Below are 141,837 nucleotides of genomic sequence, written 5' to 3'. Positions count from 1 at the left end.
ATGATTTTGTGTCATCAGGCATTTGAAAATAGTTTTCATTGAGTTAAGCAGATCTTTCAAAATGTTGACACATTTCATTTACAATAACAAAAAAATAGAATCACATTTGTTAATGTTTTTACCAACATCATCAGGAAAGTCTTAACTATTGGGAATCTGTCAAGTTCATGGTAGAGGATACATATTTTACAAAATCCTGTGTTTTTTGTTTGTTTCTTTCTTTGTTTTTTTTTCCAAGAAGCTTATCTTATGATGGATAAGAAATACTATCAGTTGTTTTCTCTGAAATCACAGGTCATTTTGTTAATTTTCAGGAAATGTTCACTATCTAACCAAGTATGATTAATCATAGTTTGTCTGCCAGTAGTTGTTTCAAGCAAAAATAATGTTCTGGGGCAAAGAAATGTCAAGCTCAGCTTGGAACCTAATCATACAAATGCTTTTCCTTGAGGTATTAAGAATGGTTTAAGTGTATTTCCCTTTTTGCCACACAAAACAGTAAAATAATATTCTACATAAGGGTAAATAATTTATAGAACTGATACACTGTTTCATTAAGAACATTCTTAGGCAAAACTGCCTTTTTAAAACTGCAAGGGCATAGTGAAAAATACAGTAGTTACTGGTATCGTTTGGTGCCACTGCCTTTGGCTTTGCTAAGGTGCAAGTGGTTTTACCTACCTCCATTTTTAAACCTTCAGTGTGTCATCATGTTAAAAAAAAAAAAAAGACAGTTCTGGCCAAGTGACTCAGTGGATAAAGCATTGTCCCAGTGCAGAAATGTATGAGAAGCAATCACAGTGCACAACTAAAGGGAACAACTAAGTGGAACAATGAGTTGATGCTTCTGTCTCTCTCCCCCTTGTCCTCTCTCTCAAATCAATGAGGGAAAAAAAGACAAACAACGTTATAATATTATTATAAAAATTGTTTGACCAAGCAGACCCTCAGAAGGGTTTCAAGGACCATACTTTGAGAACTACTATCTTAGACAAATTATTTAAACTCCTTAAGCTTCAGGCTATTTATCTTTAAATGGTGATAATAGTAACATCTACTTTGACATTACAATGCACATCAGACAGTTTAAAATAATACTTACAAAGTACTTAGTAATACTTGATAAATGGTTGTTATTTGGGGTCAGAATAGAAGTAACATGGTCTGATGGCTTATTTGTTGGGGGACTCAGGTTCTAATTCCACCTCTGCCCAGTACTAATATTATCTTTGACAGTTCTTCAACATCTGTAAGATTTCATTTCTTCATATATCAAATGAGGGAGATGAACAGGATGATTTTAAAAGTTTTTTGCTGCTTGAAATTCTTGGATTTTAAATTCTTCTCTTTAATTTTTTTGGTCTAAAGAGATGGATTTATCCATGTAGGTGGGTCTCAGTTGTTTCCTTTCATTTTAAACTTCTAAATACATATAGTTCCACTGAAGTTCTTATATATATTATTATTAAGTCAGAGGCGGGGAGGCAGACACAGACTCTCACATGTGCCCCAACCAGGATCCACCTGGCAAGCCCCCCTACCAGGTGATGCTCTGCCCCTTTGGGCCGGTGCTTCATTGCTCGGCAACTGAGCTATTTTACTGCCTGAGGCAAGGCCATGGATCCACCATCAGAACCCGGGGCCAACTTTGCTCAAACCATTTGAGCCATGGCTGCAGGAGGGGAAGAGAGAGATAGAGAGAGGAGGAGGGGAAAGGGTGGAGAAGCAGGTGGTCGCTTCTCCTGTGTGCCCTGACCAGTAATCGAAATCGGGACTTCCACACGCCCGGCTGATGCTCTACCACTGAGCCAACTGGCCAGGGCCTCTACTGGAGTTTTCATAGTTTTACTTTTTACATTTCAAGTGAGGGATGTGAAAAAATTCTAATTCCAGCCATAATGGAGTAACAGGGACCATATTTACCCTCTGACCTTAAACCACTAAAAAGCCAAACAAAATTTATGCAGCAACAGTTTTTAGATATTGGAAAAACAGTCAGTGCAGGATAAGAATCCATGAAAGAAGAGAGACAAACAAGATGAGTCCTACAATTGCCCCATTCTGCTGCCTAGGTAGAGTTTCCAGGCCACAGTACAAAGAGGGGGAACCCACATAGAACCTGGTGGTCTTTCTGAGTTAAGGAGACAGTGCAGGGTTTGGAGGAGTCCAAAGTGGTTAGAATTTACTGTGGAGGAAAAAGCTATACAGAGAGAAAGCTTTAGAGATATGAAGCAGATCTCCCTCAAATCTTTAACTGAGTACTAACATTGGTTTTCAACCATTTTACAGGTTGAAAAGGGGACTGGTAAAACAGGAGAACTATTTGGGGGACCACTAAGGCAGAAATCACTGAGCATAAGTGAACTCAACTAAGATCACTGGGTCTATAATCTTCATACAATATCAGGGTAGTTCACCCTTTGTGGACTAGTATGAAATTTCTGGTGAACTGGTCCACAAACCAATGGTTGAAGAACAGTAGATTAGCACACACAACTACTGAGAAAGAACCACTGGAAAGGAGCAGGTGAAAATCTCCACATCTCATATCAAGCTCAGAGTAGCCAGGGTAAAGAGACCTTCTTACACACAAGGCATCAAATAGAGTTCTCAGAAGAACATTGCCTTAGTAGTCAAATTAGAATTGCCCCAGACCAAAGTTGTTCATCCACCTAACAGAGTTTAAAAACAAGCTTTAGAAGAAGCAAACTGTTTCCAAGTAGCTTAACTGCATCCCAGAACAAAACACAAAAACATTTAAAGAAATAAATTTCAGCACCCAACAATGGAAAATTCACATTGTATGGCAGGAAAACAAAAAATATTAGTCATGCAAAGAAGGGAAATATGACCCATAATTAGGATAAAAATCGATTGATGCGGACCCAGAAATGACACAGGGTAATAGAATTAGCAAGGAAAAAACACACATTAAAATGCTATTATAGATTTGCTTCAGCCTGACCAGGTAGTGGCACAGTGGATAGAGCATCGGACTGGAATATAGAGGACCCAGGTTTAAGACCCCAAGGTCGCCAGCTTGAGCACGAGCTCATCTGGTTTGAGCAAGGCTCACCAGCTTGAGCCCAAGGTCACTGTAGCCCCCCAGTCAAGGCACATATGAGAAATCAATGAACAACTAAGGAACTGCAATGAAGAATTGATGTTTCTCATCTCTCTCCCTTCCTGTCTGTCTGTCCCTATCTGTCCCTCTCTCTGACTCTCTCTGTCTCTGACACACACACACACACACACACACACACACACACACACACACACAATTGTTCCAAATGCTCAAGAAGATAAAGCATAAACATAAAGAGGAGAGAAAAGGAACAAATTAAGAAAAAAAACTTTTAGAGATTAAAAGTTTAATGTTTAGGTGTTATTAACAGCAAAAAGTTTAATGTTTAGGTGTTTTTAAAAACGGGAAATATGTGAGGTGATGAGAGAACTTCCTTCCACAATTTGTATGTATATTAAATCATATCAAAGCATCACATTTTACACTTTAAATATCCTACAATTTAATTCGTCGATAATACTTCAATAAAAAAGAGGGAAGATTAGTAAATCTGAAGATGGACTTATACCAACAGAATATAGTCAAAATTAAACACAGAGAAGAAAAACAATCAAACAAACTAACAAAAAAAACAGAGTATCGGTAAAATAAGGGATATTACAAAGCAGCCTAACATACATGTTACCGGAATCACAGAAGGATAGGAGAGAGATAGAGGTAAGGAAAAAAAAATTAAAGCATAATGAATTTTCAAACTTGATTTAAAAAACTATAAACCTAGAGGTCCAAGGTGCTCAATGAATCCCAAGCATAAAAAACATGGGAAAATCATACCAAGACTCATCATAATCAAATTATTGAATACCAGTAAAGACTTCTTTCTTTCTTTTTATCTATTTTTTATTTTATTTTTTACAGAAACAGAGAAAGAATCAGAGAGAGGGAAAAATAGGGACAGACAGATAGGAATGGGGAGAGATGAGAAGCATCAATTATCAGTTTTTTGTTGTGACATCTTAGTTGTTCATTGATTGCTTTCTCATATGTACCTTGACTGCGGGCCTTCAGCAGACTGAGTAACCCCTTGCTTGAGCCAGCAACCTTGGGTCCAAGCTGGTGAGCTTTGCTCAAACCAGATGAACCCATGCTCAAGCTGGTGACCTCGGGGTCTCGAACCTGGGTCCTCGGCATCCCAGTCCAACGCTCTATTCACTGCACCACCACCTGGTCAGGCAAGATTTCTTATCAGTATGGTTTTGAGAACCAATGTCACTCCAATGAATTCAATTAAAAAAAGAAAAGAAACAATAAAGTCCAAAGATAGTAGAGTGATCGCTTTAAAGAACTGAAAACAAAAAACCAGAAAACATGTTAACCTAGAATTCTAACAAGCAAAAACAGTTTTCAAACATGAGGTGATGAAGACTTTTTCAAACATACAAAAACTGACAGAATTCATTACCAGAAGACTAGTACTATGTACATGAAATGTTAAAGGAAGTCCTTCAATCAAAAGGATAACAGTACCAGATGGAAATCTGGATCTACATAAAGAAATAAAGCCTGACCAGGCGGTGGCGCAGTGCATAGAGAGTCGGACTGGGATGCAGAAGGACCCAGGTTCGAGACCCTGAGGTCGCCAGCTTGAGCACAGGCTCATCTGGCTTGAGTAAAAAGCTTGCCAGCTTGGACCCAAGGTCGCTGGCTTGAGCAAGGGGTTATTCAGTCTGCTGAAGGCCCGTGGTCAAGGCACATATGAGAAAGCAATCATTGAATGACTAAGGTGTCACGACAAAAAACTGATGATTTAGCCTGACCTGTGGTGGCGCAGTGGATAAAGCGTCAACCTGGAAATGCTGAGGTCGCCTGTTCGAAACCCTGGGCTTGCCTGGTCAAGGCACATATGGGAGTTGATGCTTCCAGCTCCTCCCCCTTCTCTCTCACTGTCTCTCTCTCCTCTCTCTCTCTCTTTCTCCTCTCTAAAAATGAATAAAAAAAAAAAAAATTTAAAACAAACAAAAAAAAAAGAAATAAAGAGCATTGGAAATAGTAAATATGTGAGTGAATATAAAAGATTTCAAAGATTTTTCTTTAATCTCTTTAAGACTTGAAAGGTTGTTTAAAACAAAAGCAAAAACAATAACAATGCATCATGGAGTTTATAAGATGTAGGGGTAAAATATATGACAACAGCACACAGGCCAAGAGGGGAGAAATGGAAGTATATTGTGTAAGAGTTTTTACACTATACATAAAGTCATTAATAATTCTTGAAAACAGAACATGGTAAGGTAAAAATGTATACTATAAACCCTACAGCAACCAACAGAAACACAAAAGAGAGATATATCTAATAAGCTACTAAAGGTGAAACAATGGAATATTAAAAATACTCAAATGATCCTAGACAGGTAGGAAAAGAGGAACAAATAACAGAAGGTAAAATGGAAAACAGCCAAATGGGAGAACTAAATCCATTCATATAAATAATCACATTAAATGCAAATGGTGTGCCCTGGCCGGTTGGTTCAGTGGTAGAGCGTCAGCCTGGCGTGCAGGAGTCCCGGGTTTGATTCCCAGCCAGGGCACACAGGAGAAGTGCCCATCTGCTTCTCCACCCCTCCCCCTCTCCTTCCTCTCTGTCTCTCTCTTCCCCTCCCGCAGCCAAGGCTCCACTGGAGCAAAGTTGGCCCGGGTGCTGAGAATGGCTCTATGGCCTCTGCCTCAGGCGCTAGAATGGCTCTGGTTGCAACAGAGCGATGCCCCAGATGGGCAGAGCATCGCCCCCTGGTGGGCGTGCCAGGTGGATCCTGGTCGGGGGCATGCCTGGTGGATCCCAGTCTGTCTGACTGCCTCCCCATTTCCAACTTCAGAAAAATACAAAAAAAAAAAAATGCAAATGGTGAACACTTATTAAAAGGCAGAGATAATCAGATTAGATTTGGAAAAGCAAGACCAACTTCATTTTAAAATATTAATGACCACTGGTGTTTATTGAGCATTTGCTATATGCCAGACACGTGCCAAGCAAATACATATGCACAAAGTACACTTGGCTGCACTTCACACAAATTATCTCCTTTAACTCTTACTAAACATCAAAAGAGGATGCTTTTTAAACAGGGTACAGAAATATTAAAACTGACATAATTTTTTCTTGTTTTTTTAAAAAAATTAATTATGATTGAGATACAATATTATATGTATTAGTTTCAGGTGTACAACATAGTGATTAGGTATTTATATACCTTATGAAGTGATCACCCTGATAAGTCTAGGGCCTTTCTGGCACCATACACACAGTTATTACAACATTACTGACTATGTTCCCTATGCTGTACTTTTCATCCCTATGACTGTTTTTTTAAAAAAAATTTCCATTAATTTGAGAGAGAGAGAGGAAGGGAGAGAGAGAAAAGCATCAACTCGTTTCACTTAGTTGTTCCATCTAGTTGTGTACTCATTGATTGCCTCTTGTACGTGCCCTGGTCAGAGGGTCAAACCCGTGACTTCTGGCTCACGAGGTTGATACTTTATCCACTGAGCCCCCCGGCCAGGGCCCTATGACTATTTTTTATAACTTCCAGTTTGTACTTCTTAATCCTTTCAGATTTTCACTCATTCCTGGAACCTCCTTCCATTTGGTGACCATCAATTTGTTGTTTGTATCTGTGAGTTTGTCAAGAAACTCACTTTAATTATAAAGTCATAGTAGGTTTAAGGTGAAAGAATGGAAAACATATATAATACTTGTAAATCGTAACCTAAAGAAAGTGAGAGTAGCTATATTAGTATCGGACAAAGTAGATTTCAGAGCAAAGACTATTTCCAAAGGTAAAGAGAGTCATCGCATTGTGGTAAAGTGGTTAATTTATCAAGAGGACATAACAATCCTAGTCAGGCACCTAATAACAAAGTTTCAAAATTCACAAAACAAAAGCTGATAAAACTCAAAGGAGAAATAACCAAATCCATAATTACAGCTGGAAATTTCAACACTCCTTCTCAGTAATTGATAGGACAAGTGGAGAAACTCAGAGAAGACTTGAACAACATGTTGACCACCTTTATAAACTAATATTTATAGAAGACTCCCCTCAACAGCATCAGAGTACAAATTCACTTCTCATGTCCTTGGAACATTTTCAAGACAGATCATATCCTGAGCCACAAAACAAGTCTTAATACATTTCAAGTATTGAAATCAACACAGTGTCTATTCTCTGACCACAACGAAATTAAATTAGAAATCAGTCACAAAAAGAAAGCTGGAAAATCTCCAGATATTCGAAAAGTAAACAGCACACTTCTAAATAACCTGTAGGCCAACTGAAGGTTGTGGATGAACATTTCGTTGGGTTTACAGCTCTCGCCTCTAAAGCTTAGTTCTGCCCAAATGAAATGATCTCATTGCTATCTGGAGCCATGGTGTTAGCTCCAGCCAAAGCATGAAAGGTTAATAAGAGCTGGCACTGGCTGTGGGGCTGTGTGTCAACTGCCTGAAGATTGTGACCAAGAGCTGTCTATCTGGAGGGTGCCAATGCTGGCAGTACAGATGGGGAAGAAGCTGGGGCGAGTCTGGAGTCCTGGTAAGAGGCATCAGGCTGATTTTAACATGAATCCAGGAGACAAGGTCAGAATGAACCGAAACACTTAAATGCCAAGGAGAGAATTAAGGAGCGTACAGGAGATTTTTCAGGAGGTTAATATTGGGAGGAAGGGCCTTTGGTTGTGGTTCCGCGGGCTCCATCATGGCTTCTCAATCACAACCTCTCCATCTCCCCAGGAAAGGGAGGGCTGGCCAGAGTTAGGCAGAAAGTGGCCATCAGAGACAGGAAGACTGGGGGCCGGGCACTCCCGGGTTCTAAGGGAGGTCAGGAAAGAGGGTGAGCTGCTCCGAAGACAGTGAGGTGGGCAGGGAACACAATACTGTATTTCTTGAAACAAACTTGAAATGCCTGCTTGTACAGTATTCTAATGTGCAGGCGTACTATCATTTATTTTACCATTATCCTGTGGCTGGATCTTTTGGTGGTGCTGTTTTCTCCATCATAAATAACATCATAGAGGATATTCTTATATAGACATCTCTGTTCCTAGCTCTGATTTTTTTAAAATTAGGATTAATTTTTAAGAATTACATTTCAGGGTCTAAGTATAAGAGCATTTTGAAGTCTCACATGGTTTTCCAGAAACCCTGTCCACTCATTAGCAGGGATGAGAATTCCTATGACACCATTTTTTTTTAATCCAAAATAAATATTATCCTTTGCTGCAATAGGTTAATGGGAGATTTTTTTTTTTTGTATTTTTCTGAAGTTGGAAATGGGGAGGCAGTCAGACAGACTGGGATCCACCAGGCATGCCCCTGACCAGGATCCACCTGGCACGCCCACCAGGGGGTGATGCTCTGCCCATCTGGGGCGTCGCACTGTTGCAACCAGAGCCATTCTAGCACCTGAGGCAGAGGCCACAGAGCCATCCTCAGAGCCCGGGCCAACTTTGCTCCAATGGAGCCTTGGCTGCGGGAGGGGAAGAGAGAGACAGAGAGGAAGGAGAGGGGGAGGGGTGGAGAAGCAGATGGGCACTTCTCCTGTGTGCCCTGGCTGGGAATTGAACCTGGGACTTTTGCACGCCAGGCTGACACTCTACCACTGAGCCAACTGGCCAGGGCATTGGGAGCAGATTTTTAACATTTCTGCCTTGTACTGCTCAGGTTGTTCCTGATGCCGAAACATTTTTTTTTGTGTTGATTTGAATTTCTTTCATTTCAATTGTCCTTTCAGGATCTTTATTCTTTGGGAGATTCTCATCACTTTTCTATGACCTTTGTCTTTTTACTTTGAAAGAATTACAAACTTACAGAAAAGTTGCAGTAATCACACAACGAGCTCCTGTAGATCCTGCATCAACTTGCTATAACCTTTTCCTACATTTGCATGAGTCTTCATTTGTGTGTATGTGTGCGTGGTTTTGTGCACTTTTTCTGAACTATTTCAAAGTAGGTTGCATATGTCATGTCCCTTTACCCCTTGATATTGTCCTATTACTGTGTTCCATAAAAACAAATACCGTATTTCCCCATGGATGAGACACTCCCATGTATAAGACGCACTTTAATTTTGGGGCCCAAAATTTGAAAAAATAAAAGTATTATATAAAGTTATTGAACTCAAGTTTTATTCATCATAAAATTCATACAACTCCTCATCACTGTCAAAACTCCCAACCATTAGCTTGTCCTCATCTGTGTCTGATGACGAATCACTGTCTTCATATATTGCCTCGTCCTCAGTTCCATCTAGGGCATCTGAAATGCCACAACCACTGTATAAGACGCACCTAGTTTTTAGACCCCAAATTTATCGATACAGGGTGCATCTTATACATGGGGGAATATGGTATATGCTCTCATATTACCCTGATACAATGTTTATGCTCAGGAAAATCAACATTGATACAATACTACCATCTTAGCCACAGCCCACGTTCAAAGTTAAGCCGATAGGGCAGTGCTTTACAGTACTGCAACCAGCCCAGGATCTCGCATTCCATCAAGTTGCCGCATCTCTTTGGTGCCTTTAATCTCAGACTTCCCTTTTTGAGAAATATAGGCCAGCTGTTTTATAACATTTGGGTTTGTCTGATGTCTTTTCTTGACTAGGTTTAGACTATACCATGAGGAAGGAGATGAGGAACTAAAAATGGCTCCTGGTCGAACCTGGTGTGCAAGCAGCTCCCTCCCTCTCTGTCCTGCAGGGTGATGCTTGCAAGCCTACGGGGGCCCGAGAGTCTGGGGCAGGGAGGTTGAGGACAATCCAGAATAAGCCTCCCAGCCCCCGAGGCCTGAATGTCACCTGCCTATGGCTGTCAGCGACCAGGAGTGGCACTGCCAAAGATACCTTGACATGGTGGTGGCGGAGGGGAGAGCAGGCAGCTGACCTTCGCTTGTGTCAGCCTGTGGGGATGAGGAGGCAGACGCCTTCCTTTCTCAAGTGTCCCTGCCTCTGCAGACTGACTGAATGACTCAAGGGCCAGGAGGGTCTCTCAGCACAGCAGCGGGAGGACAAGAAGCATGGCCTTCGCCACTAAGGACGTGAACCTGCATAGCTGAGATGTCCTGAGGCGTCCTCTCTCCTGGCCTCACTCTGTCTCTCCCCCTCATGTCCTTTCTCCTCCTCACGTCCGTCTCCAACAGCTCCCCTCAGGCCCCACACACCCTTCTGCACCCTTCATCGGAAGACTCCAGAACTCAGGCTTTGGACGGAAAGTAAGGGAGACACTCCCCTGCCAGGTTTGTCACCACTAGTGTGGGGAGACATGGGTCCTCATTCTACGACCTCAGCTCTCCATCAGCGAGAGTTGTAGTCTTCATCAAAGACAAGTATCACATAATTTCACTCATATGTGGGATCTAGTGAACAAAATAAACTAAAAAACAAAACAGAAATGGACTCAAAGGGAACAGGCTGACAGCTGTCAGAGGGAAAGGGGGGTGGGGAGGTAGGAGAGGGCACAGGGGCTCAATGGTGATGGAAGGAGACTTGACTCTGGGTGGTGAACACACAATACAGTGCACAGATGGTGTATTATAGAATTGTGCACCTGAAACCTATATCCTTTTATTAACCAATGTCACTCTAATAAATTTAATTATTTAATTTAAAAAAGACTTGTGGCTCAGATTCTGTGAGCATCACACTTCTCCAAAGTTTTATTATTATTATTATTATTACTATTATTTATTACATATTATTTTAGAACCCACACTGGTCTACATGAGGGCTCTTACTCTCGGACCATTTCTTGGCATGGCCGTGCTGAGGCTCCTCTCTGCCACTCTGTTCCGGGCTGATATGACTAACACCAGCACTCGAACCGAGACGGGCTCTGTTGCTCATCTCAGCTGGATGGTGCCAACTGCAAGGAGCTTCTTCCTCAGCCCTGGGCTCTTCCTTTGGCTATGCCACACGTATCTTCCCATAATTACACTACAATAGTCATAAAAGTTGGCGCTAACTCATGAAAAATATTAAACTTAGCCAACTAGCTCTACTTAAGAAAGCAGAAAAATGATCACTGTAGATTGCATACCACCCACACTGTAAAAATAAAAAAAACTTGTCTATGCTAAATGACAAATGTGAAGGTGTTGTTCCCACAGCCCTTTGTTACCTGACAATGCTGGGTAAATGAGGTGTTGTTATAAAAATACAGTGGCACCTTGAGATATGAATTGAATTCATTCTGTAACCGAGCTCGTAAGTCAGTCAACTCGTATATCAAACTGCCGATACTGGACCCGTGCACCAACGTGCTAACTAGCAGCAGCTTCCCGAATCACGGCTCCTATCTCGGAATTTCGCTCGGATCTTGAACAAAAATATGGACTGAGTCACAGCTCGTATCTTAAAAAAATTTGTATGTTGGTCTGTTCATATCTCAAGGTACCACTGTACCACAAAATCAGCACTTCCACGTGAAGGAGACCCCTGAGAAGAGACCCCTCCCCTTCTCTGAAAGCGTTACTCCATGTGCAATCCCTGTCACCAACTCAGTTTCGGTTCTTTTGTTTCTTTCACATTTCTCCCCATTCCAAATGATTTACCCAGAACAGTCTGAACTCGTGCCAGTTAATTTTCTTCAATCTAAGTAATGTCATAATTCAGTTATCCCCCCCTTTCCCGACCACATAGTTTAATCTGATTAAGGTCATAGAGAAAATTGACGGCAACCCATGAAATCTGGAGAAGACTGTGTTCTAGATACCCTCCGTGATAAAAAACCACTCTAAGTCTCTCTTTCAAAATCATGCTGCACAGTCTAGTCTATATAAAAGTCTTTCCGTTTATTTTCCCCCTGGAAGAAACGTGGGATTTGCTGCTGGAAAGGGGACAAGTTATGTGACCATGATCTTTGTCTTTGGGCATTATGTGGAGGGAAAGGCAGATTTTTATCTCTAGCTAGAACACACACACACACACACACACACACACACACTGCCTGGAAGACAAAGTTCAAGGCATTGATTTTCATATTCTCTCTCCCCCACCTTTCTCCCCTCCCCCCCAAGTCAAAACCTATAGTAGAAAGAAGTTTTTGAGAACCTGGTAGAACTGTTATAACTGTGGATCTACCTGTGTCTTAGAAAGAGTTGAGGGCAAGTTGAATATTCCTACTCAAGCCCAGATTGGGCAGAGGCAACATTAGGAGGCAGCCATTGGTGACAATGAAGGGTGTACTTGGGCATGTATTCCTTTACATCTGAGACTCTGTTACTGAGACTATTCAGTGCTTATTATTTTGATAATGGACGTCTCCTCCACGGTCACTTCCTGGAAGGGTAAGTCTCTCCAGGTGACTAGACTGAACGCAGACATCTTAGTACTGCCCCTCCTGCCCATACACCATCCTCCATCCTTTTCCTTTCAGAGTGGGGGTAATTTGGGTTATTTTGAAAGCAAGGGTACGCTTACAGGCAGAGGCAGATTAAGGTCGGTTGAGGTCCCGGGCACAGAAGAAAATATTGGGCCCTTTAAAAAAAAGAGAGAGATACAGGGAAAATAAAAATACATGTTAACCCTATTTCTAAATAAATAATGCTAAAATTGCACATATAAAACCAAACTTGGTGTCATTAGAAAAAAATGTAAAGTTGGGGTTTTGCGGGGCCCTTCAGAAGTTGGGGCCCTGGGCGTGTACCCAGTGAGCCCGCCGTTAAATCCGCCTCTGCTTATAGGTCTCCATTGTTTCTTCTTGGATGTGGTGAAGGCCAGTGCTGGGAACTTCCATGTGCATATGGAAGTGACCAGAAAGTCATTTTAAAGGTAGAATCTAATTCAGCAGGTTTAGAGTTGGGGTTGGAGATGCTGCCTTTGCAATCGTCTCCCAGTGATCTGTGGACCATTCTTTGGGGAGTGAAGGTAAAGATAAAATCAAGAGCTCTGGCTACAGGCTCCACTCCTTCCTCCTGGGATGCCTGTGGAACTGACTTCACCTCTTTGGGCTACAGCCTTCTCATCTCCCAAGTGAGGGAATAATGTGTCACTAAACTCAAAGGTCTCTTCCAGCTCTCATATTCTGAGAGACTACCTTGAAGTCTGTCAGTGGGGTAGAACATTTTGTCCCAAATGATGAAGAGACTGGATGACAAAATAGGAAGGAGACAGCAGGTATCAGAGCAGCACAGTTCCCAGGGTTCAACTCCCAACAAATACAGCGTGAGTGGTACTCCCTGGATTTGTGCAACGGAGCTGCCTTGGGGCACCAAGCACACCTTTTCATCTATGAAAACTGCTTTAACTGTTGAGTTCCCACAGAAGTTCCTTTCCATGTAGAACACAGTGGTAGTTTTAAGAGAATTGCTGGGCCCTTGCTGGCTGGCTCACTAGAAAAGTGTCGGCCCAGCGTATGGATGTCCCAGGTTTGATTCCTGGTCAGGGCACACAGGAGAAGTGACCATCTGCTTCTCCTCTCCTCCCCCTCCCCCTTCTCTCTGTCTCTTCCCCTTTTGCCATGGCTCAACTGGGTCAAGTGCATCAGCTTGGGCACTGAGGATGGCTCTGTGGAGCCTCTGCCTCAGGTACTAAAAATAGCTCGGTTGTGAGCATGCCCTAGATGGGGGTGCCAGGTGGATCCCGGTCAGGATGCATGCAGGAGTGTGTCCTTCTATCTCCCCTCCTCTCACTCGGAAGAGAAGAAAAAAAAGAGATAATTGCTGGATGCTTGAAGGATCAATATTCCTCCAAAAGCCTACTAATGGCAGGTCCCCTGACTCCCAGAGAGGTACTCTGCCCTCCCATCAGAAAAGATGAGGCACCAGAGGGCCCGGTGCCTAGAAGGAAAAGCTTGGGAGTGCCTACACAGTGTTCGAATGTGGGCCAAGCTGTGCGAGTCATACGAGACTGCATGCTTGAATGTGCTAAACTGAACACTAGAATGTCAACACCATAGGGGCCTGGGAAACTGCCAGGGCTCAGAGAGGCCAAGGGTGTGGGCTTGGCATGTCAGCACCTGGATTCTTGGGCTTCAGCCCCTTGGCAATGTGCCTGTGGCCTCTGGAGATACTGCCACCCAGCCTGAAGGTCAGTCATGTGGTGAGCAGGCTCAGGGTGTGCCCAAACTCAGGGGATGAGGCTGGAGAAGGGACCCCTCAAAGGTGACAACTAGGAAATAGGCCTTGCTCCCTGGCTATTGGAAGATGGCTTCTATTGGAGGGACCCTTTCATCAAACTCACTGTCAGAGAGCATAAGAGTTGAAAGGGGCTGTACAAGCCATCTTGAAGAATCTCTGGTCCAAGAGGCACCTGCTGGGAATTTCGGCTCTGAGGAGGGGTGTGAAGGAGATGAGACTGGAGGGCTTTCTCTTACCGTGTGCATGGCCGTGGGCAGCGAGGAACGTGACTAAGTGGAGGGTCAACTATGCTCACACAGATATGGTGCCTGCTGGCATGCTGGCTTCATCTGGTGACAAGACACATGGGGACATGAAGACTCTCAGGTGGGAGGGTGGTTACTGCTCATGAGCAGCTTTCCTGGCTCAGGCTCTGCCTCAGGCTGAGATCTGGCCATCTTCCTTGAATCTGGGTCCTCAGCAGCTTTCTTGTACTTATTCAAAGGACTGGGAAAGTTTCAAATGAAAGACAGTAAGATTCATGGGCCTGTTTCTAACATGTGCTAAGTTCCTGGTGGACACAGTCTGCCCAGTGAGGAGCACAGCGACATGTGGCTGGCAGAGAGCCAGTGTGTGCCAGGGAAGTGGATAATTGAATGGTCCAGAGAAGGAGAGAGATGACCTGCAGCACTTGCTGGTGCTCCTTCCCCCCTCAGCTCCCAGAACACTGCTGGCCTGTCCCAGAACCCTAGTAGATTCTCCAAATGGAAGGGTGAAGATGATACAACAACAAGAAAGAAATCTTAAAGATAAACACCAGGATATCCCTTGTAGAACAATCCATCCAGTTCACCCCACAGGGAAACTCTGAGTTGACTCACCCAAGTCCACAGAGCTTTGAAATAGCTTTTTTAGTTCTCCACTCTTAAATACGAAGAGAAAATTGTCTACCATAAAAGATAAAAACCAAAACAGACTACAGGTAGAAGAAACTTAGACAATAGAGCATCATCCTGAAATGACAAGGTTGCGAGTTCAATCCCCAGGCAAGGAACACACAGGAAGCAACCAACGAGTGCGTCTATGAGACAAGACAGTGGAATCATGAAAAATTATCACAGAATAAGAAAGCTCTGGAAATAAAAAAAAACTCTAGCAGGAATTTTTTAAAAATTAAAAAGAACATTTGCAAGATAAATTCAAGGAAATGTCCCCAAAAGTAGGACAAAAAAAAAGAGAGAGAGAGAAAGAAAGAAAGAAAGAAAGAAAGAAAGAAAGAAAGAAAGAAAGAAAGAGAAATGAGAAGCTGGAAGCTGGAAGAGAAAAGTGAGAAAAATTAGAGAATTTGTCTGGGAAGTTCAATATCTGAATAATAGAACTTTAGGAAAAAGAGAAGTGGGGAGGAAGAGAAAGAAATTATGAAGGGAATAATTTAAGAACATTTCTTAGAATTATAGAACCTGAGATTCCAGCCTGAAGGGTCTATTGAGTGCCTAGGACAATGGGTAAAATCTGACCCATACCAGCATTCATCTTTGTAAAATTGTAAAACAGTGGGTACAGAGAAAATTTCAAACACTTTTAGAGAGGAAAAGGAAGGTCCCCTATAAAGGTAAGAAATGAGAATGGTTTGGGACTTTATCACAGTGAAACTAAGGGGTGATGGTAGAATGCCTTTAAAATTTAGAGGGGAAAGTAACCCAAACCTAGAATTTTATACCCAAACTATCAGTCAAGGGTGAGGGTAAAAGTAAAGATACTTTTACCAGTCACTGTTATTTCAAAATATTTCTGGATAAATATATCTAAAATGTGTATGAAATATATAAAAAATTTAAAGAATATATGTGCAAAAATAAATCTTCCAATCATTGTTATTTCAAAATATGTGGATAAATGTAGCTACATGTGTGTAGAGGGAAAAAAATGATATTTTCAGATATGCAAGGTTTTTTATAAATATATTTCACAATTAATGTGCTTTACCCAAACAAGGAAGTAAATTAAGAAAAGAGAAAGGCAGGCTATAAATTGATAAATACCTGACATATCTGACTATATCAAGGGGAGAGGGATGCAAATGGTGCAGGGGGCGGGGGAGGGAAAGAATTAATGATACACTGAAAAACCTCACAAACAGGAAAATAAGACCATTAATAACTCTAGGGTAAACAAAATGTTGTATAAACTATATTGCAAGCTTGGCTGTAAATAGTGTTTATATAATCATAATAAATGAAACTGAAAAATAATCAAAACAAAAGTATGACACAGCTGTACCAGGAGGATACGGGGAGGAATGCATGAAGCGGGAGATTAAGTTAATCCCTCTGTAGTGCGAATGGCTAACGCATAGAGCTAGCAAACAAACAAAACTAAAAAATCAAGAAACAGCAACAGAGCAGTACTATTTAGAAATATGGACATAAATATAAAAAGTAACTGTTTAAGGACTGCAACGGAGTGCCGATGGGAATTAGGATATGGGTCTGAGAGGTTAGGAAACTGGTGCTTTCCTAGCAAGCCTTGCAGAACTATTTGATTATTTTTAAAGATTGTTAAAATTTGTGCATATCTTTGAAAAATGTGAAATCTGAATTAAAAAAAGAAAATGTACATTTTGCACTAGCCATGACGTGATTTTCATGATAGGTATCCAATGCATCAGGAAGAAAGAAAAAGAAAAATATTATATCACTTTATATTCCCTGTGATTCCTTCATTCTTTCCCTTCCTTTCCCCTCCTTTCTTCCTCTCCCTCTTATTCCATTTATTGTCTTCTATTTTGTCTCTATCATTCTTTTTTAATTTCTCTTTACATTGTTCCTCCTTTTTTTCTTCTCTTCTCTCTTTCTGGCATAGTATGCAGCCAAAATAGCTCCATTATTATTATTATTACTTATGTACTGAATATAATGTTTCCTGTTCTTAGTTCTTAACATTAGAAGTGTGCATGGAATGTTCCTTCTTTCCCCCATCCAAAGCAGTCTAAGTAGTGAAATCATTTGTAAACTACTTTTTATCAAGGCGGAGAAATTTTTCAGATAAAGGTTCTCTTAGACCTTTGTGGAGGAGACATCAGAGGTCATTGGGTCCAAGCAGTCACCTGATGCAGGAGACTCCAGCAGACATTTTCCAGGCTCTGGCTAAACAATGCGTGTGGAGAATACTGAGCCATCAGGCAGGACAGTCAGATCCAGATAGTTCAACTGTGAATAAGAGCTTCTATATGTTGAATGGAGGTCAGCCTCTCTCTCTCCGACAGTTAAAAAGTAGCCTAACATTTCTCCTCATGACAGCCCTTGATGCATCAACAAACAGGAACCATGTCCCCTTGAGTGGATTCTGCTCTGAGCTAATCATTGCTCTTTTCTGTTGGTTTCTTGACACTTTATTATCCTAGTCATCCTGATGGGAACCCTCTAAGCTGTGACTTAATCTTTCAATAAGATGCACCCAGAAATAGACATACATCACCATGTATAAGCTCATTAATGCAGACTGCAGTAGCTCTGTCACCTCCATTTTTCTGCTTACCATGCTTCTATTAATGCAGCCTAAGTTTTAAAGTAGCTGTTTCTCTCAATTGCTGATTTACACTAACCGCAAAATTCTAAAATTCGTCTAATATTGTAGTGTTTTTTTTTTTCTTATATGCCCCTGAAAAGTCTGGTATCCCATATCTTGTATGTGGGCAGATGATTTTGTCCAATATTACTGTCTTATATGTACCCCACAAAATCTTTTCTTCTAAGTTTTGACCCAAATTCTCACCCAGTTTTGAGAAGTCTCTTATGATTCAGCTTGAATGAGCATGTTTGGCTACCAGTTATAAATTCCTCACATCAAAATTACCTCATCATCAAATTCCCAAACAAATTTATATCATCTCAGCTCCAAGAGAAAGTCCCTTAGAGCCCTACACAATGTAACTCATTTCAGGTACCCTGAGCCATTGTATTTGACAATAGAAGAAAGTCTGGACAAGCCTTACTCTTGGGTCTCTGGTCTGTGCACACGATGTGGAGGGGGTTCATCACCTTTATTGCCTTCAACCCTGGAACAGTGTCGGAAAACCTGGGCTGTCTCATGTAATCCATCATCCCCACACCTTCTGGGAAATGAATAAAAATGAGCTGAGCACATGGAGATGAAGCAGATGGCTGGGAAGAATCCATGATGGATGGAGAGCAGGGAACTCCAAAAGGCGGAGGCTCCTGATCCCACTGTGTTGGACTCAGTGCCAGCTGTCAACAGCTGGATGCTAGAGAAAGAACCACATAGTGATTAATACTCCATCTGTCAGGGACTGTCAACTCTGAAAAATAATGGCTAACATTCGCGAACTGCTTTGAGTTTTCGACATTCCCCTCCCTTGTTATAACCCTTAAGATGGGACGGCCAGGAAGTAGTAACCCAGTTTTACAGATGAGGAAATGAATATTCCAAAAGGGTTGGTGACTTGCCCATACCCACAGCTCTTGGGAGGGTAGAGTTGGGAGTCAAGGCTGGGTGTCCTGGCTTGGAATCCAGTCTTCTCACCACAAGGCCTCTCTGAAGCCTACTTTCCAGGTCACCTAACAGTGAATGTTCACCTGCCACCTGCTTTGGGCCCATCACTGGCCTAGCTACTGGAGCGGGGGGGGGGGGCACAGAAGAATATAGCACATGAACTTTGACCTCAGTGAGCTCAGAGCAATCTAAAGCACTTTGTTCAGGCACCTGAGCAGGGGGCACAGCCCCTGGACACTACAGTCACTGAAAGTAGAGGAGGCCCAGTCAGTGGAGAAAGCTTCAGGATAGGGACAGGGCTGGGAAGGTCTTGAGGGTGAGCTGTTTTGGAAAGCCTGGGAAGGTGGGGGGGGCAGTGGGCAGAGTCTCAGTAGAGAGGTGTGGGTGTGGAGCGGTGAGAAGGGTCTGGCCTGGGTGCCAACAGAAGGGGGTGGGAGGTCAAGGTAAAAGAAAACAGGATGGAGAGGGTGAGCTGATGGCAATAGGTGGCCATTGACCTTGAGCAAGGAGGTGAAACCCGTACTTTAGGTATTCAGCTGACATTTATGGGGCTTATGCTGCAGGATGGGGAGACAATGGCAAGTGGGACATGTTCCCTCCCTCAGGAAGGTGACAGGCAGGATTGCCTTATTGTCTTCTCAGAATGAATGGCTGCTCACCACACTCTAAAAGCATGACACATCTTTCATGATTTGGCATTGGGAGGAATACGTCTTCTAGTTTTCTAAAGTTTGTTTTTGTTTACATTGTAAATAAGTCTGTTTACTACCTTAGCTCAGAATTTTCATCAGTGTGGCATGACAAATGGTGATACAATGGATAGAGCCAACCTGGGATGCCGAGAAAACCCAGAGGTCATAGGCTCGAGCATAGGCTCATCAGCTTGAGCGTGGAGGTTCTGGCTTGAGTGTGGGATCATAGACATGACCCCATGGTTGCTGGCTTGAAGCCCAGGTCACTGGCTTGAGCCCAAGGTCACTGGCTTGAGCAAGGGGTCACTGGCTCAGATGGAGGACAAGGCATGTATGAGAAACAATCAATGAACAACTAAAAAACTAAAGTGTCACAAATATGAGCTGATGGTTCTCATAACTCTCTCTCTCTCTCTCTCTCTCTCTCTCTCTCTCTCTCACACACACACACACACACACACACACACGCAGACAAAAAAAAAAAAAAAAAGAAAGAAAAGAATTTCCATCAGTGCGTCCTGTGGAATACTAACCCTGTTCTCTGTTCAATTAAGAATGGAGAAGCCTTGCCTGACCTGTGGTGGCACAGTGGATAAAGTGTCGACCTGGAACACTGAGGTCGGTCGCCTGTTCGAAACCCTGGGCTTGCCTGGTCAAGGCACATATGGGAGTTGATGCTTCCAGCTCCTCCCCCCCCTTCTCTCTCTCTGTCTCTCCTTCTCCTCTCTAAAATGAATAAATTAAAAAAAAATGGAGAAGCCTTAATACTACATGCCCCTCTTGGAGAATCAGAGTGCTCAGGAGCATCTTAAAGGCTCTGATAAGCCCTGCAGTTAAGTTCTTTTTTTTGACCAGAGAACCCTTCTTCAAGGAACTCCAGGAACATCTTATGAAACTAACGGGCTCACAGTCACTGCCTTATACCATTCAATCCTCACAGCTGAACCAGAATTCTGAGACCAAGAAATGTAATGATTTGTCCAAGGACACACAACTAGGAATGGTCCAGGGCTTGATCCTCTACACCTGTAGCTTTGTCCCTAATTCAGGCTTACTAGGTCTGAATCACCTTTTGAAGATGCTGTTTAACTTTTCCTAATTAACAAAGGGTACCTAATTATTTTTTGAGGGAAGATACAGAAACTTATGGAGGATATAAAAACCACTAGGAATGAATTCAAGCTGATGAGGCACAGACTGCCCCAGAGCCTTGGGCTGCTCTCCAGCTTGGAGAAGCTCCTTTGCTTGCCCCCCCCCCTCCCTCAGCTGTGGCTCCTCCTGTTGGGAGGGGCCGTGGGGCTGGAGGGGCTGGAGGGGCCGTGGGGCTGGAGGGGCTGGAGGAGCTGGAGGGGCTGGAGGGGCTGGAGGGGCCGTGGGGCTGGAGGGGCTGGAGGGGCCGTGGGGCTGGAGGGGCTGGAGGGGCTGGAGGGGCTGGAGGGGCCGTGGGGCTGAAGGGGCTGGAGGGGCTGGAGGGGCCGTGGGGCTGGAGGGGCTGGAGGGGCCGTGGGGCTGGAGGGGCTGGAGGGGCTGGAGGGGCCGTGGGGCTGGAGGGGCTGGAGGGGCCGTGGGGCTGGAGGGGCCGTGGGGCTGGAGGGGCCGTGGGGCTGGAGGGGCTGGAGGGGCTGGAGGGGCCGTGGGGCTGGAGGGGCGGGAAGGGCTGGAGGGGCTGGAGGGCCTTGATGGAATTCAGTTCAGATCAGATGGGTGCTTTGAGAAAAATAATTATGATGACAAATCAGAAAGCTTTTCTATGATTGATCAACAAAATTTTATTTAAAAAGCTCCACAAAATCTCAATTCCTGTATCATTTTGTGTGTACAATAATTACTTTTTACCAAAACTCTCCCCTGAACAAGACCTAAATTAATGAAATTCATGGTGTAATTAAACAACAATAAAAAGCAACAACAACAGTGAATCCCAAATCAGGATTTTGAGAGAGGATACACTTTTCACCAGGATATTCCTGCCAAACTGAACAATGACAGAAAAAGATAAACACTGGTCTGTGAACTATGCATAAAAATGTTTTTGAAATATTTGTATTGGATGTGAAATAGGTTAAAAACTAACAAAAATACTAAAGGTAAAAATGATAAAGTATATATATATATGACAAAGTATATATACATATATATGATAAAGTATACATACACACATACACACTGTAGAGCAGGCCACAAATAAAGACATAACGATGTAACTAGATAGTCCAATTCAGAGAGACAGATAGTAGATGGGGGTTTCCAGGTGCTGGGGATGGGAGAGAATGGGGAGTGTGTTTAATGGGTAGAGTGTGTCAAGAGGAAAGGAATTCTGGAGATGAATGGAGGTGCTTGTTGCACAGTAGTGGGAAGCTACTTAACACTACTTGACTGTCGGTCCACTCACAGGCTGCTTGACCTCGGACAAGTTGCTTAGCTCCTTCGTCTCTGTAAAGTGGGAATAATAACAGTACTTACCCCACAGGGCTGTGCTCAAGGTTAAATGAGTTAATATAGGAAAAGCACTTGGGATTGCCTAGCACATGGTATATACATACGATAAAGTGTTTTTCTTTCTTTTTTCCCTTCTCCTCCCCCTCCTCCTTCTATTACGATTATAATTATTACTGTTATTATTATCATTAGAATATCACTACTATTTTCCCCTCTGTAACACAGAGCCTCGAGCTGCCTGCCAGGGACAGTCAGGAGGCCCAGTTGCTGAAATGACTAAGGCGTTTCTGACTCAGCTGCGGGCTGGGCTGGCAGCCGCACTGTGAGGAGAGTGAGCCTTGGCAAACTGTCCTCGTGGACAGGACCTGACCCTCCAGGACTGAGGCTGAGTTTTTAACCAATCAACGGGAGCCTATTCACAAACGTTACCTTCAGAGCTATGTCCTTGGATGGTGGAGGGAAGGCTGTCCACATAAATGGACAATATTGCCTTGGCTAGAACTATTTTTGGAATTTCCCTAATGCCTCCCCTCACCCCACCCCAATTGGAAGGTAATTGCTCTCTTAACGTTTTGGGTAGGCCTCCTTTTTAGAATGTAATCCATCACGCTTAGGGTTGTAGATATTTCTGCCTGAGCCCACCTCTCTCCTAGGTACAAGGGAGAGCTCTCTCACTCACTCTTGCATCCCTCGCCCAGGTGCAATGTCAGTGCTCCATAAATACTGGCTTTATTGCTGAGTTATGTTGAGAATGACTTTGGCAATCATGGGTCATGTTTCTGAATATCTCCAGTGTGGCCAATCTGAGTCCTTTGGAGGTGGATGTGACTTTTAGAAAACACAAAATAACTCTCAGTCAAGTTTGGTGAATACACTATATAATGCCAATTGTGTCCTATAAATAAGTGTACAAGGCTGGCTTCCTTGCATGTCTTCTAATCCAGGTCTACTTGCCATTCTCCGAGAAGATTCACAAAAAATACTCTGAGCAGGGCCTTTAGAATAGGCAGGTGAAGACCAAGGCTGACTTCTCTGCTCTGGACCTAGCAGCCATTCCTATGTGGGGATGTAATGCCAAAATTGACCACCAGAGGGCGGATGTGTTCCAGACCCCAAGGGGGGCCTCCACAATTGCTCAAAAACTTTGTATTTAAAGACTGGCCGCCAGAGCAGCTGCAGTTCACATCTCAGTCAGTACCTAGCAGAGCTGCTGGTGCCTCCACAGAACACCTCCAAGCATCGCCCCTGGCTGACCGAGGTGAGGCACCAAGACAGGACTTCCTTAGCTGCAGGTCCCCACTCGGACACAACGCCGAGTCTTGCCTCCTGACCTGATCCTCCTGGAGAAGTGACCCACGAGAAGAGTCCCTGCACACCCCTACAGCCTCTTTCTATGACTCCGTCTAGATTGGGCTGGCTGTGGGGACCAGCTCCAAAGGGCTGCCTGGGTCTCAGTGTGGCGGTAGCAGCCAGCTCTCCAGCCACCATGGTGAATGCCGGGAACTGAGGGGACAGCCTCTGCAGCCTCTGTGGAGGCACGAAGGTGAGTCTTGATCACTCTGACACTTTGACACTCACTTTATCCCAGCACCTGAGCATGGTGTCCTGGAGGCAGGTGAAGGACACAGATGTGGCGGATGGAGCCGGGCACAGTGTTAGAGAGCCCCAGGCTCTGGAGCATGGAGGTGCCGGCCTGTCCCAGGGTCAGCCTGTAGAGGTGCACGGGGCCTCATCCAGCTTGCCTGGACTGACAGGTGTGACTCTGCATTTGAGGTTCCACGGGAAGCTACTGCCTTAGTAGCAACTATTCCTGGCTTGTGTCACTGCTAAAGAGCCTATCCAGGGAACAGATGGTACAGGTGGCAGTCCCTCGCCATGTGCAGAATGTGTGTGCGTGTGTGCATGTGTACGTGTGTGTGTGTGCGCGCACATGTGTCTGGTGGTGAAATATATAAAGGGAGAGTTATTTTATAAAACATCTACACCTTTCCAGCTTTGCATTATGATTTAGGTTAACTAAGTACAGTTAGAGGAGGAATAGGTTTCAAACCTACTTAGTGATTCTCTTTCCAGGGAGGGCCGCATTCGTGGTAATTTTGTACTTGGTTTTGATGAGTTTCAAGTTAGGCAAATCCAAAGACAAGCTGTGAGCGCTGCAGAGTTGGGTGCTAGAGCCCAGAGACACTGTCTTTGCAGCGACAAGCAAGGCTCATGCACCCCCTCAGCAGGAAGAACTGATAGAGTCCTTCCTCTGCCCAGAGAGGAACTTTGAGAGTCAGGTTCTGGATTTCGGCTCCAGTCTACATTCACGATTGCCTTTTGTAAAGGGAATCCCAAACAGCATTGTTTCTGGCGCTGTCAGGTAGGAGGGAGGCCTCAGGAACCTGCAGACCCCCATGCCTGGCTGGTTGGCAGAATCAGAAGATGCTGGGGCGCTGTTGGTTCTCGCCAGACCATACCACCAACTTCCTGAGCTCCCTGTCGTAAAGCCCTTCCACGTTCACTGTCCCACGTGAAGCTCTCGGTAACTGAGCGCCTGGCAGATGTACTTTACCCATCATAGAAGTGATGACCTGAGGCTGCACGAGCTCAGCTGATTGGGCCAAGTGCCTGAGTAATACGAAGTGGAGCCAGGGTAGGACCCTGTGTCTGCTGGCCTGCACGGAGCCACCTGAGTGGAGCTGTGGACGGCTGACAGCTTCAACTCTAAAAGGCATCATCTAAGACACTCTAAGAGGTCAGTCAAGTGTCCTCTCCACAGAGAAGGAAGGCTTCACTCTGACTTGAAGCACAGAAGTCCAGGCTCCTTGGACTTCACCCTCAGGGCACTTTGGTGTTCATACCCTGTGCATGTTTCCGTGGCATCGTCCCTTCCCTCCCAGCTCTCAGAGCCTCTCACTGGCCCCAGAGCCACCACCTGGCCTTCTTTACTGACTCATCTCGGACTCTAAAAGTAGTCACCAAAAGGAATGGATATAGCCTTCCTGGTAAATCTGAGCCGGTGCACTGGGTGGGAAGCTTTTGCATGGTGCCCCACCCCTCTCCGACATCCATTGGTTCTTGCTTCTTTGTGCCTCATTTGGCTAATCTTTAAAATGGGAATGCCAGACTGATACCACCTGCCCCGCCCCCCACAGTGCTCCTGGGAAGGCGGGGAGATCCTGGATGGCAAATGGCCTGTAATTTGTGGGATGTGTGCACATGTGGGGGTTTGTTCCATTATCGGCATGCTCAGCAGCTAGCTTGCTGCAACTGAGAGTGCAAACTCGGCCCATAGGCTATAAGACCAGTGATAGAAGGGTCCAAAATAAAACCTGGGCAGACAGACATTCTTAGGTTTCATTCCCAAGTAAGAAACATTAGCAGAACTGGCTGAGCATTTGCAATCTCATCTCACTCACATCTGGCCTCCTGCTCGGCCAGCCCCTTTTCCCAACAAGCTCCCAGGGCTCCTGCTCCACCAGCTGAGGGGTGGGGAGGGAGCAGAAATGGGGCCGCCCTACAGACACATTCCAGATAGTAAGCAGTGCATTCTAGCTCTGGCCCAGGAGCGATCAGCAGAGGGGGAGGTGGGAACGAAGCTGGGGCTCCACTGGCTCAAGCCTGTCTCGGCACCTGCACTCCCAGCCTGGCAGCTCTGGCTCTGCGTGACCTCTGGGCAGCAGTGCCTGTTGCCTTTGGCAAAGAGAGGGTTACCACAGGCAGAAGAAACTGGCCTCCAGCTCTGCAGCTCTCCAGGATCCGCTGGAGGCCAGAGGGAGGGGTGGGGAGCACAGCGCTGTGCAAGCAGGGAGGGTCCCTTGCAGCAGCAGTGGAGCTACTCAGGGCCCCACCTAGGGGCCCTTACTGGGTGGAGGACCTGGCTGGATAGTGCTGGGTACTGGGAGACCAGCAAACTGGACACACTGCAGCAGGGAGAACCTGGGGTGGGAGCTGTCTCCGGGCTCCAGGAACCCCTGGGGCAGGGAGGTGAGATCATGGCACAGCTGTGGGCTCCCCTCTGCCTGTTCTTCCCATAAGTTGGAAGAAAGGCTTGAAGAGACTGTGAACACCCTGATTGTGTGTGCATGTGTGTGCACATACATGTGTGCGCGTGCATGCATGTATGTTGCATGCAAGCACAGGTTATGTAGGAGATGTGGCATCTCATATTTTTGAAAAGACAAGAGCAGAATCTGCAACTGGTCATTTATGGCCTCTTCTAAGCCTTGAAGTCAGAGGTCTCTGGAGGCAACGGTCAAGTTATGAAACAGGGGGCTTATGTCTGCTCTGCCAGCCAGAGCCAAATGGCTGCCCCCTTCCTCATTCCTGGTGCCATCTTTCCCACCTGCCTCTGAAGAGGAGCTCACTGGGTGGCTGCTCCTTTCAATCAGCAGGCACTGCCCCGCACTGCCTGCCAGGCCCCTGTTGCTTCCCTCCAGGTGGTAGCCCCTGGCTGGCACACTGGGCCTCAGACTTGAGTCTGCTCCACATTGGGCCTAGGACTCGCCTTTCCTCCCAGCAACTTTTATCTTCCAAAGAATTCATTTTCTACAAGTGGATTACTTTGGATTTAACATCCATATAGTCAAAGATCATCAGAACAAAGGTCGAGCTAAACTAATGACTACAGTAGAGAGTAATTTATAAAATCACAGCGTATATGTGAGAAAAGAATATCAAGTGTTTTATGTAATAAATACTTTGTAATTTGGCTTGGAAAAATGGATTTTCTCATTATATAAAGAATGCATCATAGAAAACCAAGAAAATCCAGCAAATGACAAGAGGCACAATTCCCACCAGAGCCCTAGAACACACCTGGAACAACCAGGCCTCACCCAGAACCAGGACATCCCATGGACAGTCTTTCCCATCACAAGTGCAGGATGTGTGCACAGAACAAAATGGATGGAGCTGTCCACACCTGTGTAAACGGAGCTGGTTCACTGCAAATAGCAGAGCTTTCCCCCAGTCAATGAGTATGTTCCTGGGACACCATGGGTAGGACCTTAAGTCCCCATGATCCAGCCTCAGGAGGTCTTAGTGCCTGGGGGCCCCACTGAGGCCACCTGTCCCTCAGGCTCCCGTGGGAATGAATCGCTGCTATGGTGCCACTGAACCCAGCTCCTCTAACCACCAGCCCAGCTGGGTTGGGAGCAGTTCTGGTCTTAGCTGTGATGGCTGGAGGTCTCAGTACCTGCCTTTGTGTTAAGTTTCCCTTGTTTTCAACACAGAGTAGAAACCCAAGTCTCTGATGTGCTCAGGGCTCCAGAAGCTCAGAACTGCTCCACTTGAGTCAGAAGAGCTGGCTCGTCCAGGCCTCACCCCGCATGGCTCTTGGTGCCCCCCAACAGAGAGCTATTGAAAGCAAGAAGGCAGATCCCATGATCAGAAAGGTCCAGAGGGTCTTGGCCTTCCAAACTAAGCACCGAGGAGTCCTAAGGACTCAGTAGACATCACCAGTTGATGAGGACAGGGTCCCAATGTTCAGGCTCAGGGCCACAGGGTAGACATCTCGTTCTATCCAATCATGTCTGCACCTACAGTTTATTCTTTATCTCTCCCCTGCCCCCCTCCTTCCTCCCTCTCCTCTTCTCTTGCTGTCTCTCCTGCTGCTATAGGACGGAATGGAGAACAAAGCCATGTACCTGAACACCGTGAGTGACCGTGACACCAGCTCCATATTCGAGGAGCCCTTTGATGGCAGGAGCCTGTCCAAGCTGAACCTGTGTGAGGATGGTGAGTGACTCTCCCTCGGTCTTGGGGTGAGAGAGCTGAGCCCCGCACCAACCTTGGCATTGCCCCAGGGTGCTGGTGACCTCCTGCCTAATACTGCATATGTTGAACTTCATCCTTTCACTTTCACAGTCTTTTCTGTGTGTCTTCTCATTCATACATCTCAACAAACCTTTGTGATCAGCAAGATGAGTGCCCGTTTCACAGATGAGCTAGTGGAGGCTCATTAGGGATAATTCATCTCATCAGTCAGAGAGGCGTTCCAGCACCAAGTCTGCTGACTCCTTCTGCCTCACTCCTCTGAGTGAGGCTGGGGTACCACAAAGGCGTCTGAATCAACTAGCCTGGACCCTCTCTGGTGAGGAGCCTCTAATCCATTTCCAGAAGCTTCTGCAAGAGGAAAACGTACCTCTCCAGGTGCTGATCTGCCTCCAGGTCTGAGGCCCCAAGCTCCCTATCCCACTGACCCGAACGGCCCTATCTTTGGTGGCTGGTTATTTGCCAAAACCCTGGAGATGTAACTGGAGCAGCTTCCTAGCCCAAAGCCCTTGCCAACAGCTGGCCTCCTGTGGATCTAGCACAGAGCTTGACACTTAGTAGGTGCTTTTAATAAATGCTTGCTGCATGAATGCATACACTTCTCTTTGCATAGATGCAGTGGTTCTCAAACTTTTTGATGTCGGGGCACATTTAAAATTCTACAAATAATTGTAGGTGCACTATATACAAATTTCTGAGAAATATGTTATAATAATTAAGTCAAATATTAAAGAAATAAAATATAAAGTCCAAGCGTGCTTTTATGGTAATTAAACAAAATAAATACGACAAAATTAAATTTATTCTGACATTAAAAAACATTTTATATTACATTTTTTGAGTTATGCCTTTTAGAATTCATAAAAAAGAGGAGTTAAAAAATAAAAAAAATGACAATAAAGTTATCTTTTTATATATATAGATACATTCTTAGTAAGATTCAGTAAATTTTGGCAGGTCCTGGCGCGAATGTTTTAAGTTTTTTCATTCTTGTGTTTATGAGAAACATGAGCCTGATGAGTCCTAGCGATTTCTTCAATGTTTGGGCATATATTTGAAAGGCAAGCTCTCACTTCTTCATCAACACATTGAAGAATTCCTCTCTTTTTACTCTTAATTGTGTTGAGGGTAGAAAATCCTAATTCACATAAACAGGATGTTGAAAATTGTAGTAAAATGTTCAAAGCCTTTTCAGATATTGCCACATATTCTTCTTTTATAGAAATCCAAAAGGCTTCAAGAGAGACAATTCCTCATGTTTAATCATCAATCCATGATCAGAGGATATAGCTGCCAGTTCTTCTTCTGTTAATGTTAAACCAAAATCACTTGGAGCTTCCATGAATGGGTTTCTACTCCAACCCTATTGTTGTTCAGTGTTCAGTGATGGAAAATGCTATAAATTAAATTCTGCCCGTCAGCCTTCAAGTCCTATTTTATTTACTCTTAACTTTTCCTCACTTCCAGAATCAGATTCTTCAATATCATGCTTCTTTTTGAGAAATCTATCAATTTTATTTGGGTGTATTTATCTAAAAATAATATAATGATGTGTTAATAATAAATATAATAATGATGTGTTAACAAAAAGAGCTGTATTTCCATAATGAAATGATATAATAGAGTGACTATATGTTTATATCTGGGCACATGCCACAAATAAGCGCAGCTAGTAATTCCAGGTCCTGACTGGGAACAGTGTGGAATTTAGAAAATACATAGAATTAAGAAAATATGGGGTCGGCAGGGCCCTGTAATTGCTGCTAGAAAGAACAAAGCATGCCCAAAAACCGCATCTTGCTTTATTTATAGGGCAAAGTGGGCCATTAGCAAATCAGTGAGATCTTTGATCATGTTTCCCAGGCAACCCAAGAATTTTACCAAGTGCAGAAAAACCCCACCATATATATCATCTTAACTTTACACCAAACAAAAGATAGAAGAAACTTGCCTCCAGTCTTTCTGGGGAACATGGGGGTAGTGTAAACAATCCAGCACCACAGCTTAACAGCCTTTTGCAACCTAATCAGGCAAGTGAGGTGGGCGGTTGGGCAGACTGTCAGCTTACAGTCAATTCCCCACACCTCTGTCCCCCAAAAATCTAAACTCTGAAACTCCTGTTGGTTTTTTGGTCCCCAACAGGCACATATTTCTCTGGAATACCATAGGGTGCACCTGGAAATCTTCTAGGGTGCACCAGTGTGCCCTGGCACACACTTTGAGAACCACTGGCATAGAGAGTAAGAGTGAAGAGCATTGCCCCCACTTCAAAGATGAATAGAATAAATGTCACAGATGAGTCTTTTAGAGACTGTGGTCAGTGAGCTAGAGAGAGCCTGTATTAGGGCTCTCCAGACAAACAGAACAGGTGTGATATATACACATACATATATAAAGAAATATACATAATCATAACTCACATGATTATGAAGGCTGAGAAGTCCCATGATCTGCCAGCTGCAGGCTGGGGACTCAGGAGAGCCAGATGTGTGATTCAATCCAAGTCAGAGGCCTGAGAACCAGAAGAGTCAATGGTGTAAAGAGCAGTTTGAGGGCTGGGGAAGATGAGATGAGATGTCCCAACTCAAGCTGTTGGGCAGGAAACAAAAAGCAAATACCTCCACCTTTTGTTCTATTCAGGCCCACAACTAATTGGACGAGGCCCACCCACATGGGGGAGAGCAATCTGCTTTGCTGAGTCCTCCAATTCAAAAGCTAACTCATCCAGAAACCATCCAAGACACACCCAGAAGTGATGTTTAATCTGAGCACTGTCATGACATAATCAAGTTAACATAAAATTAACAACATGCAGGCCTTTTTTCTTTCTTTCTTTCTTTTTTTTTTAAGTGAGAGGAGGCGAGATAGACAGACTCCCACATGATCCCCATCTGGGGCTAATGCTCAAATCAATTGAGCTATCCTCAGCACCTAGGGCTGATGTTCAAACCAATTGAGCCACTGGTTGCGGGAGGAGACGAGAGAGAGAAGTGGACAGGGAAGGGGAAAGAAGCGGATGGTTGCTTCTCATGTGTGCCCTGACTGGGGCTCGAACCTGGGACGTCTTCATGCCAGGCTGACACTCTATCCACTGAGCCAACCAGCCAGGGCCACAGGCCTTTTTTCCAGTACCATTTTCTGCTGTGCTCCACTCTGCTAGCTGCTTCTGTTGTGAAATGACTCAGAAAGAGAAGTGGCTCTCCTGAAAGCTCCAGCCCTGTTCCTCCCACCAGGTCCTAGGTGTAGGAGGGGAAGCTGGGGGCTTAGAAAGGCAGGGACTGACCAGGCGGTGGCGCAGTGGATAGAGCGTCGGACTGGGATGCGGAAGACCCAGGTTCGAGACCCCGAGGTCGCCAGCTTGAGTGCGGGCTCATCTGGTTGAGCCCAACGTCGCTGGCTCAAACAAGGGGTTACTTGGTCTGCTGAAGGCCCACGGTCAAGGCACATAAAAAAAAAAAAGAAAGAAAAGAAAAGAAAGGCAGGGACTCAGTGTCTGGGCAAGAAGGTCAATCTGGGCTTGTGACAAATACACCTCCTCGTGCTGCCCTCGTAACCTGCCCCCATTCCATCTCTTTCTCTGGATTCCAGTCAACAAACATATTTTGAGAACCCAATGTGTGAGCTGTTGGTTTGCTGCCCACCCCGCCTGTGCCCCTTCCCTTCCTTGCACTTACCAGGTGAGAAGGAAAGTGAGGGCGTTAAGCGCCTGGGCTCCTCTGTCCGCTGCAGGACAGGCCATTTGCCCAACTCCTGCATCCTTCAAGGCTCACTCCCACACCCCACTCTGTGCCGTCATCGGGACCTCCCCCACTTCTCAGGACCCGCCTCCCTCCTTGGGTCTGAGCTTTCAGCATACCCCCCCAGCCTCTCCTCCCCCAAACCCCTTCATGAGGGGAAGGCCAGGAGGGCAGGGGCCTCCCCACCTTCGTGTCTCCACTTGGCAAAAGCATTGGTTCCACCTGTTTTACTGGAGGAATGTGGAAGGACTGACTGCGAAATTCGACCTCCAAGGCCCTTTAGCCAAACCTCCTCTGACCTCAAGGCCCGCTCACACCGCCCTTGGCACAGAAACCCAAACAGGGGCCAGCTGGGCCTGCTCACCCCTCTCCCCTCCCCCTCCCTCCTCTCCTTCCTCGCCTGCCTCTCCCCGCCCTCTCACCTTCCCTGGTCCTTCCCTTTCCCGCCCCGCCCGGTACAGCTGTAGGCCTCTCCAGTCTGGCGCCAGGAGTCCGAGGAGGCAGAGGTCGGGGTGTGGGTGGTGTTTGGCTGGGCCTGGCTCCTCCATGGCCCTTTCAGAGGGTCAGAAAGAGGTGTCAGTGTCAGAAAAATATTGCAGTCAGCTCACCCCGCAGCCTCAGGCCCTCCACTACACTCGTGGCGTCATCCACCCGCCACAAATGGGAGGCTCTAGGAGGTAATGAGTTGCATATGTTCCTGGCTGCGCCTGGACGCCTGCTTTCTGAGCATAGGGCTCGAGCTCCCCATCCAACGTTCCTTCCCCATCAAATCAAATTATTCTCCTAGGGGAAACCCCCACATCTACCTTCTCATCAATCAATTCTTCCCAATTCATCCGGCATGGCTGAGGGCTGCTGGGCAGCTACCCAGGGGCAGGAGTGGATTTCCTGGGAGGGTCTGCCTGCACCCTCATGGAGGGTCACCACCCTCTACAGGTTGGGGAATTGGGCTCTGAAGCAGGAGATGAGCAGAGACCTTAACTCGTGCAGCAACAAGGTGCTTTCAGGGTCCTGGCCCTGTTAAAGCAGTGCAGAGTGAAGTAATGCTAGACAGATGTGTGGTCATGGGTCATGGGGGTGGGGATGGGGATGGGGACGGGGATGGGGACGGGGGAGGGGCAGGCTGGGTCCTGGGTCTCTCTTGCCCAAAGGACCATGCTACCACAAGATGGGGAACAGCCAGGGGAGATGACAAGAGCCTGGACTTTGAAGTTGGGTAGGTCTGGGCTTGAATCCACAGACCAGACTGGCCGTATGACCTTGGGCTCAGTGCCCAGTGGCTACTGGCCCCTCCGTACCTACTCGCTCTCCCCATCCTTGGGTTGGCTATCGGGGAGCTGCCCTGAAGGGAGATGGAGGACGGAAGAAAGGGAGGGTAGACTATTCATTCGCCAGCTCCTGCTGATGGAGTCGCCTCAGGCTGCTGTGTCCTCCCACCCAAGGTCACAGCTCCTTGGAAGACACCCTCTCCACACTGGCTTTCTCTGCACAGGTCCCAGTAACTGCTCCCCTCCTTGATCCTGGGGGTGGTTTGGTTACAGCCCAAGGACCCCACTCCAGGGCATCTTACACTCTGACCACTCCCTTTACTCAATTTCTCTGACCTCTGAGCCTCAAAATGGGAATAATGTTACTTCACCAGAGCGGTGGGGAAAGCAGGTGACATAAAGCACCTCACTCACAGTCGCCCCTCAATACACATGTATTTCACGTAAAGCACCTTGCTCACAGTCACCCCTCAATACACATGTATTTCACCTTCCTGACCTTTGGGGAGTCCCTGTAAACCTTGGGGACATGGAAAGGAAGGAGAGAGAGAGATGGGGAGGTCAGGAGCAGCTGCTGCCACCCGGGGTCTCCCAGGAAACACCCACGCCACTTCTCAGGACACCCTGGCCTGGATAGAATTTTAAGACTGGTTCTTACCTTCTGCTAAAGAAAACGGAGTTTCAGTTAGGGGACTTCCTCATGAAGCTTAGATTCCCAAGGAAACTGAGTGAGTTCTTTTAGTCTGATTTCCCAAATAGTAGAATCTTTAAGGGATATTCTGGATCCCGGGGTCTCCTGTCTCCATGGTGTGCATGAGGCTGGCCATCCGCACAACACGATTAGAAAAGTTGGCTTCCAGAGCCTTCCTGAGGCTTGCTACCAGAAATATTGAGGCATGTGTGTCATTGTCCCCGCGTGGAAGCTGGTGTCTTGCGGAGGGGTCAGGGAAGAGTGGAAGGAGCCCAGACACCCCAAAAGTTCCTTCCCATGCTGGTGGTGTAAAGGGGGCCTCTGCCTCCTTCCTTTGCCCAAGACCCCATCCCTAAACTATGCCCTGTCCTATGCGGCATTACTCAGGGGAGTGGGGGTTGTGAGGATGGCTCTGAGGGGGATGCTACCGGCCGGGGGCACTGAGGGGACATACAGTGACAGCAGGGCCATCAGTGGGAAGGGGGCTCTAGGAGATGCCCGAGTGGAGGGGTGACGAGTCAGGTCAGGGTGATTCATTTTCTCTCTCCTCACCCAGGGACCTTGCTCTTCTGGTTCCTGCCCCTCATTCTCTTGCTCATTCCTTCCTTCATTTTTTCGTGTTCATCTTTGAATAAGAATGGGTGTCTTCAGGCAGCCTGAGAGTGCTGCACACTGGCTACATGCAGTGCGGGCCACACGGAGACACGAGACAAGGCCCTGCCCTTTGTCATGTTCCCATCACTCTCGTTGGCCTGTTCCTCTCTCTCCTCCTGCCGTTCCCACTGCCAACCAGTTCAGGGTTGGTCCAAATGCAAAGCTGACCTAAAGGTGGTCCAGAGGGAAGGACACTCAGGATTTGGAGCACATGGCTGGGCCGACCACATACAGCCTCACTTGCCCCAGGTACCTGTGTTCAAACTTAACATCTGGAACAGTCTCACCCTCTCCATGGTGGGGGTGGCATTGCATGGTGGCAAAAGTCTAGGCTTTGGAGCCAGACAGTGGACCTCTGACTCTGGCTCTGTGAAACCCTGAGCAAGTTCTCGGCCTCAGCTTTCTCTCCTCTACAGAATGGGATACTCATCGCCCCTGGCGTGGGTTTATTGCAAGGTTCCACATTAAATCCTTCCCACAGTGCCTGGTATATGCTGAGAACTCATAAATGTTAGACCTGAGCATAAGTGTTGTGGTAGCCCTGGGTCTGTCTGCTTTTACCCTGGGGCACACTCATGGTGGTCCGGCTCCTCCCCATTCTCTGGTTCTGGGCTCCAGGACTGTGAGATCTGCTCTCACCTCGGTCCTGCGTTTACAGTGTTGACTCCTGCTGTCATGTGATAAGCAGCATGACAGAAGCCCCTTGAGTCTACATGCCCTGGCTTCCCTCTGTCTCTTTCCCAGGCCTTTGGCCCAGCCTCCTTGGCCCTTGTCGGCTGTCCATGCACACCTGGCTGCAGCTTGTGTGCCTGTGTTCCCTCTGGACCCTAAGTCCCTGAGGACAAACACTTCACCTTGGGTTTGTTGTCATGTTCCCAACACCTAGCACTGTGTCTTGCACGTGGAGACACCTTTGCTTGTGGAATAACTGGACACATTCTTGTTCTCCAGGATGGAGGGAGGCTTAGAGACATAAGCTTAAGACAAATTAAAGGAACTGTAGCATCGTTTATCCAAAGATTATAGGGCTTTACTATGAGGCTGCTGCATGCAGAAATAGAAGGTCAAGGTTCCTGCCCTCAAGGGGACTAACGTCCCTAAAGACACAGTCATGTCAACAGACATTGCATTATAATTTCATTAATCCTCAGATGGAAGTCTAAGCAAAGTGCAGTTAGAGTAGAGAAGGCGCCCTCAGCCTGCCCCAGGGAGGAAGGAAGGCCTCCTGCAGGGATAAGGGATAGACACAGGAGCTAAATATCAAAGGACAGGCCACAGGGTGCCTGTTGGAAAGGGCGGGAAGATTTTCCAGGCTCAGGGAAGGGTACTCAGGCCGAGGAAGGAGAATGATGGGAGGTAATAAACACTCACTTATCGAGGCCCGCCAGACCAGGCACAGCTCTAAGCATTTTACGAGTATGAGCTCATTTGATCCTCACATCAACCCAGTGAGATGAGTCTCAATATTATACCCAAGTGACATATGAGGAACCCAAGGCACAGAGACTGGTAACTTGCCCAAGATCACGGAATTGGTGTCTCAGTCCATTCAGGCAGCTGTACCAGAACGCCATAGCCTGGGTGGCTGATAAACAACAGAAATTGATTTCTCAGAGTTCTGGAGGCTGGAAATCCAAGATCAAGGTGCTGGTGAGAGCCTGCTTCCAGGTTTGTAGAAAGCTGTCTTCTCACTGTGCACTCATGTGGTGGAAGGGAAGAGGGAGCTCTCTGGGGCCCCTTTTATAGAGGGACTAATCTTATTCACGAGGGCTCCACCCTCATGACCTAATCACCCCACAGAGGCCCCACCTCTTAATATCATCACACTGGGCGTTAGGTCTCAACATATAAATTTTATGGGCCATAAACAATCAATTTATAGCAAATTGGAGTCAGAGTCACTGACTATAGCCCACACTCTTAATTATACGAAGCTAAAGCCAATTGTGGAAGATCTGTATCGTCCATGGGAGCCTGGGCTCCTGGAGGCAATGGGAAACCAGCAAATGGTTTCAAAGCAATGAAAGGATAAGGTCCAATTTGCACTATAGAATGGCTACTCGACCTGCAGCAGGATGTTAGCTTTTCCAGTGGGAAGGTCATCAAGGACCTCTGCAGAGCTGAGAGAGTGGAGTGGGTGGAGAGAAGCCAAGTGCAGTGGATTACGTCTGGCTTGAAAGACAAGGAGAGGACCCTGTGCCTTGAATGCAGACTCTGATTTTTTTTTTTTTCATTTTTTCATTTTTCTGAAGCTGGAAACGGGGAGAGACAGTCAGACAGACTCCCGCATGCGCCCGACCGGGATCCACCCGGCACGCCCACCAGGGGCGATGCTCTGCCCATCCTGGGCGTCGCCATATTGCGACCAGAGCCACTCCAGCGCCTGAGGCAGAGGCCACAGAGCCATCCCCAGCGCCCGGGCCATCTCTGCTCCAATGGAGCCCCGGCTGCGGGAGGGGAAGAGAGAGACAGAGAGGAAAGCGCGGCGGAGGGGTGGAGAAGCAAATGGGCGCTTCTCCTGTGTGCCCTGGCCGGGAATTGAACCCGGGTCCTCCGCACGCTAGGCCGACGCTCTACCGCTGAGCCAACCGGCCAGGGCCGCAGACTCTGATTTTAAGGCACCTGGCTGTGAGGTTGAAAAAAGAATGAGTGGAGTGGTGGTGGGGGTGTATGGGGTCCAGTCTGGGTACAGTAATCCAGATAAGAAATGGCTGGTACCTCAGAAGAAGTGGAGGAAGTAGGAGGTGACCCAGTTCTGGTTGTATATATTTTTAGATCCAAGCCAACAGTTGGTGGGGCGTGTGAAGGTGAGAAGTGGTCTAGGGCAGTGGTCGGCAAACTTGTTAGTCAACAGAGCCAAATATCAACAGTACAATTATTGAAGTTTCTTTTGAGAGCCAATTTTTTTTAACTTAAAACTATATAGGTAGGTACATTGTTATTAACTTAATTAGGGTGGAGTACCCTTTGTGGAAGAGCCATACTCAAGGGGTCAAAGAGCCGCAGTTTGCCAACCAAGGGGACTCTAGGGAAAGAGCTCTGGCTCAGGCCATGCTGAGAGGAATAAGAGGTTAGGAGACAAGGAGGAGCAGCAAAGGAGGCTGAGAAGAAACCAGGGAAAGAAAAAGCAAGCATGTTGAGCCCTGGAAGTGCATTAAGGAGGAAGGGTGACAAACTGTGCCAATGCTACTAAAAGGTCATCTGAAGAGCAATGAGCATTGACCATTGGACTGAGCCGTTGGAGGTCAGTGGTTGACCTGGTATATTAGTCAGCTCAGGCTATGTAACAAAACGCCACACAGACTGTGTGGCTTCAATAACAGACATCCATTTTCTCATTCTTCTGGAGGCTAGAAGTCCAACATCAATGTGTCAGCAGGGTTGGTTTCTCCTGTAGACTCTCTTCCTGGCTTGCAGATGGCAGCCTTCTTGCTGTGTCCTCATGTGGGCTTTTCTCCTTCAGCACGTGTCCCTGTTATCTCTTTGTACATCCAAATTTCCTCTTTTTTTAAGGACGTCAATCAGATTAGATCAGAGCACTCTCATTTTAGCTTCATCACCTCTTTAAAGGGCCCATCTCCAAATACAGTCACATTCTGAGGTAATGAGAGTTTAGGGCTTACAGTTAGGAATTTGGAGGGGACACCAGTCAGCCCATAACACCTGGCAAGAGCAGTTTCCGTGAAGGTGGGTGGAAGGAGGCTGACTGGAGTGGGTTCAGGAGAGAATGGAGGAGAGGAATTGGATGCAGTGGGTGCCAGCAATTCTTTCAAGAAATTCTGTACGAGAGGATAAACATGGAGGGGGAAGGAAGGTCAAGAGAGATTATTGTTTTGTTTTTTACGATGGAAGAAATAGCAGGCTGGTTGATGCTAATGGAATGATACCATGCAGAGGGAAACGTTGCCTATGAAGAATTGCTGGAGCTATGTCTCTGAATAAGTTGGAGAAGGAATCCAATGTGCAGTTGGGGGTGTTGGCTCAAACCGTTTGACTGCAGAGCTAAAAGGGAAGGCAAAGTGTGAGGTCCTGGATGCAGGTCAAGGTTACATTGTGATAGGAACCTCAGGAAGCTATTTCCTCATTGCTTCTGGCTTTTCAGTCAAATAGGGAACTGAGAGCGAAGCAGGAGGAGGAGGAGGCATGGAACAGGCACCTGGGAGATGAGTGTGTGAGTGGACTGGGAACAGGTAGCGAGCCTGCTGGACAGCCTGCGTGGTGATGTGTTTTCCCTTTGCTCAGCTCTGTGATGGAAGTGTAGAGCGGCAGAGTTAAAGCTAACCAGGGTCTGAGCTGCTGGGGGGTGGTTGTATGAGGAAGCCAGAGAGGGACGAGGGAGTGGAGGGTGAGTGTAAAGAACAAATAACAGATTATAGGATGTACGTCAGATAAGAAGGGAAGGAAGGACATGGCAGGGGAGAGATGGTGGCAAGGCAGGAGGACCCGTGGTTTGTAGGTCCTGGTGAGGTCAGGCAGTGCCAGTCAGAGTTCTGGAGGGAGCACAGCAGGAGAGGTGGCTATAACCTGGGACTTTGAAATCGGGATTAAGGAAGGGTCCCGATGGTTGGTAAAGCCAATAGAAATGTAATCTGAGCCCCAAATGCAATTTTAAATGCTCTAGTAGCCATGTACAAAGGTAAACAGACACAGATGAAACCAATTTAAAGACAGTAATACATTTTATTTAACCTAATATATCCAATATATTATCTTTTTGATATGTAATCAGTAAAAATAATGGCGCTATATATAACATACCTTCTCCTCATCATGAGCAAAATCCAGTGTGTATTTGGCACCTGGAGGCCATCTCATTCCTGGTCAGCCACAGTTCAAATGTGTCAGGTGAAAGTAAAATCAGGGGAAGAGAGAAGGTTAGGAGAACTTAGAACTGGAGACGGAGAAGTAGCCTGGATGGGGGAGGGGGAGCAGAGGTCCCCTGAGCAACGAGGAGAAATGTACAGTCTTCTGGTGTGAGACCCCAAGCTGGGAGGGGAGGGGAGTGTTTAGGGAGAAGAGGGAGAAAGTTCTGTAATAGCAACAGGGAGCAAAGGGAAATCCCAACTGCACCCTTAGGCTGGTGTAGGCGAATGTGAGAAACCCATGCTTGAGAAGACAAGGAAGCAGGCTCTAGTTAGAACAAGAAAGAGAAAGACGTGCTGAGTGGAAGCTGAGAAATTCAAGGATTTTCAGAAGATTGGCTGCGAGGGCCCAGGCCCACAGTGGGAGGGTGTAATGCCGGTGGCTGAGGCCAGGCAGGTCCACACTGGATTCGGGCAGATGGTAGAGAAACTGCTGAGCTAGAAAGGGTTGGGCCGTTACCATGTAATAAAGTCTCACAAGGGCAGACGAGAGCAAACAGACAGGGGAAAAACCTCTCTCTCCTCATGGAAGCAAGCAAATGAACAGTAAAACGGCCCCTCCCAATGGTGGGCAGGCAATCCACAACCCGCCATCTGCAATCCGCCCTGAGCACAGCCACCCACCGCCTTACATAGACTATCCACACATGGTGCTCCCACATGCTCATGCACTAATCAGGCAAAGTGCTTGCAGAGGTAAACCAGCGAGCAAGCCTAACACAGCTGTTTTCCCCACAGAAGATTTCTGCAGTTGGGTAGGAAGATGGGGATCAAAGGAGGATAAACAAGGCTGTTCTAGGTCTAGAGTGCATGGCAGGGAATCCCGGTTTTCTGTGGGACTGATATAAGCCAGGGCTGAGGACTCTGTGGGGTTGGTGTAGCTGATCTTGGGGCAGAAACTGATGGTGAGGCTGAGTGTCTGTAATAGGGGTCTTTTCACGAGCACACAAAGTCCAAAGGACCCCCACGCCCTTCCAACACAGGTGTGTGTGCGTCAGGGGCAGGAGCGGGGGTGGTCTTACCGAGCCAGGAGCTCTGGAGTTCACTTTGGCTCTTGTGGGGGCAAGGAGGCTAAGGCAGGTGGTGGGAGGGGTGGCTGATCCATCAGGAGCCATTATAAGAGAAGTGATAAGAATACATCACTCCCTTACCTGAGCATGCAGCACAGCAGGCACTATGCTCAGCTCTTTAATGAAATTTCTCTACTAAACCCCACTATGCCGTATTGTTCCCAGTTTGTCCATGAGGAGATGAAGTTGTAGGGGAAGGAAATTGCCTAATGTCGCCCAGCTAGTTGGATGCAGAGCCTGGATTCAAAGTCACAGCTGCCTGATCCTTAGACCCCACCCCTCTGCACAGCTCACGCCTGTTCCTCAGTGCCAGACCCTGGAGTCCCTGGTGTCGGTGAGGTGCTAGGAGAGTGGATTCTCGGAGTTTAGGGTTTCAGGGGTGGAGGCATTCTGGCTGGTGATAAAGCTAGGGTGGGCCGTGAGAATAAATGGCTAAAATACTGGGACAGATGGAACAAATTATTCTAAGAAGTGCCTCTGGCTGGAAATAGATATAAACGCAAAAGGGTTGGATAGGAGCTCAATGACAGGGTCCTAAATGGCTTCTGGGAGAAGCCTGCAATACGAACCTCATGGCAGACTTGACTTCAAGTCAGAGAAATGCTCTCCCCTCTACAGTGACCCTGCCCCTTCCACCTCCTGGGGCTCTGGCCTCAAATCTGAAGTCTGCATGCAGAGTTCAGCCCAGGAGCACATCCCGGAAGAGCAGGCTCGCTGGCTACGGCTGCCCCACCGACCTGGCTGCTGGTTAACAGGAAGGCCCAGCCACAGAGCCGATGCGGGCCCACGACGGTGCCAGCCTTCCGCCCGGTGTCCCAGTGCCTGCCTGCTCCCTGGTGCCTTCTCACTTCCTGCTGTCTGGCTGTGACTCAGTGCAAGTCAATATAACCCAAGGTGTTCATAGTAGGCAGAAGGCTTGTCTTTACAAAGTCCTGGTGAGACACTTACTAGACTTATCATGGTGATCACATTGTAAGGCATATAAAATGTAAAACTACTATGTTGTACACCTGAAATTACTATAATATTGTATATCAAATATACTTTAATAAAATAAAGTACTCCCCTTTAAAAAAAAATGTCCTGTTAAGAGAGGAAGTTGCAGGGAGGGGCTGGTAGGTAAATTGTGGCTCTTTGGCCCCTTGAGCATGTGTGGCTTTTCCATAGAATACCATGTGCGGGCGCTACCTTGATAAGGAATGTACCTACCTATGTAGTTTAAGTTTAAAAAGTTTGGCTCTCAAAAGAAATTTCAATCGTTGTTCTGTTGATATTTGGCTCTGCTGACTACTGAGTTTGCTGACCACTGAGCAGGCTTCAGGGACACTTCCACTCAGCCCCATAAAGGTGGCATGGGTTGAGATCCTAGACTTACTGCCTTCAAATCCAGATACCCAGATGGTCCTTCCAACTCAGTTGGTGGTAGAAGTTGGGGAAGTGGGACACAGAGTATTAGACGTATCCATTCCTGCCTTGAGGGTAGACCAAGTCATCAAACCAAGGCCACCGGGAGATGGCAGGGAGGTGGCACTCGTGGCTTGGAAAGAGTAGTGATTTAAGAATAGAAACAGTTGAGCTCCAGCTGCCACATTGCAAACACATCATGAGATGATTTATTTCCTCTGACAAGGGACCAGGGGAGGAATTGGGAGTCTTTTTCAGAGGATTCCGGGGCCGCTCTATAGGACAGTCTTTTGGCCTGAATCTAGGCCGAACCCTTAGCTAGCTGTTATTTGAGTCTCTCTGTATTGAAATAGCATTCCTCCCAATTCGTGCACTGCCCGTGTTGGGCAAATGCAGGCATCTTCTGCCAGCACCAGGACCCACTCTTCTTCCTGGGGATTCCCTGGCCCCTCCCTTCCTCCCAGGTGGCAGCGATGGGCCCCTCACCTTGACTGCCCTCATCTTTCCTCCTACCTGGCTTTCTCTCCATCTGTACTTCACCCAGAGGCCCTTCCTCCTCCTGCTTTCCTCCTGCAGAAAGTAAGGACACAACCCCCCCGACTGTCTTCAGGAATTTTTATGCCGAGTAGCTTGGGAAATCAATAGGGATTGAACAAAATAACAAATATTGTGGGGAAGTTACAAAATTACAAGATACCTTTAGGAGTACTAGGAGAAGCCATTCTAGGCCATCATACAACTAAAATGTGAAATGAATGAGCTCTGGCCACCCTTCCTGTCACCTCCTCCCCCTTTCTTAGAACTGGACATGGAAGGCTCAGACTCGTTCAGTCTTGCAGAAGACTTTGTCTCCTTTGTCACTCTCACTGGGCAGTCTGCCTGGAAACCTCAGGTCTGTGGCTAAACAAGGCAGAGATGACCGGTGTTCACTGTACCCCAGTGGGTGGTTCAGGACCCTCCTACACGCAAGTCAGATGAAACGGCAGGTAGATGGCTGTGCTCTGCAGTGTCCCTGACTCACACCTTCCACTTTTCTCTATTGAGGGAAAGTAAACAAAGGTCCCCATTAAAGCCAGAAAGGGATGGTAGCCTCAGAGACAGAGGTTATTTGGGGCTGCCTATTATAACAGACAATGTGACCAGTGGAGTGACCAGCATGGGGATAATGAAATCAGTCTTCAGGATTTAAGAAGCTCCTTGGATGCGATGAGCTCTGTGGTCCCTTCCAGAAATGGAACCTTATCTCCACCTGCTATTTGCCAGCTGTAGGATCAAAGAGAACAAAAAGAAATTGACTTCCCTTGGTAAATAAAACTCAATTAGGTGACAATTGAACCATCACATTCTGTGTTTTATGTTGTATAGACCTGGATTCATTAGAAATAGGTAAATACCCACTGCTATCAGATATAATTTGTGAGTATTTTTTAATAGGAAGAAGAAGTGAGTCCTGGTGCTGGCAGAAGATGCCTGCGTTTGCCCCACGTGAGGAAATAAATTCAAACAGATAATTCCCAAGATGCTCTAACATTATGATTAAGAAATTGAACAATTAGTTTGTCAAGGCAGGGCTAAATTGACCAAGGGTATTATTTACAATGCTTTCTCATGGTCTAACTGTCCATATGTGACAGAGGGTGGCTCTGACTCTACCTCTACAGAGCCCCAAACCTGTGCTTGTCCCCCTATAGGAGTGCTAGGGAAACTAGGACCCGGAGTTTTTGAGGTTCCCACCTTAATGTGGCATTGACATTGGAGAGGGGGCGTCTCCTGCCTCATCCTCAGCTCAACCTTCTGGGGCTGAGTGGTTTTCAGATAAATTTTCTTTTTCTGATCTTTAACCCTTGCTCCCAAGCACCTCCCCACCCTCCGTGGACAATATTTTTTTTTTCCCGTGGACAATATTTTAACAAAGACTCTTTAAAGGGTACTCTTGTTCCCATGATTAAAAGGAGTCTTTTGCAGTGTTAATCTCTGGGAATAATAAAATTGTTTTGGACAACCCCAGTTTGAATGTGTTCTAATAAAAAAAATCCAAACTTAGTAAAATAAACTAAGCTCTGATAATAGCAAGACTTTTCATTGATTTTCCAAGAATGTGTCTTCACATTTCCCTTTCAATATAATAAAAGCCTGACTCCGGAATCATGTACCTCTGCACCATAGATGTGTGATTTCATCACTGACTCAAAATCAGAACGTCCAGGGTGGGGCTCAGCCTCCGTACATCTAAGAAGTTCCACGTGTGATTGTGCTACTCAGCCAGGATGAAAGTGTCAATTCAGTCCCCATGAATTGCTCCCACAGTTTACCTATTTGGGCACTCAGGGGCGATCCGAACTCATCTTGGCAAGCAAAGCCAAGATTTTGTTTATTTCTTTTCAGACCAAAATTTTGCTCAGAAATGTGCTTTCACAGCCTACCAAACTGTGTCAACTATTTGCATAAGACAAATGTAAGAGATGATCTTTGCGGCAAAAAAAAATAAGTACCTTATACATGTCTTCGTTTTTGCAAAGAACGTTATCGTGGCCCTGCTTTGTGCTGGTCGATGGGGTGAGAGAGATCAATGAGATTCACCCTGCCCCAGAGGACCTCCGACACATCGGACAGGCAGGGATGTGAACAGACAGTTGTGAATAATGAGGTCACCGCTAGAGGTGTGTACAAGGTTCTGACAGTGGTTCTTTCAGCGGCACCTAATCCCTTCTAGCGTATTCTACATCTTGAATATCTAAAAAGTTTGGTTGGGCTTCTCTATAAATAAAATCTCCTAGGAGTACGACAACTTATTTCTTGCAATTTGTCATTGAGCGATGATTGAATTACTTTTGCTAAGTCAGTATGTCCCAACTGTGATTCTCTACAATACACTGGGACTCAAGAGGCTGTGTGACGTGATGATCAGGCGTAAATTTGTTATTTTAATGATCAGGTATTTATTTCGATATGTAATAGGAAGAACCTAAGTTTCCACTTATGATGATGCTATCAGATTTCCTTCTCAAATAAATTCAAGTTTTAAAACTGTGGAGTGACAAAGAAAAGAATAGCCCAAGGGTGCACAGCTATGGTAAAATTGCACAGGCCAGATGCAGTTGGGATGCCTGGAGGTGGGAACAGCACCAGCTGACAGCTTCCAGCCCATTAGGAAGCCTGCTTTTCATGCTGAGATAAACAACGTCTCCCAGCCTGGCACTGGTGGCTTGTTCTGCATGTCACTTTGCATTTATTTTTTAGTTTCCATTTACTCTCTTGGAGCCACTGGCTTTGCCCTCTCCGGGCCTCTCCGGTCCTCTTCACTGGCGTCTGATCTCCCGAGGTACTACCTCATTTCTGGGGCCACCGCAAGATGGAAAAACCTTTCCCTCGATTCTCCTACATCTTGGAAGAGTTTTGTTTTTGTTTTTGTTTTGCCTGTTTGTGCCATTTTCTCCCTTGATCTGGTCTTGTGTGTGACCATGTCGACAAACAACTATGTTTAATAACTAGCAGCTTTGTCTGGTATTTTCTTCAGAACTGTTCTCACATGGGGGGAACATTTTTTTCTCCTTAAAGTCACAGTGTCCCAATATATAGCTGTAAATCAGAGGATAAAGCTGGAAAGGAAAAATAATGGGTTTCAGCCCGTGTGGGAAGGCCTTTCAAAGCCGAGCGACTGCTCCTCTCTGCAGGCTCCGGGACCACCTCCCTGCACAGAGTGAGTCACTGCCCCTGGGCTGTTTTGCTCTTGCTATACCTCTCTTAAACACATACATCATTCACACCTGTATAATAGTTACCTGCCCACATGTCTTCTTCCCCTCAGATGTGAGCAGGAAGGACAGTGCCATATTTTAATTTATTATTCAACAAATATTTTCTGAGTGCCTACTACATGCCAGGCACTAGTCTAGGCACTGGGAAGTTGCAAGTGAACAATGCTAGCAAAGTCTATCCTGCATGTGGCTTCTTATCTTTGTGTTTCCTATCATCTAACATAAGTGTATTAGTGATCAGTTGCCACATAACAAACTGCCCCAAAACTAAGCAGCTGAAAATAAAAATGTATTGTCGCACCCAATTTCTGAGGAAGTTATAGGTATGCAAGGAAAGCCAAGATTTTGTTTATTTTTTCACATCAGAATTTTGCTCAGAACATATTTATATGTAATACAATCTGGCAGGAATCTAGGAGCAGCATCTCTAGGTAATTCTGGCTCAACGTCTCTCAGGAGACTGCTGTCAGGATCTCAGCCAGGGGGTAGTTATCCGAAGGTTTGATTTGGCTGGAGTATCTGCTTCTAGGTTCACTCACATGGCTGTTGGCTGACGGCCTCAGTTCCTTATCATGTGGACTCACTCTCTATAGGGTGTTCATGACACAGCAGCGGGCTTCCCTCCAAATAATTGTTAGAAGAAAGAGAAAGAGAGAGCAAAAAGGAAGTTGCAGTATCTTTTGTCTAATATCAGCATTGACACGCCATCACTTCTGCCATAGTCCATTGGTCGCAGAAACCAATCCTGGTACAATACAGAAGGAGACTGCACAAGGGGTCAGGGATCATTTTTGAAGGTTATCCTCCACAGTAAGGCAGTTGATGATGGATGTTCAATAAATGCTTGTTAAAGGGTTACCCAAACAATCCATAGGTCAAAGCCTCTATATTAAAAAAATAGACTTTTTTTTTTCTTTTCCAAGCGAGAGAAGGGAGCTAGAGAGACAGACTTCCACATACGCCCTGACTGGATCCACTTGGCAACCCCTGTCTGGGGCCGATGCCCTGCCTATCTGGGGCCATGCTCGCAACGGAACTATTTTTAACACCTGAGGCGGAGGCTCCGCGGAGCCATCCTCAGTGCCCAGGCCAGTGCGCTCAAACCAGTCAAGCCATGGCTGTAGGAGGGGAAGAGAGAGAAAGAGAAGGGGGAGGGAGAGGATAGGGGTGGAGAAGCAGATGGTTGCTTCTCCTGTGTGCCCTGACCAGAAATAGAACCCAGGATATCCACATCCCAGGCTGATGCTCTATCACTAAGCCAATGAGCCAGGGCCTAAAAAAAATAGACTTTATTTTTAAAACAATTTTAGGTTTATAGCAAAATTAGTGAAAGGAGCAGCAAGTTCCCATATACCCCATGGCCCCCTACACGCACAGCCGCCTCCATTACCAGCATCTTGCAACACAGGGCTGTATTTGTTACTACCTATAAACCTACATTGACTCATCATCATCCAAAGTCCATAGTTTACATAAGGGTTCACTCATGGTGTGGTACATTCTGTGGGTTGGGACAACTACATAATGATACGTGTGCATTATTACAGTGTCACACAGAAAAGTCTCACTGTGCTCCACCTATTTATCCCTCCTCTCTTCCAAGCCTTGGCAACCATGATCTTATTATTGTCTTCATAATTTGCCTTTTCTGGAATATCATATAGTTGAACTCAAACAATATACAGCCTTCTCAAACTAACTTTTTTTACTTAGCAAAATGCATTTAAGTTTCTTCCATGTTTTTCCATGCCTTGGTAGCTCCTTCTTTTACTTTTTTTTTTGTATTTTTCTGAAGTCGGAAACCGGGAGGCAAACAGACTCTCGCCTGCGCCCAACCGGGATCCACCCAGCGTGCCCACCAGGGGGCGATGCTCTGCCCATCTGGGGCATTGCTCTGTTGCAACCAGAGCCGTTCTAGCACCTGAGGCAGAGGCCATAGAGCCATCCTCAGCGCCTAGGGCAACTTTGCTCCAATGGAGCCTTGGCTGCGGGAGGGGAAGAGAGAGACAGAGAGGAAGGAGAGGGGGAGGGGTGGAGAAGCAGATGGGCGCTTCTCCTGTGTGCCCTGGCTGGCAATCGAACCCAGGACTCCTGCATGCCAGGCCGACGCTCTACCACTGAGCCAACCGGCCAGGGCTACTTTTTTTTTTTTTTTTAAACAAACAAGTTGAGCATACTTCTTGCCCTGGCTTTACTGAATATATTATTTTGGGATGTTTTTAATCTTCCACCCAGCTTAAATAATTTGAATGCTTTACCCAGCTAACATGCTGCTGCCATGTTAAATTAAAAAGTCAATAATGTGTTTGGGGCAGACTTGGTAACTTGTCTTCTTTCCCTCTCAGTCTTATTCTCTAGCTGTCTTGCCAGAACCATTCATGTTCTGCTTGTCTAATGATTTGTGAAAATCTCTATTTGAAACCCTTATTGTGTTCCATTTAAAATAGATTTTGTTTAATGTACAAAGTAATCTAGTCCTGCTAAAAGGACTAAGCTCTCTCAGAAGAAGGTCTATGTTGTGTGTGTTAGCTGACAGAGGGACTTATTCAGAGGGTGCTTAAACTGAAGCCTCAGGTGCAGGGGAAGGGAAGTACTTTTTTTATGGGAAAAAACAGAACTATACCAACGTGAGTTAGCTATACATGTATGAAGGACAAAGTCAAGGTTCAAGTTGTTGGCTTGTATGATTTTCCTCTTCCTGTTCTGCCAAGATCGAAAGTCAGTACAGACTTGAGATAAAAGGATGGTGTTCTAATTAGTGGGATTAAAGAAAAAAAATAGTCCTTGCCTTCATGACTGATTGGGTTAGGAAAATGTTCTCATTCCTAGAGGAAGGAGAGGGCCTTACATTTTTGTTTCCCGCCAAAGAGGAAAAAATTCAAGCTGAATGACAATTAGCACTGATCTAACACTTTTAAAATTGTGATGTAGTCAAATTGTGAATGTATATTGTTTGCATTTAACCCTTGACTGTATTAACATTCAGCTTATTAAATTGACTGCCGCAAGTTCAGGCAAATTGTAGTGACTTGTGCCTCAATAGAAATGTAGCATTTCTACATTGCTAGCAAAAAAAAAAATAGATCAATTTTTTTTTTTTGAGAGTGAATGATTTCTTGTTATAATAAACCAGAAAAACAAGATTCCACTGGAACTGGAACAATTAACAGAATATAGTTTAACTTAATTAAACCTCCAAAAGAAATAACAAGAGGGTCAGAAAAAGCCAATGAATGAAGAAGCCCAAGATTGGTTGGGATAAATATGTGAATAATACATTTCAGCGTGGTATCTTCTGACCCACCCCAGCAGTTGCTTTGCCATCATTCTCATCATCATCTACCATCTGACTCTTAAAGGAAACAGATTCTAGTAGGTTGTAGCCAGACAGCCAGCAACTCTCACAAGGGGAAAAAAAAAAAAGATGCAGTGATGTAAGAAGCCTACATATTTAGAAGCAACACAGGTTGCAGAGCCGAGTGTGTGGAAAGGGCGAAGAAGATCTCGGATGGGTTAGAAAGATGTACTCTGTGCGAGTCCTAGTGGAAACTCAGGTTAACCTTCAAAAATTGCTGAGATTTAAGGGTTGGCAAGAATTTGTTTATCTTAACAACTTGCTCCAAATTGTACCCAGTGTTTTATGGCAATGTTATGTGATAGTTTTCCACTTAGCTGTTTGGACAGTGTATTCTCAATAAAATGGGGTACATGAGTGAGAAAATGTTCCTCGCCTAACAGTACCGCTGGGGAGCCAGGGCCCCAACGTGGTCACCACCATTTCCCTCATGGTAACCAAACCTCCTGAAGGCCACGGAGGTGATTGATACCTGACAGGTAATAAGCGGCTCCCCAACCACCACCCTCGCAAACCCAGAGTTACCAAGGAATTGTAAACATCACACCATTTCTATAAACATTTTCTGAGTGCCAGTCATTGCGACATCTTGTTGTAAACTTTTCTCTGCTCCCACAGTCCTCCAGGTGCAACAGTTGCTAACTTTGAGAATAAGCATAAGAGGGGTGTGCATATTTTGAAACACGCCCTCCAGTGCTTCTTACCGGCCCTGCTGGAGATCACGGTGGGTGAGCATCCCTCCTTTCCACTGTCAGCTGACGGAGCAGGCAAAGGGTAGTGAGCTTTCTGGCCTCAGCTCGGCACAGCTGTCAGAGAAAGGTCGCTCAGATTGGAAGTCTAGCTGAAAGACGGCCTGAAGGAAGTCAGAGCACCTGGGTCTCACCTAGTTTGCCACTAATACACTATCATTTGCCATGTTATCTGTATTACTTAAGGGGTTTGGACTAAACTATTCATAAGATCCAGTAGAGTGCTGATATTTTGCTGCTCTATTTGGGCCAGAAGCTGGTGAACCCTGTGTCGTTTCACAGAATGAAGTTACTATGTTTTCCTGTAAATCTAAATATAAGGTTACAAACCAGTGGTCAGATGCAAATGTGTTTGGTTTGTACTCTCGAGTGCTTTTTGCTTTTTGTCTTGTTTGTTGTTTTAAATTAGTTGTGAACACTTAAAAACAGGGATGTTTCCCTAAATCACTTCTGGCTTGTCTTGAAAATTTTGGATCTGGCAACACGCATCTGTCATTCCTACGCACAACCTCTTCCAGACCAGGCATGCTCACTTGGGTTCCCAGGCCCACCTGGCCCACTCGGCTCATTGCCATCCCTTCCCGGCCACCGTAGAAGTTGGAATTTTCAATCCATGTTGTTAATTCTCTCTCTATTCTCCAGATCACATGGAACAATAATTTTGTATGAAGGACACATATTCCAGCCTATTTGAGCTTTCTCTGCTCCTTGGACTGGCTCCAGGAGGGAGAATTTGTATGGGCACGTGAGTGTCGGACGTGCCTGTCTGGCTTGTTCAAGAGCGCAGAGGGTGGCCCCATGATTTCACTTATATGTGGAATCTAGAGAACAAAATAAAGGAACAAACAAAACAGACTCAGATACAGAGAACAGACTGAGGGTTGCCAGGAAGGAGGGGCGTTGAGGGACTGGGTGAAAAAGGTGAAAGGACTGAGGAGTACAAATTGATTGTTACAGCATAGTCAGGGGGATGCAAAGTACAGCATAGGGAATACAGTCAATAATATTGTAATAACCAGGTATGGTGGCCACTTGGTACTTGGAAATATCGGGAGTGGGAGGGGGATAACTTTGTGAAGTGTATGATTATTTGACCATTATGCTGTATGCCTGAAACTAATACAAAATAATATCTAATGTGAAATGTAATTTATAAATAATTTTAAAAAATTTTAAAGCCCCGAGAGTGGGAGGAGAGCTAGACGCTGAAAATGATGTTGGTTCTGCAAAGCTCCTCATCATTACAGCGGCGTTACAGATCTCTGAGCGCTTGCTTCACGCAAGCAGCTTATGTGCATCAGGGAGAGCTGAGACCAATGAGAGAAAAAGCTTAGGAGTTTTTCAAGCATCTTTTTCCTTTTCCTCCTCTTACCCTTATCCCGTAGGTCCATGCCAGAAACGACGGGTGGGCGGCTGCTGCACCCAGCTGGGCTCCCTGTCGGCCCTGAAGCACGCAGTCCTCGGGCTCTACCTGCTGGTCCTCCTGATGCTCGTGGGCATCTTCATCTTAGCAGGTAAGAGCGCCCTCTTCCGTCCTGGCCTCTAAGGATGTGGAAGGAGCTGCGCAGGAAGGGAGAGCAGGTGGGAACCGGAGAGTTGGAGCCTCCGCCCTTTATTCCCGCAGTTGTGAGCCTGAACTCTGCCCTTCTCGCCATGGAAACTGTGAACGGGGAAGCTGGCTGGTCCTTCCGACCAGGCACCAGTGTGAGCACCATTGCCTGTTTTCTTTGAGATGAGTTCCTGGCAGGGACGATGGGAGCTTAGGAGATCACTGAGTCCAGGGACAGAGACCTGGTTGCTTCAAGTGGCGCCTGACTTTTCCAGAGCCGTCCTGTGACATGTGTATTATATGGGGCCTCTCTGGAGCTTTGTACTGTGGTTTTCACTGAGCAGGCTGGGCCCTTATCCTGGGTTGTGATGCAAATAGTCGTGAGATACTTTGCTGCTGAGTCTAATCAGGGTCATGGTCAGCCTGCTGCCCTTTGGTTGTTTTGGGGTGGAAGGGATTTGCCTCAATTCAGCTGGGCTCTTCTCCCCAGTTTCTGTCTGCAGCACAGGCTGGTGGTGACAGGCTGGAGTTTGAAGCACGTTCTCTAGTCAGGAAGGAGCAGAGCATGGATGTAGGAAGGGATCAGATGGAGGACCCCATGCTGTGAGCAGCCCAATTCACATCCAGAGGTCATCCCACCATGATGGAGGTAGGGGACGGGTAGAGGCTGTGATGGCCCGTCCTGACTGCCGCCCAAAGGGAGGGACACCCAAGGCCCACCTTTCTCAATGGAGGTATGAATGTAAGGCTTGACAAAGTAAGCCAAGAAAGCAGTTTATTTCAACCTCACTCGTCTTAAGTCAACCTGCTTTGTGCGAGGTTCCATGCTAAGATTGGAGGCTCAGCTAAATAAGACGCAGGGGCTTCCTCTAAGGAAGTCCTGGTCTAAGGGATGAGACTGAGACACACAGAGAGAGCCCTGCAATGGGACTGTGATGGGGACTGCATGTCGACACTACAAGTGCTGTGATCACCCAGAGGAAGCACACACAGTGCAAGTGTGGGTGTGGCATGTGGGGGGATTGGTCAGAGCAAGGCTGCTGGCCAGGCAGAACTGACTGGACGTACTGAGGGTGGGGTCCTTGAATTAACTCCAGGGGAGGAATCTGGAGGCTAAGCTCTTTCACCAGAAATCCTGAGGCAGGTGCTTAGGACCTCCCTGGTCTGGTCTCACTGACTGTCAAGTGAAAATAGTCACCTGGGCCCAGTGATGGGATGTTTAACGCTGCCTTCTCCCTCAAGGTCCCATACTCAGGGCAAAGGGCAACATTATGGGCAGCCAACTGCAACATGGAGGGAAACGCATGACTCACCCCAGGGATGGTGACCGGCCAGAGCAGAGTTTGAACATGTTCTTGGGCTGTTCAGTGAGAGACTGGGATCTGGGTTTTGTGGGCTTAGCAGCCACAACCACAATAAATTTCTAGAATTGTTGGGAAGTGTTTCAGCCCAGCAGGAAAGCTGGGTTATGATATTACAACTTCTTTGTTGAACAGGAACTTTTAGGTAATAGAAGAGAGTCCAAAGGAGACAGTCAGGCTGGTGGGGTCCCAAGGACAGGTCTCTGGAGGCCCAGAGGGCCTGGAAGGGTGCCATCTCTAGGGAAGAAGAGACTTGTATAGGGGCTGAAGGTTCTCTCTGGTATTTGAAGGGCTGCCATGTTGAAAGAGCAGATGTATTCTATGTGGTCTCAGGGGTTAGAAATTAACAAATGGGTGGATTTGGTAAAGATACAGATTTCCATTCAAAATAGAGGAGAGTTTCTAAGAAGTAGTGCTGTCCAGACTTGGAATTTGAGTAGGATTTATGATGACATCCTGGGTGTTTCAGAAAGGAGGGTGGAACATGGTTTCTCAATCTAATGGGAACGTTGTCATGCTTCCTAAACTGTTCCATGCGGAAATCAGGGGAGGATTTTTCATCATTCTTACCTTTGAATCTGAAATCCTGGGTATCAGATTGCCTGTGTGGAATAAAAATTTGGATTGGATTAGAACTGATAGGATGAAACAAAGCATCACAGTTCCTCTCTTGGCTCTGTGGCATGGCCACTGTCACCTCCCAGGTTCTTGACTGGAAAATCAAGTTGTCCACTGGGAAAGATTTGGTGAGGGTAGTCATGAAAGAAGTCACTAGCTGTCTCTCTCATAGGGAGGGGCTTAGGAATGCGGGGGACAAGTCTGGAGTTTTTCACGGAGGTTCTGTCTGACCTCGGGTAGAAAGGAAGTGTTTCAGATTGCCCTGATTGGAGACATCCAGTGATGCTTCCTTTCAGAAAATACCAAGATGATGGGGAGACCCATGGTTGAGAGTAAGCCAGAGCTTGCCTGGCCTTCTGTTAGGTGTCTTGTGGTGGCCATTTCCCTATCTTGGGTAAGACATGCTCTCCAGTGCCCTGCTGAGGTCACCTTGCATAGTATATATATATATATATATGCTATGGGCTAAAGTGTGTCTGCCCCCCAAACTTATATATTGAAGCTCTAACCTTCAATGTGATGGTATTTAGAGGTGGGGCCTTTAGGAGGTGATTGGGTCATGAACGTGGGGTCCTAATGATGGGATTAGTGCCCTAAGATGGAAGAGAAAGAGAGAGAGAGAGAGAGAGAGATCTTTACCATATGAGGAGACAGCAAGAAGGGACCATCTGCAAGCTAGGAAGAGCACCCTCCTCAATAATCAGATCTCCCCGCATCTTGTTCTTTGACTTCCCAGCCTCCACTGTGACAAATAAATGTCTGTTGTTTAAGCCACCTAGTCTGTGGCATTTTGTCTTATTAGCCCTAGCTGACTAAGACAGGAGGAGTTCTATTTGAACCACTCTTAGACTTCAAACTTCCATGTCAATAAAAAGCTCATACATCTTACAACTGGATGACAAAATTCTTCCCTGCAACCCGGTGCCATGTCTGAATACCTGATCAGTGACTTCTGATTGGAGTACAAATGCTTGCTCTTACCGTTTTTCAATTTTACAAAATTCTAATCTAATTACACAAAAATATTACTCTATAAAACTTTACATGGGACATCTCTCAATTCACATCTTTATCCAAGTATTCAGAATGAAAGACAAATCCTGTACCTTGTGTTCAGGCAGCATCCCACCTTCCTGTCAGAAGGTCAATATGGCCATTGCACGAACTGTTTTGTCAACTGAGCTTTCTACCCACCATCTATTCATTCCTGACCAGTATCCTCTTGGGATCTTTTTTCTGCTATTTCCCCACTGTCACTGGGTTTTATAACCGCAGCTGTAAATCATCTCACAGGAGGCTGCTCCATCCATTCTGCTCCACATGGAATGTCTGTCCATCCATTCTATCTCTTCAACCCATTTTGTTTATTACCTGGGCTGATGTTCTTGTTCTGGTCTAGATTCATTTTTTGAATAGTACAGGCTATGGGACCTAACTTCATGAACAAGAGAACTGAGATTGAATGGTCATGTGGTCAGGAAGTCCTCCATGTAGCACTTTAGGGAAGGTAATCTCTGATGAATATTAAGGGTTAGAAGAAGTTCAGTGTTACCCATGACTGTTCTGGGACAAATGGGTGGTCATCAGGAGCCACCTCTTCCACCTCTTTCTTGATTGTCATTGAGGAACTTGAACTGCCACGCTTAAAATGAATCAGTAGAAAAGGGAAGTGTAAACACGTAGGAGTGATTTGATGGGAAGCTGAAATGTTATAGCAATGTAGACCACAGGCCTGGACCAGGGAGAGTTCCGTGGTGAGGTCTGGGCTCCTCTCACATTTTAATTTAGTTCTTTCTTAACGGCAGCAGTCACACGTCACCATCATTATCCTTACTAAGTGCTTCACTTGTGCATGAGCACTTAGTGGGTGTGAGCAATGGAACAAACCGTGGTGTGTTAGTCCATTCAGGCTGCTATAACAAATTGCCATAGGCTGGGGGTTTAGACAACAAACGTTTATTTCTCATAGTTCTGGAGGCTGAAAAGTCTGACATCAAGGTGCTGGCAGATTTGGTGCCTGGTGAGGACCCTCTTCCGGGTCCGTAAACAGCCACCTTCTCCCTGTGCCAATGCATGGTGTAAGGGGCAAGCAATCTTTCTGGGGTCTCTTTTATAAGGGCGTTAACTCCATAATAAAGTCTCCACCCTCCTGACCCAAATCACCTCCCAAAGGCCCCACCTCTTAATTTCATCACCTTGTGGGTTAGGATTTCAACATATGGATTTGGGTGGAGTGCGGACGTTCAGCCTGTAGCATGGGAATAAAAAGGATCACAGGATAGATTGTGGTTCCTTCTCTGGGAGCATTTAAAATTATAAACACTCATACACATTAGGACAGTATGATGTCGCTAATGCTACGTGCCAGATTGTGCAAAGGAAAGCCTGAAGAGCCGGAGTGCTGGGGGAGGGCTCCGCCCGGGGAGTGCTGGCCACCAGGAGAGCCAGTGGCTGTGCGCACTGAGCGCCCCTTTTCGGGATCATCTCGTTTCAAGCAGGTCTTTCCCTGACTCCACAATCAATGAGCAGTGTGCCATGGCCAATTTTATGACAGATTACTGATACCATGATGCATCTTGGAATTAAGAATGTGATGTGGGGACACTGTCAGGAACAGTGCTGGGAAATTGTATCTACAGCAGCGCTTGCTGTAGGGTATTGTTGAGGACATTGTTCATTCCATCACACATGCTGACTTAGAGGACCCATGGAAAAGTTATTTTCTGTCTTAGTAAAAGGTATGAATCCTTGACTGAGTAGCTCAGTTGGTTAGAGCATCGTCCCAATACTCCAAGGTTGCAGGTTCAATCCCCAGTCAGGGCACATACAAGAATCAACCAATAAATACATAAGTAAGTGGAACAGCAAATTGATCTCTCTCTCAAATCAATAAATTTTTTTAAAAAAGAGAAGGAGGTATGCTTTTTTTTTGAGGAATTAGTTTGTTGCCACCTTAAGAGACTGTGAACCTGAGAGTAATTAAAATTGCTTTCAAGCAGGTAATTAGTGCACACTGGGAGTAAGTTGTCGCCCCATTGTAAGATGTGTGCCTTTAAATGTAATTAAAGTGGAAACCTGGAGACAGATCTGTGGTCCACCCACAGCAACTTAAAGACTTTATGGAAAGCATTTTTCTATTCATCTCATTTCTCCCTCCACTTAGATTATCTCACTTGTCTCCCTTTATCTCATTCTCATCTACTGTTACCTTGGTGTATTTTATGTTGTCTTATAAACTGCCTTAATCCTTTTCAGAACAAGAAGGAGTACTATGCACAGTTTTGTCTTTAAAAAAAAAAAATTCTGCTTACTCTATTTAATTCTGCAAGTGCATGACTTTTTAAATCTGTGAATGAGTAGCCTGACTGGTGGTGGAACAGTGGATAGAGTGTTGGCCTGGGACCCTGAGGTCTCAGGTTTGAAACCCTGAGGTCGCCAGTTTGAGCACGGGATCACCAGCTTGAACACGGGGTTGCCGACTTGAGCATGGGATCATAGACATGACTCCATGGTCGCTGCTTGAAGCCCAAGGTCACTGGCTTCAGCTCAATGTCTCTGGCTTGAGCAAGGGGTCACTGGCTCAGCTGAAGTCCCCTGGTCAAGGCACATATGAGAAAGCAATCAATGAACAACTAAGATGCTGCAACTATGAGTTGATGCTTCTCATTTCTCTCTCTTTCTGTCTGTCTGTTCCTGTCTGCCCCACATTGCTATAAATAAATAAATAAATAAATAAATAAATAAATAAATCAAAATAATAGGAAAAATAAATGTTTGAATGAATAAATGAATGGAAGAGACAAGGAACCTTGGAGAGGATTGTATTTGTGGGGAAAAGACAATCATTTCAGTTTTAGCCAAGTATCTAAATAGAGGTAAATATAGAATCACTACTCAAGGGCATGGGCTAGTGGAAGAAGTAAATGTGTAATTATTTATATTAACACACACATCATTGTATATACTGTATTAGCATTATAGCATTTGGGGAGAATATTAAGACATGCAGGATCATGTATTCCTTTATGCTGCTTGACACCAGGAACTTTCAAGTCAGCCTTGAAATCCGAGTCTGGGTTTGAATTTCTTCCTACCCCATCTGTTACCAGCTGTGTGATGTTGGCTGAGTTACTTGACCTTTCTGAAAATGGCAGAAATAAGTATGCCTGCCTCATTGGATTGTTTTCACAGTAAGCATGATAAAAATAGTAGCGGTTATTATTGTTGTTATTTTAATATTAGTACTACCACTACTATTAGTATTATTACTCATTTTCCCTTGGCTTTCTCTGCAGTCAGTTAAGCCTGATGATGTGAACTGAGAGTTAGAAAAACTTGGGTTCAGTCCCAGCTCATCTATTAACACTCTGTAATCCTGGGGAAAGTCACTTCACTGTCTGAACCTTAGTACACTCACTTGTAAAATGAGCAGGTTGGACTAGATCAGTGTTTCTCCAATGTTTTGATCATGACCTACATTAAGAAATACATTGTACATCACAACGAGTTCACACGTGTTCACACGTATACACAAGAAATAGTCTTAAATGTGCAATGCGTGCTGCTGATATTCTATTCTATTCTATTCATTTTTTAAAAAACAATTACAACCTGTACATGCATTTCATAATCCATGAATGGGATACAAACCATAGTCTGAAAAACAATATGCTAAATGATAGTCTAAATGTCTTTACATTCTAAGAGAATAGCTATATTATCTCTCAGAATAGCAAAGGATTAGAAACCTACTGGGTTAGCCTGAGCATCTAGTGGTTTTGCTTATACACAGAGTACCCAGTGGGCTCCAGGTGGCAGAAGGGTATGTTTCCATAGCCCACACATTTTTTTTTTCTTTTTTTTTTTTTTTTGCATTTTTCTGAAGCTGGAAACAGGGAGAGACAGTCAGACAGACTCCCGCATGTGCCCGACCGGGACCCACCTGGCACGCCCATCATGGGGCGATGCTCTGCCCATCCTGGGCGTTGCCATGTTGCGACCAGAGCCACTCTAGCACCTGAGGCAGAGGCCACAGAGCCATCCCCAGCACCCGGGCCATCTTTGCTCCAATGGAGCCTTGGCTGCGGGAGGGGAAGAGAGAGACAGAGAGGAAGGCACGGCGGAGGGATGGAGAAGCAAATGGGCGCTTCTCCTGTGTGCCCTGGCCGGAAAATCGAACTCGGGTCCTCCGCACGCTAGACCGACGCTCTACCGCTGAGCCAACCGGCCAGGGCCAGCCCACACATTCTAATAAACACAGGGGAAGTCTACAGACATTGTTGGGGGGGAGGGTTCTGGGCTTGCTGTGACAGTGCAGGGCTCAGTGTGTCAAGAGATAGGACAGTGTTTTCAGCGCTGTGACCCCTCGGTGGAGAGAGTGAGTGAGCGAGCTGGCTCTGAGGTGCCAGTTCCACTCATGACATTCAGGAGCTTCGTCTTGGAAGGGGCCTCAGAGGACATCATGTACAACCTCCTCCCAAAGGCAAGAACCTCTCTCCCACTTTCCCAGACAGACGAGGTATTGTGCTTCTATTGAAGAACAGCTGCAAATGACAGAAACTTTTGCCTAATCTTCCTTGACTATCTCATACATGTGGTTTCTATTTCCTCCTGCAGGAACAGCTCATAATAAGCCTCTCTCCTTATCCTCATGTTCTTCAGTGAGTTGGAAACACCACTTCCTTCAGAAGTAGCTCATTAGACCGGGTTTGAAGGCCTCTGGGTGTACGTGCCCCTATCTGCACACTTGCTACATTATATTGAGATTATAGAGGCATATGCTTACTCCCCTTCTAGTCCAAAAGAAAGTTCTTTCATGAAAGTTCTTTCACAGGTGACCAAGACACCTGTGTACTCCCAGTGCCTAGCATCATGTCTTGCACATAGTAGGTGCTCAGTTCGTATTTGGCCTAAACTGAACACCTCAACCTATTGGCCACCCCAACCCCCATCCTCACCCAACAAGCTCCAGGTTTGAGTGCTAAATGGAATGAGGCACCATGAAGCCCGTGTGGTCTGGCAGGGCAGGCTGTGCTGGGCTGTGACCAACTTTGATCTCAACACCCACATAGGCTGATGTAACTTAAATTTGCATGAGCCTTTCTAGTGGTAACTCATGGCAATAGTTGAGACCACATCCAACGGGTAGAATACCATGCAGCCATTTAATAATCATGTCCATTCTCCACCCCACCCAAACACCAGCTCTCTTTCAAAGGAAGCATTGCCCAGTGAGAGCTCCTTTGTCCTATGTCAGTACAACTGGCTTTTTTGTTGGTTTTGTTGTTGCTTTAACTTCAATGCGGATCTTATTAGTGATCTTAGTTACATGTCATCACTCTGGTTTACGCCAAGGATTGCAGCCTGTTGGATCAGTTTGAATCTGGATTTGGATATTTGTCATTTAGCTTTTCCTTTCAGCCTTGTCTGATCATGTCTGAGCCAGTCTCCCAACCCAATCCCTATTCCCTAGCCTGCAGCCATATGTACAGTTCTCAGGAGGATGTGACCGAGGGCATGCCAGCCCATGAACATACTTGACTGTCCTGTGAGGTAAGGTGGGGTCCCCTCAAAGACCCTCCACCAGTGTTCTTCCTTAAATCTTGACTCGCTCACCTGAGAAACTACCTTTCCCTCTGCCTCCCACCTTGGCTGGGTGGACCTTTCTGAGCTATAGAGCTTCCCCAGCAGAAGGTGGCCCAGTCTCTTATTAGCTCCGGGGGAGTGGGAAGAAAAAGGAAGAAGAGAATTTTGACATCATGGCTTCTCCATGAAAGGTTGCATTGCCCAGGATAAGGGATCTTTCATATCTCTCTGACTTTGATGGATGCCTCCAAATATCCCTCAGGTAAGAGAAACAGGCATGGTGGGGAATGTCACCTGCAAACTTGACAATAAGTTTCTGAGTCTTCAAAGTGTTGACAATAATTACATAAGACAGGGCAGAGGACCAACCTCAGCTACATCCTGTTGGAATCCTTCCTATAGACAAAGGGCCACATCTGGCCACTTCCTGTGTTTTGTCAGTAAAGTTTTATTGGCACACAGCCAAGCTCATTCATTTACATGTTGTCTGTGCCTGATTTTGTGCTATGGTGGCCGAGTTGAGTAGTTATAACAGAGACTGGATGATCTGCAGATCTTAAAACAATTACTCCCTAGTTCTTTACAGAAAATGATTGCAAAACCCCACCCCTCCACTAGGCTTCTAATCACCATTAATTAGCCCTTTATCTTCTACCTCCAGCTCATGCTTCATAGTTTTCAAAGAATGTTCATATACATATATCATCTACTTCTCCTAACAGTCAAAGGAGTCCAGAAAAGACTTTACAGTATAAGGGTGAGGAAACTGAGGCTCAGAGGAGTTGCCGGTATGGCCCGTGGTCCCACAGCTGGGACTTCTCTTACCAGAGACTCCTGTGGGAAGCAGAAACTGAATGGGTACTAGCAGGCTGCCAGAGATCAAATCTTGACTTTGCCACTTAATGCGTGAACTTAGGCAAGTTATTCAAGCTACCTGAGCCTTAGTGTCCTTGTCTATACAGCAGAAGTAGTAATGCGCCCCACCTTGAAGCATTGCAGTGAGGATTAAATTAAGTTATCCATGTGAACTGCCTCCAATATCCATGACATGTAGTTAAGTATCACCGGTGCTTGTTCGATGATTATCATTGAGTATGACTTCCACCAGAACCCTGCCCTCATTTACCCAGGCTATACAGGAAACAAGAGAGACTTGTTAGCTGTGTCAGCTTCTATCCCAGGAACCAGGATTGGAGGAAACTTTAGAGGCACTGGGACCACAGCACCCATATCTTGCTAAGAAAAGGAGTTTTCTAATTTAAGCAGGAGGAGGAGGAGGAGAAGGAGGAGAAGGAAAAGGAGGAAGATGAGGAGGAGAAGGAGAAGGAGGAGAAGGAGAAAAAAAAAAGATGGGAATAGGCTAGAGCAGGGGTCCCCAAACTATGGCCCGCAGGCCACATGTGGCCCCCTGAGGCCATTTATCTGGCCCCCGCTGCACTTCTGGAAGGGATACCTCTTTCATTGGTGGTCAGTGAGAGGAGTACTGTATGAGATGGTACTGCAAAGCGCAGCGTCGCTCACGTACAGTACTACTTCCGGTGTCTCCGGACACACGCGTCATAGCTCCGGAAGCGTGTCATATGACGCACATCCGGTCTGCAGCTGCGGTGCCCCACATCACTGGAAGCAGTGTGAAATAACAGCAGAAGTAGGAAGAAAGGCAAAGCACTATAACCATTACTACACAGTACAATGGCCCCCATACTCCCCCAAATGTATTTATACAACAACATAATGGCCCCTATAACCTCCCTTTGCCCAAAAGTCTCCCCCCACATTACTATACACCATGTTTCCCCTATTATAAGACCCTGTCTTATATTAATTTTACCCCCAAAAGACGGGGGCTGTCTTATTTTTAGTTCCCATTGAAATACTGGTCAGTTTGTTGATTTAAATTTACTTGTTCTTTATTTTAAATATTGTATTTGTTCCTGTTTTGTTTTTTACTTTAAAATAAGATATGTGCAGTGTGCATAGGGATTTGTTCATAGTTTTTTTTTATAGTCCGGCCCTCCAACGGACTGAGGGACAGTGAACTGGCCCCCTGTGTAAAAAGTTTGGGGACCCCTGGGGTAGAGCTTGTCTCCTTTCTCCTCCTGCAGCTTGCATCTCCTTCTTAATGGCTTGGCCTTTGTATCTTCAAAACCTGTCTTCGGGCCCTGGCTGGTTGGCTCAGCGGTAGAGCGTCGGCCTGGTGTGCGGGGGACCTAGGTTCGATTCCCGGCCAGGGCACACAGGAGAAGCGCCCATTTGCTTCTCCACCCCCCCCCTCCTTCCTCTCTGTCTCTCTCTTCCCCTCTCGCAGCCAAGGCTCCATTGAAGCAAAGATAGCCCGGGCGCTGGGGATGGCTCCTTGGCCTCTGCCCCAGGCGCTAGAGTGGCTCTGATCGTGGCAGAGCGACGCCCTGGAGGGGCAGAGCATCGCCCCTTGGTGGGCAGAGCATCGCCCCTGGTGGGCGTGCCAGGTGGATCCCGGTCGGGCGCATGCGGGAGTCTATCTGACTGTCTCTCCCCGTTTCCAGCTTCAGAAAAATACAAAAAAAAACCCAAAACCTGTCTTCACTTCGGCTTTCTGGTTCTATCTTCTGCATGCACCAGAGCTACTAAGATTTTGTCACTAACAGATGGTTTTCAGTTTGGACTGGGATTGGAGCTGAGCACTGATAAGCTCTTGTTCTCCACCCTTTGGAATACAAAATGTTATAAATTCTTGGAATTCCTGTAGGCACCATGCTTGGTCTGCGCCCCTGAAGGGCCGGCACTGTGTTTGACACAGTAAGACAGGGAAAGGACTAAAGAGAGGCCTCTGCCGTAAAGGTTGCACCAACCAGAGAGCAGATATGCCAAAAATAAACTGTAAAACACAGTGTGGGGAGAAGAACAGACATTTGGGGATCGGGCAAACCTGAGTTCAAACGTCAGTTTGATCATTTATTTACAAGCTGCGATTATGATTATTTACCAGGATTGTGACAATTCAGTGAGATAACACATAAAATGCCTTACACAATGCCTGCCTCATAAAGGCTCAATAAATTTTTCTCTGTAAATATGAAAATAGAGGTACAACAATATTCTGAGAACATCCAATGTAATTCAGTGATGCAATTGATTGGTCTTCTTCACGGCCTCACCCCTACCTGCTTCACCTCTACATCTTTGAGCAACTAGGGGTTCAGTCTTTGGCCTTCTGTTCTTTAATTGAACTCTATTCCTGGTGACATTCATCAAATTCCATCATATTCCATCTCTGAATTTTGCCCTGAATTTCAGACTAATTTGTTCAACTACCTACTTGTGGCATCCCTAAGTACCTTGGAATCAACATGTGAACACAACTCTTAATATTCTATCCCCCATTTTCCTCCATCTCTGTAAATGACACCATGATCTGCCCAGGTGTATCAATCAAAAGCCAAGTAATCCTCCTAGGTGATCTCACGTGCCTCCCACGTTCCTTTCTCAACCAAGCCCTAATCGGCTCCATCATCTGTTCCCTGGACCCCTCCTATCACTCCCCCTCCCCATGTAGGATTGCCAAATAAAAATACAGAATGCCCTGATCAAGTTGAATTTCAGATAAACGATAAATAATTTTCTAGAGGACACATGTCTCAAATATGTGGTGGGAGGACCCAGGAGGAAGGAAGACAAGGCTGAGAGCCTCTCTCATAACCAGCCAGTCTCAAGTCTGTGAGGGGTGTCAGTGGGCAGTTCCATTGCTGTGGCCTCCAGGTAGATGGTTTTGTTAGGATAATTGTCCCCATGCTTTCCAACTCTGACAAGTCCCTTGGAGATGGGAAAGCTAAGTCTCCTTGGCCCCACTAGCCCTTCCAGCTGGCAGCCCAGTATGGCCCAATGGCCGGCAGGCACCCCTGGCCTTCTGCCTTCTCCAGGCCCCTTTGTGAGAACCCCATGTTCCCTGAGGTCCTTTATGGAGCAATCCAAGGGATGCAGGGAATTGGGACAGGGGGCTGGGGTGGGCACTTCCTGTATTCCCATCTCATGCTGCTGGTGTGGTCCCAATCCGTAGCTGCCCCCACCTCAGGAAATCCTAGAAGAGATGTGGGCCAAGGCCCTGCTCCAGCTCGGGGGACACAAGCGGCCTCTCCCAAAGGTCACGTGCCAGGCTTCTCTCTGAGAAAAGCATTGCCCTGAGCTCAGCTGTCATCTAGTGGGGCTACCCAGAGCCAGCACCCCTGCCCTGTTTGCAGAGATCCTATCTCTACAAGGGCCCCCCTCCGCCGCTTAGCACCTGCATGGACATAGGGCAGTCAGTGAAGGTGTCCCACAGTGACATGCTGGAGGCAATGGTGCCGGTTCCCAGGGTGGGAAATGGGGGAATCACAGAGCCCTGGCCATGCTGACTCACCGTGGGAGGGTTTCCTTCTGCAAAGTGCTTTGTTTCTTCTTCTTGCTGTTGTTGTTAACAACAGCGGAATCTGGCCAGTTGTCCTCTGTGAAACACTCTCCTCTGCGTAACATGTTATGTGCCAGAGATTTGGAAAAACTGTATCGTGCTTGGGGGAGTCTAAGAAAGGAGTCTTCACCCCATTAAGACTTGTCTCCTGACCATTGGCTGTGGCTGCTGAGCAAGAATAAACCAGCAGATTGACTTGAGGAAGTCCCTGTCCTTTGAGCATCTATAAGAGCCCTTTATACCCTTGAGCTCAAAAACCCTACGCCATTGGTCTCAGTGAAATGATTACAAAAGAAGAAAGCAGGCATGTGTACAAAACTCTTTTAACATTTTCATAATCACCCAAAATGGGGAAAAAAAACATAAACATCCAAACTTATGGGGTTGTTTAGCTAAATTATGGTAAATCAACACAGAGGAATATTACACAGCCTTTCCAAATGATAACTGCAAAGCAACATTGAGAAATGTTTATAAAATAATGTTAAGGGAAGAAAGACTGCCCAGTTGTGTGTTTTCACTTCAAGTGTAATTAAGCAAGCAGATATGCAGGCGGAAGGAGGAAGGGTGGAAGGGAATGTGGAGGAAGGAAAACAACTGTGGTCAATTTCCTCTAATGATGTTGTGGTTTTAATAAAACTGCCCTTTGAAAAAGCCACGTGAATCCTTCCCTAATGCTGCGAACGCAGCACCCTGTGGGACTGGCTGCCTTGGAGCCTGCAGTGCAGCGCACCGCTGGTGGGCGAAAGGTCTGCCTTACTCCCTCTCCAGATGTGTGATCGTGCTGCCCCCACCTGGTTTCAGATGCAGCCAACAGAGGCTCCCTGGAGCCCGGGAACTCCTGCCACATGTGAGGAGAAGCTGGGCATAAGACCCAAGGGCACCCAGCAAGGGAGAGGCTGAGGACAAATAAAACCAGAGCTGGGAAGAATTAGTCCTGACCTCAACAGCTGTAAATAAAAGGCCCAGGGCGGGGTGGGCCCTCCTCAGGGTTTCCCACCCCTCTCTGGCCAAATGGGATCCCCCTAAATTTTGATACCCTGGGAAGGCCTGAATTCCTGTGCACCCTCCTCAGGGGTCAGATGTCACACAGACACAAGCTTTCTGGTACCTCCTTTGGTTCTTGAAGCTCACTGCTTTGCTAAGTTTGTTTTGTTTTGTTTTAAATAACTTCTACCTTCTTTGGGAGTGAAGTAAAGAGAATAAGTCAAATGTCCCAAGTTTTCCTTTAAACTGCTTTCCTTTTAGCTTTCTCCCCCCAGCTTTACTGAAGTAGAATTGACAAATAAAAATTGTATATATTAATGGTGTAAAATGTAATGTTTGGTATATGCATACATTGTGAAATGATCACCGTAATCAAACGAATTAACATTACCATCACATCACATTGTTACCATTTTGTGTGTGTGTGGTGAGAGCATGTAAGATCTACTCCCTGAGGAGATTTCAAGTATACAATACAGTATAGTTATGTACCATTTACTGATGAGGGTACAGTCTGAGAAATGTGTCAGTAGGCGATTTCATTGTGCGAACATCATAGAGTGCACTTGCACAAACCTAGATGGTACAGCCCACTACACACCTAGGCTATACGGCATATAGCCTATTGCCCCCCAGGCTACAAGTCTATATAGCAAGTTACTGTGCAAAACATGAGATTAAAATCAAGCATAAAAGAAAACTATGCAACCAAGAGACGCAGTAAACATGTGCAAAGGTGCTGCCAGTATGAGACAGCATACTACTTTACAGCAAACCTTTTTTACAAGTAGGAAGATTGCACTTTAAAATAAAATAACAATAAAAATATAGTAATTACATAAATCATAACATAGTCCTTTATTATCATGATCAAGTTTATGTACTGTATATAATTGTATGTGCTATACTTTCATTTTGAAAATTTTCTACTTAATTTTTTTCAATTACAGTGGACATTCAATATTATTTTATATTAGTTTCAGGTGTACAGCATGGTTGATAGACATTTATATCATTTAAGAAGCGATCCGCCTGGTAAGTCTAGTGCCCACCTGGCACCATACATATGTGGTATGCTTTTATATGACTGGCAGTGTAGTAAGTTTGTTTGTACCAGCGTCACCACAGACACATGAGGAATATTTTTTAGACTATGATAATAGGATGTCACTAGGCAATAGAAATTTTACAGCTCCATTATAATTGTATCAGACCACCATCATAGATGTGGTCTATTATTGACTGAAATGTTGTTACGGGGCACATGACTGTATTGTTAACTATAGTCACTGTGCTGTAGATCTCCAGAACTTATTTATCTTGAATAACTGCAACTTTGTACCCTTGCCCAACATCTCCCCACTTCTCCCTCCCTGTAGACCCTGGCAACCACCATTCTACTCTCTGCTTTTATGAGTTTCACTTTTTAGATTCCATATATAAATGAGGGCATACAATATTTGTCTTCCTGTGTCTGGCTTATTGCACTGAGCATAATGTCCTCAAAGTTCATCCATGTTGTTGCAAATGGCCCATCTTCGTCCAATGTAACCTTAATTTAATTTTATTACATCTGTATGTAAAGACCCTCTTTCTGAATAAGGCCACATTCATAGGTTCTGGGTAGACATGAATTTAGTGGAGAACACTATTCAATCTAGTATACCAGGGAATGAAAGTGCACGTGAAGTCATGCCTGGTAAAAGCATTGAGGGGAAGAAAGCATTGTGGGCTTCCTCTTCCGCTGACTCTTAGGAAACCTCCCTGGTTGTATTCTTTCATGATATGCTTAGATGGGTGCCGCCACAGGAGGAAAGAGAGGGGAGGCTCAGGTAAACAGAATGTACAGGAGGCCTGGCACGCACGCAGGGCCACAGGGGGAAGCTCCAGGGTGGTCAGGAGGAGGAAGACAGGAACGAGGGGTGTGCTTAGGCCATGGCCTTTACTGGGGTTTCCACAGGAAAGGAAAGGCAGTACAGAGTAACTACTTGAAGATTGGCTACTTTGAAGAATTTTGGTGGGCTTTGGGCTATTGGGGTGGTCTCTGGTACCTGGTGCTGGAATGAGTAAGACAGAAAAATTGCCTCCTGGGGTGCACATGCCAACTAGAGAAGGTGCAGCTCTGGACTGGTTAGTTTGCATATCAGAGCCATGCTAGGGTGGGGCACTCTGCTGGCTCCCAGAATTGACTCCCAGACGAGATTATTTTAAGATTTCAAAGCATCATAATATACGGAAAATTTTAACTATAAATAATATGCCATCACCACCACCACCACCACCTGGTCCCTCAGGGGGAAGAGGAAGGCTCTGGCGTCCTTTGTCCCCAGCTCCCATCCACCAGCACAGCCCTCTGACTGTCCGCGGTGACGCACTCACGTCCTAGGTTCGGTTCTTTCTCCTGCTTTACCGTGTGGCTGGGGACATGTCAGCAGTGCACCAGGAACAGATCACCACACTGGTAATCTGGCCTTGGGTTCATGGTCACAGCACTGCCACTGGCTGTGTGACCTTGAGCAGGAGGCCTTGTCTCAGGAGACTCGGGACCTGACCCGTTGGCAAATCAATGGTGACCAGTTGTTCTACCTGGAAAATCCGTTTCCACTTTGGGGCTCTTTAGAGTTCATATCAGGGACTCCAGGTTGACAATGACTGGCTAGACCTCTGAAGTCCCATCAGCTCTGAAAAATTCTGGGTCCCAGGAGGTAACCATGGCACCTGCTCTTACAGTGCTCCCCTTGGGCATTCATTTCTCACATTTTTCACTTTGCTTTTGTACTAAGGCTGATGGTTTCTGTGTCTGACTTCCCACTAAACCGACCCCTGCGAGGGGCAGGGGCCATGTTTGAATGTCTTTGTATGGCCCACATTATCCTAGATTTGGAAATTACCCCAACTTGGGTTCCAGTCCCATTCTGCTCCATTTTACTCTGTGACTTTGGGAAAATTAACCTCTTTGAGCTGCAGTGTGCTTATCTGTAAAGTGGGCATCCTAATGCCATCCTCTGAATAATGTGGTGGCCCTTTGAGAATGTCCCTAAGCACCCGCCATTCTTCCTGGGAAGGCGCAATAGTGCACGGCATAATTATGCTAATTCTTGGTGTGGTCTACAAACCAAGCTGCTTAGTCTACTTTAACCTTTCTTTTCCCCCTTATATTTTGAGCTGAGCACTCAAATAAGCCTTTTATCATGGGTCTCAATGGGATTAATTGAATGAGTGTATAGATGGTATCTCTTAATATAAGTTCCAGGGGGAAAATCAGCATTGGGGTTCCTGGGAGATGCTGAGGACAGACAAGGTTAGTGCCACCTTGAGAGCCAGGCGCCTGGACTGGAGCCCTCACCTTGTCTCCATAGTTTAGAAGGCCCACTCAGTCCCTCATCTGGCCATATCCTATCCCATAAGGTAAGAGAATCCTGGGGACTAAGAGAACTTGCCCCACTGGAGCCCGTGACCCCTCCCCTCAGTCTGCTGTAGGGACCTGGCACTGCCGAATGTCCTCCCCTGTGGTCCCAGTTTTCTTCTAGGCCCTTTGAGTCATCACCCTACTGAGGGCACATCACATGGCTGGCCAGAGAGTGGCAAAACGAGAGCTGTTTGCAGGTGTTGGGGAAGATGGGAGGATGGAACTGGGCTGTGCAACCTGGGGTGTCCCCAAGCATGGGTGAAGGCCCACATGGCCCAGTATTGCACAGGAGGTGGGGAGTGGTGGGAGGCTTTCCTCACAAGACTGCCCTGGACTAGCTCTGGGTAGGCAATGTATTCCTGGCACCTCCAAGTTCTGCTTCTCATCCAAGTCCAGACATAGGTGATTTCATAGCAAGAAATGTGTTGTCACTTCCTCAGACCCCAGGGTTGACCTCCAAAGGGCAGGGCTGGTGTGCTAAGCCCTCCCCTCCTTGCTGGCTCTGGCCCTCCCTTTGTTGCAAGGACTCAGCCCAGAGGCAGCCCCGGGGTGGCGTTGCTCTCAGCCAGAGTCTCACCGTGAGAAACCCAGGAGCCAAACACTTTCCTCTGCCTTCATGGGTCTCTATTCAGGGCTCTGTGGCTACCCACAGACCTCCCAGGACCTGCCTGCTTATTCCTGCCTGGCAGTCTCCTCAGCCAGGCAGCCCGCCCCAGCTCCAGCACTGCCTGCAGGGCACTGTTTCTCTGGGGCGGAGGCACTGTCCCACCCACGGCAGTGCCTAGCTCCTCTTCGGAGCCACCATGTTCACCACCCGATCCTTGCCCAGGCCATCTGTAGTGAAGGATGCCTGGGTTTTCCCATCCGGCTCCCGTCACTGTGAGCCTAACAGTTTCCATAAGGATATGGTCAAGACAGAGGGTCAGTTAGGGGTGAGTTATGAGTTACTGCTACTGTGCTCTCTTCTTCTCTCCTTCACATTCTGAGTGATCATGAGGCAACCATGGCCTGATTCCCAAGTGTAAAACCCCATTTGTCGTGCTGAAGGCCCCCACCGCCCACCCTCGCCACCGTTACATTATAGTAGCATTGTATTTCCCATCGTTTTTCCACTTGACCACACCAAGCTATGAGGTAGGTACCATCATCTGCATTTACAGGGAAGAAGATGGAGGCTCGGTGAGACTGATAGTTCTCACAGGTGAACAGGTGTTTGTTAAATTTAAATGGCACTGGCGGTAACGGTCTGAGCTGGACTCAGACTCTAGTTTCCGAGGCAAGCTCATTCCACAGCTGCCCACTGCTCACACCTGGTTTCCACTGGCACCAGCGGGGAGATGAGAACTCTGGGCCCAGCAGGAAAGGCTCTGGTCATGTGTGAGCAAACAGGCCTGGATCTGGGTCTGCCCAAGTTCACTGTGCTGTCCACCAAACCGCATGGCCTCCAGGCAAGAAGTCGACAGGGAAACTGAGGCACCTGGTGGTGAGGGAGAAGGAGGGTGATTTTCCGCAAAGAAGACTAGTTATGAGCCAACCCTCTGTTCCACCCATTTGTGTCGATGCACACAGCCTGGCCCTGTAGGTTTTTATGATGTCTGCTGTTATAGTACATATTATACAAACAGATCAACAAGAAGGGCTGTAACACCACGCTGCAAATTACAAAGTAAAACACATGAACTCTCAAGAAGGGGTTTTTAATTTTCTTGATAAAACTGGAGGTTGTGAAGAAGTTGCCCATTCCTTTCCACAGCCCTTGCTCTGGACTTAACGAAGCGTTTGGGGCTGGAATGATTTTTCTTCCCTCTCTGTCCTGGAGAGCCTCCCACAGCTGGAGTCGCCTGCTCTCAGCTGTTTGTTTTTCCTCCTTAGAGAGGGACTTGGGAACGCTATCCACCAAACCCCAGAGGGACGGGCAGTTTTAAGAGCCCTCAAGTCCCCAAGACACAATCCCCAAGCAGATGGGCCCCAGGCTGCATGCTCCCTCCAAGTGGGCCGAAAGGCTGGCTGACAGTTCTGAGGGCCCCAAAGCGCCAGGCCAGCCCCAGGCCCCTCCACCTCTCCAGCTGAGGGCAGAGCAGCAGCCGGGGGAAGGGCAAGAAGATTCCAGCCCACAGGCCCCAAGCCAGGTCCGGGAACTTCAGTTATGAAAGTTGAGCTGGGCCGGGATCGAGTGGCTCCCAGTTGGCCCATTTATCATCTGGCCTTGGGTGGGACTAGGCAGAGCCTGAGTAATGCTTGCCTGGAGCGCTTGCTTGGACCCAGCCAGACTCTCTCCTAAGTCCCACCCTCACCCCAGGGGGTCGGTCCCCAGACCCAGCTGAGGCTTAGTCCATGTTCCTGCCCCACCCACCCCAGCTCTTCTCTTTAGTTCCCCCTTTAGAAATGTTTTAAATTGTGGTAAAATAGGCATAACATAAAACTTACCATCTTAATCACTTTATGTTAAGTGCATTCACAGTGTTGTGCGACTGTCACCACCGCCCGTCTCTAGAGCTCTTTTTGTCATCCCAAACTGAAACTGTCCCCCCTCCCCCCAGCCCCTGGAAAGCCTCTTTAAAGAATTTATCTCCATATACAGTTAACATTCTAAGGTCCTGGGAGTTGGAATTTTAACACAGGAGGGATATAATTTAGCCCACAACACTATCCTTTTCTCTTTCTTTCAATAGATGATTATTTTAAACTCTTTATATTGCTCAAACATAATAATACCATCACGAAATGGAATAACACTTCTCCTAATTTCACTATTCTAAAAAAAGCAATTATTTTCAATAATCCCAGTTTTCTTTTAATTCTTGTGTGTGTGTGTTTGCTTAATATTATTGCATGTGCATTTCCCACATTGTTATATAATAGACCTCCTAGCTGTCATTTTTAGGTCTTCATCCCAGTCTGCCTAGTTGATGTACCATGATTTAATCATTCTTGATTTGTTCATTCACGAAGCTCCAGCTTTTCGCTGCTACAAATAGGAGGACAATGAGTTCCTCTGTGCTATAGCGGTTCCCTTCTTTTGGATTATTTCTTTGGGGTTAACTCCCAGGGGTGAGATTATTGAACAGAGAATTGTGAATGTTTTCATGGCTCTTGATAACATTTTGCCAAATTGCTCTTCAAAAGTATTTCGCACTGTCATCAGCAATGTATAAACACACCAGTTTTCACCAGAGTCTTGCCAGCATGATGTAGCACTTACCTCATTATTTTTAGAGAGATTTCATTTTGTTTTATTTTGCATGATGTTGATAGCTAATGATCTCATAAAGTTTTTCATGCATTTGATTATTAATTATATCATCTCTTAAGGCTCTTTAAGCCTTTCGCCTGCTTGCTTATGTGGGGTCCCAGCCGAGTATTTATTAAGCATCCACTACATGCTCACTATTATGGGTTGCTATGGGATAACCAAAGAAGTGTGAGGCTTAGTCTGATTGTAGGCTTAAGCCTACAATCAACAATCACATTGTTTTTTAGTGCCAATTTCTTTGTACCTGATCTATTGCTTTGCCCATTGTGTATGCTTAAAAAGTTTTGTTAAATGTAGTTCAATCCCAGATGGCATGTTGATGTTTTGTGGTTCACAGAGGTCTGCGTTCAATTCAATGGAATGCAGAACAGAATCCAAAATGACCCTAAAATTTAGAGAAATAACCCGAACCTGAGAAATTAATATGCATGAACATGCGGTCCTGTGCTGGAGTGTTAGGGAAGATACGCTTGAGAGCAGTTTTCAAGCAAAGAGTAGGGTTTGAGGATGGCAGCATGAGTGACTGCATGATGTGGCTGCCAACCAAAAGCTATTATAATCAAAGTTATATTAACAGAGGTATAGTATGTAGAATAGGGGAGATGACAGTCCCATTTGACTCCACACAGATTAGACAACTCTACAACTCCTCAGTGTTGGTCCTTTTTTTCTTTTCATTTTTTTTTTTTTATTTATTTCTTTATTTGAAGCTGGAAACGGGAGAGACAGTCAGACAGACTCCCGCGTGCACCCGACCGGGATCCACCCAGCACGTCCACCAGGGGCAACGCTCTGCCCACCAGGGGGCGATGCTCTGCCCCTCCAGGGTGTTGCTCTGCCGCGACCAGAGCCACTCTAGCGCCTGGGGCAGAGGCCAAGGAGCCATTCCCAGCACCCGGGCCATCCTTGCTCCAATGGAGCGTTGGCTGCGGGAGGGGAAGAGAGAGACAGAGAGGAAGGAGGGGGGGTGGAGAAGCAGATGGGTGCTTCTCCTGTGTGCCCTGGCCGGGAATCAAACCCGGGGCCCCCGCATGCCAGGCCGACGCTCCACCGCTGAGCCAACCGGCCAGGGCCTCTTTTCAATTTTTTATTTTGAGAATATTTAAACCTGCAGAGAAGTTGGAAACATAATTAGCACCCATATATCCTTCATCTTGGTGCATAAATTGTTAACATTTTGCTACATTTTTTCTCTCTCTCTCTTTCACCTCTCAATTATAATCACCATTTTATTGTTATGGAACCATCTGAGAGTCAGTTGCAAACTTCACCCCTAAATACTTTAGTATGTATTTCCAAGAACAAGAATATTTTCTTAGATCACCACTTGGAGGTATTAAATTTAGGAAATGTAATATTGGCACAAGACAATTATAAATATATAGTCCACAATTCATTTTCTTCAATTGCTCCTTTATAACTTTTTTCTTTTTTTTTTACTCGGATGCAGGACGTAATCCAGTTGCCCTGTTTCTTTAGTGTTCTTTTATCTAGAATGGCTTCTTGCATTCATTTTCATGACATCAATATTTTTGAAGAACACAGGTCCGTTGCTTGGTAGAATGTCCCTCAATTTCAGTTGTTTGTTTCCATATGATTAGAGATAATTAAATACTTCATAAATTCTGCTCAGAGCATCACTTCGGGGGGGGGGCATCTTATGTCACTTTGTCCCTCTGGTGATGATGTTAAATTTGATCGCTTCGTTCAGGTCTTTATCAACTGTAAAGTTATCTTCTGTTCCCTTTCTAATGAAGAAGTGATCTGTGGAAGACACTTTGATGATGTTTCAGTCAATTATTAGCATCCACTAATAATTCTTGGCCTGAATCAATTACAGTGGTACCTTGAGATACGTCTGTAACCAAGTTCTTAAGTCAGTCAACTCGTATATCAAACTGCTGATACTGGACCCGTGCGCCAACACACCAACTAGCAGCAGCTTCCTGAATCACAACTCGTATCTTAGAATTTCACTCTGATCTTGAACAAAAATACGGACCGAGTCACAGCTTGTATCTTAAAAATAAAATTTCATATGTTGATCTGTTCGTATCTCAAGGTACCACTGTATTACAAAGCTGGTCCTAAATTGGTGTTTTCTTCTAACCCTCCTCAGTGGTCTTTTCCTCTCTGAGCACTAGTGATAGATGGATAAAAACAGCAGAGTGCTGAAGTCACTCTAATTATGTGCCTCTTTTTCCAACTCCATGTTTAGTGATGTCACATTGGCAGCTTGATATGGGCCTTAATGGGAGTATTTACACCTCAGCAGTTGGGTAGCACTATCAAGTGGGATTGTAGTTTTTGTTTTGGAGAACCAGTTGATAAACGTTTATCACTGGAGACAGACAGGCTGCAACACATTTAAAGAAAAATAATTTGGGTAGTGAAGGGATTTGAAACCTTAAGGGAAAGGGATCCGCCTTCAAATATTTATTTTTATTTATTTTATTTTTCTGTCTTCCAATATTTAAATAACTGTTTGTTGGGATTACTCACTGTTTAGGAGGTAACCCCTAACACCCCAACCTCCTTCCCACTTAGTGCTGCAGTCATGCTTGAGTCCTTGAAGGAACCACAGACCCTAAACACCTCCCACCATGTCCTTCCTGTGGGAGGTGGCAGGGAGTGGCCAGGATCACAGAAGCTGCAGGTCACCTCAAGAAGGGAAAGGCATGCTTCTCACTCTGAGCCTGGAGGAAACAGTGAGGCTGCAGAGAGATGTGAGGCGTGGGAGACACAGAGCTCCTGCTTAATGGTGTTCGTATTCTTGGTAAAGTGGCTACAGAGAGTTACTTCTAAGAATAAGAGGGATAAGGCAGGCATGGGCAGAAAGGGGCCTGAAGAAGGTTTGGAAGAGCAGCTAAGGGGATTTCTTTCCCCAGCCCACCCATTCACTCCAGGCAGTGCAGTTCCAGGTATAGTCAAACAGCAAGAGAGTGGGCCTAGACAGCACAGGTCTTCGGCAGTACTATGCAGTCCAGAAGGTAGAGCAAGGGAAGGAGGCAGTGCAGCTGCCCAGGGTTTGTCACTGATGAGTGCTGAAGTAGGTCATCTCTCCAGAGTCATGGGGCATTTGAAAGCATCTCTTAATCCTGCCACAAGAGCGATTCAGGCACAGCCGGAGGAGAACTAATGGGGGAGGTTACATTATGAGATCTGTCTGCCCATTGAAGACAGTGGGCAGGTCCCCTATGGTGAGAGAGCTGATGAACTTGGCGGCAGTGGTTGAAAAGAGGAATCAGCATTCTGGATCTCTGTGGAAAGTACCAAATAGTTGCCAGGTCCTCAGAGGAGAAGGACTAGAGGTCACTAGGGCCAATAGGGCTGAAGAGCAGTGTGTTGAGGTTGCTGGAAAGCAACACACATGAGGAAAATGAGGAATAAAGGCGGATGGGACAGTCTCCACTTAGAGTTGTGATGCTGAGTCTTGAGGCTTGGCTGTCACTAGCTAATGGTGAAAAAAAAATCATTTTTACTCATTGCTCTAGGTTCTTCATTCAGTATAAGTGGGGATGAAATGCTGGTCCAGAATTCAAAATCTGAAAATGTACACAGCAATGCTGTGTGAAATGTGGAATTCTATACAACCTGTTGGATGGTTGCATGATTAGTATTAATGCAAGTGGACCTGGTGATAAAGAAAGGGAAGCCATCTTGAGTGGAGGGTATCCACAAATACCAATAGTAGGGATTTGAATAGGGCTTTGCAATATACGTGGGGTTCTCTTCCTACATATTTGATTTCCTCAGATGAGAAAACATGTGTGTGAAACTCATACCAGGGCCTGGATCAATTACTGTTTCCTTTAGTCCATGTGACAACCCTGAGGTAGATGTTGTTAATTCTATTTTTAGGTGAAAAGGGAAGACTCACATGACAAATCCCCTTGTCCCAGAGGAGCATGTTAAGTGGTGGGGAGGACCTGAGGCCAGGCCTTCGGACTCTCACTTCCTCATTCCTTCCTTTCTAATCTATGTCTGAGAATATCTTTGATTCTCAGAGTCTGTGAAGTTCGAAAACCTATTTCTTTTATGTGATCTTCTGCACTTCATACAATGCTGTCAGTTTTTGAAAAATTGGAAACATGAGATGCACTTGGTTTTTTATTACAGTATGTTAGAAGTTGTTATTAAATATTTTTTCATTTTGTAGCAAAGGTTCTGAACCCACAAAATATCATATTGTGATTGATGACTATCACTGGCATGATTTCGTATTACTCTTTTGCAATACTAAGTATTTGTGCAACGCTAAAGATATACAACCTAATAATGCAAGATACTCTGGGGACCAATGAACATTTTAAAGTAACTCTCACTCTAAGTGTCAATGTTTCAATTAGAAACTCTGCTAGCTGGGGTGGGAACGATTTTTGCATTATCGTCAATGGTGATTCATATGGATCGATGGGTGGATGGATGGAAGGAGGGGCGGGTGAGTGGATAGATAGGTGGGTGGGTGGGTGGATGGATGGATTCTAAGTCTGGTTTCCTGGACAGTAGTGTGGTATAGTAGAGAAAGAGAGGGACTGGGGTTCCAGAAGTATGAGTGCTAGTCCTGCTTCTGCCACCAGCAACCTGGATGACCTGGGGCAGTTTTTAGTTTCGCATCCTTCATTTCCTCATCCAGAAATAAGATGTAGGTGATGATTAGGGTCAGTCTCAGGCCCAAGCATCTATGAGTCCACTTTTTGAAGAACAGCGATGTGAGAGATTTGACACATGGGCCACAAACCTCATGTTCTGAAAGAGGAAACCCAGTAAGTGCCTAGATTCCTGGCAAGTCTGGCCCAGATTCCTTATATGCTTAGTAGTGAGAAAAACTTCTAACCGCCTTAAAATATTATACTTTATGATGGGCTCCACAAGTGAAGAAAGAGGGATCTGAGAAAATTGGCCACGGGGAGAGCTCACACCGCTCCAACCCAACACTGTGTGGAAACTCTGGGGGGACTGACACTGAGCTGTTTGAAAACAAGCACTTATGGAACAAAGTGTCCAGAAAGATAGAAACAGCGAGACATGCTGGCCGCCGGACTTGCCATGCGCGAGTGGTGTGTCGTGGGCAAACCGCTCGCTCTCTCTATGCCCCATTTGTAAAGCTGGACACAAAAACATGCTTTGTATCCTTTCATGAAGTGGTCAGGCAAGTGTGGCCATCATGGAGAGGCTTTGAAAAACAAATTTTATTGCACTCACAGTTCCTAGAGACAGGAGGCATGGCACACCATGGAGGGCCACCAGAGAAAGCACTAGGGTGGTCAGGAGGCAGAAAATAGAAATGAGGAGAACACTTAGGCCTCCACCTTTATTGGAGTTTGTGTGAGAAAGGCAAGCCAGGGCCTGACCAGAGGGTGGCAAAGTGGATAGAGTGTCGACCTGGAATGTTGAGGACCAGGTTCGAAACGCCGAGGTCACCGGCTTAAGTGTGGACTCACCAGCTTGAATGCAAGGTCACCGGCTTGAGCAAGGGGTCACTGGCTCAGCTGGAGCCCCCTGGTCAAGGCACATATGAGAAAGCAATCAATAAACAACTAAAGTGCCACAATTATGAGCTGATGCTTCTCATCTCTTTCTCTTCCTGTCTGTCCCTGCCTGTCTATCTCTCTCACTATCACAAAAAAAAAAAAAAAAAAAAAAAAAGCTGAGAAAGGCAAGCCACAGTGGGGTAGGCAACTTAGGGTTGGCTAGCTTGAATTATTTTGGTAAACTTTAGACTATAGAGGCGGTCTCTAGTTGCCTGGTACGTGGCCCTGAGATGATAAGGCAGAGGAATATTGCCTCTTGGGGCCTGATAGAGGAGGTATGCCTTCAGCTTTGACATCAAAGGCTTGCTCTTGGCTGGCCTGTTTGCTGTCTCTAAGAATTGGCTAGCCCAGGACAACCCATGGATGCTTGACAGGGTGACTTTGGGTGCAGTGTTAGAATAACCACAAGCAGTCGTCTTATTTACAATGCCTGATTATAACATCATACCTCTTCATTTTCATGGTGCGTGTCTGGTTTGTTTGTTTTTTCCCCACCGTGATGTGAATGAAACCAAGAGCGGAGTCAGGTAAAGAGACGCTGGAGTTGGCCTCAGTGCTGGTTCTGTCCCTTGCTAGCTATCAGACCTTTGAAGATGCACTTCATTTCTCTGAGCTTCAACTTCTTCCTCTTCAAAACAGGAGTGGTAATGCACACTTCACAGTCGAGGGTTTGTGAGGCATACCCTCCCATGTCGTGTGCTCCTCTTACCCTCAGCTGAGATCTCACGTCGATGAAGATAGCTTTGAACTCTGTCATCTACGCTCGCCAGCTTCCCATCTGCTGTTGGTCATCAACAGCATATTGATTCAGTTGGGCTGAATCAACTGGATTTCATGTGAATGGATGCCCTGTCACTCAGAAGTACTAACACCTTCTCTTCTTAAACCTCCAATCCCAGGAGGCTGCTGTCCTGACACTGTTATGTCTTATCATGTCTCGTGTGTGTCCCTCCTCTCTATCCAGGCATGGCCCTGCCTCAAGGCCCTTCTCTGTCTCCAGGACCACAGCTTCCTACCCCACCCTCCTCCTCCAGTTCATTCCTGTCCTTCCCAGTTCATTCTCCACACTGCTGACAGAGGCATCTGACAGAAACACAGATGCCATCCCGCCTCAGACAGCTGAAGAATGGTTACTAATGGCACTAATTGTATCCAACTTCTTCAGATAATCTTCAAGTTGGGTTTAGTTTTTTCCTCCCCCCAGTGAACATTCTGAAACACATTAGAGCAGAGGAGTTTTAAACAGATCCTCTGTGTGTGTGTTTAGTTTTATCTTAAGTCATTGGGTAGGCCAGTTTGTATTTTAGATTTCTCCGTAAAATCCACCCTCATTATCGCCAGGTGATTGGTTCTAGGACCCCCTCGGATGCTCAAGTCCCTTACATAAAATAGCATAGGATTTGCCCAGAATCTGTATTTGCATATAGGCTACAGCAGGGTACGCCTACATACCATTTTATTTGTGTGGACTCAGTGTAGTGCTCCATGCAAGGCGAATTCAAGTTCATTTTTTGGAACTTTCTGTAACTTTTCCCCCCAAATATTTTCAATCCATGGTTGGTTGAATTTGTGGCATGAAACCCTAGGATACGGAAGACCAACTGTATTTACTGCTGCCCAGACCCACATACCCAGTTGTTACCGCACATCCACACATGTATTGAATGATTTAATGCACGAATAAACAAATGAGTAGCCTAAGTTCAAACTCATGTGTAGCATCTTAAGACAATGGGAAATCAAGTGTGAAGAAGCAAAGCTCAAAAGGAAGATGGGAAAACAGCTGTTCTCTGTGCCATGGGGGAAGGGATGCTTCTTGTCATAACCTGGGATTTCTATGGAAATCAGAGCTCAAGACACGGGCTTGGTAGTTTATCATGAGAAGTTATCCTGGGAAGCAGAAATAGGGGATTGGAGAGATCAGAAAGGAAGAAAAGCAAAAACAAGGACGTGTCCTTGGGTTGGTCTCTGCTGTGACCACTGGGGCTCAATCCTGCCAGGATCTCCTAAGAGGTTTTGTATTAAGAGCGGCAGAATTGTCTTTCTGTAGAGAGCATTTATCCACCAGCTCCTGCGCACATAGGTGGAGGTATCCAGAGGGTCAAGGCCATGTATGACTGAGGTCCAGTTGGGACCCACAATCCCGAAAATTCACAGAAACCCTGGGGGCAGCTAGCAAGAGACGAGAGGTATAGATGAAGTGAGGGGCTGCCAGGTTATACCCACCCAGCGCTGGTCATTGTAGCCCTGGCTGGAGTAACAGGTGAGCTAAGAGAGTGTGAGGTGGGACCATCTCTACAAATCCAAGCTCTTCTATTTCTAAGAAGTGATGTGGTCACTTCTGTGCCTCTTAACACTCTCCATTTTCAACCATTCACTTATTCACCTGACAACAATTTATTGACCACCTACCAGGGTTCAAGTTTCTGTGTTGGGCACTGTGTTAGTCTAAACAGCAAGTTCCTAATTCCACCTGTAAGTTCACAAAGTCCCTTTCCTGCTAGACTTATACTCTCTATTGAAATGCTGGATTTCCTGATGTTGCTGGAAATGATTTCAGATACTCGGGCTTCTGAAATGGGAATCCTGGGGACAGTCTCCTCAACAGGAGTCTTTTGACTTATAATTCATCTTCGATCCCAGTTCCACAATAATCACTGTGAGTTATTGAAGACTCTGTCTGCTTGGTCCACCAGAGGGAACACATGTGCCAGGAGCGCAGAGGATCTGGGGAAAGTAATAAACATTCTGGGGTTGGCTTCTCATGAGGTTGGGCCAGGCCAGCCTAACGTGGATATCATGGTTGTCAGCTGGCTACCAGTTGGCACATTCTCTGAGCATTCTCCAGTTCACAATTTTGCTCATCGATGTGCCAGAGACTGGGTCTATTTGTAAAGATAGGCTTGTGGGTTGCAGCCAAACCATCCTTTCAGGGGGCAGGTGGTTCTTATTCTTTGCCTGCTTGTTGGATCCTACCTATAAGACTTAGGTTTGGCCACCTCCGCTCACTTGGACAGCTCTACCAGTTTCTGAACTGACCACCGCGGGGGGCCGTTCAGGATACCATACAGATGCAGGCAAACTTTGTGGCCCGGAAGCCACTGGTTGGATTCTCCAGACTGACAGGGCATCAAAAAGCACAGGCCACCTGTGCACAGATGGAGAGTCTGTCTGGCTTCTTTCTCAAAGCGCCCCTTCTGATCTGAAGAGCTGCTGAAAGGTCCTGGCTCCCTCCTGTGTATGTGCAGCGGCTGATGGGCCACAGGCAAAGGAGCCAGTCTCCGGTTTGTAAATGTTTATCCTGGACATCCCACTGAGCTAGAAACAGAGCATGTGGTACTTAAATATAAAAGTTCACCAAAAAGGTACCCATCTACTGCCTTCCTCTTAGGGTCCTTATGAATGTCCCCTGATGCCTCCCCTCCCCATCTGCTTCACTCCCCCTGCTTCAGCCCTTCACTGAAAAAATACAAAGTCAAAGGTAAAATTATCAAAAATTTCAGGGGAACAGAGCACTCAGCCCCAAGTGCAGGGCCCTCTGCGCATGGAGCTCTGCGTGGTTGCGCTGGTCACATGCCATGAGGCCAGCTCTGGTTTTCTCCTCCATCTGGGACCAGGGGAACCCTAATGAAAATGTGCATCCCTCTAAGTGCTAAAGCTGTACCAGTAACTTCTTCATTATGCAATCTAATGAATATTATGCTCCACTTTTAAATTTTTATTAGAGTCACTTGCATCCAGATCTCAGTAAAGTCAACCCAGTTTTGCAGACCCCCTGAAAGACGGCCCCCCTGTCTTCTTCTCCGTGTTTATATTTCAGCCCCATCCGTTCCAACACTCTGCCTTTAATGGGATGCTCTGTGAATTCTGATACCGCCTTCCTTCCTGCAGCGTCATGGGCCCTATGTGCGGCCATGAAGTAAATAAGCATGGATGCAGAGCCAGACAGGTCCATCTCCTGCTAGCAGGCTGGCCCTGAGCTAGTTAATTGCCCTAGTTTCATTTTTTTCCTTCTGTAAAGTGGTGATACCATCAGCCCGCAGGCTTGGGAGGCCACATGGGAACTGTAAGGCACTTGGCGGTGTTCCAGCACTGCCTCCCGGTGGGCGCCACCGGCAGACTTCTCAGATGCCACTTCCTCATGCCCTCCCAAAGCTCTAGCTTGTCCCTCCTGCCTCTGGACCAGCTCCCCCGGACAGAAAGGGGACAGAGTTTGTCTCTGCTGTTTGGGACAAGGCAGGAGAGCGGTGGGCCCAGCCGGACCTGCAGGCGCTGGGCAGCCGGGGTCTGCTGTCATGCTCAGCTACCTGCGTGAGCTTTTTCATCTGAAAATGGACCTAATTTCCACTTCACATGGTTGTGGGGAAGAGAAAATGAAGCAACTTCTAGTAAGAGAAGAGGACCGAGTTTGGCATACAATAGGTGCTTAATAAATGTCATCTCCTGCCCTGGTTTCTCATAGGGATTTTGGAGTTCAGCATGGAACTGACTAGCCCAGCAGCAGCTGTAGAGAGTATGGATTTGGGACAGATGAATGAACATCCTTATTTTATGCTTCCAGGCCATCTCTTGAACTCTGAGCCTTTCTTTTCATCCTTAAATTAGATTATGAATATGTACTTTCCCTACCTACTTCCCAAGGTTAGCTATGTTGAAAAGTGAGGCAACAGATGTGAGCTTTTATACAAATATGAAGGGTTATTAACACCAATGCCCCAGGTTGATGTCACTAAACATCAAACAGAAAATTTCACTTTCTTCCTTCCATCCCCAGGGGGACCTGCTGCTTCGCTGGTGCTGGCAGTGTGGTGGGTGTGTTTAGGGAAGATGGCCGCTCTGGTCAGTCACAGGTGGAGCACCTTGAATTCACCAGCATGTGATTATTTTTTTCGTGAACACAGAGGACAGTTATGGAACAGGAAGCTGACTCGGAATGGGTGGATACAGAAAGGCAGTGAATGTCGTGCAGATGAGAAGGGGCTGCATAGGCACAAGCCTCTCAGCTCAGGGGCATTCACACATTACCCGTATACTACTACAAATTCTATACTAACACATTAATTAGTAGTCAACAATTAATCCTGGCTCAGAATCTAAACTTGAATCTCTGTGTGATTCCTGCCGAACAGCTGGACTCGAAGCTTCTGATAGGGAACTCACTACCTCCCTAGCCCGCTAGATGCTGTTGTGCCTTTTAAAAAGTTTTTTCTGTGCTTCCCACCCTGTCAGCAGTACCCCAATGTGGTTAAGAGCTGGCAGCTCTGGAACCAAACTGCTCGGGCTCGGTCAGTCTCCTCTGTCTACTGGCTGTGTGACCTTGTGAGCTACTTAACCTCCGCATGCCTCCGTTTCCTCATTTGGAATATGAGGATGATCATGATACTTATCTCATAGGGTGGTTATGGGATTAAGTGTATGAATACGAAAAAACACTTAGGACAGTGCCTGGCACACAGTAAGGACTCAGGAAATGCCAGTAAGAATTGTTAGACTCTTGATTTATTTTCTCCGTTGTGAAAGTATAAAGTTGAAGAATAATTAAAGCATATTAGAAGTAAATACACCAGGCAGAGAGATAAATGAACTGTTTGCATAAACATGAATTAAGAGAGTCACACTCAAAAAGGATTGTTCCCTGTTGAGAACAGCAAACATCTGGAAGAAATTAAATGGGGGAAGAGGGTGGGCGGTGTGGTGGTGTGGGCTGAGAACACACTGTGTCTGTTAGAAGGAAATAGTTCATTTCTGGGGTGGGTAAATGATCCCCCCCAAAAGGGAGGCTGCTCTGGCTTTATACTGCATGATTTGATGACCAAAGAGTATTTACCCCTCCAAATAATTTGCTCCTCCAGATTTCTTTTCTGATTAGCCTAAATACCTAAAATGTCTAATTTGAGCTAATGTATTGCCTTGAAGAGGCCACTTCCAAAATGCAAATACACTTACAAAAAATAACAAGGTACCATTATTTTGTTTGTTTCTTTGTTTGTTTTATTAAGTGAGAGGTGGGGCGACAGAGAGACAGACTCCTGCATGCACCCAGACCAGGATCCACCTGGCAAGCCCCTTATAGGGCGATGCTCTGCCTATCTGGAATCGCTGCTCTGTTGCTCAGCAACTGAGCTATTTCAGTGCCTGAGGCAAGGCCATGGAGCCATCCTCAGCACCCGGGGCCAACTTTCTTCAACTGAGCCATGGCTTCAGGAGGGGGAGAGAGAGAGAAAGAGAAAGAGAGAGAGAGAGAGAGAGAGAGAGAGAGAGAGAGGAGAGGTGGAGAGGTGGAGAAGCAGATGGTCACTTATCCTGAGTGCCCTGACAGAATCAAATCTGGGACTTCCACACGCCGGGCTGACACTCTACCACTGAGCAAACCAGCCAGGGCATGAGGTGCCATTTTATACCTCTCAAATCAACAACATGTGCCTGACCAGGTGGTGGTGCAGAGCATCGGACTGGAAAACGGAGGACCAAGGTTTGGGATCCCGAGGTTGCCAGCTTGAGCACAGGCTCGTCTGGTTTGAGCAGGGTTTGCCAGCTTGAGCCCAAGGTCACTGCCTCGAGCAAGGGGTCACTTGTTCTGCTGTAGCCCCCGGTCAGGGCACGTGTGAGAGAGTAATCAATGAACAACTAGGGTGCTGTGGGGAGGAATTGATGCTTCTCATCTCTCTCCCTTCCTGTCTGTCTGTCCCTATCTGTCCCTCTCTCTGACTCTGTCTGTCTCTGTCACACACACACAAAAAGGATAAAAATCAACAACATGAAAATTGTGATGCTCAGTACTGAGGTTTCACTGGAATGAGCACATACCAAAACCTATAATGCATATATAATTTCTATCATGTAGGTATAACCTTTGGGAAGATATTTGGCTGGAAATTTTGTTTTGAGGCATAAAAATGTCTATACCTTTTGATAGTAGATTGCTAGATCCAACTTCTGGGAATTTATTGTTAGGAAACATTTCAAAAGAAGGAGAGAGACCTTTCTGCATTTCTTTTCCATGACAAAAAAAATTCAATAGTAAGAGAATGGATACATCACAATATGTCCCCTGGATAGACTCTCATGAAGTCATCAAAATTATAATTATAAAAGACAGAGAGAAGGATGGGAAATTCTTATGAAACAATCATATTAGATAAAACAAAAACAGAAATCAAACTGTAAAGATTGGGTATGCATAGGGATGGGTTAGAAAATCAAAACAGGCCTGACCAGGCGGTGGCGCAGTGGATAGAGCCTTGGACTGGGATGCAGAGGACCCAGATTCAAAACCCCAAGGTCACAGGTTTGAGTGTGAGCTCAGCTGGGTTGAGCAAGGCTCACCAGCTTAAGCCCAAGGTCACTGGCTTGAGCAAGTCCCTCAGTCTACTATAGCCCCCTGGTCAATGCACATGAGAAAGCAATCAATGAACAGCTAAGGTAACTCAACGAAGAATTGATGCTTCTCATCTCTCTCCCTTCCTGCCTGTCCCTATCTGTCCCCCTCTCTGTCTCTCTCTGTCTCTCTCACACACATGCACGCACACAAATAATACTAATACAGAAAATCAAAACAGGAAGAAACCAGTGTGCTTTGTTGGAGGTTGTGGGATTGTGGGAGAATTTTTTTCTTTCTTTCATTTGGATTCATGTTTATATTGATTGCACAAAAAACAATAATGAAAGACTCAAAAGAACTCTCTAGGGTGGGGTGGCTGATTGCCAGCCATCACCATAGAGGCAGGTTTCAGTCCAGCATCCCGGACAGAGAACAGGGCCCTAAAGCTGATAGATTCTCAAAGGAGGGGGCCAATGGGCAAGGCCAGGGGCCTCCAAGGGCACAGGGTACTGGTCAGGTGTGGGAACCACCTGAAAAGGGAACGAGGGGTGGGTGGGAGCTGGAAGAGTGATGGAGTAAGGGAAATTGCCTACTTCTGGTAGACCTGGGCAAATGGAGCCCTAAATCAGTCCTATGACTTAAATCAAGTAGATGGCACTGTTTCTCTTAGTTACTCACAATCCTGATTTTAAAACCAGAATTGACAAAAACTCAGAGTATTCTCATCAGTTCTGACAAGCCGTGGTTTCTCTTTGAAATCCAAGGACATTGTGAGCAAAGACTGACACAAAAATATCAGATTCTCTGTTTTCCAACTGCCTTTTACTTATATTGACAATTCTTTAGTTAATTTTCCATAGTGGCAGAGCAGTGGAGTGAATCATTGGACCAGGAGTTAGAAAGCAGGCCATTGGACAGATCACATACACTCTTCTAGCCTCAGTTTCTTCATCTGTAAATTGGGGAAATTTTTCACCAAAGACTGCATAAACCCAAAGCCAATGGAAAAAGTCTGAAAAACCCAAATGAAGCTAAACAGGGCTCAGTTTTTGGCCACATTAATAGAAGTATCATGTCCAAAATGAAGGAGCTCATCCTTCTACCATACTTTGTCCTGTCTGTCCACATCTTGGAAAACCACATTTAGATCAAGCACCACCTTTTATAAGGGGATATTGACATACTGGACTGTGTACAAAAGAGAGCAGCCAGGATATGTATGGAAGCTTGGAACTTAGTCATGAGAGAACAGGTATAGGAACTGCAGTTTTTAAACCAGAAATGTATCACATAGTAAGGGAATGATAACTGTTTTTGAAATTCTAAAGAGATTTCTTGTGAAAAAATTTTTTCACTAGCTCTACGTGACCCTAGAGGGCAGGATCAGTGATAGAAACTTTTAAGGGGCAAACTTCAAGTCCGAACAGAATGCAAAATCTTATAATAGAACCAACTGAAGGCAGAGAGATGGCTATACGCAGAAGCTGGGTGGTGTGATTTTCTTGGAGACAGAGGAGAGATGGCTATACGCAGAAGCTTGGCAGTGTGATTTTCTTGGAGACAGAGGAGTTGAGCTGGCACTCTGAGGCTCCAGCTAGCCCAATGAGCCCCATGCTTGTGCTTCCAGAAGCATCACTGAAGGATTGCAATAGCTGGTCTTCACGTGGCTCAAGCACCATCATGACCAATCTTTTCCCCTCCTAGCCTGAGGTTCTAGAAGAATGCTATTCTATTAGAATGGTCTCATTGTTTGAACAAGCTGTATACCAAATTCCCTGGCTCTCTCCATTCCAAGATTTCCAAGGCAGAATTCTCTCCATGCCTTATCTGCTACACCTCACACTCTAGTTGCCATCTCTCTAGTGTGCAGAGCAGAGAGGGAGACAGCTACGCACAGCACGTAGCAAACAGACAGCAAGGACCCCTAGACTTCCCAGCACTGGTGCACCTGAGTCACTGCAACCCACGAGCTTCCAGGAGATACCGGATGCCAGCTTCTAGTGCTTAAGATGCACATCCTTCCCCTTGGCATTGTGAAATAGCTTCTCATAACCAAGAAAAGGAACCTCTCCATGAGGAAGAGTGGGAAGTCACTGAGGAGTGGTGTTTGCCTGAAGAGGGATACATGAGATCCAGAAGAAGGGAGGAGGCAGAGAAGGAAGGGAGGGTATCAATATACAAGCATGTGTATCCATCCAGAGGGGCCCTTGCTGGGGTAGGTGAGCAAGAGAAAAAGGGACCTGATCTCAGGAAAGCCTGATCAACAGCGTTGCCTAGAGCTTAGCTGAGTCTGCTGCAGGCGTGGTTCCTGCCAGCAGTTCTGGAGAAGATTGTGGGAAAGCACCCGGATTCTGGAGCAAGCAAGCCATCTCGCTCCACAACTTACTTGTTAGGCTACTTTGGGCTACTTTAATAGCTCTATCCATGAAAGAGGACAATAATGGAACCTGCCTCCTTGACTTGAGAGGATAACAACACACAGTATTGAAGGTTGAGCCACATGAAATTGCTGATATCCTACAATTTTCAACATATAGAAGTGACCATTTTTACATGGATCAACCTCATACATGAGGTTAAATGAGTACAGTGGTTCTCAAACTAGTTTGCACCTTGGGCTCTTAAAAATTCCAAATCTGCCTGACCAGATGGTGTCGCAGTGGATAGAGCGTCGGACTGTGATTCAGAGGACCCAGGTTCAAGACCCTGAGGTTGCCAGCTTGAGCGCAGGCTCATCTGGCTTAAGAAAAACAAAAAAGCTCACCACCTTGGACCCAAGGTCACTGGCTCAAGCAAGGGGTTACTTGGTCTGCTGAAGGCCCACGGTCAAGGCACATATGGGAAAGCAATCAGTGAACAACTAAGGTGTTGCAACAAAAAACTGATGGTCGATGCTTCTCATCTCTCTGCGTTTCTGTCTGTCTGTCCCTACCTATCCCTCTCTCTCTGACTCTCTCTGTCCCTGTTAAAAAAAAAAAAATCCAAATCCAAAACCCAGGTTTCACGGAGACAGCATTAATCACAATTCCTGCAGGTGGGACACTTGGCCAGGTGATTAGGTGATTCTAATAGGCAGACAAGTTTGGGGACCAATGGTTTAGCACAGTGCTTGGTTTCTATTAAGGCACTCACCCATAACCATCTCTGCTTTCCCTTCACCTATCGTTTATTGAGAACGCATGGCATGCCAGGTTCTGGCCAGGCCTGCCTCTTGGGACCCAAGGACCTTCCTAGTGGCACTCATTTCTCGTTCTCCTCATCCCCAGTGTCCAGGCCCCGGAGCTCCCCAGACGACCTGAAGGTGCTGACTCGCAACGTGAACCGGCTGAACGAGAGCTTCAGGGACTTGCAGCTGCGGCTGCTGCAGGCTCCGCTGCAGGTGGACCTGACAGAGCAAGTGTGGAAGGTGCAGGACGCGCTCCAGAACCAGTCGGACTCGCTGCTGGCGCTGGCGGGTGCCGTGCAGCGGCTGGAGGGCGCTCTGTGGGGGCTGCAGGCGCAGGCAGTTCAGACGGAGCAGGCGGTGGCCCTGCTCCGGGACCGCACCGGCCAGCAGAGCGACTCTGCGCAGCTGGAGCTCTACCAGCTGCAGGTGGAGAGCAACCAAAGCCAGCTGCTGCTCCGTCGCCACGCGGGCCTGCTGGATGGGCTGGTGCGCAAGGTGGGCATCCTAGGCGAGGAGCTGGCCGACATGGGCGGCGCGCTGCGTGGCCTCAACTACAGCCTGTCCTACGACGTGGCCCTCCACGGCACGCGGCTGCAGGACCTGCAGGTGCTGGTGAGCAACGCCAGCGAGGACACGCGCCGCATGCGCCTGGCGCACATGGGTATGGAGTTGCAGCTGAAGCAGGAGCTGGCCATGCTCAACACCATCACAGAGGACCTGCGCCTCAAGGACTGGGAGCACTCCATCGCTCTGAGGAACATCTCCCTCGCCAAAGGTAGGGAGCTCACACTGCCTGCCTGGACCCCTACTGCTCAGGACCTCTCCCTGTGCATCCTCCCCACGGGCCCAGGAATCCCCCAACCTCCCTTTGACTTACTTGACATTGGGAGCCCATACCTCCTTTATTAAGTCTTGCCCTACAGGACCCTGGAAATTTTTGCCCAAATGGCCTACGACCATTTCCAAACCTGTACGTGTGTCTGCGCACCCGCACCTTCAGAGAGTGCACTCAGTGCCCACTCCCCTGGGCATGAGAATGGCCAAGGGTGGCTAATGGGTAGTCAGAACTTGGATGTGCCAGCCGGGGCCTCTAAGAGTTTGGGGCTGGGAGTCAAGCTGCAGGCTCAGGTTGGGAAGAGGGATGCCCCTCCAGTGTCATGGTGTTCCAGTGGGCAAAGCTACAAGGAGTTGGAATTCCAAATTTGAACCTGGCTTTCCAGGCTATTATAAAGCAATAGTATTCATCCAGGCAGAAGAATTTATTTTACTGAACAGTTTGTCAGCTTATTTATAACTCTTGAGTATAAGGGCAAAATATGTGCAAGCTTCCATTTGTACCCTTGCTCAGGGCCCACAAATGTTAGAGAGTCTTGAACCAACTTCCCTGTCTTCCACTTCTGTGTCATTGGTCCCTTAGTCATGCCTTCTTTTTCCTGCCCACCCTGCACATCACCGTCAGAGGCAGCTTTTATGAAATGCACTTTTCCTGCATCACCTCCCCCCCCCCCGCTCAGAACTCACCATGGATGCCCAAGTTCTGCCAGCTTCATTACGAACTCCATAGCCTGACAATAGACAATGAAAATACCATTTTGAACACCTCCTATGTCAGGTACAGTGCCAAGGGTATCTCACATGATGTTTTCTTAAAAAAAACAGCAAGTGCCCTGAGATTCAGAAAGCTGCTCCCAGTTGTAGGCTAGGAGGATATGGTACCAGAATTTGGACCTGGGCTTTTCTGATCCCAGAGCTGGTGAGCTTGCCATCACATAACTGTCCCCAGCCTGTCTTTGCTGCCTTCTCTCTCAGCTGTTCCCCAAATGCAAGAGTTGCAAACAGAACCATCTGCAGAGGCCAGTGGAGCAATGTCAGTAAGTAGTGACCTCAGTATCGGTAGAGTCGTAGGGGTTATGGCAGGACTAGCCCATTTTGGCCAGGCTGGCATTGACAAGGTCTTCCCATTTTTCAAGAGAAACCAGAAATATGGAATGTTTTAGAAAATTTTAATTTTTCACTCTGTGGGCCAAATGCAACACATCTGGGGGCCATATATGGTCCATAATGATTTTCAACCTTTTTTTTTTCATGGCACAAACACACACTAATTACTAAGGTCAGTGCCCCTGACTAAATACAACCATTTTCATCTTATGGCACAAATAAATTAGTTACTAAGGAAGAAGAGGTCAAGGCCCTTTTTTCTTTAGTAATTAGTTTATGAGTGCGTGAAGCATCCAGTTCAGTGGGACGCGTCTTGTCACTGGCCCAGGACAGCCCACCTTCCCCACTATCATAGCTTTACTCCAGCTCTGTCTCCTACTGCAGTGCCTCCTCCTTTCTTTCCTTCCTCCTCCCCCAAACCCTTCAGATCTCACTCCAACCCACCTCCTCCAAGAAACCCACTGGCCTGTCTAGCTCACCCATCTCCCTCCTATAAACTTCGACATTCATCAGAGCAGAAAATAGTAATGATGGGCCTCCTGTCTGCATAGCACTTTCAGTTGACAAGAGTGTTGGGGGGGGGGGGGTACATTCATTTGTTTTAAAGTGGTCTCCATAATTGGCCATGAGGTTGGTGGGAGGCAGGTTTCATTACCAAGGGTGGGGTAGGGTTCCTGCAGAAAAACAACTGAGGCTCCAGGAGGAAATAGTTGATTTACTCAGGGTTACACAGATGGTAATGATCCAACCCAGGACTTTGGTTTTCTTTTTTTTTTTTTTTTTTTTTTAATTTTATTTATTCATTTTTAGAGAGGAGAGAGATAGGGAGAGAGAGAGACAGAGAGGGGGGGAGAGAGACATGGGGGAGGAGCTGGAAGCATCAACTCCCATATGTGCCTTGACCAGGCAAGCCCAGGGTTTCGAACCGGCGACCTCAGCATTTCCAGGTCGATGCTTTATCCACTGCGCCACCACAGGTCAGGCTTTTTTTTTTTTTTTTTTAAATTTTTATTTATTTATTCACTTTAGAGGAGAGAGAGAAAGAGAGAGAGAGAGAGAGAAGGGGGGAGGAGCAGGAAGCATCAACTCCCATATGTGCCGTGACCAGGCAAGCCCAGGGTTTCGAACCGGCGACCTCAGCATTTCCAGGTCGACACTTTATCCACTGCACCACCACAGGTCAGGACTTTGGTTTTCAACAGCTTTAATAAGGCATAATTTACATGCTGTAAGATTGACCCATTTAAGTGTTCAATCCAATGGCCAAGCCAGGACTTTTAGCCCAACACCCATTGCTCATTCTGCTACATGACAGTCTACCCCCATCTGTTCATCCCTGTGTCCACCAGCACCTAGAAGTGCAATATGTGTAACTGGAACACAATAAATGTTTGTGGAACAACCATTAAATCTTGTACCAGAGCAATCAGAGGATTGGTTTTCTTGTCCTGAGTCATTTTGGGTCTTACCTCTTGGATCAAAGAAAGGCTGGAGGTAGAATTTCTTCTTTCAAATCCACCTCACTGGGATCTTAGCTTTTTCCATCTTCTCTTTTCCTTGACCTCCCCTGCCCATAGCAGGTACTTAGTAGTAATGGCAGCTACCCTGATTCATGACCTACTATGAACCAGACATTTTGTCAACGCTAATTTTCTAGATTCTCATTAATTCTCTAAGTCATTAAAGACCACTAATCCTCCTATTCTGCAAAAAGGTATCATCCACATTTTATAGATGAGAAACTTAAATAACTTTCTCACTGTTTTTTATGCAGTTGCCAAGTGGCAAAGCCAAGATCTGAAAGTGGGTCATTCTGGCTCAGAAACTGTATTGTCACTGACCATCCTGCTTTCCAGGTGAAAAGAAGGGAGCATGGCCCATTGGACTGCATTCCTGTACTTGGGGGGTAGGCTCTCCCGGACTCTCCCCTCTTTCTTCCTCTTCTAGTCAACAGAGATCACCATGCTTCCTTCTGGTGCATCTTCCTGGGCCTCTCTGAATAGTTCATATCCTGGTTTTTTTAATTTCCAAGTCCTTGCCTCCAACTGAAACTGCTCTGGGTCATTCATTTGCCTGGGTTCTTCCAATAGAATCCTCCAAGTAGTCTCTCTTTGGTTCTTTTCTTTTTAGCAAGAGAGAGAGACAGAGAGAGGGACAGACAGGAAGGGAGAGAGATGAGAAGCATCAATTCTTCATTGCAGCACCTTAGTTGTTCATTGATTGCTTTCTCATACGTGCCTTGACTGGGGGGCTCCAGGCAAGACAGTGACCCCTTGCTCAAGCCAGTGACCTTGGGCTCAAGCCAGCAATCGTGGGGTCATGTCTATGATCCCATGCTCAAGCCAACAACCCCACCCTCAAGCTGGTGAGCCCATGCACAAGCCAGGCGACCTCAGGGTTTCAAATCTGGGTCCTCAGCATCCCAGGCCAACACTATCCACTGTACCACCACATGGTCAGGCTCTTCCTTTGGTTCTTAAACTAAGTTTCACACTCAGTTCTCTTGAACTAAAAATTTCATCCCAGTCCTGCCCAGGCCTGCCTTCCAGCCTTCAACTTTGCATCTTTTTTTTTTTTTTTTCCAGAGAGAGGGATAGACAGGGACAGACAGACAGGAATGGAGAGAGATGAGAAGCATCAATCATTAGTTTTTCATTGCATGTTGCAACACCTTAGTTGTTCATTAACTGCCCTCTCACATGTGCCCTGACCGTGGGCCTTCAGCAGACCGAGTAACCCCTTGCTGGAGCCAGCACCCTGGGCTCAAGCTGGTGGGCTTTTTTTTGCTCAAACCAGATGAGCCCACGCTCAAGCTGGCAACCTCAGGGTCTCGAACCTGGGTCCTCTGCATCCCAATCTGACGCTCCATCCACTGCGCCACCGCCCGGTCAGGCTTTTTTTATTTTTTTATTTTTTTTTAATGCTGGGAATACTTATTTATTTGGTCTATTAACACCAAGATCTACAAAAAAAATACAACTTCTAAACACAGGATAAGAAAACTTGAACAGTAACATTCTTCTTCAGTTTTGTGAAGCTCTGCAGAACAGAAAATATACAAACTTCAAACAGTTGCAAAAATAGTGTCTTTGGGAGAAAATAGAGTTTCTACATCGATACAAGAAAAATAGGCATTTTTCTAATCGAACCCAGTCCTGGGACAGGTGGAGGGTATAGAATTGCCATTTGACACCTGGAGGAATGCCAGCTCTCCTTCCCCCACTACCCACCTGGGGCTGGGTAGGCTGGGCTGCTGCTTAAGACAATCTTAGGATGAAAGCGAGATGAAAATGCCACTTGGGAAAACACTAGGTTCCCCCTCTGCCAACAGCTGGGTTGGTCAAGTGTTGTGGCCCTTTAGGGCGCTTTGGTCAGCTCCTCCAGCCAGAGGGAAACCCGGGGATGGAGGCCGAGAGGATGGGGGTATCTTATCTTTGGGGCTCCCCGTCTGTCTGTAGAGGAGAGGGAAAGGAATCTGTGGTGTCTCCTCTCCACTGATCATGGCCAGCCTGCTCCATGACAAGGACAAGGACCCCATACACAGTCCTTTGGACTCACACCCAGTAGTGGGGGACCCAAGACCTTCTGAGTGAGTTTCCCACCAAGTGAGAGAGGTGGCAAGAACACAGGTGTGACTTGTGAGCTGCCCAGCTGCTAGTGGAGAAGGCAGGTCCCCTCCCATTCGGAGGGGAGGGTGTCCATCAGAAAGAGGACACAATAAATGAAAGTGCTCAAAGGCTGAGAGGGAAAGGCTCCTTTATCCCCCACCTCGGTGGACCTAGGGAGGGGCCTGCCACCAAGGCACTGGTCTCCACGGTAAAGCGTTGGGGGAGGGGGCTCAGACCACCAGGGAGCTCTGGAAAAGCACGGGCTCTTCTGATGCCGGGGTGTGCTGCCATGGCTCGAATGGCAGCATAGAGGCCTTGGGGGCCTTTGGATCCTTCCGAGGTGGTAGCCTGGGGCTGGCGGGAGGAAGGGGGGACCCTGGGCTTGAGGGGCAGTTACGGAAGGTGAAGCCCATGCTGGGGAAGAGGGGCTTCATCAAGCTGACGGGGCAGAAGGCTGAGCCAGTCGGGTTGAAATGGACTTTGTTCTTGTCAGGACAGGAAGTCAGGAAGGCCAGGTCAGGATCTGGAGACGTGGCCTCTTTGAACACACGCACTCTCTCACAGCCTTCCAAGGGCTCCCGTCTGAAGACTTAGCTGTGATTGGGCCGAGGGGAGGTGGCAAAGGCAAGGACTGGAGATGGGCTGCCGACTTCAAGGAAGGCTGGGTGGCCTGGAGAGGAGGCTGTGTCGTTGGGGATGGACGCCAGCTCCTCGAGTGCACCCCGGTGTTCCTCGCGGCCAGTTTGGCCAGAAGGCTGGGGGATGCCAGGGGCATGGAGGGAGAGCTGGAAAGGTTGCCAGGCTCCCGGAGGAGGCGGAGGTGATCACAGCTGCTACTCTGGGGGGGAGCTGGGGCGCGGGGCCCATCAGGAATATCAGGGATCCGCAGCAGCTCCTCCTCCCCCTGCTTCTTCACAAACACCTCCTCCAGCTCTTGGTTGAGCCCTTCCAGGCTCCTGTGCAGGCAGGGGCTGAGGTGAAGGACAGGGCACCCTGAGGGGAAGCTGGGAGCGCCCTCAGCGTTCCCCACACAGCATGGTCCCCCTGGAGTGGGCAGCCCCACTCCTTCTCTTTCCCGCTGCGGCTCAGCTTTGTCCTCTGCAGCTGGAGCTTCAACTTGGTAATCTCTCTGCGGTGGTCTGTGCTGCCCCAGGATGCGGAGCGCTTATGTGTACAGGAGCTGGCTCGCTCACCTCCAAGCTCTTGCCAGGACAGGGGGGTCTGGGTGGCCTTGTCATTGGTACAGCAGGTGAAGGCCCCATCAGCATCTGGTGGCCACTGGCCCAGAAGGTACGAGCTGAGGATGGTGTCCAGGGAGAACGTACGTCGGACCTGGGGTGGCTGAGGCCTACACACTGGCTTTTCCGGAGCCACCCAACACGGGACACTGGCTGCGCGGCCACCCCTCCCCCCCCATCCGGCGCTGGTGCGGCTGCTGCAGCTGGAAGGGGACCGTGGCCCTGAGCGGCTGCAGCCCAGCCCAGAGGGAGCCGGCGGAGGCTGGGGGAGAGCAGCCCCGCGGGAGCCCACCTGCCCCTCCGCGCCCCCAGCCCCCAGGCACTTCCGCCTCTGCCACCTGCTGCGCCCCCGCCATCGTCCGCCCCACCGACTGTCCGCCTCAGCCCCACAGCGAGCCCCACACCCAGCTTTGCGTTCTTAATGGGTTTCTGGCTCTTCAGAGGTGACCACCCCTCAAACCCCCTGGTTCCCAGGATCGCTATTGCATCTAGTATCTTTCTTTCCCATTTATCTCTCTCATGGTTGCTAGACCTCAATTATATGAGTAAAGAGAATTCTGTTGGGCATATCAGAATGTAATTACCATTCAACTTTAACAAGACAAAATTCTACTCAAGCTTTTGGATAAGAGATGCTTTCCCAGACACTGCTGTCTAGAGTGGCCTTTCCACCCTAGCTTTGTCCAGTTCCTCTCTTAGTCTTCACACACACACACACACACACACGCACACGCACACGCACACACACGCACATGCACACACACACTGTGCCTTTTCCTGGCTCAGAATCCACAAATATTCAGCTATGTATATTTTTCAAATATGAGCTTATTTATGTTATTCTTGAGCGTGACCCCAAATAGTTTTCATTCTCTCGCTTTTTTATATAGTTTTCCATGAAGTTTGTCTCCAGTCTGTCCTTTGTGTACATTCACAGTGGTGCTTTCTGTTTTCTGCTTTGGGTTTGCAGCATTATTCAGGTCTGTTGAAAGTTGTCTGTGGCTTTGAAAGCAGCAGAGAACTTAGATCAGGGGTCCCCAAACTCTGGCCCGAGGGCCGCATGCGGCCCCCTGAGGCCGTTTGTCGCCCTCCTTCCCCCCACCGCACTTCCGGAAGGGGCACCTCTTTCACTGGTGGTCAGTGAGAGGAGCACATTCACCATCTCATTAGCCAAAAGCAGGCCCATAGTTCCCATTGAAATACTGGTCAGTTTGTTGATTTAAATTTACTTGTTCTTTATTTTAAATATTGTATTTGTTCCCATTTTGTTTTTTTACTTTAAAATAAGATATGTGCAGTGTGCATAGGGATTTGTTCATAGTTTTTTTTTATAGTCCGGCCGTCCAACAGTCTGAGGGACAGTGAACTGGCCCCCTGTGTAAAAAGTTTGGGGAGCCCTGACTTAGATGATCAGAGAGAGGAAGCATACTAGATAACCAGAGAAGGGAAGGCCCACAAGGAGGAAGAAAGGTAATCAGCGGGCACACCTGGAAGGGGGGAGTTGAGAGCAAGGGCCTGAAGGCAGAATTCTCCACCCAGAATTCATGGCTCCTTTGCTAGAGGGTCATTTGTATAGAATCAGGAAATGTTTGCGTGATAACAGGTCTCTAAACGTGTTTCTAGTTCACTCCTCTTGTTGAGGACCCTGAGGCTTAAAGAGGGACAATGACTAACCCAAGTCAAATCCTGAGGCCGTGGCCCAGCATGGACTAGAAAACACATCTCTTGATTTATGAAAGCAACTTTGCAAAGCAGATTTATCTGTGGGCTGCTTTTCCGAGAAAAAACATCACCTAGTAGAGTGTAGAGTCCGTTTCAACAAATGTTTATAAGGGGATGGCGTAATTCTGTGGAGCCTTGGATTCCAGGCTTGACCATTGGGACTTTGGCCTCCAGCGACTAGGGCTGTGTTGGAGGTGTTGTGGCTCTCTGATCAGAGCAACAGGGAAATATTGTTTCTCCCGCATGAAGGGCTGGGGAGCACAGGCTGGGCAGCAATGTCCTGGGAGGGTTGCGTGGCGCTGTCATTTCACTTTCCATATCTGACCTGCTGGGAAGGACATGGATGACATGCTGTGGAAATTAGGGGTTGCACCCAGGCCCGCCCTCCATTCCCTTTGTCCTTGAGGTCCAGAGGATAGCTGGGCTTGGATCCCAGGACCAACCGCATTTCTGGGTCCAAGTCTCCTGAGTGGTGAAATGGGGCTGACAGTCTCTGCCCCATCCTCAGGCTCAGGGCGGTGGAGAAGATGCCAGGAATGAGGGAAGAGGGAGAGCTCGCGGAAGCATAAAGGTAATGCCCTGAGAATCCTGTGCCCCTGTGACATCAGGGAAATGGAAGTGGAGCAATTAATTGAGGAGCTCCACCTCGGTCAGCTGCCCTGGAATTAGCAAGGTTCCGGGGGTGGTGTTTACATTATGATTTTGGTCCCTGTTGCGCTGGCGTCAGGCCCACTCTATCAGCTGTCACGAGAACTTGTTCTTGGCAGGTCTCTGTCCAGATTCCGGCACACGCGAGTCCCCCACCCCATCGCTAGTTCCAGGATCCGGGAAGGGAGAACGAATCACTTCTCCCACCCTGTGGGCTGGTTCCCAGAAGAATCCTGGTGTTTTCCCAAACACTGGTCACATAGTCTTTGTTTTGTTCTGAAAATGCTCCAGCTGGGGTGGCTCACAGGCAGCGGGCAGGCGAGGGCAGAGCAGTCCTGGGGGCAGGCAGCATGGGGGAGTGGGCTAGACTGGTGGACACGCTCTGAGAGGGGACCACAGCACAGGCCTCCAGCGCCCCATGCCTCCTTTGGGAGGGCAGGAAAGAAAAGTTGGCAACTCGTGCCAGAAGCCCTGTGGGGGGCGCTCTGGGTCTGCTTTCATAACTGAGGAGAAATAGACCCTGCTCCTACATATTCCAGGCCACTTCATGCTCTGGCCGGCTCCAGTGGTAGAAAAGATGAGAAAGTGACAGTGTCCAAAGGTGAGAAGTTAAAAAGCTGATCTGGTTATTTCTGGGACCACTGACCATACAGGCTTCTATGGCTGACCAGGAATTGTTTCTCTGAGTCCCTACTGTGTGCCAGGTGCTGTGTGAGGGATAGGGCCCCAGAGCCACAGAGAAGGGAGCTCTAGCCCTACAGAGAGGGCTGTCCTCTTTGAGGACCACAGTTCAAGGTGAGTGGCTGTGCCTGGTGATGGGCACAGTGACCTGACCAGGCTCAAGGGTGCCCCCTGCAGGGAGTTTGTGCACAGTAATGTCTGAGGCTCTTTCCAGCTCCGAAATGTGGGGTCCATGCTCTGGGGCCCTAAAAGGTCAGAAAGATGTGTGTGAAGATGAGCTCCAAAGCTAAGAGGGGCAGGACTCTTAGAAAGGAAAGGATTTGGGGACACCAGGAAGAGAATGTTTTTGCTGAGGTGGAAGAAAGTTTGTGTCCAGAAGTATCAGTCTGTAAGTTTGCAGAAGAACGAATCTGTTGGGAATGACCTACAGGGGTCTCCGACAGGCCCCTGGCAACAATGGCACATTGTCCTGTGAGGGGTCTCCAAGGGTACTGACTGAGTTCATTGAATTCTGAGGAGATTAACAGAATGGATATGATGGTTTGGAGAGAGAAACTGGAGATAAGAAGGTTTCCAAAAAGGCTGGGAGTGAGGCCGTAAGGACCCCAATGAGTTTGGTGCCACTGAAGAAGGAGGTAGATAGAGACAGGACCGGGAACTTCCTCAGTGAGAAGCCTTGAAGAGTAACAGCCTGGGAAGGCAGAGCAAAGGGAGGACTGCAAAGCAAGCTCAAGATTTTTAGCCTGGGTTCCTGAGAAAAGGGTCAAATTCAGATCCCAGGAGTGCATCGTGCATGGACAGCGATGACTTGGAGAAGCGCTCGATCCTCAGCGCACTGAGCAGCCCTGAGCCCATGAGACTCAGACTGGCCACACCGAAGGCTCCTCTGAGCCTGCTGGCCTCGTACCACCTTAAGGGGGTGACTACAGTTGGGAAATCAGCACCCACTTTTGCTATCCACCCCTTCTTCTCAGTTAATCTCTAGTACAGACCCTCACTAACCAGTTATTTGTGTTTAAAAACTATGTCCATATGAAGGATGTTTTTCAGACCTGTCAGTCTCTGAATGACCCAGCCAACCTTGGCAGGGTGATTACAGGAGCAGGGTGGCATCCTCACACACAGTCACCTTAGAATCATTCTGGTGAAGCGTTATGAGAAGCAGGGCACTGACTGCCAAGGATGGCCTTGCCACTCCAAGGTTACCAAGGCCCTTTATGTCCGTTATGTCATTTAATCCACTTACTCCTCACTACAAATTCCTGAGAAAGGGATGTTTATTTAGATTTTCTAGGACCAGGGCCTGGAACTCAAGGTGCTCTGTATCCATAATCAACTGCTACCTTCTGAATGATCTCTGCCACCCTGATGCCCCCTGCCACCAGGGTCATTCTGCTAAAGCATCCTCCCTTTGTGAGAATTAGTCTAGGGAAGATTGGTACGTTGAGTCACACACACCAGAGGAAAGAGAACAAATTGGAGTGTCTGGTCCATTGCATCCTTGACCTACTCAATTTCTGGAGCTCTGGGTTTCACATTGGGAGGGGTGTGAGGAGGCAGAGGAAAGTGGAAAGGAGTAGGGTGTACTGGAGGCAAGGGGAGGGCAGTCCACCCACCTTGTGGCAGCTCACAGAGTGCAAAGACCTAGGGACCTCTCTTGTTCCCAGAGGGGGATTTAATAGCCGGCATACCGTGCACATGCCCCGGGCCCCGACTCCTGAAGGGCCCCGCAAAACCCCAACTTTACATTTTTTTCTGATGCAAGGGGCCTCATATTTTCTTCTGCACCCAGGGCCTCAATCAGCCTTAATCCACCTCTGCTTGTTCCCTCTCTTCAGCCTGGCCCTGGCCAGAGGTTGCTGGAATGGCAGTTGGGAAGCTGATTTGATTTCCTGTGTGTTTCCTTTGCTGTACAACCTCAGCTGTGTTCTAAACAGGTTTCGTGTCTCAACTCTGTCACCTGAAAACTGAGATCAATACGACCAGGCTGAAGGTGTTTTTATTCATAGAAAAGACGAAGAGGGCTCCAAAACCCAGTCCTCCTTAAATGATTTGTGGAACTCATGCATTTTTAAATTGTTGATTACTTTTTCTCTGTGCATGTGCCATTGAATTATTAAACAGCTGTCTACTTTGGTTGGGGTCTGAGGACAGTGCCAACTTTCAGAATGTATCAGTACATCTTGATCTTGGCCTCCTGGTTGTTTTGTATGTATTAACACCCTCTGATTTCATATACTCGTTCAATCATCAAATATTTATTGTGCAAGATGTTCCTGCTATGTTGTGAGTATACATGTTTTGGTTTCCTAGGGCAGTCGTAACAAAGTACCACACACTTGGTAGCTTAAAACAACAGAAACATTCTCTCGCAGTTCTGGAGACTGGAGCTCTGAAATCAAGGGGTCCACAGAGTCATGCTCCCTCCAAAAGCTCAAGGATTCTTCTTGGCCTCTTCCTAACTTCTGATGTTGCCAGAATCCTCGGCGTTCCTTGGCTTTTAGACACAAGCCAGTATCTGCCTCCAGTATCTGCCTCTGTCATCACATGGCCTTCTCCCCATGTGTCTTTCTGTGCTTCCTCTTCTTATAAGGATGCCAATCATTAGGCTAGGGCCTGCTCCACTCCAGGATGGCTGTGTGTGTGTGTCAGAGACAGAGAAAGTCAGAGAGAGGGACAGATAGGGAAAGACAGACAGGAAGGGAGAGAGATGAGAAACATCAGTTCTTCATTGCGGCTTCTTAGTTGTTCATTGATTGATTTCTCATATGTGCCTTGACTGGGGGGCTACAGCAGACCGAGTGACGGGCCAGTGACCTTGGGCTCAAGCTGGTGAGGTTTGCTCAAACCAGATGAGCCCGCGCTCAAGCTGGGGACCTCAAAGTCTCGAACCTGGGTCCTCAGCATCCCAGTCCGACGCTCTATCCACTGCGCCACCACCTGGACAGGCAAGGATGACCTTATACAGTATTAACTAATTACATCTGCAAAGAACCTATTTCCAAATAAGGTCATATTCTGAGGTTCTGGGTAGACATGAATTTTGAGAGGACTCTCTTCAACCCAGTGCAATATGGTTGGGCTTTTTATTTGGTCCTTTCTTTTTCTCACAAAGCAGCAGGAGGGGGAGCTTAGAGTCTGGATCTTCACAGCTGGAACAGGGTTGTCAAGGATGTAGTCCTGTCTCAGGGAGCTGGCCATTTGTTAGGAAGAGGAGAACATATACACCTCTGACTACAGGACAAGGCGGTGTGAGATAAATGATCAACACCAAGTACATGCATTCAAACGGGCCATGCCCACTTTCAGCAGGAATGATAGATCAGAGAAGGTTTGACCAAGAAGATGGCGATGAGCAGCCCCTTGGGTGTGGGGAGGCAGGTAGCAATAGCAGATGGACAGGGAGGGCTCCCGGGCTTGCCAGCCTGGGTCAGCGGGCTTCAGGCGGTGGACAGGTTCAGTTGTGTTCTGGGAGAGGCGAGATGTCTAGCACAATGAGTAAGACAGCATGGAAGGGGGCCAGATAGGCCTGAATTGAAACCAAGGCTCCTTCACTCACTGGCTGGCTGTGTGGCCTCAGACAAGTAACTTCAACACCCAGCTTTCTTTTGAAAACTGAATCCAGTCGTAGATGCTAGAATTCCTGCCATGCTGGAGAATCGCCCTGGAAGGAAGCCCTGCTCAGGAACAATTAGAAACCCCTTCTTCCATCTAGGTGCTTCAGCCAGAAATCTGAACACAATCCTGGCTGCCTCCCCTGCCTTCACCTATGTTTAGCCAAGGTCTGTCTCTTCTATTTCCACCCGGCCGCTCACATCCCTCCTGACCGCCACTCCCCTAATGCAGGTCGCCACTACGTCTCACCTGGGGTACAGCCTCCTCCCTGTCCTCCCCGCCCCTGCTTTCCCTCCTGTTCTGACCCATTTTCCAGCACTGCAGCCTGAGCAGTCTTCCTTGTGCAGATCTGATCACACTCTTCTCTCGGGCCCCTCCTATAGGGTCTGGTACCCTCAGCTCCAATTCTGGCATTTAGGCTAGGCCTCCGGGACCCTCTGCTTTCTCAGCCTTCTTATCCTATCGTGTGCCCCCAACCTTCTATCCCACTGTCGCTCATATATCTCTTTATCTTTAAGCTCTTATGGGACTGTCCCCTCTGCCTGGATCTACCCCCCTTTCATTCTGACTTAGATTGCCTGGGCTGCTCTAACAATGAAACATATTCTGAGTGGCTTAAATAGCAGACATTTCTTTCTCACAGCTCTGGAGGCTGGAAGTCTGAGATCAGGGTGCTGGCACGGATGGGCTCCGATGAGAGCTTGCAGATGAATGTCTTCTTGCTGTATTCTCGTATGGCAGAGAAAGCACGCTCGCCAGCGAGAGGGAAGGAAGGAGTGAGGGGACTCTCTTCGGTCTCTTCTCACAAGGACACTAATCCAATCTTGAGGGCTTCACCCTCCTGACTAACCCTAATCACTTCCCAAAGGCCCTGTCTCCTAATACCATTACACTGAGGGTCAGGGCTTCAACATGCATTTGCGGGGCACAGACATTTAGTTGATCACACACTCCCCGTCCCCTTTACTTAGTTACTTTGTGTTCTGCTTTGAAATTCCACTTTGGATATTACTTCTTCCAGGAAGCTTTCCCTGATTCTTCCACCCATACCCACAAGACTGAGCAACACAGAACCTGGGGGCTTCTAAGGCGTCATGCTGATCCTTCCTCTCTTTAAGAGGCAGTTTTTATTTCCTCTGCAGGTGACCTGTTCCAGAAAGCCACCCTCTAATCTTAGTGCTGTTTGTAACCCTTTTAGGACCACCGGGCCCCAAAGGCGATCCGGGCAACGAAGGAAAGGAAGGCGAGCCTGGAATCCCTGGGTTACCTGGGCTTCGAGGTAAAGGGGAAGCCCCAGGAGGCACCTGGACATACCAGGAAGGGAAGGGGCCCCCGCTCCACTCCTGACCCTGTGCTTCCCCATGGCTGTCGGTTGATGGGCTCCCTGGGGAGTGCTCAGCCAACTTAGCCTCAAATGCCCTGTTCTATTAAAAGACTGATAGGTTATTGGTGTAGCAAACAGTCGGATGGAGCAAATACTTTTTCACAGAAAATGCCAGGATTTGAAGAGAAAAGGCACATGAAAATCTCACAGCTCCTGGAAGACACTTTCTACCCCAGGAGTCAGGGTACATGTGACCAGGGCATTCAAAGGAATTGAGGGTGTTTTGTGATCCAGACCAACCCCAAAATTGTGCTGTGACCCCCACAGGCACTCAATGCCCCCACCTCCTGCTGAACCTGCGCAGGTCCCTAAACATCTGTCCCTCCCCTCCCCCTCTATCCTGCTACACCACTAGTGACAGCCCTGAAGATCCAGTGGCCGGAAGGGAGGGTACTTTGGGGCCTTCTGGGTACAGTAAGTCCTCATTTAACGTCATCGATGGGTTCTGTGGTTTCAAGTGAAACAATGTGTAATGAGATCAGTTTTACCACAGGCTGATTGGTATACACAAGTTAAGTGCCTAGACAGCTCATCAATGTTACAACAGCACAGCGTTGAATAAAATGCGTTATGTTCTTCTTAGTCTCATTGTCTCGTAAGTTCCTGTTCCGTTACTTGAGCAAACTTTGCATCCCAGTCTGTCCATGCCTGAGCCTTTTCTAGGAGGCTGTAAGGTCTTCTAAATAATGTAAGAAAAGGAGAAGTTTAGCAGGGAAAAGGTGTCAGCTAATTCAGTGGTCCCCAACCCCCGGGCCGCAGACTGGGACCGGTTTGTGGGCCATTTGGTACCGGTCCGCAGAGAAAGAATAAATAACTTACATTATTTCCGTTTTATTTATATTTAAGTCTGAACGATGTTTTATTTTTAAAAAAATGACCAGATTCCCTCTGTTTCATCAGTCTAAAACTCACTCTTGACGCTTGTCTCGGTCACGTGATACATTTATCCATCCCACCCTAAAGGCCGGTCCGTGAAAATATTTTCTGACATTAAACTGGTCCGTGGCCCAAAAAAGGTTGGGGACCACTGGGCTAATTGATATGAGGACTCATACCTCCAAACCGTCTCCTTCCTAAATGTCTGCGGAGTTGCCTGCAGGAGAGGAGGCGGAGGCTGACAGAGGGAGAGCCCCTGGGCTGGCCTCCGCTCCCTGCCTCCCCCTCTCAGAGGGACTCCCTGAACTCAACATTGGGTGCCATGGAACCCCTCTTCCTGTGTTAGTAAACTATAGGGTGGGGAGCCCTGGGCACATCCTACCCCAGACTCACAATTCTGTGGCATCGGGGCTGTTGGACTCTAAAAACATTGTGTTAGGAAGGAAAAAAGAAAAAAGAAATTAAGCCCTTTTCTGAGACCCTGCCACTCTCTTGGGGCCACCTGTCCTCTTCCTGCCATTTGACATTAACTCTGGAGGAATAATTAGTGAGAGACAGGTTTTTTGTGTCAGAGAAAAAGCCCAGAGAAAACCAAGCAGAGAACAATTAACCAGTTAATTAAGGCTGCTCTACTTCACAGAGAAAACTGTGGGCTTAGGCCGGGCCCCTAGGCACCCTGGACAATCACTGGGTGAAGGCATTGGTTGATTCTGGCTCTCTGTGGTGACATGCAGACTGGTGACTGTGAGCCCTCCTGCAGGAGCCCCAGGGCTGATCTGGGAGCAGGCCATCCATCCCAGTTACTGACCTCGCTGACTTCCTCCCTCCTCCTCAGCCAAGGTCCCCATCTCTGTACTTCCCTGTGTTTACCACAAGGAAGGGACCTTTTCTTTTTTCTTAAATATGACGGAGAGCTATCTCATCTTCCTTCCAACCCACGTACCAGGAAACCCTTTTCATCAGTGTGAGATGAAGCCAACCAACCTCAAGCTTTTAATTCAGAAAGACCAGGGCTCAGATCCTGCCTCCAACACTCTGCTGTGTGACTGTGGGCAGGTTACTTAATCTCTCTGGGCCTCAGTTTCCTTATTTGTGACACAGGTGAAATAATACCTTCATTTATTGTGAGGATTAAATAAGATACTTTATACAAAGCATCTAGAACAGTGCCTGGCATGTACAAAATGCTCCAAAAAATTAGAAAGTTTGCCAAATCGAAATCTCCAGCACAGCTGAAGGTAAAGGGGCATCTCCCAAGCGGGGCGGCACCACCTCACTCACTCACAGTGGAACTGGACTGTTCGGGGGGGACCATCAGCCTAACTGGATCAAAGGTGTTGATGGGACAGGTTTATGCTGACCCTTCGGACACCGCCTTTGCAGCATCTGTAAGTTACCTGAGAGGAGTCAGGAAGTAGAAGTAGAAGCAACAGGAGGAGTAATAGTTGAAGTCAACTGCTGAGCCAGACGATGACCTCTAAGAGCCCAACTTGTCTCTTGTCTCCCTAGGTCTACCAGGGGAGAGAGGAACTCCAGGACTGCCTGGCCCCAAGGGTGACGATGGGAGGCCGGGAGCCACAGGAGCAATGGGCATGCGCGGGTTCAAAGGTAATAATAGACCTCAGCGTGCCCTCACTCATGGCTAGCCCTGGGCACGAGCATGGGCCTCGGAGTGGGGAGACCGGCTCTGAATTCTGGCTCTGTCACTAACCAGCTGAGTGACCTTGAGCAAGTCACTAAATCTCATTGTTAGACATCAGCTTCTTCATCCCCAAACTAGAAATCCTTATGATGCCATATTTCACAGAGCTGTCCTGAGGATTAAATGGGATGTATATGTGTGAAACGCTTTGTGAACTCTGAAGTCCTGGTGAAAGGCTTGGGAGAACCAGCATTACGATTGGTGCAGCTCAGAGGAAGCCCAGCCAGGAGAGGGGGCTCCCTGGAGAAAGGCAGAGGCTGCAGACCAGTGCTGCCTCCTCCTCTCCGACACTGCCCCATTCCTCACAGTCCCTCGTGGTCTTTGTAGTCCTCAGATACATCAGACTTGAATCAGTCCTCACCTTTACACTGCCAGTAGTGTGCCTTCTGATTTTTTCCCTTTCCTACGGATAGTCACCTTGTTCGTTTTTAGGGGAGCTCACTTTATAGTCAGTCCCTGTTTTTCTGCGTTTATGTCAAGAGTATCCAGACCTCCTAGCATCTTTGCGAAAGAAGATGAGGAAACATGGTGCTTTTTCTGCAGGCTCAGCCTTCTCACTTGTTAAGATGAAATCTAAGAAAAATGTTCTGTTAGTCATCCCCACCCCATGTCTAGGATGGCCTCTTAATCTTACAGCACTGGAAATTTATATTCCACTTTCTGGTTGGTGTTTAAACAGGCTGAGGTTTTCCTTCCTTTTATGATCCACATTTTTAAAAATTGATTTTGAAACAGAGTATAAAAGCAGAACATGCTTGTTGAAAAAATTTAACAATACAGAAGTGTAGAGAGTATAAAGTCAAGAATGAGCCCCCTCCTTGTCGGTCCCTTAAGCTCTTACTCTTTAGAATAACTACTATAAACAGTTTGGAGTATTTTCCGCCAGACCTTTTTCTAACCACATTCATATTTACTTATATGGTTGCCTTTTTTAAAAACTTGGATCACACGTGGTATCCTCCCCTGGAACTTGCTAGCTTGCTTTTTGTGCATCGGATACCATGCCATGGGCTTTTGATCTGTAGATAGCTTTCTGAAGATACTCAGAATAGATCTGCCTGATCATTTTAACACTTGCTTGAATGGTGTCAGGACCTGCTACTTCTTTGCAGTGAGATGCTAGCTGGGAAAAGAATTGTCTTCTTTGGACCATATCCTGGGAAGGAAATTCTACAATTCCCCAGGAACTTTCTCTGATGTTTTATAGCCTCCCCCACTGGTAAACCTCCCTGACACAGACCCCTGTATCTCTCTGAAGACTCTCCCTCCCTTCCTCTTCTGATGCTCATTAGAGCAAACTTGGATGCAGATTTCTAAAACCTTGACTGTTTGATAGGAATCTCTTCATCTTGTGAGCTTTCTGCTAAATACCACATGCCTCTGTAGTATGTGCTGTGCTGATTTTTGAGCCTTTACTGAGGAGGAAATGAGGCTTCTCAGACGGGGGCCTCCCGCTTGCAGAGGCCACCAGAGCACGCAGGTCTCTCCCGCCTGGCCCTCCAGTGCTGCTGGCTCCTGCCTGAGGTTCTCCCTGGTCTGGGGTTAAGAAGTCTGCAGATAATATATTGCTTACCATTAGGATTTATTTCCATTTTTAATGCCAGTTTGCTTCCTCTGTTTCAGGTGACCGAGGCCCGAAAGGAGAGAAAGGAGAGAAAGGAGACAGAGCAGGGGACGCCAGTAAGCACATTTTGTTGGGGGTCACTGGATTCTGTGTGAGCACGAGTGTAGCTGTCACCCAGGAAGGACCACAAGTTTTGGAGTCCAGAGGCTAGATTCATAGGCCAGGGCTTCAGTGTCAAAGGAGCCCCCTACCCGCTTCAGGGCTCCAGAAAGAGCTAGGTACATTCCATATTTCCTGATGTGGTTTCAGCCTACTGATGTGTGGAAGGGTCCAGAGGCAGAATGCCTAGGCTCCTTCCTGGCTGCCTTACTAGCTAGCTATGTAATCTCCGTGCCTCAGTTTTCTCATCTATAGAATGGGAATAAAAGAGTTCTTACCTCACAGGTTCATTGTGAGCATTAAATGAGTTAATCCACATAAAGTGCTTAGTACAGTGCCTGGACATGTGGTTAGGACTCAGTAAGTTTTCATCATTGTTACTTTATGTAACATACCGACTCAGACATACTAGCTAAAATCATCAAAGACGCTTGCTAAAATTCAATTTCTGATCTCATTAAAAATGTACGAGTTCCCTGGGTATTTACATGGGGAATGGCAGGGAGGCAAAGCAGAATCCCTTTTGTTTTCCTAATTTGCACTAACTGAGCAGAGATGCGAGGGCTCTTAGTATCTGGCAGACCACCAAGTCTAGGAAAGGGCATCTTTCTGACAGGGGCCCATCCTAAAATGTTTACAAGACAAGCCAGCTTATCTAGTTAACACTCTTTTCTTGGGGTTACCCCCCTCCAAAGGGCTGCATGTAGAACCTTGGAGAGATTGCCAGAGAAGAGTGAGTCTCCTAGCCAAGTCTCAGTGCATAGTGTCTCCTAGCCAAGTAGCAAAAATATACTGACATCTAATATTTGTTGGGCTCTGAATGCTGCTACCCTATGTGAGGCATAAACAGATTATCCTCTTCCAGGGCCTCTGTCCTCCAGTCTTGACTCTCCAGGGAGGCCTGGCTGGGAAAGAGCGCCTGCCTCCAAGGTCTGCTCTAGACGCCCCCGCAGATGCACACTTAGTTTCCCTAAGGCCTATCTTTGCTTTCAGTAGGTTCCTCCATCCCAGTTGTGAATGACCAAAAGAAGTCCTCCTGCTTTAATTGTGCCCTTCCTCAAGCTGTCTTGAAACTTTAACTTGTCTCCTACTTCCTCAGCCTTTTCCTTTTCTGGGCAGTGTTTAAGGATCAAACAGGAAAAATGGTTGTGACTGCACTTTGTCACTAAAGTGATGGACATACCTGTATTGCCCACACTTACTCTGGACTCCACACACCCACCTCACCTTCGATGCTGTAATCCACACAGCAATGTATGTGCTGAATCCTTTTTAAGGGCAGCCAAAGGCTAAACTAGGAGTGTCCCGGCTGGATGAGATCTGTTGGGCCCTGCAGGAGCCAAAGAGAAAGTTTTGAACGCAAAGGAAGGGAGTCTGGATATGATCTAGGACATCTGTGACATATCTGAGTCACATTTGTGAATGGGGCTGCACACCATACTTTGTCTTTGGGTGGCTGCCTTCTCCCGCGCTCTTTGTTGACTGTGCTCTGATGGAATGAGGCCAAGACCGCTAAGAAGGAGCATGGCATTTAGCTGTGAGAGATAAACAGCTGCTGATGGGGTGGCAGGAAGGGTGGAACTGTAAAAAGATGACCTTTAGAGGGAGATGAGAAACGCTGCCCGTGTACCAGAGGGGTGCTTGTCAGGAACTCTGTGGCAGCTATTCCTCAGCCAGCTTGAGGGGAGAGGGAGGTTTGCGCTAGGGGAGACTGGGGAGAGCTGGTGGTCATCGGTCACCACTAATCCCAAGGGTGCTGTCACTGAGTAATACACCTCTGTGGGCCCAACTGGCTGGGTTCTGCACTTGGACTGGGGCTCTGGGGCTAGGGACACAGTACGGGAGGTGGGAACTGAGCCACCATGGAGTGAGGCTCCCCCAGGCATGGGTGGGGAGCACGGGGAAAGGGCGTTTAATCCACTTGGCCCTGGAGCCTACTGACTACACCGAGAGGCTGATGTCAGCTCTGGACAGCCCCTCCTCAGGGACTGCTGGCATTCTTTCCTGCCCTGAGGAGGCTACACCCTCACTGGAGCCCAGAGGTCAGACAACAGCCCTTGCACAAAGCTCTAAGCCTCTCCTTCCTGTTCCCTGAATGAGACCCCAAAATGTGACGATCAGTGATGGACCCGGGAAGTGAGGTGGTTCAGTTCCATCAACGGGAGGCTTTCCACAGCAGGTGGAGGACTAGAGGAGGCCTACAAGAATTGTAGAACAGCAAACCTGAAGGCCATTCCTCCATCTCCCCGTTTTCAGAGGCCCCGAGTGCAGAGCTGGCTCTCCCCAGGCAAGGACAGAGGCAGAACCAAGAACCTAGATCTCTGACGCCTCTGATTCTGGGATGAGAGCATAGGGCCCGGGTCTGGAAGAGGAGGATTGGGCTCCTTAAAACCCGCAGTGATTCCCTCACCTGGACACACGGATTTGAGGCTCTTAGGCTGAAGGGGGTCATTGCAACAATTCAGAGCCCAGATCTGTGCCTTCCCACAGCCTCCACCCCCTGGGCTGCCTCTCACTACATAAAATCCATGCTGTATTGAGACTCCTGGTTAGGTTTCCAAGGAACTCCAGTCCCAGAGGCATTAACTAGCTCCCTGGGACTGAGGTTTTGAGGAGGAAGCCAAGGATCATCTTTCAGAAAAGTCCAGAAATTCTGACCCACACTGAGTGCCTGCTTCTCAGGGGTTGTTAGTCATTCCCTGGGCCAGGGCAGCCTTGCTATAAGACCTACTAGGTGGGAAGAAGGAGTTCTCAGCATCAGAACTCTACCCTCCTTCTAAAAGAAGGGACCCTCCTCTGGCGACCCAGCTATGCTGAGGCCATGGAAACGTTCCCAAACTCCTGTCACGTTGAGCAGCACAAACCTAAAGTCCAGCAGATAGGGATGTTAGTACCTGAAAGGAACTGATGCAAAACACAAGACTGACAACCCCTCCGGTCACAATTGAAAGCTGGGAGTTTCCTTTGAAGAGGGCATTATAGAGAAGACTTCTCAGTACACGTTTTAAGTCAATGTTACAGTATATTTGCACAAGATCGTGCAATTGTTTACCATGTTTTAATGTGGAGTCATAGGATTTTAGAGGTGGGTGGGGTTTCAGACCGTCTCCTCTCCCACTCCCAAGCCCACCGACAGCACTGTTCCCTCAAGAGGAGCAAGAGCAGGGAGCCGAGAGACCCGCCACAGCCCCCAGGCTAGGTCATGGCCAAATTGGGTCTAGAGTCCAGATCTCCTGGTTTCTGCTAGATGAGAGGTAAAGTGTTGTTGGGGGGTTTTTGTTTGTTTGTTTTTTCAGGAAAGGGTGTTATTAGTCATTCTGTTAGATGTTCGGCTTTTGGGAGTTTGGCCAGGAAAAAAATAGTTACATATACACATCTCAGGACAGAAAGACATTTGTTTTACCCTCATATATGGTCCATTTGCAAGAAAAATAAATAGTATTTTGTAGCTTGGGGGTAGGTAAAGGATCCAGTTCTGTTTTAGCCCCGCGGCATGAATTCAAAGCAGGATATAAGTTTGGATTGTTTAAATTTTTTCCCTCAATTTGGTTTCACATAAAAAATATATGCAGAACGACCCAGGGGTTAATTCTAAGCCAATGCATTTTGAGAGTTATCAATGGCATCTCAGAAAACTTGAAAAATGTCCAACATCTTGTATATTTTTTTAATAGTTAGGGAAGTAAGTTTGAGGGTGGGCAGGGGGCATCCCAGTGTGCAGTGTAAGCTCAAAATAAATTGTCAGGTCGGTGGCTTCTAGACAGATCTCCCCCCCCCCCCCCCCGCCCCGAGCTGCTGAGATGTTTCTATTGCTGTTCTAGAATAAGGGAGGCAAGGAGAATCTGTTGGAATCCATGAATTCTCCCTGTCCTGCCGCTAGCTGCAAGCAGTGATGCCAGCAATGTGTTTAGGATGATGTAGCCCTGGAAGTTAGCATCCTTTTCAGGCCAGGAGAGATGGAGCTACTGACCTTTTATATACAATTCTATTTCTTTCTTCACTCAGTGCACAGACATCCTCTTTTCCTCCAACAACCTGAATAACCCCAACAACAACATGATACTACCGACAAACCTGGACCTGGTAGGATGGGGAGTCCAGCTTCTGTGAATATTACGTCACTTCCTTCTCACAGGAATGTGCAGGGAGCATGGTCAGGTACATGTGAGAGAGAGGAGGGCTGAGGAAAGAGGGTGAGGAAGCTGCCAGAAGTCATCGGAGCTCCTAAGGTATGGAGCATGGGCACAGACTGGGTCTGTCTGGCCTGGAGTCCTTCTGCTACCATCTCAAGTTACCTTTTATTCTCCTGGCCTTTGATGGCATGGGGTCCTCTCCTCAGCAATTCTTAGTTCCTTTTGAGGGACCCTTCCCTGTCTTCTGTTTGCTCTTCACTTCACCAAGCCTTGGCTGCCTTGCTTGCCCTGAGGCTCTGAGATAGGCCAGAGCAAACTTCCCCCAGGCGGAGCGGATGGGGTCTGCCTCTGCCCATGAAGCCCTTCCCACTTGCTGGTTTCCCACTCCGTGAGGCTGCGGGAACTCAGCCCGGCAGCCTTGCTGGGCTGGCATATACCGCGGTGACTGGCTCATACATGTTTCATTTGCCCATTGGTCCACTCCTTCTCTCTAGCTTGGGTACGCAGCAGATGCAGATACCAGAGGTTGTGTAGAGACGGAAGAGTGTTTTTCCAACGTTTCCTCCCCTAAGTTTATGTCTAATCGCACTGAAAATACACAAGGACACCAAGTTCACTCAGAACAATTGCCCCGCGGCCACATTGCTTTCAGGTGTGGCGGACACTGAGTGAAAGACACCAGAGAGGAGGAAACGAGGGCAAGGATATGGCAAATGAGGTGATGGTGGGGCCCTGGCCGGTTGGCTCAGTGGTAGAGCGTCGGCCTGGCGTGCAGGAGTCCCGGGTTCGATTCCCGGCCAGGGCACACAGGAGAAGCGCCCATCTGCTTCTCCACCCCCACCTCCTTCCTCTCTGTCTCTCTCTTCCCCTCCCGCAGCCAGGGCTCCATTGGAGCAAGGATGGCCCGGACGCTGGGGATGGCTCCTTGGCCTCTGCCCCAGGCGCTAGAGTGACTCTGGTTGCGACAGAGCGACGCCCCGGAGGGGCAGAGCATCGCCCCCTGGTGGGCGTGCCAGGTGGATCCCAGTCGGGAGCATGCAAGAGTCTGTCTGACTGCCTCCCCATTTCCAGCTTCGGAAAAGTAAAAAAAAAAAAAAAAATGAGGTGATGGTGGGAAGCAGATGAAAACTAGGCAGGGACAGCAAAGGGGACAGGTGAAGCCCATGGGTCAGAAAGCCAGGGGACACAGAGCTGACTTTGAAAGGAGCAGAGGAGAGACAGATGAGGCCAGGCCCTCAGGAAAGGAGGAACCAGACTCCCTCACTTCCCTCGTGAAGACAAGATGGATGTGTGGAAGGGAGGAAGACATTTAGAAAAGAGAGCGTGGGCTCATTCACTTTTGTAGCAAACTTTTATTGAGCATTTGCTATGTCCCAGGCACAGGCTGAGGCCTGGGGAGGCAAAGATGGTAAGACCTGGCTTCACCTTGAGCTCACAACCTAGCGGGTGAGAAAGACACAAAATCACAGTAGAGTGCGGCGAGTGCTGCGGCAGATGTTTATACGAATGCTAACGGGCCTCCTCAGTTGAGAGGTGTCTTTGACCCAAGTCTTAAAGGGCAAGTTGGTGTCCAGCAGGTAGATTGTGGGAGGCGAAGTATTCCAGGTAGAGAACTATGCATTAATTAGCAGAGCCTTGTCTGATAAATTCAAATAGTTTGACATGGTGAGGGTTTGGGATGTAAGGGAAAAAAAAGGCCAGAGAGGTATGTGGGGGTCAATGGTCAGGAGTTCAGGCTTGACTGGGCACTGGGAAGCCATGAGCAGGGAATGATGTAGCAGCAACTGACCAGGGAGAGAACCAGACTGGTGCCGGGACCAAGGGGTAACGGATCCTCAGCCATCCCTGATGGTCCTCAACGCTGCGACCAAGGCTGGGGACAGGGTGGGCAGTCACTTCCTCCCCATGGAAAGGTACATATTCTAAGTTCATGTTTCTCTGCTGCTCCTGTTACTTCTCTTGTCTGAGCTGCTTCCCTTTTAGAAAGTCCTGTTTTTCAGAAACATAGTTTCCGAGAAGATGAGGCGTGAGCTCTGGGAGCAGCACAGGCCACGGAGCCGGAGCCTCACTCCTGTGATCCGAGTCCCCTCCCAACCCGGCCCTGAGGCCAGTCCCTCAGCTTCCCTCAGCCTCCCTCAGGCTTCCTCAGCCATCATTTCCTCTCCCTCAGTCCTGTGCAGAGAATAGGATCTGGCCCTCTGGACCATCTGGTTTGCCAAGAGCCTATCTTAAGCCTTCCAAAAACAAATCCAGTGACTTCTCTTGAAAGCTTCCTAGTGACCCCTTCCAGGAGAGCTTTTACATAGCTATGTGGCTTCAAATAGACTCAGGAGGGGCTGGACAAACAAAAGGCCTGGCTCCTTTAAGAAGCCAGGTGGTCAAATGCCGGTGTGTGATGGGGGTGCCTGAGAAATAGTGTTGAACTCAGTATAAGAAGTAGTATTCCTATTTCTAGGGAAGAAAGAAGAGCTATAGCGTGGGCCCCAGGGAGGAAAAGCAACGTGGGCAGGAGAAACGATGCCCTTTGGGGAATCAGTGCTCTAGCTGTGCTCGGAGGTCATTAGCAGGACCACTAATGCTTGTTTTCTAAATATATGCTAAGTGAAAGCAGGAACCAATTGAAAGCCAAAACTGGGGGCTAACTGGGAGAAAATAAACATGCCAGTGTTTGGAGTTTATGTTAAGAATTAGCAGCCAAGTGTGTAAGTGGAACTTGAGAAGGTTTGCTCTTTCACTGTATTCTTCTGGGGTATTTCATGCTTGTGCATGGAGGTAATCAGTTTGACCGTTCCCTACACACCTCTCCTTCCTGTGGTGAGTGAGCGAGGGAGCCTGTTCCATGCTACGTCTCCATTTCCCTCCTAACTCATGTGTAGCTGACACTGCTGGGCCCACCCTTCCATGAAGGGCCTGCAGACATTCCCTCGCTAGGACTGTAGTTCCCAACTCCCTGGCAAACATGCGGTGGTCTCTGGGATTTGCCCTGCAGGAAAACTCCTTTAGTAACGTGAACTTTCAGATTGAAGGTGATCGAGGAATTTTCTCCAAAAACCATGCTTTGGCACCACTGGAGAATTGATGTTCTGGTCTTTGATGTGGGTTTTGTATGAAGAAAGTTTTAAGTTGAGACATACTTTAAAACCAGGAATGGTTAAACTGTTGATGTAGAAAGCAGCTCAAACAAACTCAGTAATTGTTCTTAATCCCCATAACACTGCAACCCTCTCCTCTTAGGATGGGAGAAATTTTCAGCCTGCTGCTGGTCCTGCAGATGAAATCCAGGAGGTCCCTGCCATGTCCCTTTTTTTTTGTATTTTTCCGAAGCTGGAAACGGGGAGGCAGTCAGACAGACTCCCACATGCGCCCGACCGGGATCCACCCGGCATGCCCACCAGGGGACGATGCTCTGCCCCTCTGGGGTGTTGCTCTGCCGCAATCAGAGCCATTCTAGCACCTGAGGCAGAGGCCACAGAGCCATCGTCAGCTCCCGGGGAAACTTTGCTCCAGTGGAGCCTTGGCTGCGGGAGGGGAAGAGAGAGACAGACAGGTAGGAGAAGGGGAGGGGTGGAGAAGCAGATGGGCGCTTCTCCTGTGTGCCCTGGCTGGGAATCAAACCTGGGACTCCTGCACGCCAGGCCAACGCTCTACCACTGAGCCAACTGGCCAGGGCCATGTCCTTTTGATATAACTGAGTCAGATTAGCTGCCGCTGCATGGAGTTCTCAGCCCCTCTTTTATTATTTTTTTATTATTAATTTTAATGGGGTGACATTAATAAATCAGGGTATATATGTTCAGAGAAAACATCTCCAGGTTATTTTGACATTTAATTATGTTGCATACCCATCACCCAAAGTCAAATGGTCTTCCATCAGCTTCTATCTGGTTTTCTTTGTACCCCTCCCCTCCCCCCTTCCCCTCCCTCCCCCCCTGCCCCCCCAGTAACCACCACACTCTTGTCCATGTCTCTTAGTCTCGTTTTTATGTCCCACCTACGTATGGAATCATGCAGTTCTTAGTTTTTTCTGATTTACTTATTTCACTCCATATAATGTTATCAAGATCCATCCATGTTTTTGTAAATGATCCGCTGTCATCATTTCTTATGGCTGAGTAGTATTCCATAGTATATATGTACCACATCTTCTTTATACAGCCCCTCTTTGACCATGGGAAACACCCTTGGGGTGTACTTGGGACTGGTTGTCTAGATGGCGCTAGATTTCAGCCTCTCTCCTGAAGAACCTGTGGTGGAATTCTGGTGGAAGAAAGGAAATGAAAGAGAGAGGCAAAGCCTGGGGACATCCTGGAGGCCTGGTGGGTGCTGTGATGGGGGAAGGGATTGTGGCTAGTTACCTGGCTGACTCAAAAGCCGGGCGAATCCCTCCCTCACCGCGGTGCCTCAGCCCACCAACGTGATCCTTATATTGAGGTCAACACTATCTCTTGAGAACCCACCACTTCAGTCACTGAGCTCATGTATATTTTAGGGTAACTTTCTGAGGCATGTGTGGTTATCCCAGATGAGAAAACTTTTCTGAGAGGCTAAATTACTTGCCCAAGGTCCTAGAGCTAGAAAGTGGGCAGCATGGAGCTAAAGGCAGGTCCTGTTTTCAAGGGTTTAAACTATAGGGATGGGAAAGCATTCCAGCCAGGGGGCTCAGACTTGAAGGACAGCAGAACAGAGAGGGATCAGGGCAGGGAAGGGACAGCGTGTGAGTGAAGGCAGAGGGTATGAAAGAGCCTTCTTAGGAAAGGCCACCAATTCTAGAAATGGGACTCGGACGGAGGTCAAGGCAGTGGGTCCGCGAAGGCTTTAGAGAGCAGCCATCTGAGCACCACACCTCCTCGTAGCTCTCTGTACAATAAGACCTCAGCATCATTGACTTTCTCCTGGCTTGGCACCATTTCTTTCTAGTCCTGAAGGCCCACTGATGTTGACTCTCATGGCCCTTTGAGAGGCCCCAGGAGCAAAAGCAAGACAAAGAACTCACCTTCACCCAGTAACTTCCTACAAATACAGCTCTGAGCAGAACTGCTGGGCCTTAGAGACATCCTCCCACTGTGATGAGGAGAGCTCCTGGTTCAGGGATGGGCAAAAAAAGTGCTTCATTTACTATTTGATCAGATACATTTTCCTTGAACACCTACGAGGAGCCTGGCAGCCTTGGGCAGGGCACTAGAGAAACAAAATCGGCCAAGGCAAACTCTTAGTTTGCAAAGAATGTGCAATAGAACTGGTAAGACCAATGTGTGAGACAACAGTTAAACCAATCCAATGTTAAATTAGCAGGTATTTTTGCTATTCCTTTTACCCAGCATGCCTGGGCACCCAGTGTGACCCCAACTCCCCCATCAAAAATACAGTACAGGCCCTGGCCAGTTGGCTCAGTGGTAGAGCGTCGGCCTGGCATGCGAAGTCTCGGGTTTGATTCCCGGCCAGAGCACACAGGAGAGGCACCCATCTGCTTCTCCACCCCTCCCCCTCTCCTTCCTCTCTGTCTCTCTCTTCCCCTCCCGCAGACGAGGCTCCATTGGAGCAAAAGATGGCCCAGGCACTGAGGATGGCTCTGTGGCCTCTGCCTCAGGCGCTAGAGTGGCTCTGGTGGCGCTAGAGTGGCTCTGGTCGCGACAGAGCGACGCCCCAGAGGGGCAGAGCATCGCCCCCTGGTGGGCAGAGCTTCGCCCCTGGTGGGCGTGCCGGGTGGATTCCGGTCGGGCGCATGCGGGAGTCTGTCTGACTGTCTCTCTGTTTTCAGCTTCAGAAAAATACAAAAACAAAACAAAACAAAACAAAACAAAAAAATACAGTACATTGGCCCCACCAAGCTGTGGGTCTGGAGACTCAGGTGTGACCACTTTATCATGTGACCTTCCTTCTCTGAGTCTCTTCTTCCTCATCTGTTAAATGGGTATGATAGCACCCATCTTAGAGGAAGACTGCAAAGATCAAATGAGACCATCTAACAAAAGCGCTTTGAAGAGGCACAAAGCACCCTGTTAAGAGTATATTACATTTCCTAATTACCATTAGGAAATAGCGTTTTATAAAGCACACCCACAGGCCAGACCACATTTTAAAAGCAATGCCGTCCAGCAGAGTCTGACCAGAAATTTCTTAGTTTGCTTATGGGATGGCTCCTGTCCCTCCCATACTAACCACATTTCCCATGGATGTCAGAGAAAAAACAAATGTCATGTCCACAGAAGGACGCAGCCCAACTTTCTCCCCCTCAAGGAAGTGGGGATCCGAGGCCCTGGGCTGTGGGGTGGCTGGGGCATGGGGAGTTCTTTCTTCACGAGAGAATAAAAGTTCAACGTCCTTAATGGGCAGCTGGTCCAGATTATGCCCTGAGCTCTACTCTGCAGCTGCAGAGAATCAGAGCCTCTCTTCCCAGCCCCATGTGTTTATTTCTATTCTCCACAACCTCCTTTCTCTCAACTTGTTTTGCTTTGGCAGGGGCCTGGAAGTCAGAATAAACAAACCCAAAGGAGCTGTGATGCTCAGGCTCAGGCTGGGTTTCCCTCCTCTCCTTTTCATTAGAAGCGAAGTTCTCTGGGCTTTGGAGTCCTCCTGATGCACAGCCACGCAGGCTCTCGTGTATGCAGGGTCTGTTCTGTTCCTGGAGCCCCTCAAAAGGACTGTGAATCCCATCCACCCATTCATTCACTCACTGACTCACACACCTACTCAGCACAGGGATGCTGTGGGTGTGGCTTTTGCAGAGCTCACACTGGTGAGTGCACAGAGGCTTGGAAGAGGGAATGGCAGTGTAATATTTCTCATATGTGGAGAGCATATCCTGGGGCCACAGGTCAGGGAAACCGTCCCACAGGAGGTGACATCTATGTGCCTTACTCTCTAAGCCTGACAGCTGTGTAGCTGGGACTTGATCCCAGATCCATCCCTTCAAACAGTGCTCTCAACCCTGGCAGTGCACTCACATCACCTGTAACGACTGGAAACTGCCCCTCGCCCTCCATAGATTTTAAAGCACCCCAGGGGATTCTCCCATGCAGCCCCGGACTGAGAACTCAGCTTTCAATCCCAGGCTCTTACTCCCAAAGACACTAATTACTGCTGACCCCATAGGGCTGGTTGAAGATAGAGGAAAGTTATTTTATGTATAGAGAAGGCTGGTACTAAATATTTGTCTTAAGTATTCAGCCTGACAGTCATCTCTGTGGTTTGAAAATGGAAAGACTTTGCTCTCCTCCCTGGCTCCACCTTGTAGGAGCTGTGTGACCCTTGGCAAATTGCTCGACTTTTCTGGGCTCATTTTCTTTTCTGTTCCGCGAGAACCATGACAACTAACTCATGGAGCTGTTGTGAGGAATGAATGAGAAAATGCATGTACGAAGCGCTTTGCGCAGCGCCTGACATGTTCCTTTCACTGTCCGTCCTCGACCTGAAATCTGCCGTGGGGTCACCCAGAAATTGGCTTAGCTGTAGTTGGGTTTGAAGGCGGCTCTGAGCCAGGTGTGGGCAAGCCCTGCTGGTAGTGGGTAGTTCTAAGGCGACTCTAGCCCTGGAAACCAGTTCAGAGGTGGTTGCCACTGGCCATTGGGCTGCCCTCCCAGAGACCTTCTGAAGGGCTGAGTAATGAAGCCACTCCCTTGGTGATGCTCCCACCAAACGTTAAAGAAGGAGGAAGGTATTTTACATCTAACTCCCCAGTTATAAGCACAAAAGCCAGAGCATGCGGAGTAAAGCAAAGGTAGGGAATAATGAGATGAAGGAACACTAGAGGCATTTGGAGATGCCAGCACCCTGTGAATAAAACCAGATGCTGGTTTAAAACTCCTGGAAAGGATTCCCTAGAGATACTGTCGAGTTCCCTTCCATTCCCAGAGGCAGGCTGAGCAGCTGCCAGGCGTGGTGCGGAGCGGAGAGGATTCCCATGTTTGAAGTGGGAGAGGGTTGTACAAGCCCCTTTCAGCTCAGGGTTCAATTGTCAAAGCCATGGGAGTGTAGGATTGACCCGGCTTGCTTTGCCTAGGACATATGTATTCACAAGGCAAAGAGAATAAAGAAACACTCATTTTGAGAAGAGAATTCCACATGTGAGATTTGTAATGTCTGTGCTAGGAGCCCCGCAGTGGCCTCAGCCCTAGCGTCACATTCCTGGACCATTCCTGAGCTGCCTTGCTTAAAGGATCACATCCAGCTCACATTAGAGAGCAGAAAGTTGCTGACAGTAGGAGCCAGTCTTCCTTTCCAGCCCCTGTCCCACTGCCGTAATTTGCTAAGGAGCCAGGAACTGAGCCCTGGGGAGGACAGAGGAAGTTAGGAGGTTCATCCAATTGGAGGGATGAGCCCCAGCTTGCTCCCCCTCCCCACACAGCACGGCTGCTTTGCAAAGAAGGCTGCAGGGATCCATTCCTGCTTAGGCCACGGTATCCGAGCTATCTTCAGCAATACATGATGACCCCTCAGAACCGACCCACATGTTGCTGCGCGAGGTACTAACTGGCCAGGGGTGGCACCTCACAGGGAGAGGTGCCCATCATGTGCCACATGCTGTTGCTCCCAGCTGCCACAATTATGTCCATTTTAGGAAAAGGGTAGGTGTAGAAAGGTCACATCAGGCCAGTCAAGCCAGAATTCAAATCATGTGTCCAAGTCTGATCACGCCTCTTTCCACTCTCCCCTATTGCCTCCCCACAGGGATCACCACCACCATGTTTTCCTCCATCCACATTTCCAAATCCACCTAGGGTCCAAGAGGCAAGTAGCTAAGTTATTAGATTCACACCTTGGATTCACAGGTGTTCTCATTTGGTATTTTTGCTGGCAAGGACCAGAGACTCATTGGGTCACTTCAAGTAATGGGAGCTGATAGTAAGAACACCTTCTTTAGACTATCAGGATTCATAATACAAGCAGGCCTTGCAGAGCCTAGAACCAGCAAAGTTGGCCAAAGTGCTGAGATGGCTCCGTGGCCGCACCTCAGCTGCTAAAATAGCTTGGTTGACAAGCAACAGAGCATCGCTTGGTAGGGGGCTTGCCGGGTGGATCCCTGTCGGAGGTGCATAGGAGTCTGTCTCTGCCTCCCTGCCTCTCACTTAATACAAAAAAAAAAAAAAAAGGACTTAAGAAGAACACTGGCAGAACGCCAGGCCAGCCCCCTGCCAGTTCTCTCCCACTGGCTCCCTGCTCCCCTTACCACACCCACTGCCCACCTCAGATCCACTCCGGTGGCACGGAGCAAGGGCATCTTGGAATTGTCTTGCAGTATTTTTATGTCCAGAGAAGAAGCAGTGTAAATATTCCTCTGAGTCCCCATGGCCCAGTTATACATGTTTAAAGATCAACCGGGCCAGATCTGGGGTCCTGTTGCAGAAGGGTAGACGAAGTCCTCGTGGTTAGTCTCAGGAGCGGCTTGGCTAATGGGCAGGGTGGATAGAACAACAGCTCAGGGAATGACGAGATGGGTCCTGGTGCAGCAGCTCAGCAGAAAGCCCCGTGTGGTGGTTAGAACCTCTGCTGGTCCAGAAAACTCGGCAGTGAAATGGTCAGGGAGAAAGCAAGGAGGCAGCCCAGCTAGAAAGGACCAATTCCCTGGGTTCCTTACACCGAGTTCCTCCTGTATGATCCACAGTGAGACGAAGAAATTATGCTTCTGTCTGGGCTTTGATTTGAAGGGATTCTTCTCTGTCTGCTTCTCTGTGTGAAAGTGGAGAGCCTCTGACCCCAAATCTGGGAAAACAGGAAAAGAACAGAGGCCCTTCCTGTGAACATCTTGGTGTCCCTACTATGGGGGGTACAAGGAAAAGCTCTGCCCCAGTCTCCCCATAAAGGTGGTGCCTCTGCTCACTCTCCATTCCCTTCCTGTTTCTGTTCCAATTGATGCACTTATCAATACCTGGCCATAGTTACATCTGTACTTGTTTTTTAGCTTTGTTGTTCTTTCCCACTAAAAGAACAGTCCATGAAAGCAGACTTTGTTCCTGGATATACCCACAACTCCTAGAACAGGATCAGGACCCTAAGAGATGGCTAGTCACTTATTTCACTAAACGAAGAAGTGCAGAGAGCAGGCTGGCCAAAGCAGAGAGGGAAAGGGGCATCTCTGCCCATCCCCAACCCCCACTGGCCTTTTTCTATTATTTTGACCCAATACCTCAAACCCTGTCGGCCGTGGCTGCTCGGACCCACAGTATCTCCTGCCACTTTCCCTCTGCTATGACCCCACACCGAGGTTTCTGTGGGAGGACTCCTGGCCTGAGGTAGCCCGCTACCACTGTGAAGGGGTGCTGACAGAGGTGAGGTGGAGCTGTGAGAACTCAAGGCTAATAGTGCGGCCTGGGCCAACCCACCAAGGGCCAAACCCCAGCCAGGGCCTCATTGGTTGCTGCTGGCTCCAGGTGAGCACATCATCACCACTGCTGGTCTCAGACCAGCCTCTGCATTCCAACTTCTTTCCAGGTTTTCCTCCTCCAGATTTCCTGTTCTCCCTCTCATCTCAGCCTTATTTGTGTTTTCAGGAGAACGTGAGAGATGCAGAATGTGTAGAAAATGTCACTAAACATTTTGAGGAGACTCTGAATATCATCACCTTGTAATTTATCAGCATCTGGGAAAGGGTGTGGTTTCCTAGTGACTTCTATGGTTCCCCGTGCAGAATATTCTGTTACAGCCTGGGCAGCATGTAACAGACACATGCTCCAATCCTTTCTCATGTAGCACAGATGTGGGGTTTATCAATTCTGCCATCTCCTCCAGGGGCCTACGAAAGTCTTTGCCAAAGTCACAGTCATTAGAAACAGGCATCCCCAGTCCACCTGACCAAAAAAAAAAAAAAAAAAGAAAGACAGAAAATGTAGCCCAAGGCTGCAGTACTTACTGGGAGCAGAAGTCCATCAGGTTTGCTGTTTTCTCCAGCAGTTCACATAGGGGTTTTCCTGCATCATGTCACCCACTTGTCACCGTGTCACAGGACAGTGGCCCCACCTCCACCCTACATGTCCAAAGTGATTTCTGGCTGCAAAATAAGACAACTTTGACATCTTCCCTGGCCTTGAGATCACTGAACACCAGAGCCGAAAGGAACGTTACAGAACATCTAAACTGTCACTCCTCATGCCCGTCAAATACACATATCACAAAATCATTTGGGATACTTGTAAAAAATGCAGATCCCTGATTACTGCCACCAAGATTCTGACCTGGCAGAGTTGCCTGGGCCCAGGAATCTGCATTTTCACAGGCAGAACACAGTGGATGTTTAGGGCAGTGAGACTAATCTCTATGATACTATTCAGGTGGATACATTTGTCCAAACCCCTAGAATGTACACCACCAAGTGTGCATCCTAATGTAAGCTATAGACTCCAGGTGATTATGATATGTCGGTGTGGGTTTATGGATTGCAACCAATGTACTACTTTAGTGGGGGATATTGATCACAGGCAAGGCTGTGCATATGTGGGGGCAGGGGACATATGGGAAACCTCTGTACCCTCCTGTCAATTTTGCTGTGAAACTAAAACTGCTCTGAAAAAGTCTGTTCTCTTAGATGTAGAGAGCAGACTGGCAGTCGCCACAGAGGAGGGTGGTTGGGGGATGGATGGAGAAGGTGAAGGGATCAAGTTGAAATTGGTAGTTACAAAGTAGTCATGGGGATGTACAGCTAATAATGCTGTAACAACTCTGTATGGTGCCAGGTGTGTACTGGAAATATCAGGGGGGAACACTTTGTGAAGTGTACGATTGACAATAATACAAACTAATACAAAATATTGAATGTAAACTATAATTTAAAAAAGAAAGAAAGAAAATAAAGTCTATTAAAAAAAATAAGAGTGGGGAGAAGAAGATTGGCAGAGGGTGGTGGTGACCCACTATGATTTCTGCCATAGCCCCAGGCCCCTCTTCCCTATGGCGGGGTAGGGGGGGTAGGGGGCTGGGGACACTGGTGCATCCAGAGCAGAGAAGTGACTGGGCTGCTCCCGACAGGTGGCCTGGAGGCGCTGATGGTCCGGCTGGTGAACGGCTCGGGCCCACATGAGGGCCGAGTGGAGGTGTACCATGACCGGCGCTGGGGCACCGTGTGCGATGACGGCTGGGACAAGAAGGACGGGGACGTGTTATGCCGCATGCTGGGCTTCCGTGGCGCTCAGGAGGTGGCCCGGACGGCTCGATTCGGGCAAGGTAAGGTGTTGGGGAGGAAAAGGACCTGGGGAAAAGGCCCAGGAATCCCAGGACTGGTCTCTTCCCCAAACCTCAAGTCCCCTCTGCAGCACTCCTGCCATGTGTCACCGGGCCCCTACCCAGACACTGCCTACCTTGGGAAGCTCACTGTCCCCCAGGCAAGCCAGCCTGTCTTTGGACAGTCTTGATTATGAGAACATTCTTTGCCCAACACACTGTGCTGAATGGCTAAAGGGACTTGTGATATGACAGGAGAGGGGGGCCATGCCTCCCGTCCAGACAGGAAAAGGGAGCCAGGTCACATCCAGACTGCTCACTCCCCACAGCTGCCTTTCGCCCGTCCCCACTACGGCTGCTGCGGTTCTTCCTCAGAGTCTTGTCCCTTAGACCTCAGTCACTGTTGTGGACTGAATATCTGTGTCTTCCCAGATTCCTATGTTGAAATCCTAATCCCTGATGTAGTAATAGGAGATGGGGTCTTTGGGAGGTGATTTAGGTCATGAGAGGAGCCTTCATGATGGGATTAGCGCCCTTATCAAAGGGACCCTGGAGAACTCCTTGTCCTCCTTCTGTGAGGACATGCAGAGAAGTCTGAACCCAAAAGATGGCTGTCACCGGAACCTGGTCATGCCGGTGCCCTGGTCTCGGACTTCCAGCATCTAGCACTGTGAGAAATCATTGTCTGTGGTTTATAAGCCCCTGGTCTGTGGCACCTGGTTAGAGCAGTTCGAGCAGACGAAGACAATTACGCTGACCAAAAGTGACTATAGGTGACAGCTGTTGTGACAGCTGGTGGAGAGCGGCCGCTTGACCCCACGCATCCTGGTCTCTCTAGTTTAAAGGCCAGAATGCGCAGGGAGTTCAAAGTGTCCCGCTCCACGCGGGCAGCCTAGTGGGACCGAGCATTGCCTCCCACTTAAAATTTTGGGCTGGATTTCAGCCTGCTTTCTTCAAGAAGAACTGCCACTTTTGTTTGCATAAGGAACAGAAACAGTAGGACTAGTCCTCGTTTTCAACATTTGAGTCTAATCAAGACCTCTTTCTATAAGTGGAAGCAAAACCCTTTTTGGGGAAAAAAAAAATTGTAAACTTTTTTAGAGAAGCCAAAGAGACCATTTAAATGTCATGGACAGCATTAACCTAAAACTGGGCCTTTGTGGCCTTTTTCATTCCCTCTTAATTTTTATATCATATGCCATATGGAGAAGTTCTAAAACTACAGCTTGACTCTTTAAAGCAGTCGATGGGAAGCTGGACTTGCTTCCATATACACATCTAATTTGTGCTGTTCTTTTTCCCCACCATGGTCTGATAACTTATGTTGGTTCATTTCAAGTCCTTGACAAGTAGGCAGGGCAGGCGTTATAAATGAGACACAAGAAAATGAGGGCCTGGGGAGAGGAAGAGACTCCCTCCTTCGAGCTGAGCCTTGTCAGGCGGTGGCCGCATCACGTCCAGACATCCCTCTGACAACAGCCTCCTACTGCACCAGTGCCCTGACTCTCAATCCCAGTCTGCCCACTCCTCCTTACAGAGCCTTCTACCTCTTTGGAGTCCCTGGAATCTGTCCCCTCCTTTTTGTTCTCACTACTCTTGCCTTAGGAGCTCAGGCAAGGTAGAGTAGTGGTTAGGAGCTCAGGGTCAGGAGTTATACCCAAGTTATAATCCCCTGTCTGCCACTTACTAGCTGGTGACGTGGAGCAGATTTCATAACTTCTCCAAGCTTCTGTCCTTCCATTTTTGAAAGATGATTACAAGGATCAGATTTGGTTTCCTTGGCTCGGTCCCCAAGGCCCTTCCCCATCTGCCTCCCACCTTCATCTCACCCTTCACCTACTTGTGTTCTCTGAGTTTGTATAGAGGTTTCATGTCTCTTCAGTCTGGAATGCCTTTCCTTTCTCTTCTAGCTGATTTCTATTCAGCCTCTGAAGTCAGCTCAGTGATCAACTCCTCAAGGGAGCTTTGCTGGCTCCTTCCATCCCCTCTCCACCTCCACCCCATTCTATGCTATGCTCCCAGGGCGTTTTATTGTGCATATTTCTATCATAACACCTCTCACACTCTCCGATCTCTGATATATGTGTGAGTATCTGGTGGGCTTTACTGTCATAGCTCCAGATCCCAGCACTGTGCCTGGGACATAGTCAGTATTGGATGAATGTGAGAGGAAAGCAAGAAAGGGATGTTAGGAAAGAAAGAGGGAGGAAGGAACCTCTGTGCTGCCTAACCTGAGTCCTCCCCAGGGTAATACAAGAAACTGCCAATCCCTGGCAGTTCTCTCAGTGGTCTGGCACCATAAAAACTTTCCTAGACAGGGCTCAATAATCAAATAATCAGTTTCCCTGGGAAGACCCAAATGAGACAGACTTAAAGATGTTTAATTTTAAATTGATCCAAGAGCTGTTGGAGAGGGAGTGAATGTGGACAAAGATGGAGGGTGGTGGGAACGAGGTCCAGCAGGAGATGGACGGGAGTAGAAGCCAGCACAGCTGGGCATTGCACTTGGACCTGCAGAGGAAATCTTTCTGTGAGACAGGCAGAAAGACAAAAAGGAAGTGAAGATGGGTGCAAACGCAGACAGACTTGCAGGCAGGAGTGGGTGGATTAGATCATATCGTTATTACCATTTTTTTGCCCTTTTTTCCTAAGATAAAATTCAAACACTGGGAGATGGTTTATTGCAAGACTCAGCAAACATTAAAGGGACAGGGAGTAACTACAGGTAGTCCCCGGGTTACGAACGAGATAGGTTCTGTGTGTTTGTTCTTAAGTTAAATTTGTGTGTGAGTTAGAACAGGTATATTTACCTATTAAATGCAATTTAGATGTTTGTCTTAACATAGTATTTATTTTTACCTTTCTATGCATATAAATACTTAACCATCTTCAAACCTACAGAAACTATCTCATTTGTAACCCAGAAACTGCCTGCTTGTATATTAAGATTTGCAAATCATATGGCCTCTGTTATAACTACTGAACTATGCAGTTGTAGCACAAAAGCAGCCAGAGACAAAATGTAATCAAATGGTGAGACTGTGTTCCAATAAAACTTTATTTATAAAAGCAGGCAGTGGGCCACATTGGCCCAGAGTTTGCCACCCTTTGGCTGTGTGCTGTGTACTGTGGTTCCGTATAGAACAAGGCCTGGATTGGCTAGATGTCAGAGGCCTGGGTTGTGATCCCTTACCCTTGTTGGGACAAGTTACTTAATCATTCTGGGGCCTCAGTTTTCCTGTCTCTTATACAGGGATCCCCAAATTATGGCCCGCGGCCGCATGTGGCCCCCTGAGGCCATTTATCCGGCCCCCGCCGCACTTCCCGAAGGGGCACCTCTTTCATTGGTGGTCAGTGAGAGGAGCACATTCACCATCACATTAGCCAAAAGCAGGCCCATAGTTCCCATTGAAATACTGGTCAGTTTGTTGATCTAAATTTACTTGTTCTTTATTTTAAATATTGTATTTGTTCCCGTTTTGTTTTTTTACTTTAAAATAAGATATGTGCAGTGTGCATAGGGATTTGTTCATAGTTTTTTTTTATAGTCCGGCTCTCCAACAGTCTGAGGGACAGTGAACTGACCCCCTGTGTAAAAAGTTTGGGGACCCTTGCTTTAAGCAATGTCACTCTAAACATTGCTTCCATGGGAGCCCTGAAGCTCAGCCATCCCAGAGATCCCTCCAGAATCATGGGTGATGGTCCTGCCAGTTTGTTAGTGGGGACTGCAGGCAAGTTCTGTTTCAGCCCACCCCCCTCTTCATTGACCCCTCTGATCTCAGATAAGCCCACTCCATTTCCTCTTGGAGCCTTATCCAGCTGCCCTAGGCCTCTGACATTTATTGAGGGACATCTGCACCAGGTTTATGTCTCTCAAGGCTCAGGTGCCATTCTGGGAAAGCCGTTGAAAGGCTTCCCTACATGGGAATCTTCAGTCCAGCAGGTTGGTCCCCTTAAGAGCTGGGTGAACAGAGCTGACTGCAGGCAAAACCCAAATAGATTGCCTTAGGGACCTTGTATTTTGGGAACTGACCTAATTGCTATGGTTAGGGATGCTTTTGCCTGCCATTGACCATATGTCAGTTTATAATGTTAAATGTTGGGATCCTCTGCCATCATCCCAGCACCATTGTTTGGGGCTCATAGAATAGGAATCATCTAGGTTCAACTTCAAAAGATTGGACTTAATATTGGCACTGAAATACTTGGTAATGGGGCACTGAATCCGTCCAATCCAGAATCCGTCTGACACTGTTCCTCTGATTTGGCCCTGCCTGAGTAGTCCTCAACAAAGACTACAACATGTTGTAAGTCAAAAGTTATGCAGTGTCTTATAAAGTATGGGCCTAGAAGATGGTAAGACTTGGGCATACGTTCCAACTCTGCCACTTATAAGCTGAGCCACCTTGCATCAATTGCTTTCTTGGCCTTGACTTTTCCACCTATGAAATGGGTTTATAATACCTATCTCACATCACCATGGTGAGAATGAGGAAAGATCTGATGTGTAAGATGCCTGACACATAGAAAACACTCAGTAAATACTACCATCACCACTCTCAATTATTGTTATTCTTCCCTAAAGAAACTGAGCCCAGAAAATAAGTATTTGGTCTTGGTGGAGCGAAGAGGGCAGGTGGGAGCCACTAGATTAGCCAGCACAGCACAGGACAGCCTGGTCAAGGACAGACAGGGCAGTGCTCCTGGTTCTTATGTCTTCCTTTCCTGCGTATCTGCTAAGAAACTGTGTTGCTTTGTCTCCACAGGCACAGGGAGGATTTGGATGGATGATGTCGCCTGCAAGGGCACAGAAGACACCATCTTCCGCTGCTCCTTCTCCAAATGGGGGGTGACAAACTGCGGACATGCTGAGGATGCTGGGGTAACATGCATCAGACACTGAACGTAGACACAGCCAAGGTCCGGGCCCTACTGACCAGCCTCCTTCCTCCATCCCTGGGGTGGGGGCATCGCTCGGGACTCCCCTGACGAAACCTCTGCCTGCCCAGTCTGGCGTCCCCTACCCCTCATCCCTGTCCCCGCACTGCCGTGGCTTGATGTCACTCTCTTCCTGGACACCTGCTCCAAACTGTAACTCTGGGACCCGCTGCCTGTTTCTCCCTTCCACCAGAGTTCCTGAATGTGGAGTCCTGGTCAACTGGATGGCCACTTTCCCCAGGCTTCTAAACACCACGCATCAATATCCACATACCCTTTGGTCTGTTAGTTGCGGGTGAATGCTGAAACTATGTTGGAGACAAATGCCACAGTGGAGATGGGAGGGAGGTATAACAGATCATTCGCTCTTTAGATAATTCCCAAACCTCAGTTCAGCCAGGAGTTTTGACATCTTCCTTCTCGGCAAGAGGCAGTACTAAATGATTCATTTTTCCCTCTTTACGCTGCCTCTGCATCCTTCTGTTAGTTTGGGGAAGTGACAGCTGTAGGAATGAGAAGGAAATGCAAGTCACCTGCAGGAATTAATTTGGATTTGGAGAAGGGGAGTAAAACTAACTTTTATTGAGCTATCACTGTTTGTGCTACATAGTATCTTGGGTGCTAAATTTATCTATCCACTTTGCAGCATTTCCATAAGACATGTTAGCTTAGGTAAGGAAGACCTTACCGCCACTCACCAGGCCTATACGTCATAAAATTGAGAATGACTGAGACCGTTGTTTCCATCTGAACCTTAGTGTGTCTTTGCTAGGCTTGAGCAAGAAGCTCAGGTGCAAGATCTGTGTGCCTAGAAGGTTACATACTCCAAAACCGATGGAGTATGAGTACAAGGTCAGACATAACTGGCTTCTAGGACAACCGTCTACATAAAAGGGTAGATGGTTTGGAGGATGACATGGAGGCTGTTGGGGTTAAAGCAAGAACAACGCTCAGTCATCTGGCAGTCAGAATTAAAGCCGAGTTTCCTGTGTCTCAGAGCTGTTTGGAGGTGATGATATTGAACCTTCCAGGCTTCTTTGGGTGTGCTCCTGTCATCGGGAGAACACGTGTCCTGATGGGTCCTAGAGGAGGAGTAGAAGGAAATGAGGATTCTTTATAATCTTCAGGGGGAAAAGGGGCCCTGGGCTTCTGCATACCCTCAATCTGCACCCTTCTCTTAGTGACAAGGGGATCATATTCTGCTTTTGACACAAGGGGGAGTTCAAACTGGGCCATCTATGTGTTCTAAGATTATGGTGGCAAGGAAACACAGGTCCACCTCCCTTGGGGGAGTCACAAACTGACAGTCAGGCCTGTCCTATCAGGTGAACATCCTCCTGCCTGGGGAAGGTGGCACCTGGGGCCCTCCAGGTGTGGGACCAACAAAATTCCTAGCTGACAACTAAACCAATATGTACAATTGGTTGTTCTTTGCTTACAATTATGCGTGTTATTCATTAATGTCCTAATGATCAGAGACTCTCCTTCTGACCAATTGCTGTGTTTACATAACTCGCATGTACTCATGCATTTTTTTCCCAGAGCCAATATATGTATGCATATATAAACATGGCACTGTTTACTGCATAGCTCAGCACATTGCAAAGTTTGTATTAACAAAATACTAAAGATGGAATAATGTCACATCGAGTGAAATAGATTCCCAAGTTGGTTCTGGCAAAAAAAAAACCAGTTACCCCACCGATGAAGACCCACATGATATTCTTACTTCATCTTTTCATTTGGGAAAACTCAAGTCTCATTTTGCGTCAAATAAAAATTATGGTAATGAGTGTTTAAACCTTAAAATAAAAGTCTACTAGTTTACATACCTTAACTTAAGAGGACGTGGAAATCCCCATGGACCTGTATTTCAGGGACTAAAGGAAATTAGGCCTGGCCTAAAATACATCAGACCTTTTGTAAGAAAGAATTTCAATAAAGCTAAATGAGATGTCACTGACAAGATTTGCATCACACTTTTTCTCATGAAAACCCAGTGAGCGTGGGGAGGACTGGTGAGAGCTGGATGGTGGGATCGTTTCCCAGTGGGGATTGTTACAGAATGGACTTCTTATAAGAAGGTGCCTGAATACTTCTGGAGGACAATAAGCAACATGGACCAAGAACATGGTGGAACATAACGTCTCAAGCCTTGTTTAGTTACCTAAGGAAAGGTTCCCAAGCAACAGAATGGAAATTAAGGCTCAGAGTATAAGAGAATTGCTTTTGGAGTTCAGAAAGGAAAAAACACTTGTTTATTTTTTCACATCTCCAGAGTTTTTACTCAGAGATATGCTTCCATCTGGAGTTCTAGTCACACAGAAGATCATCCTAATAAGGTACCAGGTCTGTAGAAGTCACTGAGCCTCATCACCTAATGAGAGGCAGCACCTTCCAGGTTCTGGACCTGAACAGTACATGGGGCTGGTCCAGGCCACTGCCTAGTCCTGGCCAAGCTCATAGCCAGCACGTCTCGGAATATCTATCTAATGCCCCCAATCTTGCTGTGGGCCACGTTAATTTGGGAAAGGAAGTCAACAGAGAAAAGTTGACTTTAGAAAATCCACAGAGGAGGCTTCCTGTTTTTCTTCTCTAGAAAGTCTGCTGATGCCCACCTCTAAATCATTGTGTTTTGCCGAGACCAGCTCAGCCGTGGGTATGCATGAAAGGAAGGCGCTGCAGGACTGAAGAAAAAACATACACAAGACACAACATAGAGAGAAAGATGAGTACAGGAGACTCCCAACCTCTAGGACTGAGAGCCCAGATCACTGCAGCGTCATCGAATTTATTGGTCTCTTTGCTCATTAGGTAAATTAATAGAGCCTGGGTTCAGGTGCATAGAAGGGTAGTTAACTAATGCCTTTCAGGTATGTAAGGAAAGGCCATAGGGATCAACTGTTTTCCTTTAAAAAGTCTTTTCTCGTGCTTGCAAGGGCAGCGTTCTGCCCCCGCAGGACCTGGTGTTCCAAAGTCCGCACAAAAAACTTGTCTCAGGACCACAGTCTAAACCCCAGCCATTTCCCACAGTGTTTATTGTTCTGTAAACAGCTGCCACAGAGAAGGGCAGCAACCTCTCTTTTCCTGCCCTCTCTAATGTCTACAGGGCATTACTAACGCCCTAATCTCAAATGCCTTTGTGGCCTATGCGTGCTGTAGTTAAACCACCCACTTTGGTGGACTCAATTTAGGGGACAGTGTTAGAACTTTCTCTACCATGGGCACCCCTTATTTTTTTTTCAGCCATATTGTTTTGTGACAGATATTCTAACATTTTTATAAAATGTCAAATGTGCCTGACCAGGAGGTGGCACATCAGACTGGGATGCAGAAGGACCCAGGTTCGAGACCTCGAGGTCACCAGCTTGAGTGCGGGCTCATCTGGTTTGAGCAAAAGCTCACCAGCTTGAGGCCAAGGTCACTGGCTCCAGCAAGGGGTTACTCGGTCTGCTGAAGGCCCACGGTCAAGGCACATATGAGAAAGCAATCAATGAACAACTTAAGGTGTTGCAATGCACAACGAAAAACTGATGATTGATGCTTCTCATCTCTCTCCATTCCTGTCTGTCTGTCCCTGTCTATCCCTCTCTCTGCCTCTCTCTCTGTCTCTGTAAAAAAAATAAATAAAATTTAAAAAATTAATAAAATGTCAAATGTGTGATATTTTTTAACTAGCTCTCCCTTCAACCCTTCATAAAATACCCCTCTCTCTTCCCTCTTTTCCTCTCCTTCCCCTCCACCTTTAGCTTTAAGGAGCTGAGACAGGGTTCTGAGTGCTGGAGCTTTGTCATCTGTCCCTCTCTACCCCGCTTCAAAGAGGGTAGGCTAAGGAGCTTCTACGAAGGGCGTTCAGTCCCCCAGGTCGTTCTCCCACTCTGCAGGAGCTCTGTAATGGTGTGTCCTCAGAAGCTGGTCTGGCAGCCTTGTGGGGTTTACTCAGATTGGTGTTCAGCTGACAACTTAAGGGAACCCCATGCATTTTTCTGGAACTTTCTCTGTATAGCTCCCTACTTTCAGATACTGTGCCCTACAAGTTCCAGCCACTTTGGTCTCCCCTCTCTCCAATCTTTGTCTCCTCACCTTGGTGAGGTGGCCAGACTCTGGCCCTTGTCACTGTGCCACAGTTGTCCAGAAAGCCCAGCCAGAGTGGCCTCACCTCATGTGGCTACCCTTTCTCAAGGATCACAGTACCGTGCAACCTGTTGCCCAATGTCTAAAATCATGTCTCGAGTGTCTTGGACAATTTTCTGGTTGTCAGAAAACTGACAGAGGAAGGGTAATTCTGGTAAGTGTTTCCCGATGGCCTGAAGCAAAGTTTTTCCTGGGGGTATTTTCTGGTCAGACAAAATCACAGGACAGGAGTCTTCACTGTTAAAACACAGCAGTACATGAGGACTTGGCAGAGGCTAGCTCTCGAAAGAGCATGTGTTTGTGAGGAGGGCCTTTCCCTTCACACCACGCCCCACCCGCTCAGAGCCCTCTCTAAGGTCAGCCCGAGCTTGTTTCTCCTCGGAACCAGCTGAGTTCAGCTAAGGATGAGCAGTGAGAAAATCATATCAGAAAAATACAAACAGCTTGAAAACAGCCACATCTTCAAATCAGAAGTCTTAGACCCTTCAATAACTACGTGACTGTGGTCACAGTGAGCTGGTCAACATGTCATGGCTCTGGGCCTGACCCGCTTCCCTCTGAGCTCACCTGTGTCCATGCCCTGGGTGTGTTCTCATTTCCCTCGAGTGTGTTCCTCAGGGGGAAAGACCACGCTGCTTCTGTCGCCGGCCAGGGCTCCAGTCACTGCGAGCACGCCCTGGTCTGAGGGACAGACCTCGTCCTTCTGCGGGTGACTGCAGTGAATCACCTTTCTATCCCTGTGGAAACACATGCACTACCCTTATAGGGCAACGGTTTTAACAAAATTCTTGCCCTCCTTCCATGTATCTGGTAATTTAATAAATGATTATTGAGTGTGTATTCTCTGTAAGGCCCTATATTGGCACAGGAGACATGGTGGTGGACCCGCCTGATTTTGTCCTTGTCCTCATGGAGCTAGCCTTCTAGCTCTTATCTTTTTCATAGGCTTTTGGTGTGACATGAACCACACCAGAACAATGATATACAACAACATGAAATGTATAGGTGAAAGTGACGGTGGACAGCAGCTGCTTGCAGTTTCTTTTTGCCCTGGCCAGATAGCTCAGTTGGTTAGAGCATTGTCCCAAAGCACAGAGGTTGCCGGTTCAATTCCGGTCAGGGCACAGACAGGAACACATGTTCCTGTCTCTATCTCTCTCTCTCCCTGCCTCTTTCTCTAATCAATAAAATAAATTTTTTAAAAAATATTTAAAAGAGTCAGATCTTTTTATTTAAAAAATAAATAAATTATTTCAGGCACCATCTGTATTGCTAATGAGTTAGTGATAGCATAGGTGGCTCTGGTTTTATAAGTAATCAATAATAGGAAAGGGGGATGATCAGACACTGAGATTATAAGCTCATCATTCAAAACGGTACTAGTAACTCATGTGAAAATTATAGCAAACATCCCTTGAGCATTTACTATGTGACAGGCTCTCTGGCTTTCACAGGAAAGAACTCCCTGAATCCTTACAACCAGTGACTCTGTCCTAATTATCCCAGTTCTTTGGAGTGGAGGGGAGATTTAGGCACTGAGAAGATCACACTGTAAATGGGAAAATTAGGACTTGAATTCAAGACATCTTAAACACTACACTCTATGTAACACAAGCAGTGATAGTAAGAGAATTCTTAACGATCACCTCTGAGGAAGGTGGATACGAGATCATAGATTAATTACGGGGGAGTACAAAATAGTTGAGCCCTTGGGTCCTGTTAATGTGCTTACAGAAATAAACAGCTCTACCTTCAGTTACCTACATTCAGATGACCCAATGCATCACCTATGGAGTGAGCCCATAGCAAGCTCTTACCCTAGGACCCCCCACACAGAATAATTACACTCCTCTGATCCCCAGGGGACACTCTGAAGGGGCTAGAGACCCTTCCTGGCCAATCCTGGAAGATCCCGACTTTTTTTTTACAGCATTTAAAGGAGTCAGGTAAAGGTAAAACCATGGAGCTCCTAGGATCTGTTCATCTGCTGCATCGTAAATGGAGGCCACCCACAATCTAAAGTACTTTGGGTTTTTTTTTCCTTTTCCCATATTCCTCAGCACCTTTGGTCTTTCTGAAATTATTCTTAAAATCTTCTCTCTTAGCAAAAACTTTCAACACAAATCATTCTTAGTACAATTCTCCCCTCTCCAGAATCATTAGACGTATTTACTTGTTCTTGAATCACGAGTGTGATGGAGGAGGAAAGTGTTTGGCATTTGGAGCTGTGTAACTTTATGCAAAGAAGACTGTCAAGCAGGTCCTAACGGACACGTACTCATCATAGCAAACAGAGTGACATTTCCTGAGCTGAGACAAAGAGCCATTTATTACTTATCCTGAAGTTATTTCCCAAGTTATCTAGTTATAATCAGACAAATATTTTATTCCTTCCACTTGTTTCTGAAACATAGTGATCCTTGAACCAAGAAAATCAGAAAGTGAAGCAACAGAAAGGACTATGTTTTGAGATCCTTCATGAGTAGTTTAGTCCTGAGCAGGAGAAGGCCAAGGGCAGGGGAGGGGTGTCATCTCCTCACTTACACAGGAGGGGTGTGCCAGAAGGAGGGGGTTCATAGTGAGGTTAGGGGGAAGGGAGAGAGGTAATTTACTAGGAAAATCAAGATGGGTTGGCTTTATTAGAAACCAATAAGACCAACATTTTTTGGTGCTTTTATGAGGATTCAGAGTTTCAAGGCGGGGACCAGAAACTTCAGATTCTGTTATACAGTAATGCCTCGGTTTTCGTTGACTTCGGTTCTCGTCAGTTTCGGATTTCACCGATTGTTTTCTGACAGGTTATCGACGAAAACCGAGGGATCACTGTATACACAAACCCAGAGAAAGGTGAGTGGAGTCAAGGATCTTGTTATAAACAGTGTGAGCCCTCTTCTGCTGTCAACTTCTTATCTGCCATTCAGTAGTAGCTTGTGATGGCAAGATTTCCACTGTCTAAGAAACAAAGTTTGAGAAGGTTGTTGTATGGTTGATGAATATACTTAGTTGATCAATCTCCTTGGACACTGTGCCCTCATCTCGGGTCATCTCCCATCAGATGGCCAGTGACACTGCCTTAGGGTGGGCCTTTGTTGGAATGACCCTGCCAATGTAAAACCCAGAACCATTAATTTTCTATCCATTCTAATACATGCCAACCAGAAGTCTTTTTTTTTTTTTTTTTTTTTTTTTTTAGCGAGAGAGACAGAGACAGAGACAAAGAGGAACAGCAGACAGGAAGGGAGAGAGATGAGAAGCATCAATTCTTTTTTGCAGCACCTTAGTTGTTCATTGATTGCTTTCTCATATGTGCCTTGACCTGGGGGTTCCAGCAGAGCGAGTGACCCCTTGCTCAAGCCAGCGACCATGGGGTCATGTCTATGATCCCACACTCAAGCCGGCGACCCCACACTCAAGCTGGTGAGCCCACGCTCAAGCTGGCGACCTTGGGGTTTCAAACCTGGGTCCTCTGCATCCCAGTCTGACGCTCTATCCACTGCACCCCGGCCTGGTCAGGCCAGAAGTTATTATTAAAACAGTTGTGCAATGATATTTGATATTTTACTAAAAAGAGTATCACAAAATGAGCAAGATTTGATGAAATGCCCAGCCAAATACTTACTACTCTGTGTGTGTTATAATGCCCATTCAAACTCTATCCTTTCACAAAAGCTGGATTAGAAGATTCTATTGTAATTCCTTACTTCTTTTAGGATCATGTATGTATATCCAGGGGTACCAGAACAGCTTGGAATTCAAAACCATTTGCTATTCTGCAATGGGGGACCTGCGTATCTGCGTCAGTTATTAGGTTGTTGTCTCTTAGCCCCAAACACATCCTGATACTCAACTTGTGATACTTTGTGATACTCTGAGCACTTCTGCTTTGGGCTCCCTGTTGGGCTCTGCCTGTAGGCAGCATTAGAGGGAGACTGTGAGGCTGAGGACAGAGAAGGGCTTGATCTTAACTATGCTGCTCACACAATGAGGAGATATTTTATTGCTTCATATTCATTTTGAAATATCCCCTAATTTTTGTGAGCAGTATATCTACTCCTCTCTGCTGTTGCAGAGATAATGTTTGTCCCTCTGTGAGCTTTTCTGTTTGCTTAAGATTTCTGTAAGCATCACCCCAGCAAGACGTCTTCCTGGATCATCTGAGGGGTCTTCCTGTAGCATCAGCTGGATCTAGTCTGCAATTTTCCCAGCACTGTGAACCAGCCTCATCACGTCCTCTCCAGCCAGCCCCCACTCAAGTTCTGCAGGGCCCCTCTTCTACATTTCTTCCCTTAGTTTTTCTCGGTTCTTTCAACAAAAGGGAATTGTAGTGGCTTCTTATAGTTGCTACCACCTTGATCTCGGAGCCTTCTCTTTTTTCCCTTCCAGTTACCTAGTTAACAGTATTTTGTACTGATTTTTTTTCTCAAATTACTACTATGGTTCTGCCTTCTGGCTGAACCCTGACCAATACAGTGTCAAAACTTGTCCAGTGATCTCCAGGGACTCCCTCATTCAAAGATGGCCACCAAAGGTCACCATTTCTACTAGATCAAGTTATTTCTTTAGACACTTAAACAAATAAGCAAAAACATCAATAAGTCAGATTGGCTCTCCCCTCGTTTAGAAACAAAGATAAGAAATAAAAATTCAGGGCCCTGGCCGGTTGGCTCAGTGGTAGAGCGTCAGCCTGGCGTGCAGAAGTCCCGGGTTCAATTCCCGGCCAGGGCACACAGGAGAAGCGCCCATTTGCTTCTCCACCCCTCTCCCTCTCCTTCCTCTCTGTCTCTCTCTTCCCCTCCTGCAGCCAAGGCTCCATTGGAGCAAAGATGGCCCGGGCACTGGGGATGGCTCCTTGGCCTCTGCCCCAGGCGCTAGAGTGGCTCTGGTCGCAACAGAGCGACGCCCTGGAGGGGCAGAGCGTCGCCCCCTGGTGGGCGTGCCGGGTGGATCCCGGTCGGGCGCATGCGGGAGTCTGTCTGACTTTCTCTCCCCGTTTCCAGCTTCAGAAAAATACAAAAAAAAAAAAAGAAAAGAAATAAAAATTCAGTAAGTACTTAAAACAGAATCATAAGCCTTAAAACAAACTTCTGTAGGTAAGTTTTTCTATTTTATAGATAAGGCAGGTGACCCTCAGAAAAGATTGTTTGTAAGACAGAGTGACAGAGCTAGGAATTGGCAGCGTTGAGACTGAAGCTCAGATCTAGACTCAGAGCAGCACCATATTCCCTCCACAGGCTGGATGGCCCGAATCCATTCCTTCTCGGAGTGAAGAGGATGAATTAATCCAAGCTGGGTACATGTGGTACAGCCCTAGAACGTGGGAAAGTGGGTATTAAAAATGAAGACAACAGCAATCTTTGCCTCCAGGAAGCTCTCAGTCTAGTGGGAAAGACAAGATGATGACAATGTGGTATTCATTAGTGCAACTGAGACCAGTGAAATAAATTGCCCCGGGGTAAGGGCTAACTTTTCTGTGGTTGGTGTTGTGGACAGTGACTGTGTACAAGCATCATTATAACTAGATCTTCTTTTGCAGTCAGTAATTGACTGTGCTATGAAATATCAAGAATGTGGAATGTGGAATGTGGATGAAAAAGAAAAAAAATAGTAACAAAGGAAAGGGAACTATAATATATTCACTGAATATCTTATACTTGCCAGACACTGTGCTAGGCATTTCCTTTATTCTGCCTTACTTAGTCCTCACAGCCATTCTAGGAGGAGTAAATTATTATTAGTCCCATTTTACAGATGTAAAAACTGAGGTTCAGAGGAGTTAAGTAACTCGCTAAGGGGTAGAGTTGGGATTCAAGCTCACATCTGTACTAAAGCCTATGATGTTTGTAACTCTCCATAAGATGAAATGAGAGATGGGAAGTTTATAAACTCACCACCTTGTGCTGCATACTGCTGATGCTTATGCACTGTGTTTGTTATAAGGAAGGAGATAGGAATTCCTTAGGGTAAGAAAATTAGAAGCCCTGGCCAGGTAGCTCAGTTGATTAGAGCATCGTTCTGATATGCCAAGGTTGCAAGTTTGATCCCTGATCAGGGCACATAAAAGAAGTATCTAATAAATAAGTGTAACAACAAATGGATATTTCTCTCTTTCTCTCGAATCAATAAATAATATTTTTTAAAAATCAGATTTATGCCCTCACTGACAGTTGTGTTACCATGTTAAGCGGGGGGAAGCCCTATCCTGCTCTTTAGTGCTTTCTAACAAATTGGATAATATCTACCAACCTATGGGTATGTCCCACTCTTACTGATAGCCTATCATGAACATACCCACAATCCAAATATAGTCATGTGCCACTCAACGACATTTAGGTCAACAACTGAGACTGCATATTCAACAGTGGTCCCCAAAGATTAAAATGGAGCTGAAAAATCTTCTCACCTAGTGATTTCATCACTGTCATAATGTCATATTGCAACACATGACTCACATGTTGTGGTGATGCTGATGTACAGAAATCTGTGCTGCCAGTCATAAAATTATAGCACATACAATTATGCTCAGTATATAATACTTGATAGTGAGAATATATTACTTCATTACTGGGTAAAGATTAAGTTACACTATACATTTATTGTTATTTCAGAATATACTCTTCCTCCTTATTAAAAAAGTTTGCTGTAATGTATAACTAAATAAATAGAAAATTAAAATGTTTGCTGTAAAACAGTCTGCCTGTTATACCAGCATCAGCTTCATACATCTCATGTTTACTGCATCTCTTGACTGCGTCATTTTCTCTTGGGCTTGCTTTATTCCCATGTTGTTTTGTTCATCATGGCCCCTACGCATCTAAAATTCACTGCTAATATTGCGAGAGGCCACATTGAGTGACTGACCTAGAAACAAAATTAAAAGTGATTAAGGACTACAGAGGTGGGAAATCAGTGATGGTCATTGCTCACCAGTCAGACGTACCCCATTCCATCACAGCTACAATTTTGAAGAACAAGAACAAGGCAACAGAAGCTGTTAAGGAATCGGCCTCACTGAAAAGCGAGACTCACAAAAATTCAAGAAGGGTCTGTATCGGACATGAAGAAACTTCTAATGACCTAGACTGAAGACTAGACACAGGAGGGTGTCCTTCTCAGCACGACGATGATCACAATTGAAGCAAAAATGTATTTGTGATGTTGAAAGAAAAGTCTGGACCAGACTACAGTGTTGAATTTACTGCTAGCTCTGGGTGGTTTAAATGATTCAAGAGTCATTGTTTATTACATAATGTGAAAGCGAGTGATAAGTCTTCAAGTACTGATATGAAGGCAGCGGAAGAGTTTTTGAAATCTCTAGATAAGCTAAGCATGGAAAGAAATTACATGCCAACCTGACCAGGCGGTGGCGCAGTGGATAGAGCATTGGACTGGGATGCAGAGGACCCAGGTTCGAGACCCCAAGGTCATCAGCTTGAGCAAGGGGTTACTCGGTCTGCTGTAGCCCCATGGTCAAGGCACATATGAAAAAGCAATCAATGAACAACTAAGGTGTCGCAATGAAAAACTAATGATTAATGCTTCTCATCTCTCTCCATTCCTGTCTGTCTGTCTCTATCTATCCTTCTCTCTGACTCTCTCTGTCTCTGTAAAAAAAAAAAAAGAAAGAAAGAAAGAAAAGAAATTACATGCCAGAGCTAATATTCAAGATAGATCTTATTCTGGAAACAAGATGCATGACAGAACTTTCATCCATAAGGGGGCCATGTAAAGCCAGGTTTCAAGCCTTTTAAGAACAGGAGAACAGCTCTGGCTGGGTAGCTGAGTTGGTTAGAGCGTCATTCCAATACACTAAGTTTGCGGGTTCAATCCCCAGTAAGGGCACATACCCGACCAGGGCACATAGGAGAAGCGCCCATTTGCTTCTCCACCGCCCCTCCAAAAAAAAAAAAAAAAAAAAAAAAAAAAAAAGTAAGGGCACATAAAAAAGTCAATCAAGGAGTGCCTGAGTGGGTGAAACAATAAGTCAGTGTTTCTCTCTCTCTCTCTCTCTCTCTCCTTCTCTTTCTAAAATCAATTAATTAATAAAAAATGAAGCCTAACCAGGTGGTGGAGCAGTGGATAGAGCATCGGACTGGAATGCAGAGGACCCAGGTTCGAGACCCCGAGATCGCCAGCTTGAGCGCAGGCTCATCTGGTTTGAGCAAAGCTCACCAACTTGGACCCAAGGTCGCTGGCTTGAGCAAGGGGTTACGCAGTCTGCTGTAGCCCCATGGTCAAGGCACATATGAGAAAGCAATCAATGAACAACTGAGGTGTCACAACAAAAAACTGATGATTGATGCTTCTCATCTCTCTGCATTCCTGTCTGACTGTCCCTATTTATCCCCCTCTCTGACTCTTTCTCTGTCTCTGTAAAAAAAAAAATAATAATAATAAAATAAATAAATAAAGGAAAAAAAAGAACAGGATAACCGTTTTGATTGAGGGCAATGTTGCAGCTACAAATGGAAACCCTCTGTGATCTGGCAGAGTGAGAACCATAAGGCCTTCAAGCACGTCAGCAGGTACACACTGCCTCAGCATACTTCAGGGGCAATTGGAGGTTATTGGAGGTTATGAATGACCAGCTCCTCTCCTAAGATATCCCCCTGAATTGCTCTGCCAGCAAAATGGAGAAGCACTATTTGGGGAATAATGTACCTTTTAAGATTTTGCTTATTGTTGCCTGACCAGGCGGTGGCGCAGTGGATAGAGCATTGGACTGCGATGCGGAGGACCCAGGTTCAAGACCCCGAGGTCGCCACCTTGAGCAAGGGCTCATCTGGTTTGAGAAAAGCTCACCAGCTTGGACCCAACGTCACTGGCTGGAGCAAGGGGTTACTCAGTCTGCTGAAGGCCCACGGTCAAGGCACATATGAGAAAGCAATCAATGAACAACTGAGGTGTTGCAATGCGCAATGAAAAACTAATGATTGATGCTTCTCATCTCTCCTTTCTGTCTGTCTGTCCCTGTCTATCTCCCTCTCTGACTCTTTCTCTGTCTCTGAAAAAAGAAAAAGAAAGATTTTGCTTATTGTTGATAATGCTCTCAAACATCCTCCTCTCATAGGGGATCTTTATCTCAATATCAAAGTTGTGTTTTTCCCTCCAAACACCACCTGTTTGATTTAGCCAATGGAGCAAGGGGTTATAGCAGCTTTTAGGGCCTTCTACCTGATGAGGACCTTTGCCCGGGCTATTGGTGCAACTGAAGAAGACAATGATGGAATTCTGGAAGAATTACAACACCTGTGACTGCATCAGGAAACTTGCTTGGGCTTGGGGTGATATCCCCAAAGCATATATGAATGGCATCTAGAAGAAGACATGCAAGAGGTTTGTCCATAACTTCAAATGATTTGCCAAAGATAAGGAGGTTGCAAAAATCAACAGGGCTGTGGTTGAGACGGCAACCAGCTTTTAGCCTGGGTATGGGTAAGGATGACACTGAGAGGCCCCTGGAGGTGGGTCCTGAGGAATGACTAATGAGTGGTTGTTGGAATGGGACAGGAATGCATAGCAATAGAAAAGGAAAGAAAAGGAAACTGCAGAAGAAGAGTAAAAAGAAAAACCCCAAGAAAATTCATGGTGAAGGGTTTAGCAGAAGCTTTTGCAAGCTTCTTAAAAAGTTTGAAAACATGAACCCTAACATTGAAAAATTTTCTTTAATAGAGAAATGTTTGTGATACATTATCTGCTTCTAAGCAAATCTGTGATAAAAAAAAAAAAAAAAGCAAGCCAAGCAAACCACCTATTCCTGGAAAGAGTGACATCTCCTCAAGAAGAGCCTCAGGCAAGTCCTTCAGGGGGTGTTCCAGAAGGAGGCACTGCTGTCACCGGAGATGACAGCTCCATGTGTGTTGTCAGACCTGAAGACCTTCCCGTAGGACAAGACGTGCAGGTGGAAGACAGTGATATTGCTGATCCTGGCCCAGTGTAGGCCTTGGTTCATGTGTTTGTTTGCATCTTAGTTTTTAAGGGAAAAAAAATTTTTTTTATTTTTATTTATTGATTTTAGTGAGAGAGGAAAGGAGAGAGAGAGAGAGAGAGAGGGA

The 141,837-nt window shown here is 46.9% G+C and overlaps 1 protein-coding gene and 1 pseudogene across 1 annotated transcript; one reads left to right on the top strand and one right to left on the bottom strand.

Moving 5' to 3' along the window:
• The first annotated feature begins 22,946 nt into the window (after nt 1-22,946).
• SCARA5 (scavenger receptor class A member 5) lies at nt 22,947-129,617 on the top strand. Its single transcript, XM_066278581.1, has 9 exons — nt 22,947-23,324; nt 27,385-27,502; nt 50,472-50,600; nt 87,393-88,067; nt 101,944-102,024; nt 104,515-104,613; nt 106,331-106,387; nt 122,522-122,716; nt 127,480-129,617. The coding sequence occupies exons 2-9, from the start codon at nt 27,391-27,393 to the stop codon at nt 127,614-127,616; spliced, it is 1,485 nt and encodes a 494-aa protein (XP_066134678.1). The 5' UTR covers nt 22,947-23,324; nt 27,385-27,390; the 3' UTR covers nt 127,617-129,617.
• On the bottom strand, nt 93,072-98,521 carry LOC136321032 (protein FAM117A pseudogene; annotated as a pseudogene).
• Nucleotides 129,618-141,837: the final 12,220 nt, after the last annotated feature.

This window comes from Saccopteryx bilineata, chromosome 1, assembly GCF_036850765.1.
Source record: "Saccopteryx bilineata isolate mSacBil1 chromosome 1, mSacBil1_pri_phased_curated, whole genome shotgun sequence".
In the NCBI taxonomy this organism is placed as follows: Eukaryota; Metazoa; Chordata; class Mammalia; order Chiroptera; family Emballonuridae; genus Saccopteryx; species Saccopteryx bilineata.
The sequence above is the reverse complement of the archived record's forward strand: the minus strand, read 5'-3'. Positions and strand labels throughout refer to the sequence as shown.

What these genes read in the sequence shown, in the direction of transcription:
- SCARA5 (XM_066278581.1), top strand. Translation starts at nt 27,391, where the DNA reads ATGGAGAACAAAGCCATGTACCTGAACACCGTGAGTGACCGTGACACC. An exon ending in GCTGAACCTGTGTGAGGATG is followed by an intron (nt 27,503 to 50,471) that starts GTGAGTGACTCT and finishes CTTATCCCGTAG; the next exon opens with GTCCATGCCAGAAACGACGG. An exon ending in GGGCATGCGCGGGTTCAAAG is followed by an intron (nt 104,614 to 106,330) that starts GTAATAATAGAC and finishes CCTCTGTTTCAG; the next exon opens with GTGACCGAGGCCCGAAAGGA.